General features: G+C 29.3%; 1 protein-coding gene across 1 annotated transcript; it reads right to left on the bottom strand.

Moving 5' to 3' along the window:
- Positions 1 to 42,010: 42,010 nt before the first annotated feature.
- Positions 42,011 to 143,711, bottom strand: LOC136977910 (cyclin-dependent kinase 17-like). Its single transcript, XM_067273504.1, has 14 exons — positions 143,175 to 143,711; positions 84,160 to 84,278; positions 81,270 to 81,392; positions 78,836 to 78,892; positions 75,270 to 75,384; positions 68,634 to 68,728; positions 67,816 to 67,878; positions 57,681 to 57,804; positions 55,117 to 55,177; positions 52,735 to 52,794; positions 47,910 to 48,156; positions 45,179 to 45,269; positions 43,726 to 43,803; positions 42,011 to 43,080 (listed from the first exon to the last, which is right to left on the bottom strand). The coding sequence occupies exons 1-14, from the start codon at positions 143,302 to 143,304 to the stop codon at positions 43,043 to 43,045; spliced, it is 1,401 nt and encodes a 466-aa protein (XP_067129605.1). The 5' UTR covers positions 143,305 to 143,711; the 3' UTR covers positions 42,011 to 43,042.
- Positions 143,712 to 144,179: the final 468 nt, after the last annotated feature.

Raw genomic sequence — 144,179 nt, 5'->3', positions numbered from 1 at the left:
TTCGATTATCATTACAGATTTTTTCCAGAAATCGATATTTAATCGACTTTTTATTTTGTTATAACAAACAATACCAAACTAAATACACGTTTAAAGTGAAGCTACCCCTTTAAACTGTTTAAAATCCTGTTGGATTAAAATTACAGAGAGCCTATAGTTATTTTTAACAAATTTTTCATTCGAATTTCTTAAAAGCTACGTAGTCAGGAATCGACGAGAATGCCGAATATCAAAAATGGATTATTATGTAGAAGCAACGTCAAAAAAAACGAAAAAAAATTGATTTTACGGACATATCCGAAAGCGGTTGTATATTTGGAAGGTATAAGTTTGGTTGGAGGCTCTTAACTTTACGTTCGATCAAGCAAATTAAATAGCTGACATAAGAATTTTGTGTTAGATCGATCCAACTACAGTTCGTTCTTATCCATTGATTAAAAGGACTGGACTGAGCTGTCCAGTTCAAATGGTTATTAGCATAGTAAGAGGATTTTTCAATTTAATAGGCTCAGATGTCAAAGCCAACATTCTTCAGCTGCTATTTCCTTAATGTTCATAAAAAACTGCTAATCTCTTCAACTGCCAAAATTAATGCGTTTTCTTGAAATATGTTTTTGTGGATCCAATTTATTCTGTTTTTTAATTATTTTTCATTAAATAATTTGCAATATTTTAAAGAAATTTCACGTAAAATAAAATTTGTTTTTAATTTTCATAAACGTTAATGGAATGATTTATATCAACAGGAGAAAAAGGTCATAGAAAATCTATTCAAAACATATAAACATTTTAAAGTGAATGTTTTTAGATTAGTCAACAAGTTTACTTCTTCCTAATCAATTTTTTTTTCATCAGAAACAAGATTAAATTCTCTGAAAAAAAAGTCGAAATTACAAAATCAAACAAAATATTCCGAGAAAATTTAATTATGTTTAGTTTCTGTAAAATTATTTATAGTTTTCAACAATAGGCAAAATAATTTAAAAGTTTTATAAGATTTGCTTCTATTTTTTTTAAATAGATAGAAAGGAAAAAAGCTTACATAACTTTTGTATATTTTAAGTTTCGTCTAATTTAAATTTATCTTATTAGAATTTAATTTTATTACAATAATTAGTGTGACCAAAACAGTAGAGACATATCGAAGAATTAAATTTCTAATGATCTTTCCCTTTACTTCATGAATTTTAGAATTTCTATATCATTACCACAGCATTTGATTAGAAGAGAGCCTGTAAGTGTGCGATAGTAAATCAAGCATTCTTTGATTAAAATCCACGATAAGGAGTTAGCCTGTCTAACTAATTGATCGCAAGTTTCTTTTTGGTATCGAACAAGTTGGATCAAAGCCAAAATTCGCCTTCCCATTAATAACAGGAGACAGAAACATCTCCACTTCGTGGGAATGGAATGGCTAAAGGGAACAATTCCACTGATGGTCTGCAATAATAGTCATGTAGTCTGTTTTCCATCAGTTAGATCAAAGACCATCCACAAGAAACAAAATACAGCATTGTCTATACTTTTACTACATTAAAAAAATTAATTCTTCGCTACTACTTTAAGGAAATGTCCTTGTTTTAAAATAGGATGACTTTTAAACGAATATATAAATTATAATTAAAAAATACCGCAAATTTTGCATTAATAAGAAAATTAATTTGACGTACTGTACATAATATATATTTTAGAATTGAATTTTCTTTCCTTTTATTAACTTTATAATTTCCTCTTTTAATATTAAATATTTACATTATTTTGACTGCATCAGGTAACATTATAAATTGTTTATTTCACTTCCTCCCACTCTCGTTTACATTACTCATTTCTACTTTTCATTTTATCCCCAACATTTGCAGTTTTATGAGAAATATAAAAACTTTCAATTCCTTTTATTGATACTCTGTTAAATTGCATTTCGAACTAAACAAGAATTTATATATTAATAGCCTATGTATAAATTTTATAACTAATATTTCGTGTATGAAGTATCTCTAGAATTATAAAATTTATTATTAATGAATATTCAATGTACAGTTAATATTTTTATTTAAAACTTATTAATGTTCTTAAAAGGAAACTTCGGATAAAATATTAATTTAACATCTCATTTTGCAACGTCAAACATTTTCCAATAAAAAAATTGGATTATCCTTAAGTAAAAAAAGAAAAAAGAAAATGTGAAATGATTGGCAGATGCTGGATAGGAGAATCGCATTATTATTAGTAAGATAGACAGCAATGATGTAATATATGCGAACTTCCAAACTACATTTGATGTCTTTGTAAATAACATTTTTTAGTTTCTTATACCAAAATAGAAATTATAATTATCCTAGAACGAACTTAATATTGAATATAGCTGTTAATTCTAGAATATTAGTGGAGTCATTCTATTAATAATAAAGAAGAAAATGATCGAAAATTATCCTCATTATCGCAATACAAAACTTTAAAATTAATCACAGCTTCTTAGTACCTATCGGATGTAATAATGAATTAAACAGATATTATGTATTATAAGGATAAGGATTTTTATCATACTTTTAGTGTAATGATAAAATTCCTTATCCTTGTAATTAATAGATAATATCTGTTCAATTAATCTGTAACCACTTACACTAATCTGTATGATAATAAAAATCCTTAATTCCTTAAAAATTACTTATTAAATATGATTAAAACTTGATGCATTGTACATAATATATATTTTAGAATTAAATTTACTTTCCTTTTATTATACTACAGATTGTTACTATTGCTACAGATTAAAGATATGATGAACTATTTAGAGATTAAATAACACGTTTATTCTTGTAAATAAGAAGATAATTAATTACATTTTTAGATAGATTATTCGTTTTCATTACATAAAGATATATGTTTAAAATGTAGATATATCAATCATCATTTAGCTTAATACGATAGTCTATTACTATTATTATAACACAGAATTGTCACTTATATAATAAGCATTTTGAATCATCTTTTTATTTATATTAAGGAATGTAATGCCTTGAATGAGCTTTGAAGAAGGTACGATGTAAAGCTAATCTTTGACATTAATACTGAAAACTATTACATAAGACAACAGATTGTAATCTTTACAATTTTTCCTTGATATCCATAGAGTAAATATTTACCATTATAATCCTTGACTAAATAGTAAATTGTCCTATAATAGGGTAAAATAACTATAGATGAATTCTTTTTCAGATTATTGGATAAATATACAGTATATTCATATTGTAATTACAGTATTGTGAACAAAATGTTCATTGTTATATTATTAATGCATTTTATATATGCATGAATAATTGTAAACATAACTATAATAATAATTTATTTATAATTATGAATTTATACATAAAGATTTTCATACTTTCTGATTCAAACTATCTGCTCATTACCTTACTGAAACCTTCTCTTCTCTTTCTTATTTTCTTTCTTATCCCCTTACCCATCTTCCTTTCTTCAGTCTACACCTTTGAGTAGGCTCTACCTGTGATAATATTAGATATATCCATCCCAAACACTCACAATGTACAAAACAGATGCACTGAAAAAGTCAGAACTCGCCCAGGAAATAAAGCATATGTGGAGGATGAAAAGAGTACACATTGTGCCTGTCGTTCTCACCTCTACAGGTGTCATACTACACACACACTACACAAAATCCTGGGAACATTAGAATTGAATAGAAACACATACATCACACTACAGAAGGCCACTATCTTAAATACATGTCATATTGTTAGGAAATTCCGGCATAATACACAGCAACAGGTGTTAACCGAGTATAACCCACTACACCCAGTATAATAATAATAATAATAATAATAATAATAATAACTCTCCCGTGGTCACCACCTGGTCGTGGTGGGAGAGCCCAGTAATTTTACTGATCCATAGGGCAATGCAGGCTGGAGCATAAGCTCCTGGTAGGGACACCCATGCCAGTAAGGTCTATGGGGAGAAATGAAGCTAAGAGTGACCACACCCACATTCTGTGGAGATATTTATTATGGTAATAACTAGATCAAAGTGTGATACCGGCTCGGACGTCGCCCGGGTTAACAAGGTCCGCGTTCGTGGGTTAGGCAGAGGCTCACGTTCGAAAAATAGGCCACAGTCTCCCTTGGTTACCGGTGGCGAAAGCAGCACCGGCCCAAGCATGGCTACTGCAATGCCCTCAACAGATGTGAGGAACAAACCCAGCCTTGGTGTTTCTGTGGCAATGCATCCACAGACCACAAAGGCTGGAAAACCACGCCAACGGATGAAATGGACAGTAGAAATGAACGAGTTTATCATCCGTAGTTACTACACCATCACAAAACTCGAAACAAACATGACAGCATACAGACAACAACTACACCATAGATTCACACAACAGTATCCTCACCTCACTGTCACCGAACAAAGGGTTGTTGATCAAAAAAGAACAATTATACACAACAACCTTATTCCACAAACAACACTTGAACTTATCAAACAACAGGTTGCTGATCAAATACATCAACAGACAGAAACATCTAACATTAATGAAGATCATGTAACCTGTCAGGATAATCCAGCAACAAGCATTGATAATAACACACATACAACAATTACCACTAATGATACTACAGACATTTCCTCATCCATCACTGATAACATAGACATGGATTTAGTTAATACACTCTCACATATATTTCAGGAAACACTCACTAAATATACAGGCACAGATCCCACACAACGACCACGAATACCAAAAATCAACACGTCAAAGGAAGTAGGAAAAACACTAAATTACGTAAACACTCACTTACTACCACACTACATTCATTCAATTTCTACACTCGCAGACATTCATACATTAGTTTATGCTGGAGCAGTCACAGTAGTGACACACCATGGGCTGAAAGTACAATCACAGACAAACACACAGAAAACAAAATTCTATCACAAGCCTGCCTGGCAGAGAAGAATAGAAATACAAATAAATGACATTAGACAGCAATTAGGCAAGCTGACACAATACGCTAAAAACAACATAACACCCAAATTAAGGAAACAGCTCAAAAACATTTTCAAGAAAATAAAAACACACACAAAACATGAACATCACAACACACACATTACAGAATACATTGATACACTAAAACAAAAACTTGCTGCCAAAGCACGTAGACTCAAACGATACAAAACATGTACACTACGAAAACAACAAAATAAATTATTTACAAACAATGAAAAACTCTTTTACAGACAAATCAATAACAAAGCAAACACTGTTACACAGCACAGTGGCACACCAACAGAAGAAGAACTCACAACATATTGGTCTTCTCTTTGGTCCAGTGCTGTCACGCATAATGCTGATGCAGGCTGGATCGAGGAGGAGAACAGAAACTTGCACAACATACCAACTATGCCCTGTGTTGAAATAAGCATACATGATTTCCAATACACTGTTAACAGAACACACAACTGGAAGACACCTGGTGTAGACAACATTCACAATTTCTGGTACAAAAAGTTTACATCACTGCACCAGGAACTAGCTAAACATCTAACACACATCATCATCAATCCACAAGACATGCCAAATTTTCTTACCCAGGGCATCACCTACATGAAACCTAAAAACAACAATACCACAGACCCCACACAATACAGACCAATTACATGTCTTCCAACACTCTACAAATTATTGACATCCTGTATCGCAAACAAAATATACAAACACGTTGAAGAACACAACATTCTAACAGAACAGCAAAAAGGTTGTCGTAGAAACCACAGGGGATGCAAAGAACAGTTACTCATAGATTCAGTCATTCTACGGCAAGCACACAAACAACACAGAAACATACACATGGCATATATAGACTACAGAAAAGCATTCGACAGTGTTCCACACAGTTGGCTGCTACATATTCTACACATGTACAAAATACATCCATCACTCATTGCATTCTTTCAAAACACTATGCAGCACTGGAGAACAACACTACATCTCAGGGTTAGTAACACTTCCATACAAACAAACCAAATTTTTATTAGGCGAGGAATATTTCAAGGAGATTCCTTGAGTCCTCTCTGGTTCTGCTTAGCCCTGAACCCATTATCCAACATGTTAAACAACACGCAATATGGTTACAATATCAGACACGAAAAAACAACACAGTTTACACTGTCACATCTCATGTACATGGATGACATAAAACTTTATGCATCCACACAAAAACAACTTCATCAACTCCTACAAATCACACATTCATACACCAAGGACATACAAATGGAATTTGGCCTAGATAAATGCAAAACAGTTCACATAGAAAAAGGAATCCTGAAGAAAGAAGATTTTGCACTTGGAAATGGAGACATTATTGAATCCATGGAAGAGGGCGAGTTCTACAAGTATTTAGGATTCCAACAGGCCAAACTAACAGAACATACACAAATAAAGCAAAGATTAATTAAAGAATACCAAAGTAGGTTAAATGCTATTCTCAGAACAGAGTTAAATGCAAAACACACAGTTAAAGCAATAAACACATATGTCATCCCAGTACTCACATATTCTTTTGGAGTTATACATTGGACTCACACAGATCTCGAGCAACTCCAAAGGAAAACAAGAACAACACTTACTAAGCATAAACAACATCATCCTAAATCCGCCACAGAAAGATTAACCCTTCCACGTAAAGATGGCGGACGTGGCCTGATTGACATAGTTAACCTTCACTACAAACAAATACAGTCACTGCGAGAGTTTTTCTACAAAAAACAAGAAACATCACAATTACATAAAGCAGTAACTCTAGCAGACTCAAATAACACACCATTAAACTTACACTCACATCATATGGACACAACACAACATATAAAAAGCATAGACACCATTAAGCAATCGTGGGCTCGAAAGGCACTCCATGGCAGGCATCCTTATGATCTGGCCCAGGATTTTGTTGACAAAACTGCGTCAAACAGCTGGTTAGCTCGGGGATGCCTCTTTGGGGAGACGGAAGGATTCATGATTGCCATACAGGATCAGGTCATAAATACTAAAAACTACAGAAAACACATACTCAAAGATGCAACACTCACAAATGACACATGCAGAAAATGTCACGTCATGCCAGAAACTATACAACATATCACCTCTGGTTGCAAGCTCTTGGCACAGACAGATTATTTACACAGACATAATCAAGTAGCAAATATAATACACCAAGAGCTTGCAAAGAAACACAAATTAGTAGACATCCACGAACCATACTACAAATACATTCCACAGACAGTATTGGAAAACAACACGCACAAAATGTACTACGACAGAGCCATAATCACAGATAAAACAATTTACCACAACAGACCAGACATCACACTCATTGACAAACACAATAAAATCACATACATTATAGACATATCCATTCCAAACACTCACAATATACAAAACGCATGCACTGAAAAAATTAGCAAGTACACAGAACTCGCCCAGGAAATAAGGCATCTGTGGAGGATGGATAGGGTGCTTATTGTACCTGTTGTTCTCTCCTCTACAGGTGTCATACCACACATACTACACAAAAGCCTGGGCACATTGGAATTGAATAGAAACACATACATCACACTGCAGAAAGCCACTATATTGAATACATGTCATATTGTGAGAAAATTCCTGAATACAGACACACACACTGATACACTTCTTTAATTTCTGTTTTGGTTACTATGCCTTGACTCTGGTCCGGCATAGTACACAGCCACCGGTGTTAACCGAGTATATCTCACTTAACCCAACATAATAATAATAACTCTCCCGTGGTCACCACCTGGTCGTGGTGGGAGAGCCCAGTAATTTTACTGATCCATACGGCAATGCAGGCTGGAGCATAAGCTCCTGGTAGGGACACCCATGCCAGTAAGGTCTATGGGGAGAAATGAAGCTAAGAGTGACCACACACCCACATTCTGTGGAGATATGTATCATGGTAGTAACCAGATCTAAATGTGATACCGGCTCGGACGTCGCCCGGGTTAACAAGGTCCGCGTTCGTGGGTTAGGCAGAGGCTCACGTTCGAAAAATAGGCCACAGTCTCCCTTGGTTACCGGTGGCGAAAGCAGCACCGGCCCAAGCATGGCTACTGCAATGCCCTCAACAGATGTGAGGAATCAACCCAGCCTTGGTGTTTCTGTGGCAATGCATCCACAGACCACAAAGGCTGGAAAACCACGCCAACGGATGAAATGGACAGTAGAAATGAATGAGTTTATCATCCGTAATTATTACACCATCACAAAACTCGAAACAAACATGACAGCATACAGACAACAACTACACCATAAATTCACACAACAATATCCTCACCTCACTGTTACCGAACAAAGGGTTGTTGATCAAAAAAGAACAATTATACACAACAACCTTATCTCCACAAACAACACTTGAACTTATCAAACAACAGGTTGCTGATCAAATACATCAACAGACAGAAACATCTAACATTAATGAAGATCATGTAACCTGTCAGGATAATCCAGCAACAAGCATTGATAATAACACACATACAACAATTACCACTAATGATACTACAGACATTTCCTCATCCATCACTGATAACATAGACATGGATTTAGTTAATACGCTCTCACTTATATTTCAGGAAACACTCACTAAATATACAGGCACAGATCCCACACAAAGACCACGAATACCAAAAATCAACACGTCGAAGGAAGTAGGAAAAACACTAAATTATGTAAACACTCACTTACTACCACACTACATTCATTCAATTTCTACACTCTCAGACATTCATACATTAGTTTATGCTGGGGCAGTCACAGTAGTGACACAACATGGACTGAAAGTACAATCACAGACAAATACACAGAAAACACAATTCTATCACAAACCTGCCTGGCAGAGAAGAATAGAAACACAAATAAATGACATTAGACAGCAATTAGGCAGGCTGACACAATACACTAAAAACAACATAACACCTAAATTAAGGAAACAGCTCAAAAACATTTTCAAGAAAATAAAAACACACACAAAACATGAACATCACAACACACGCATTACAGAATACATTGATACACTAAAACAAAAACTTGCTGCCAAAGCACGTAGACTCAAACGATACAAAACATGTACACTACGAAAACAACAAAATAAATTATTTACAAACAATGAAAAACTCTTTTACAGACAAATTAATAACAAAGCAAACACTGATACACAGCACAGTGGCACACCAACAGAAGAAGAACTCACAACATATTGGTCTTCTCTTTGGTCCAGTGCTGTCACGCATAATGCTGATGCAGGCTGGATCGAGGAGGAGAACAGAAACTTGCACAACATACCAACTATGCCCTGTGTTGAAATAAACATACATGATTTCCAATACACTGTTAACAGAACACACAACTGGAAGACACCTGGTGTAGACAACATTCACAATTTCTGGTACAAAAAGTTTACATCACTGCACCAGGAACTAGCTAAACATCTAACACACATCATCATCAATCCACACAGACATGCCAAATTTTCTTACCCAGGGCATCACCTACATGAAACCTAAAACAACAATACCACAGACCCCACACAATACAGACCAATTACATGTCTTCCAACACTCTACAAATTATTGACATCCTGTATTGCAAACAAAATATACAAACATGTTGAAGAACACGACATTCTTACGAAACAACAAAAAGGTTGTCGTAGAAACCACAGGGGATGCAAAGAACAGTTACTCATAGATTCAGTCATTCTACGGCAAGCACACAAACAACACAGAAACATACACATGGCATATATAGACTACAGAAAAGCATTCGACAGTGTTCCACACAGTTGGCTGCTACATATTCTACACATGTACAAAATACATCCATCACTCATTGCATTCTTTCAAAACACTACGCAGCACTGGAGAACAACACTACATCTCAGGGTTAGTAACACTTCCATACAAACAAACCAAATTTTTATTAGGCGAGGAATATTTCAAGGAGGTTCCTTGAGTCCTCTCTGGTTCTGCTTAGCCCTGAACTCATTATCCAACATGTTAAACAACACGCAATATGGTTACAATATCAGACACGAAAAAACAACACAGTTTACACTGTCACATCTCATGTACATGGATGACACAAAACTTTATGCGTGGATCGCATAAAACAGATTCACCAACTCCTACAAATCACACATTCATACACCAAGGACATACAAATGGAATTTGGCCTAGATAAATGCAAAACAGTTCACATAGAAAAAGGAATCCTGAAGAAAGAAGATTTTGCACTTGGAAATGGAGACATTATTGAATCCATGAAAGAGGGCGAGTTCTACCAGTATTTAGGATTCCAACAGGCCAAACTAACAGAACATACACAAATAAAGCAAAGATTAATTAAAGAATACCAAAGTAGGTTAAATGCTATTCTCAGAACACAATTAAATGCAAAACACACAGTTAAAGCAATAGAATCCGCAAGGTGGAGTTCATCGACTGTAAGTTGGGTTATTTTCAGCTCATGTTTTGCGCGTAATTTCTCTTTGGGTTTAACTGGTTTTGTGGGGTGAGTTGCATCTTTCGCTTCGGGTTGTCCTAAGGATCACTTTGGTGTCACTTTTGTGGGGTGGACCAATTCTTTCGGTGGCTACGGGCACTTGGAGACTTGGGCTTCGGGACCGGCAACCGGACCGTCAGACTTGATTATCTGAGGTTTCTACCGGTTCTAAGTCGGGCTTTGGCGGGCTCTATCGGGCCGCTGGTTTTCCATCCGCCAACTAAAGTGGTGTCGTTGGAAAGCAGACGGCTTCAGCAATCTTGGCTGCAAAATTGGCTACTGGAACCATAATACTTTTTAAATTAGGCCAAGTTGGAAACTTTGGCAAATTTGCTGCTTCTTTCCACTTAACGGACATTCGCTCGGCCGTTACAACGGTTCCAACGGTTTTCGTTTAATTAGTCATCGGATTTAAAATTGGTTTTATTATTTGCTCTGAATTATATTATTTACTGGTGGGGTCAAATGGAAGTCCCAGGAGGCATACAGCCTATGGTGGTCTCAACTCCACTGAAGGTAACACATAAGGAATCACACAAGGAAATGCCTAGGCCAAAAGAAATGGGTTCCTCAATCGAAAATCAGATTATCGTAGAAGCAGCATCTCTGCTTGATAGAATTATGAAGTTATGTCCTCCGCTCAAGTCGGGTCCGAACACCCTTCAAAGGGCTGAAATTAGGGAGAGGGTTACGCAGCTACACGGGTGTGTCCACCAGTTAGTTGGAGTCCTTAAAGAAATAAGGGGGAAGACCCAAGTCACTGACACTGGCATGCAGAAAAGCTTCGCCGATGTTGTAAAGGCTAACATAAACCACAGTGTTACCACAAAAAACAATAAGTAAGGCTATTACCGGGAAGATTAATAGGGAGGGCCCAGGAGGGGGAGTGGCACTACTCTTGTACCCCAAACCGGGCGAAGAAGGCGACGGACAAAATTCGCAAGAGATTTCTAAAACTCTGAGGACCAAGATAGAGCCTCAGAAACTGGGAGTGAACATTAAATCAATCAGAAATGTCAGGGGAAATGGAGTTTGTGTAAGGGTTGGCTCGGATAGAGATGGGGCCAAGCTTCTGAAAGCAGTCCAGGAAGTCCCGGAACTTTCAAATAAACTGAACACCAAACTCTCTCAGAGACGGCAACCTAAATTAATTATGCTAAATGTACCTGAATACATTGGAGACAATGAAGTCCTTCCTACTCTCTACAGCCAAAATAAAATATGGGGGAACTTGGCACAGGAAAACTTTCTAGAGCAGTGCAAAATAACATCCTTCCTAAAGAGAGGAAACGTTAAGGAGAAGTGCAGGCATATTATTGTAACGACCACACCAGAAATTAGGAAAATAATGATCAACGAAAAATATGTCGCGTTATCATGGAGCAACATAAGGGTAGATGATTTCGTGTATATATTGAGGTGCTTCAGATGCTGCGGCTACGGCCACTATGCCAGAGAGTGTGACCAGCTGGTGACTTGCAGTCACTGTGGGGAGGAACATAGGTTCCACGAATGCCCTCACAGGGAGGAGGCGCCCAGGTGTATAAACTGCAACGAAGCTAACGACATGGTTAATAAGGGGAAAAAGATTAACACAGCACACAATGCATTTGACCAGAAATGCCCAACACTGCAGAAAATGAAATCAAGGGCCATCATGCAAACCAACTATGGACAATAATATCATTACAACAGCAAGTACAGCTAGCAATCCTATAACTGCAAACACCTGTATCACCCCTCCCCAGCACAATCTTCACATCCTCCAGGCCAATTTACAGAAAAGTAAGGCCGCAACTTCCCAGCTTGCCTTGGATGTCACTACCCTAAATATTGATGTCGCCCTTCTCCAGGAACCCTACACTTTTAAAAACAGGGTTGCCCTCTTGGGTAAATGCAGGGTTTTCGAGGCCATTTCTCAAGGACCTACCTTGGCTGCGGTGGCTGTTTACAACCCCCACTTAATTGTTCAGTTCCATCCGCAATTAAGCGGTACTTACCATGCCACGATTAGTATTCAGCAAAGCAACCTCAACTGCTACATCATCTCAGCATACTTTCCTCCCTCTGTCCCCATCCTCGGACCCCTTCAGGAAGTCCGAGACACTATACGAGCCTTAGGGACTGACCAGATCCTTTTGGCAGGCGATCTCAACTCTAAATCCCCTCTGTGGTTCGCTAAAAAGGAAGACCCACGGGGGACAATCGTCAGGGAATTTCTGGAGGAGAACCACTTCCACTCTCTCAACACCTCCCCCCTTCCTACTTTCTCTTCGGCCCAGGGTGAGAGTTGGATAGATGTCTGCATAGGGAACAATAGGATACTGGGGTCTGTTCACTCCTGCAAGACTCTGGACTACATGGTCCCTAGTGACCACAACTACATCCTCACAATACTTGCCTGCACCATTCCTCCTGCCATCTGCACCATCAGTAAGCACACAAACTGGGACCTCTACGAAGACTTGGTCAAAACTCTCTGGAAGCCTGACCCTCTTATCAACATCCAAACCACTGGGGAGCTGGACCACGCTATTGAAGAATTAACCCATACCTTACACATGGCATATCGGCTAGCCACTAAGGAGAGACTTCATACCACAAAAACAGCCTGGTGGAACTCGCACCTCCAGGATCTGAGGAAGAAAACAAGAAAAGCAAAAAGAGGCTACAGGAAGGCTAACGGAAACAGTAAGGAGGACCTACGTCAGGAATACTTAAAAATCAAAAAAGTGTACAAACAGGCCATAAATGAGGCGAGAACACAATCTTGGAAACAGTTTTGCAACAGGGTGGGTGAGAAAGGGCCATGGACTATACCGTACTATATAGCCTTTAACAAAACAAAAGCTGCACACACTCCCTGCTCGGTCAAAAAGGAAGACGGGAATTATACCAAAAGCATCGAGGAAACTTACAGTTATGTTCTTAATGCTCTCTTTCCTGACGATAACCCCAGCGAAGACACTCAGTACCACGATCACATCAGGACGTGCAGCATGACAGAGGATAAACAAATCACTGACAAAAATTTTTCAATGACAGAAATTGCCACCCTTTTCAGGAAAATAAACAACAGGAAGGCGCCGGGTCCAGACGAAATTACCGGACAAATGGCGAAAGGGGCTCTTAGGGCAATCCCAGCCCACCTCCTGGTAATTTATAACAAATGCCTACAAATGAAACACTTCCCGGACAGGTGGAAGGTGGCAAAAATTAGGCTGATACCGAAATGCGACAAGCCAAACACCCCGAATGACTACCGACCCATTTCGCTTTTATCGATAATGGGGAAAATTTTGGATTCCCTTATGGCTAGGAGGCTCCAACATCATTCAGAACTCAACAACACCCTTCACCCTCTGCAGTATGGGTTTAGAAAAAAGAAAGGTACAAATTTGGCCCTCCAGGAACTAATCAACAGCATAAAGGAGGCTAAGAAGAAAGACCAACATACTCTGGCTGTAGCCATAGACTTTAAGGGGGCATTTAACCATGCCTGGTGGCCGGCCATCATTCTGGCCTTGAAAAACATAAATTGCCCTTCTAACATCCTTGGGCTTTATAGAAGCTTTCTCACGCACCGGCAAGCACAGTTGGGCCCAACTGGCAAGATGGTCATCAAGCAGATTACTAGGGGATGCCCCCAAGGGTCGAGTTCGGGCCCCCTACTTTGGATAATACTATACAATGGTCTTCTTCACATCCAGGATAAGGCTCACTCCAACTTGAAAGCCAAAATCATAGGGTTTGCAGATGATACCCTTATCCTGATGAACCACAGGAATCAAGAAGTTATTCAAAGCGGAATGAATTCCCTGCTGGACAACATCCAGGACTGGACTGTCAAAAACAAATTAATCATCAACACCAATAAGTGTGCTTGTATCGTATTCCCAAGGAAGAAACCGCTCAATAAAAAGCCATCAATAAAAATTCGGAATGAGAGAATCAGGTGTACAGACATAATCAAATATCTTGGAATACAAGTCGACAGCCAATTGACCTGGTCGCCCCACATGGACTATGTAAAGCAAAAAGCGGTGACCATGTCGCACGCTCTTAGGTCCATTAGCAGGAACCTTTGGGGCCTCAGCCACAAAAGTTCTTCTCTTATTTACCATTGTGCGATCGAGCCGGCTGTCTTGTATGGCGCCGAGGTTTGGGGATATGCTACCCGTAGGCAACAAATCAGTAAAAAACTCCAAACAATTCAACGCTGCTGTCTCATTACTGTGTGTCGGGCCTATCGGACGGCCCCGACCAGTGGGCTGCAAGTGATAGCCAACACCATCCCTCTCGACCTCAAGGCGGCTGGTAGATACTGGTTATTCCAACTCAAGCACTTCCCTTCTCACCTGGTCACCTGCAATACTACTCCGCCTCAGATTAAAACCATAGCTGAAAACATTCTCAAAAATGGTATCGATAAATATAATGATTACAGTCTAGTGCACCCCGCCACCGTGCCCCCAGTGGTGGACATTAACTCTGGGATTCGTGAGAAGACTTGCACCACTATCTACACGGATGGGTCGAAAGGCCCAATGGGTGTAGGGGCTGCCTTTGTGCACCTCAACAACAACAGTAGGGTGATCCATCAGGCGTATTTCAAATTAAGTCCATTCTGTACGATCAATCAAGCCGAGAGCCTGGCAATCTCCAACGCATTGAAATACGTCCAGAGGACAGTTAAACAAGGAGCCAAGGAAAAGATAGCCTTGGTTAGCGACAGTAAGGTGGCGCTCCATCAGATCCAGGCACTAAACACAAATCTAAAACTTATTAAGGACATCACGCTTATGACCAACTTGCTGGAAAAGAAAAACATTAACATCTCTTTCCATTGGACCAAGGGACATTCCGGAGTACTAGGAAACGACAAAGCGGACTTCTTAGCAAAGAAGGCCATCTGTAATATAGCGGAACCTACCTTCTCCTTCGTCCCACTCAGCTGGGTCAAAGCTCAGCTCCACGAATTCACTATCAGTAGGTGGCAAGAAAGGTGGGCCACTGGTTCTACGGGAAGGAGCACTTTTGACTTTTTCCCAACCATCGAAGAGAGGAACAAAGCGAACCACTACACTCCTGACTTCCATACAACGCAGTTCATCACTGGGCATGGCGGCTTTAAACACTACCTTAAACGTTTCTTGAACAAAGGCAACGGAATGTGTGATTGCAAGAAGGGGAAAGAAACACCAGAACATATACTGTTCCACTGCCCAGTGTACTCTACCCACCGTGTCCAGCTGAAAAGTGTCATGTACTCCCAAGGGTTCCATTGGCCCTGTCAGAATAAGGACTTTCTCTTCAACAAGAAAACAACAACTGCCTTCAAGACCTTCATCTACAACACAGGGATCACATCTCCGAACTTTCATCCTAGTACTAACCAGCGCTCCAGTAGGCGTCCCTCCTCTGATCCTGCCACATAGATCTACACGCGGCTTTTTGTAATCCTGTGCCGGTTGTAAGTCCGATACGGCACCCAGGACCTTCCCAAGATGGGAACTTGTCAGCAAAGGTTGTCGCGAATGCTTGCTTTTCGTGTATTGTCGTGGTATTATTCTGTTATGTCGAGCCCTGGTGCTCTCACCGGGTGTTCGTCTTTGCACCCACGTTCGGCTTCTTAAAGGCTATCTCATTGTGTTCGGTTTATCGGGACCGAGTGTTCTGTCGGGCGCCTCTTCACTATCGAGCTCTGTTCCCCCACATTGGGGATGTTATGTTCTCATCTGGGGAATGTCCATCACGCGACCTTTCTTGTACCCCTGAACCTGTAGTAAGTCCTACATGGTACTCAGGGTCCCCCAAGACAGTGGTTTGTCAGTTTATGTTCATCTGCCACCCGTGCTTTACTCGGAATACCATGTAACGGCGTTTGCTTCGTGGTGTTTTTCGTCCACTCCAAGTTGGTGTTTGTGTGCTACCTCTCCTTCGAAGGAGCATTTTGTTCTTGTTTTAGTTAAGTGTACTGTAATTGTCGGGTTTCATCTGTCACCTCCAATTTGGAGCACCCACACTGTTCTCTGTGGGCCTAGGCCCACGTTTTGTAAAAGCTTATCTTGGCATTCTTATCTCTGCCCGGTACTTACCGCTCACGGCCCTCTCTTCACACTTTTCTATCATCCTTGCCCTATCTTCCCTCCCCCCTCTTCCTCTTCTCACTTCTCTTCTAAGGCTAAGCCATAGGTACGGCCTTCTAAACTTTTATAGTAGTAGTAGTTAAAGCAATAAACACATATGTCATCCCAGTACTCACATATTCTTTAGGAGTTATACATTGGACTCACACTGATCTTGAGCAACTCCAAAGGAAAACAAGAACTACACTTACTAAGCATAAACAACATCATCCTAAACATGCCACAGAAAGATTAACCCTTCCACGTAAAGATGGCGGACGTGGCCTGATTGACATAGTTAACCTTCACTACAAACAAATACAGTCACTGCGAGAGTTTTTCTACAAGAAACAAGAAACATCACAATTACATAAAGCAGTAACTCTAGCAGACTTGAATAACACACCATTAAACTTACACTCACATCATATGGACACAACACAACATATAAAAAGCATAGACACCATTAAGCAATCGTGGGCTCGAAAGGCACTCCATGGCAGGCATCCTTATGATCTGGCCCAGGATTTTGTTGACAAAACTGCGTCAAACAGCTGGTTAGCTCGGGGATGCCTCTTTGGGGAGACGGAAGGATTCATGATTGCCATACAGGATCAGGTCATAAATACTAAAAACTACAGAAAACACATACTCAAAGATGCAACACTCACAAATGACACATGCAGAAAATGTCACATCATGCCAGAAACTATACAACACATCACCTCTGGTTGCAAGCTCTTGGCACAGACAGATTATTTACACAGACATAACCAAGTAGCAAATATAATACACCAAGAGCTTGCAAAGAAACACAAATTAGCAGACATCCACGAACCATACTACAAATACATTCCACAGACAGTATTGGAAAACAACACGCACAAAATGTACTATGACAGAGCCATAATCACAGATAAAACAATTTACCACAACAGACCAGACATCACATTCATTGACAAACACAATAAAATCACATACATTATAGACATATCCATTCCAAACACTCACAATATACAAAACGCATGCACTGAAAAAATTAGCAAGTATACAGAACTCGCCCAGGAAATAAGGCATCTGTGGAGGATGGATAGGGTGCTTATTGTACCTGTCGTTCTCTCCTCTACAGGTGTCATACCACACACACTACACAAAAGCCTGGGCACATTAGAATTGAATAGAAACACATACATCACACTACAGAAGGCCACTATATTGAATACATGTCATATCGTGAGAAAATTCCTGAATACAGACACACACACTGATACACTTCTTTAATTTCTGTTTTGGTTACTATGCCTTGACTTTGGTCCGGCATAGTACACAGCCACCGGTGTTAACCGAGTATATCTCACTTAACCCAATATAATAATAAAACATAGACATTTCATAATAACTCATCGTAGACTGCATATCTTATTAAAACACTACACTCATGACACCTTATAAATTTGCAGCTGTGTTTATTCGGTACAAACGAACGTTTTCGGTCGTGTTTAACGACCTTCTTCAGGAAATATCCAAAAAAAAAAAAAAAAAAAAAACTTCGAACACAACGAAAATCTGCAAAAACAAACAAACTTCGGAACGTTTTTTAAAAATATTCTAAAGAGAATTGCGTGCGCCATCTCTACATCGATGCGTATTAAATAACACATTACATGAGAATAAAATAAAAATAAATAACAGACAATAAAAAGTAATATGCTCCTTGGAGACATTAAAAATAAAATACAAACATAAACTATGGTGCAAGCCGAACGGCGCACAGAACATAGGGAAGGAGAGGAGCTGTGCAGAGACAAAAAACTACGGTTTCTGTCCTTGTGTAGGCTTCCGCATATCCGCTTTTCTGAGGTTTACATGTCGCCTGAGCGCCAGGCTGCAGATATTTTACTAGCCTCTCTGAAGTTGATAGATTGTCCTTTTTGGCTTGCTTTGCAGATATGCCAAGCTTCTGTATAACGGAGGTGCTTTACGTTGCGAACTGTTTGTACTAATCTTGCTTGGGCCCATTCAGCTTGGACTTCTTGGGGATCTGCCATAATGATAAGCTTATACACTTTCTAGATTTATCTATACAGCTCGACAGCCAAGGAGCTTTCCGTACTAAGGTATACAGAAAGCCTACTTACAACCCAATCTTTATCCCATGGAACTCGCACGACCCGCCGACGTACAAACTCGCAGCATTCCGAGCGCTCGCGGCACGAGCACACACACACTGTAGTAGTACCCAAGACAAAAACGAAGAGATGAACTACATCATTAAGCTAGCTCAGAAGAACGGGATCAGTCCTAAAGCTGTCACTAGCGAGATTACGACACGCAATAAGGAGCGAAACCTCCTAAATACAGAGGAGTTTACCTTGATGGAATACAGAGCGGAACTGGGCAGCATCTATAGACGTATAGGAACTGCCACAAACAAAAGAATAATATATAAACGGAATCCCACTATATACCAGCTGCTAAGAGCGGATAAAGACGCCATGGACACTAACTCCCTTCCGGGGGTTTACAGGATCCCTATTACGGACACACGGAGGCAAAATAAGCTATTTTACATCGGAGCCACCAGAAGATCACTCAAGGAAAGGCTGGCTGAACATCAGAGAAATATAAGAAGCGAACAACCATGCACAGCGTTGGCGACTTACGTCCTGGCAGATCCCCAAGAAGTCCAAGCTGAATGGGCCCAAGCAAGATTAGTACAAACAGTTCGCAACGTAAAGCACCTCCGTTATACAGAAGCTTGGCATATCTGCAAAGCAAGCCAAAAAGGACAATCTATCAACTTCAGAGAGGCTAGTAAAATATCTGCAGCCTGGCGCTCAGGCGACATGTAAACCTCAGAAAAGCGGATATGCGGAAGCCTACACAAGGACAGAAACCGTAGTTTTTTGTCTCTGCACAGCTCCTCTCCTTCCCTATGTTCTGTGCGCCGTTCGGCTTGCACCATAGTTTATGTTTGTATTTTATTTTTAATGTCTCCAAGGAGCATATTACTTTTTATTGTCTGTTATTTATTTTTATTTTATTCTCATGTAATGTGTTATTTAATACGCATCGATGTAGAGATGGCGCACGCAATTCTCTTTAGAATATTTTTAAAAAACGTTCCGAAGTTTGTTTGTTTTTGCAGATTTTCGTTGTGTTCGAAGTTTTTTTTTTTTTTTTTTTTTTGGATATTTCCTGAAGAAGGTCGTTAAACACGACCGAAAACGTTCGATTGTACCGAATAAACACAGCTGCAAATTTATAAGGTGTCATGAGTGTAGTGTTTTAATTTCATAATAAAAAAGGAGAAAATATCATTATAGAACTAAAATACTAAAATTATTTTAAAAATTATTTGTTGGCATAAAGATCAGAAAATTGTCTATTTTTCGTATACATAATTATTACATTTGGGAGGCTAGAGACTATTCATGGATCAAGGCTGAAGAAAGGGAGATAGTGATGAATTTTTGTTATTTTTATTTGAATTCCTGGTTGCATTATTCATATTATATACAGAGTAGGTGGAAAGTAACTAGGCATTGATAAATTTCTATAATTTTTACAGTTCTAGTGAAATGACGGTGAAAATTATTTGACACATACTTTATTAAATGGAAATACGGATGCATACCTTAATATTCAATGTTGCACCGGCGTCATCCATCAACGATACGTTTTCCTCAGACAATGATGTGGATGGACTGCCACTTCTCTGTGCGTCCGCAACTGAACCTGCGGTCATTTTAATTTCGAATGACAGTTCGTCCCGTAAAAATACAACTGTTCTATTTCCTGCAATATGAATTATTCAGAAAAGAGGTGTCAAATTCTTGAATTTATTTTAGTTAAAGCACGAAGTTTCCCTAAATAAAAATGACTATTTTATAAATATACTGCTTCGAGCTTTTCAAATAAACTCTTTCATTATGTTACATAGTACTTTTATTTGTTATTTTATTTTTTTTTTTAAGTTTCAATCTTGCTATGCACGTATCTACTTACAAAGGAAAGGCTTGGTTTGCTGAATTTTTGCTCAATTCTACTAACATTTTCTTGCTCATTCAGAAACTTTTGAAGCATTAGATATATAATTTTTATTCTATGGAATGCATGAGTCGGACCAAAGGACGAAATGATTTGCTTCTGGACAGTTTTTACTAGTTTCTTTCAAGATTGCGTACATGGTGCTAGCGATTTCATTTCCACCCTCCTGCTAAACCTTCGGGCCAAAACCACAGTAAGTTATCCCATTGTAATTACACTGTGCGGAGAGATTAAAGCATTTCAACTATCTTTTGTAGTAAAAATTAGAAACATTTTGGTCGATTGCAGAGACGGAGTTTACGTTAAACGACGATTAACGACCGAACTGAGGTTTAGAATGCATTGCAAAGACGACGATCGTCTATTTCTGAACGCCGTCTAAACGAACCTCGAGAAAACGTCGGCTATTACTTTTTCCCCCGTTACTCCATTCTTTTAGGAGTCGTTCAGCCAATCGGGTTATTCTGACGTTTGTAACGTCAGAAAAAACTCCGATAAGGTCTCCAGTTATCTTCCGAAAGCTTCAGGCAGCATAAAATCATATGGCCGTTAATGACGTTCCTTTTCCATTTCGATGCATAATTTCGTAGCCAATACGATTTTAAAATATGAACAAATTCAGATTTAGAAATTTATACCGAATTCGGAATTCGTCTTTGGAATAGATTTTTGAGGAATTATTCCGATATCGTATTATTCTCTCCTTCCTAATTGTCGAGAGGAATAATTTTAAATATTTTACTTTCATTTTATTTTTTATATATATATGAAAGTTTTCGTAATTATTAAAATTGTCTTCTGTTTAACAGAACGTTCTGACGAGGACATTATAACAATAATAACCCCGAAATGCATTGGCGTTTTATAACCGACATGATACTTGACTTGTAAATAAAAGCATCTGGTTTAATTGAAGTCTTAAGTCTTCACCCGTTTGAATATCGGAATTGGAACATTTAAAACAAATTTAAAGTATTTAATTATATTATTTCCGATACACGCAATTAATGAATAATTTTGCTGATTCGTTTCGTTTGCAACATTTATAAAGGAACGATATCCATTTTTACCCAAACTTTGCCACGAACAAAACAATGTGACGACTTCCACTCCAATTAAAACACCGTCTAACCCTGCTGTAGAAACTAGGCCAAATAACCTGTCTCTAAACGCAGTCTAAACTGTGGCAAGCAAGAAGCGTCTGGCGCAGCAACGAAATTTTTCGGAACCGTGGTCTAGACGATCTCTAAACCGTCACCAACGTCTAAACGTTGTCTCTGCAATCTGCCCATTGGCTTTGGGTATAATAATAGATATATCCATTCCAAACACTCACAATGTACAGTACAAGACACATGCACAGAACTCGCCCAGAAAATAAAGCATATGTGGAGGATGGATAGAGGTGCATATTGTGCCTGTCGTTCTCTCCTCTACAGATAATGCGAAAAAGTTTTTCAAATCAAATATTATAAAAAATTTTTGGTTTTTCATTAAAATCCAACGCAGACTTTGTGTAATCTCTGTCCTTTTTTCTTTCCTGTTTCATTTTCATACGCTTCTCGTATTTCTTTTCTCTCCTCTTTGTCATTGTTTGCTTCTGACTTGCATTCCTGGCAAATGTTGCGTAAACACTTCTTGGGCTTATGAAATGTCAAATTAAGTTCAAAATTAAACAGTTTACGGTAAATCTTTTCTTTAGCTGCTTCGATTCCGTACTTTTCTTTATAAAACTTGTACATTAACACAATTGAAAGACTTCCATCCAGGTATTCAGTTTGAATTCTCTGCCGATAATAGTGTGATTCTACTCGAGAAAATGAATTTATGCCATCTCGAATATCTTGTAACTTCCTTTCCGGATACAATGGTTTGATCCTGAATGGCAATAGATGCCTGGTTGATTTACGTCGAATGTGTCTAGAAAAAAATTATTACATATTTTTTCGATGTGCCCTTGGTTCTCAAAGTAATACTTATACGTATACTTTTTCTATTGTCTTTTCCTTCCTCGATAACCGTTATAACCTTTGCAGTTCTCTTCACAGAGTGAGCATAAAAATGCCTCTTACCAGAGGCGAAAAGCTTCCAGAAATCTTAGTGAATTCGTTCTCGTCCTTCCAGTGAAAATTTCGACGTACTGTATATTCGTATTTGCAAGTTGCATGACATCCTTTCTTAATTGCTTTATTCTTCCTAGTTATACCCTTTCGGTTCACCACGTTCTCTCTAATTCTGACGAATGTCAACCTTCTCCTGTTCAACTTTTCTTACTGTTTTCAATACCTTTTTCAGTAAGAAAACACAAGCATTATCATTAACTAAGCAAACCAATACTTTTCCTAAACAGCCTTGCGTTGAATCTTTCCTGAATCCTAGGCCTAATTGTCTGTGAACCATTAAGGTACTCACCTTGATGATTCATAGACATCAATACCTCTAGACCGTCCTTAAAACAAAAATGTGTTCAATTTTTCAATTTATGACTAAAAGTACCTAACACAGTACTAAAATATTGTCTTATAGTGAAAGATTACCAATACCAATACGTAGTAACAAGGTTTGTTTCTGCGTCCCTCCATTACCAACAAATAGCAGCTACGTCTTGCCCCACAGTTCCATAATAACAAAAGTAACTATCCTTAAGTACAATATTACCCTTATTAGTTCCTTTAATACTTCCCTTTTAATTTTGTGTAAAAAATACGAGGAAATTTCACTTACCTTTCACATAAATGAATCGATCTCACTTCTAGTTTAAACTTTGCGATTACACTTAGAACATTTATACATGCAGAGCACGAATGTCATGTGATCAAACCAGGTTTCCTTATTGGTGAGTGGAGACACCAAATGTATTCTTGCGGTATTCTCAGTTTTGCAGATTGAACCAGCATATATTCAACGTACAACTGGATACAAAATGTGTAATGGGAATCCGATATTTGTGCAGTAATTAATTGTCCGATTCCGGGTTTTATAAGTATTTCTTTCTTCTGTTTATGTTAAAACTAGTTAAGTAACGCTGTATCAGCTTGTAGTCGGAACGAAGCCGCTTTCACCTTTATTTTCTAGATTATGAGGGGAAAAAGAAACAAAGAATCATTCGTTCTCAACAATATATTTGATTTCTATTGGATCATTTAAAGGTACAAATATAAGGTCAGAATAAGCCATTAATTAATTGCTATGCCAATGTCTCACGAAATTCTGTCTATCACTATGGGCCTTGGACTTACAGATTGACTCGTAGCGATCTTTATTGTAACTCTCTAAAAATACTGAGTCAGTTATTTTTTTCACTCGACTCAGTGTAACATAGGTAAGACCGATAGATGCCTCTTTTTCCCCTATATCTATTTTGATTTTTGGAAGAGTTAATCCCTGTGATTTATGTATAGTCATCGAGTATGCTAAGGTAAGGAGAAACTGTCTACAAGATCGCAATATACTGCCATCGTTCGAAGAGGCGTTACGGGGATTATTGGAAACAGATTACCATAGATAAAAGGTCCCTGATAGCTATCGAATTCCACTAAAATAATCAAAGGAAGAGCTGGAGGGAGAGCATTAGGAGCATATATAATGTAGCGTATAGTTCCTAGTGAACCATTGACGAGACCTCCTTGCACCCATAAGTTGACTCTCAGCATGATTCTGGCATTAACTGAGAGATTCAAATACTTAGAGAGACCAAGAGCTGAGTCATCTTTGGACGAAGGCGGGGCAATATCTGGAGTGTTTTCAGATGCTATATAACCAAGAGGGCATCCAGTTGACTGCAAGTAGTTTTCGTTGCTTTGTTTAACTTGCTCGTTTGTTGGATATAGCTCTACTGCCGTTTGGAACTGATCTAGTTCATCTCTGGATAAACAGGCTCGATTTCTTGTCGTCAGAATGTTCAGATCTGTATCAGAGAAATCACCCGAAGCTAGATGTTGTAAGACATCTGTGAAGGAACTATCTGTGCTATTTTGTCTATGAGAATTACTAAGTTCAATGAACTTCTCAAAAGAATCAAATGCAAATGTAATGTAATGTCCCAACAGGGTCCCTACGTTGTTGGGACATTACATTGTAAAAAACACTCGAGTAGAGAGGAGTATCTTTAACAGGAGGAAGCTGACGAAAATCACCAAACAAATAGATAAAGAATCCACCAAACGGCTCATCTTTCTCGGGGTTTATCTCCCTCAATCTTCTCTCGATCATGTAAAGCATTCTTGCACCAATCATTGACATTTCATCGATGATGATGAATTTGAGCGACTTGATCTCAATCTGGAATCTCTGTGCAGCTTCTTCCATTTAGAGATCGAAATTTCGTACTAACGATAGGAAGACGAAGGAGAGAATGGATCGTAAAGCCATCAATGTTGATCACTGCTGCTCTATGTTATATAATAAGTTAAAAAAGAAAACTTTTTTAAACTTATTATTCTATAAAGATTTTTTATATTTGTTGTGTATCTAGTTAGCGATAACATTTACCTTTCAAAATTACTGTTTTAATGCTTGTCATATTTTCAGACCACTAGATGACGCTTCTACACGTGCATGCAGGAAGCGACTAACACTTGACTTCATGCATTCCTTGTCAACATTATAACTCTAGAATGAGTTGTCCGATCTTGATGAAATTTTCTACGACGACTCATCATCACTCAAGGATGAACTGATTAAAATTTCAACTCTCAAAAATGATCCATACTGAAGAAAAACCCCTATCTCCAGTTCTACAAAAACGGATCATTTTTGAAAGTTGAAATTTTAATCAGTTCATCCTTGAGTGATGGTGAGTCGTCCAAGAAAATTTCATCAAGATCGGACAACTCATTCCAGAGTTATTTTGTTGACAAAGAATGCACGAAGTCAAGTATTAGTCGTCACTACGTTCCGACAATTAAAATATTTACCTAAATTACGTAGTGTATATATTATTCGGCCCACAAAAAAAGCTCTCGAAAGATGCTAGTAGGATTTATCATTTGTATTGAATATATATAATAGATAATTTTATGCAGCCGCAGCATCAATATTATCAATTATAACCCACACATTCAGGCGCATAGTGCACACTGCGTATGTCTTACGGTTAAGATTGAACGATGATTGAAATTAATAAATAATTATAGATATAAGATTTGTTATTGTCCTTATTTCCTATTTATATATTTTAGAACAGTTTATTAACGCTAGAATTTATGGAAAGAAAACTGATATTTGTGCAGTACAAAAAAAAAACCTTAGAATAAGGCCTGGACAGAATGTTTGTTTTATTTATAAAATAGCTGATTTTTTCCATATTTCTCATTGATTTGTATGGACTTATAATAAACTCTATACTATATTACGCAAGAAAATCATCAATTCATTATTTTCAAAATTGGGAGATAGAATAATTTTATTCTCAAGGGATGAATTCTTGATTGTTTCTGGAATATGACACGATATCCCTTCACTACTTCTGTACAGCAATCACTGATTTCCACTCCTCATTGCGTGCAGCAATCTGCGCTCGCTCCTAGACCGACAAGAGGTCGGCCATCTTTCTTTGCCACTGCGCGTGTAGCCTCTCTTGGTCACTACTTACGTCACCAATGCCAAAATTATATAATTTTCATTGACTAATGCACACATACATTTTATTATGATTATATTATTATTACAAAACTTATAGCGAGATTTCAATGCCTAGTTACTTTTCACCCAATCTGTAGATGATTAACTCGGCACAGTTCGTTTTTCGTCCGAACTCGTACTAAAACTTGTCTCATATTACCTAATATAATAAAGTTTAATTTTAATGGACCAATAAAATTTTGAAAACGAACTCAATTCTATAACCCACAAAAGAGGATTCGCTAACGCTCCACCTCAAATATATAAATTTTGATACTGTATAATTAATTAAGTGAATATTAATTTTCAAAATAATTTCTATAGAAAACGACATTCCAATAGTAACCTCATCAAGAATATATAAATTTCAGGGAATAAATATTAATTGTAAACAATCGGTACAGTTTATTTCCGTACGTTTATTGTATTATCAGAAAGTTAATACACAATCCACATATATTTATCAACTGCAATCTCCATTAACTGGCATTTTAAATGATAAAATTAAATTAATAGAGTAAACCTAAGTTGCATTAGTTAAGTAACTACAATACGTTGATGAAACTGCATTTATAAATTTATTTGGGTTAAAACTAGTTTAATAAATTACAGAAACACAACGTCACTTCTTAATGAAGATGGATCACCTTAGTTAAACAAAGCATTATCGTACTAATTAATATTTCCACTAAATTGAAGGTTTGGCACCAAATTTCAATTTTTGGTAAAGTAACCTTCAAAAAATTTAAACTTAAATAATACTTTTAACGCGAATGAAGTGGAAAATAAATAAAATTAACTGAATGCATCATCTCGAACATCCTTGAAAATCGTCCTTCATGAATTAATTCAATGGAGCATATTGAATGGAATCAATTTAAATTTAGAAAATTTTGCGGTTTTCAAAATTCTTATCACAGTCTATTCAATTGATTTTAATGAAATTTAATTATTCATCGAAGCAAATGCATTCGACATCATACATTTATGAATTTGTTAATGGAATAAATGTTATTATAATGGTTTTCACTTAAACCAGATTAATTTGTTTATAAAATTTTTATTTATTTCTTTTTAAATAATTTACTTTTATTATATAAAAGTGAATTACTCAAAAATAATCATCTGAAAATCGCATACAAAATTATTATTATAAGATTCTTCGGCATTTTCTTCAGTAACAAATGTAGGCTTATAATATTAAACTCGAATTAAATAAATCTATTGGAGAAGACAAAGATTTAGCGCTTAAGTACTTTAATCAACCACACTATTTATCAATTACAAAACTTTGCTGCACAAACTAAAACAAATCTTAGAATTTAAATCCATCAATTAATTAGCTGTAACCTTCGAATAAATCTTTATACTTAATAGTTTCTTGGTTGATATTCAAGCTAAATAAATTATTTTTTAAATGTTTCAATATTTGACTACATTTAAATAGAATTTAAATATTAATTCCAATATTTGTTTCCAGACGAGAGTTTGTAGAAGTTTTCCTGAATAAACGAATATTAATATATACAGGAAGTTGTGGCCAAAACTAAAAAAAAGGTTTTCCCACAATTGTTTAATTTCTTCTCAATTGTAAACAGTTTATAATAGCGCGCATGCCGTCGTACTCGTGGCAATGTTGTTAATTTTTGGCTAATATTTAGCCGAGGATCATGCAAACTCTCTTTTTAAAAAGTTGCGACATAAAAACTGCCGCAAATTTTCTCGAAAATTAACCCAATTGGCGAGAAATTTCAGGCAATGTTGTCAGGTTTAGGGATTAATCCCTCGGTATGGGGCATTTTTATCTGAAAAATTATTTAAGGATTTTCTTAGAATAAAAGTGTAAACGTAGGGATATTTAGAGTAACCTTTTTAATTCCCGAGAAGGGAAATACAACTCTGCAGAACTTGGTTTGGCTAAATTAATAATGCTAATATGAGTACAAAACTTTATTTAACATTGTAACAAATGCATATGTTATTAAAATTTAAATTTCTCGTAGACGTGCATCTTCGTTCTTTCCAACTAGGAAAACAATCGATAATGATGCTGTTAGTTCGAATGTTGAAAGAACAGTTTTTCGGATCGTTTTTTGCAGACATTACTTATAAAGTGTCAGCCTTTGTTAACATTTGTGATAATATATATCAGTGTTAATACATTTCAAATTACACGCTTTTCTATATAAAGCCTTGATAATATTTTCCTTACTGATATCTGAATTTATAATAGGAGGAACTTTTTTAAGTGTACGAAGGATTTTTTTACATACGTAAAAAGGATTTTCGTGTACTACAGCCTGACAATACGCTGGCAAGATCTGGCTACTTCATCTGTTCTTACAATCATTCATAATTCTCTAATGTATTAATGTTCGTAGTTGCAGCTTATATGTCTTCGGCCTCTGCTCAAACGAATATTTTTCATGTAGTCTGCCCTAATATAAATAGCAGAGTTCAAAATAAAGGGAGATTTATCAGAAGATTTTGAAGTTTGTTTGTTGTACGTCGTAATAACCCCGTATGTTTGTATACTGCATTTGTCGGGGATTGTCACTTGTTCGATATAAGAAGTTCGCTATAGAAAGAATTCGGAATTAAGGAATTTCCTGTATTATATTATTATTAAAAAATATATTTTTTTCTTCATTTATTTTACAATTGACTTAAGGTCGAAGAGATAATATAGAAATTTTTAAAAGTTGACATAAAAATATCAAATAAAGATAAAGGATGCCATCTGGTGGTATCGAATAGAATCTCTGCTCAAAAGTTAAAAGTAAATAATGATAGTCACTATTTAAATAATTATAATTTTTCCATTATAATTTTAATTCCTTTATTCTCGGTTGAAAAGAAATTAATAATAAAAGTTTTAATTTTAAAATATGGGTTACGTTAGATCAAAAAATAATTATAAAAGTCGAGTTGCATAATGAAAGTTCAGCTAACTGTAAACATAGATGATTTAATTTTGAAATTTTAGTCAAACTGAGCTAGAAATTATTCTTTAAAAGAAAGTCGAGTTTAACAGAAGTATTTTGTGATGGTCGAACAAGTCGATAAAAATATGTTTCTTTTGACAAAGAACTGTTATATTGTAAAAGCACCTGTACTCCGGTCAATACCAAGAACTGACAAATTATCAATAATAAACCTTATTTAAATAGTTTTCATTTTATCTATTCATACTGTCCAAACTATTAATTAATATAAACCATTAATACATTTGTTGTATAGAATTTTTCTTTGGAGATTTTTGACAAAAGTTTCATTCAAATTACATTAAAATTGTGTGAAGTAGCAAGAGAAAAATCTTGATTTATATATTTAGTTAGTTACATTATTTGTTTTCCATTTTCTTTCAGTTGTTTTGAATTTTTTGGGTTGAGTTATGTTAATTAACACTTTCCAACCGGAGATTCATTTTCATAGTAAGATTTGAATAATGAACGGAATTGCATCTCACAAAATTAGAGTTTAAATAAAATGACTAAAATATTAAATAATATTCTACTTATATTTTTGTGACCAAATATTGGTGGGGACACCAGTTAAACAAAATCTTATTTTTTGTCAGCATGTTCGGTACGAAAATCATCGACGTATAAATAAACATTATCAAACTGACACAGCAAGTTAGCTTTCGATTCTGCTGGTGTAGCTGTTGAATTGTAAGTGATTGGTGCTGATTAAGGGTTTTTCTTCTGTTAGGTTCTTTTTTCCTAATCAGATTTAGCGTTTCAGATTGTTAATAATTTTAATTTTTACTAATAATTTTATTGTTGTAATTACTGAATAGAAATTTGTAACTTTGAGCTTTATACTAATTATTTTTGTGATCTATTTTTCCTCTTTAGATAGAAAGTTCAGTACCTTAGTTTAATGAAATTATATATAGGAGAAGGTGGTATTATGGAACCCCATTTTCATTATAGTAAATTGCAAACAAGGTATCATAACTACGCCCACATTTTTGGGGCGAAAAGGACTGGTAACTATCAAACTAAATGTTCCTAATTGGATTTTTCGCTAGTATAACTATAAGTATGATTTTTGAAAGCTTCTGTAAGAAAAGTCAGAAAGTCATTTTTGGGAAGCCGGGTGGTAATATGGAATCACATTGCATGTTTTCAAAAAAAATGCCTTAATGTATTCAAAAACAAATAGAAAAGTACAAAAAAGTTAATTAATTACAAAATCATTTATGCCAATGTATTTTATCAAAAAAATGCTTTAATAATAGAAAAATATGACCTCCATCAACGATATATATTCCATCATTTCTTTTTCGATATTCTCAGGAAGAATTGGCTTTCTACCTAGTGTCTTTTTCACAAATTGCTCCGGACGAATGTCTGCTTGCAAAGAGAGAGTTCGCAAATTAGTTTTGGCACCTCATAAAATTTTGCAGCTTTCTTCAGCCCCATTTTCTTGTCCCTTACCATACTCACTGCCTCTGCCATTTTTTTTTCTGGCTCCATGTTTGTCTCTTCAAGTTTTTCTTTGACTTGTTCAGCTGGACTCTAAGCATTTGAAAATTAAAATAAAATCAATTTTAAAAATTCAGTTTTAAAAGAACACTTATCTATCCAGAACAGTTTTTTAAAACCAAAAATAACTTCAGAATTTACCTAAAACTACGGATAAGTAGATCTAGCTATCTATTTTTAATTTTTTCATTCGTCTACCACACACTTTTAGAAAAATATTCCATGGTTTTAATTTGTGGGTATTACGAATCCCAAAGGAGTTGGGTTCCATTTTAAAAGCACCAATGGGGTCCGCATTTCACGCATCTCCATCTTGGGTTAACTTAATTTCTGTCAACACCAAATTTTAAAAAACGTATACATCAGACAGATTAACATGTACCCCTAGGCCTATAGAACGGGAGACATGTACCAGTTACCTAGAACTACATGATATATATTTTAGAAATAATTAAATTCACTTACCATTCAAAAGTTTAGAATTGCGAAAAACACAAATGTCATGCGGTTGAGCTCAGTGAAACAGAACTGAAATGGGAGGCGTCTTGCCCTTGCTATGGATGGCTGCCTAGTGCAGCACAGCCACAATTTGTTAGAGTTCGAATCTATTATCGGTCTGAAATGGAGGAGTTCCGTAGTACCACCTTCTCCTATATATTACGAACTCTATTGCAAAAGTTGTTTACCTTAACATTTTGGACCTTGCAAGATTGGCGCTAGAAAAGGAATTAAAGTTCCAATAGTTACCAGCTAACTAACCACTAGCAAAGTTGTTTTCTTTTGGCATTTTATTCAAGATACAAGTAGGGGAAGTTGTTGTGTACCTTGGAACATTTCCTAATTTTTTTTTTTAACAATTTTTTTTAACGACACTTTTTTATCATTTTATTTTTACTAAAGTGAAAGATAAGTGCATTATATAACGATGGGAGTTAACACATTTACTATTCTTAAATCTACCTGTGAGGAAAAAATTATTATTTTATAAATGTTCTAGTACAACATGGTCATGTACAATACAGTAATTTGAACATCTGTACTTTCTACAATAAAAAATAGTACAGCATAAAGTATTGGCATTATGTTTGTAATTAATTATTTGTCTTCATACTTTTTTCATTTGCAGTAGCATTGTAAAACCGGGAGTGAGTCGTGCACACTGGAGGGTTTGTGACAGCTTCAATGCCTTTTTCAAGGCTTCTCACTCCATCTATTGTGTGCCTCTTGATATCAGAGTTACTGCTGGCATTTTTGTCTGAAAAATAATTGAACGTAATATTTTAAGATACTGAATATGAGCACTATTTCAAGACACAGGACGTTCGTACGTTTCAAAGTAGAAGAGGCAGGGCCGGATTATCGAATAGGCAAAGTAGACAAATGTCTAGGGCCCGTAACTCGGAAGGGCCCGGCTTCAGTGTAGAAGATTGCTCTGTTTCAAAACGAGTTAAAAATTATTTAAGAAATTCGATAGGACAGAAAAGGCTGTATTTAACAATTCCTACTAAGCTCCGCTCGACTAGCCATTATCTTAAAAAAAAGAAAAAAAAAAGGTCAACAGCTAACCGTACGCCCGAGATCTCTCGCACCATCTAGAAATATTCCTAGGGCCGCATCTTGTGGTAGTACTGACGTATGGTTATGATTTATTTTCTAAATCTAAACTTCTACGTCGCGACATCGCATATTCGATAAAGCGTTCAAGTTGCTCGAGTGCGAAGATATTACAATTCAATAGTGTTTTATAAAAGAGTTAAAAAGGGTGACACTACGGTGTGACTTGGGGTGACACTACGATATCCGCACCGGGTGTCACCCATGCTAGCTACGCTAATATCACATTATATAAGATTTGTTTAGAAGCAACTTATTTAAATGGGGCCCCAATTTAAATTTTGTCTAGGGCCCGCTAGAGGCTTAATCCGGCGCTGAGAAGAGGGTATGCAATTGTATTCTCAGTTTTCAAAACTTGTATACCATTACACAGTGGCGTGCCGTCATTGGAAGCGATGGAAGCGCCGATTCAACCTTCCAATGACCTTCCCTTGTATTTTATAAAATATAAATTTTCATATTTTAACGCGCTTTGCATTAATTAAAATTAATATTTTATTATAACTGCATTATGTATCTTTTACAAATTTCTATACTACATGTGAAAAAAACGATAAGGTTGCTATTGTATATTCGAATAATTTAGTGGCGGAAGGAATGTCGAAACCAGGTGTTTCCAATCAGCCAGATTATATAGGCATTGGCACATGCGGTTTACAGAGCACCAACCTCACCCGGTTTAGCTGGTGGATGCTTCACACATAAAGCATCTAACTTTATATCCCGGACCGGTTCTGAGCTGTTAGCCTCCTACCCATCAACTTCCAAGCAGCCAGATTATAGGCATTGGCGCATGCGCTTTACAGAGCACCAACGTCACCCGGTTTAGCTGGTGGATGCTTCACACATAAAGCATCTAACTTTATATCCCGGACCGGTTCTGAGCTGTTAGCCTCCTACCCGTCAACTTCCAAGCAGCCAGATTATAGGCATTGGCGCATGCGCTTTACAGAACACCAACGTCACCCGGTTTAGCTGGTGGATGCTTCACACATAAAGCATCTAACTTTATATTCCGGACCGGTAGCGGCCGGATGGCCGAGCGGTCAAGGTTAGCAGCCTGCCGCCCTGGGGGACCCGGGATCGAATCCGGACGGGTCGAAAAATCCCCACGAATTTTTCGGGGGGTGGTCCGTCCGGATATGTCGGTCTCCGTCCCTCACCACCCGGCCGCCCCGTTGTGGGCCTGGCCGAACCCATAATGGGCTTGCTATAAGAGGCCCTCTTAGTGCCCACAGGGTGGAAAGAGTTAAAAAAAAAAAAAAAAAAAAATTCCGGACCGGTTCTGAGCTGTTAGCCTCCTACCCGTCAACTTCCAAGCAGCCAGATTATAGGCATTGGCGCATGCGCTTTACAGAGCACCAACGTCACCCGGTTTAGCTGGTGGATGCTTCACACATAAAGCTTCTAATTTTATATCCCGGACCGGTTGTGGGCTGTTAGCCGCCTGCCTGCTAGATATTCGGCCCCCCTCGCCCGATTATGTGAATCACGAGTAGACTAGATCAACGGCGGGCAACCCCCGGCCCGCGGGCCAGCTACGGCTTGCGAAAAGTTGCTATCCGGCCCGCGAGATCTTTAATAGATTATTAAATTGGAAAAATAACTAATTAACTAATTAATAGTTATTTTTCCAATTCTTTGTAATTTTCGAAAACGATAAGAGAAATAAATGTAGTAATTAACTTTTTATTTATTTATTTCATATTTGCAGACTAAAAAAATTACGAGTAACAAGAAGGCGTCAATTAACTACTACGGCCCGCGGAAATAACGTAAAATTTATTCTGGCCCACGTTATAAAAAAGGTTGCCCACCCTAGACTAGATTTATAACTTAACCCAACCGATAGAAGTTTACTGGCTTGTTTTTATGATAGTTCTGTATAGTTGACAGGAGTTTTAAAAAAATCCATTAAAATATTTGATATATTTATTCTGCGTTTATTCCGCTTTCCCATCTTATATTACTTACGGATTTCAATGCTAAACCGGTGATATTACGATTTAGTATGTCCCATCTGTAAGGGGATGCAGAAAAAACGTGTACAATTCTAGTACAATGTTAAAAAATTAACTGTTACTTCGGCAGCATCATTTACAACCAAATTTAATGAATGAGACATACTGTACAATGGTACAAAAAAGCTCTAGAATTTATTTTCTTTAAATTTACGATTTATGTATCGGTTGTCATAAAAATTTCTTTCCACTTCTTTCCCAAGACTAGAGATATTCAAGTACAAAGTAACCGGTTTCGACTTATTTCTATTTAAGAAGTAGTTAAATAATTAAGCGATTAGGGAATTAGAAACATAAGTAAAACCCCGATGAAAGAGCCGAAATTTTACTTAAACAGAAGCTTAACCGAACCAATCTCTTGCCGAGTACAGTGGGAACTGATCTCTTCATAATATTAGATGTAATAAAGACAGAAATTTTTCCAGTTCAATGAGAGTGACCGAAAAGTTGTAAATTTTGGAAATTTTCGTGGACACTTGGCCCTAAAACGAATTAGTTAGAAAACGAACGACGGACAATCTGTTAAGTTTAACATATTTAGATTTTTACAGCTATGGTGAGAAATGTTTAAAATTTACAACAACCCCGTCGCGTCCTTTGATATATACTAGTGACGCGACAAAAGAGGCATTTGACATTGACCGGTATCGGCACCCTCGGGATTTGGCAGGCACACACCTACCTGGACCGTCTCCGATTTCATTCATTAGCCACTCGTAGGGAGCTATTTCACTAAGTGGACTGTTTTAAGATTTAAAAAGTAAAGAATATTTTGTTATTTTTATGTACGTTTCTTCACAAAGTTATATTTAATTATAAGTTTCTTTAAAAGTATATTCGTACAATTGAAGAATTTTTTGTACTAGGTATGTATATTCGTCACACATTTTGTTTTACCAAGTAAGTTTTTTTATAATTTTAATTTTAGCCCTTATATCGTGGCTAGTGATTCAAAAATTTATTTTAAAAAAGTTTTGGCTCGAGACCATATAATGAAAAAGAAAACATTATTAAAAGAGAAAGACCAATGCCTAAATTAAATATAAATACGTCGACAAAAAATTTCGACATTTTGACGATAAAATTTATGACGAATGACGATTCTTTCGTAAAATTGAAGCAATTTGGAAATCAAAATAGAATAGAATTTAACAATGGTAGACAATACAAAATAAATATTGAAAATTATAACGAGATAATTACGATTAATAGGTATATCTAAATTAATAGATGTTATATGTTTTTTCTCGAAAAGAGAATTGGCATTTAGAGGGCGTAGGGAATTTATTGAATCTAATAAGAAATTTCGATATAATTACCTCTGTTATTTATTAAGTACGTCAGATAATCTATTAAAAATACATTTAAAGAAGTATACGGTTTTTACTGGCTTATCGAACAAACGAATACGAACGGGCCCTGACGCGCAATTAATTGATTGCCCCTGTAAGTCGGCTTCTTACAGAAACACAGCTTCCCTATCACCAAATGTCACGGCACGCCACTGCCATTATATCTTACCACATCTAATCCGTAAACCAATACTACCGATTTTTCCCTCTGACGATATCTGTTGTTCTCAAGAAAATTAAATAACATCTGACTCTTACTAACAAACAGCAAAAACATTTTTGACTACAATGGGCTCTACAAAATACTCGTTGCCCGCCTAAAAATATGATTGTCAGGAATGTTTTACCAGATGTTTTTACTTTTTCACGATAGATTTATTACACAAGAAGTATTTATTAATCATAAAAAAAAACTTGCAAGATATGCCATACTCAAAGTACAGCAGTTTTCCCTATACAGTCAAACCTCTGGTTTCGTACTTAATTCGTTCCTAAAAGTTGTTCGAAAACCGAAACAAACTTTTCCATAAGAAACAATATAAAATGGATTAAACCATTCTTGGCCCATAAAACAAACTTTTTCTTTTTTACTTTTTTAAAACCTTTTTTCAACTGTATTTCATGCATTTTTGGAGTGCTTTTAATTTATGCAAATCTTTATATACAAGCAATTTCCTCTATACAGATAAATTGATATTCATGAAAAGCATATCGGAAATGCCTAATTGGTCACCGACTTAACGATTTTTCGGTTTATTTTATACAGATAAAACAAATTTTTGAATGGACATAAATGAGACACAAACAATAATTACAAAGAGAAGTTAAATACTGATTTGTGGCAAGAGGAAAAATTATATCTCTATGCAAAATATAAAAATGTGAATAATTCCGCGTGGCGTAATTTGTGAATATCTCATTGCAATATGCTTTGATTTTCAATTATCGGTCAATTTTAAAAAGTTTTATTTTTAAAGCTATGTCCTAGTATTGTAAAACGAAAAACATAATACAATCGGTCACACTTGTAGCCTGAAGGTTTGCAGAAATTTAACTGTTTCACTTATATATATGTATGTATTTTTATTGCGAGCAATTATTTATTGTGACATCGTCAAAATGCCAGGCTACAATTTATAATCATTTTTATAAAAAATTTATTTAAATATGCTATAGCAGAGCACACAGCGTGACTCCATAAAGCGCCTGCAAGTAGGCTGTAGGCTGATTTCGGGGGGGGGGGGCTATATCTCGCGAAGTGTTACAGAAATATGGTTCCTTTGACTTTTCTTATATTATTGCACCACTTTAGGAAATGCCTATATAGGTGATAAAACTAATTCAACTGTTAATTTGATTAGTTTCAATCATCACAGCAAATAATAAGGATGCTCTTTATTTTAAACCATTTTGATCGTTACATAAAATTATTACATAATCATCCGAAATTATTAGACTGAAATCTCACTCGTTTTATATAATTTCAATTCAATGTCGTATAAAACTAACTGCTCGTAAAAGTTTAAAACCTGCACTATTCAAAAAGCCCCAAAATGGCGGCTTATTTATGAAGCCGCCATTTTTAGACCTTTATTTGATCGTTGGAAGATGTGACCTCTACGAACACTTTCAGACATGGATCTTATTTCCGCCATTTTAAAACAGCTGACAGTAGGAGGTTGAATGAATTTTTGGAAAAACTAGAAAAATCCATAACAACTTTCAAAACGACTTACTCTCAAGCTTGTACTGTACTTTTGTAAGAGCGAACGTATTCCACATCAAGGTCTTTTTCCATACCCATTGTGGGTTCGACCAGGCTCACAAAAGGATCGCATATCCTCAGGTAGATTAAGATATTAGCGAGGTTGAGGCCGAAGTTTTCAACGCGAAAACGTGAACGTCGGACGTTCGGCGCTGCCTTCCCGTAAGCTTAGAAGTTTGACAAAGGCGTTTGAAACGTCAATGGAATCATGCTCGACGTTATAAACGCCATTGTCAAACTTCTAGGCTTACAGGAAAGCGGCGTTGAACGTCCGACGTTCACGTTTTCGCGTTGAAAACCTCGGCCTCAACCTCGCTATTAATAGTAGTAGTAGTAATAGTAGTAACAATAAGCGCAATGTTACTTCAAAATAAAATCGCATAAATCATCATCTACTGTATATATATATATATATATATATATAGAAATAAATATAACGAACAAAAGTTCACAAAGCACCACAACTATTTTTTATTTTCATGAAAAATAGCCTATACACAATCATTTCTAATAGAAGAGTAATGATACAGCAGCTGCATGTGGAATGCCTCGATGAAAATGGGAAGGAGAGAGTTTACAGAAAATCATTTACAATATTTCCATACAGACTAAAACACAACAGTTTTCAAATGAATATGGCATTTTGTACTTTAAGGGAAAGGTATTTTTCCTACTTAACATCCTGCTAAAATATATTCCCAACTATGTGGTTATGGATAATAGCTTACTATAAAAAGATGAAGTATTGTATTTCTAGTGATTTCTCTATCCAGCAGGTGTATCAAAGGTGCATTTGAATTGCATTCTGCAAAATTTTAAGTATGATACTCTGATCCTTAAACTGCATCATACAAGATCAATTATTCAAATTATAAAACTGATCAGTTGTAACAAGTTTCATCACTTTTTAGACAATAGTTTTTATCTTGCATTATTTCTTACCAATATTAGCATACATACAAATATTCACATTTATAAAAAATTTGTTATAACAACTAAGAAGTTTTAAGAAATGGTAATAATAAAAAAAATACAATTTTTAAATAAAATTATCCAAATTAAAAGCAACATTTTTAATTATTCAACAGTAATAACTTAACAAATGTTTAAAAAAGTATGGAATGCTCTAGGGCTGTCAAAAGATGAATTTAGAAATTTTAACAGTGAAGCATGCTTTAGCAATACCTTCTGAAAAACAATTTTAACAAATTCTCGATATTAATTAATTCATGAAATGAATTTTTTAAATTTGTAAACAAATAATATGATCATTAAATCTATATATATCATATTTAGAGATGTGATACAATAACTAACAGCTACATAAATAATGAAGTATAAATTTGAAAATAATTCTTCCAGCAAAAATTTTTAAAAGGTGCCCAGTGGATTCCAATACTTCTAACACAAACATGTAGTTTGATCATCTAGAAAAAATTTTATATAATGCATTTGGTACAAATATAATATAAAATAAAAATCAACATTAATTGAAAATAAATTTGATTAATGGCAGAAACAAATATAATATTAAGATATTTCATATCAAATTTGCATTCACACAATGAACTACAAAATCAGTTTGTGAAAGTATAAACTGTATTCATATACTTGACTGCAATTACAGTATAGCAAAGACATTTATAATTTTTGCCAATGGTGGAATGTATCAAACTGCTATCTTTGATTAGCATATTAATTCACATGAAAATATCATTCACATGTTACTATCCAAATTTGATGGTATTGCATATACAATTTATATAATCAGGTTTTTCAATTTTACATATATAATAAGTGGTTCCAAATTCAGGATCTTCAGGGCATTTCAAGTACTGCAACTACTACAATGAAGGAAATGTTTATTCATATATGTCCTTGTTATAAAACAATGCTTGTTTAAAGCAGTAATGGACAAATTTATTTCAATGTTTCAATGCTACTGTAGAGTATGATTGATCAAACTATATAATGAATATTTGATATATATAAGATTTGAGATTCACTTTAAGATTAGAAGAGTCCTAAAATCTTGATATATACAAAGATTTCTTGTACTATAGAAATGCAAATGCAATAGTTAAACAAATGAATAACAATTAAATAGTTAATACAATTTGTCCACCACTGCATTAAAGAATGACACTATTGAAAATATAAACAACTTATTTGAAATTTATAGAATACTTATCTAAAACTTAATTAATAAATATTTTAACGTCATCATTTAAATTAAATATATTAGATAATACAAATAATCATAATATCTGAGATTTTTGTTAAATGCACATATTGAGCTAATTGTTGTAAGATAATCCAGAAGCATCTATTGCTTTTAGATATTTTGAAATCAGTTTGGTACAATGATGTTCATCATCTCATCTTTATAGAAGAAAAAATTTTTTAATTGAAAGCACTAACAATTATTGATATGTCTGTATTATTTGTATCTTTCACAGACTTTTCAAGAATGATGACAACACAAAATCTATTTATCAATTACTTCACCATAGTAACAGCATCATATGACATACACCATCACAATTAATAATTACTAAGTTCTAATAATATCCACTGTCAAAACATGGATATATCACTTGAGCAATTGGGTACATTGTAATAGTATAAATTTTTATTAACCACAAATTCTTTTATTGTGCACAATATGCCCACAATTTTGCAAAATTTAATTTCTACCACTTAAATTTATATTAAAAATTAAATATAAACCAATTTAGTAATAGAATAGTTTATTGACAATTTAAATAATTATAAATTAATTTGAAATTCCATCTTATAATAGTATAATATGGAGCATATTTCTAATGTAAATACCAATATAACATATGTTACAAATTAATCTAAATTACAGTATATTATTTTGATGATTAGGAGTGCTAATGATTGATACTAATATCCAACCTTTACTGAATAATTGATTTCATTACTTATTATTAATACTGATCATGGAACTAATAGATTAAATACTCTTATTAAATATCAATAGTCATTTAAATCAATCCTGAAGTTCAAAAAAATCCATAAACTTATTATTTTATTGAAAATTAATTAAACATTATTTTAAGTTTTGAAGATTTAATGTATATGCTATTTTAAATGTTAGAATTGAATCAAAATACTAATATAAATTTTTAAATAGAAAATAGAAATTATTTTCAATATAAATACTTTGAATCTATATATTTTAAGTGCTGTTAAGAAATTCTGAACAGAGTTTGTGGGTTACTTTAATGGAATTAATTCTAGTTTAAAATAAAAGTATTATGCTGATATAAAGATGCATTTTTCAATAAACAGCCAAATATGCTAAGATTTCTTGATAAGCAACAGTAATGTGTTAAAGTTTATGTTGCTTTAGTTTTTAATTTATGAAAAATGTAGAAAATAAATATTAAAATTGTTGTTACAATTAAAGTTTCTTAACTTCTCAAATGAACACATTAATTGTTTTTTCATAACTGAATTGTTTTTACTCCTTTATTTCAATATCTTGATATGCATGAAAAATATATTTCATAGAAATATAAATGAAAATTATCTAACATTAATTACTTGAAATAAAGATTACATTTATAAATGTCCTTATATTTTACAAAAACCAAAAACTTTTAATTTTTTAAAATTAATGAGTTTGTAAACAGATAATGTTCTATCATTAATGATTATAATAATTACAAAAACAATTTACAAAAATCATGCAAAATCAAATATAAAGAAATGCTTTGCTTTATCACTGAAATATTAACATTTTAATTTAAATATTTGATATATAGAAATTTGAAAATAAATCATAAAATTATCATTTTATTTATAATTTTGAAATGTTATAATGAATAAATTAAATTATATAATGTGAAAACATATTTATTAATTAATTATTTCAAGTATCTAACTTAGATAGCAATTAAAAAGTTTTAAATAGTATTTGTACAAATCTTATATGATTGGAACTGGAAAAAGTGCTAAGCTATTTTGAAATAATGTTGATGCAGAAAATGCAATAAATAAGCAAATATTTCATTTTGCTTAAACAAAATTGTATATTATTAAAGTTTAAAATATTTTCTTTAAAGTTTTAAATTATAAATTTGACCTTATAACAAAAGCAAAATAACACTTAACATCTAGTATTAGCAAACTTGTAATAAAAAAAATGTTTTACTCTAAAAAAAGCACTTTTGTTAATTATAAATAATTTGGTACTTTTGAATAAAGATGAACCTTAATTCAAACCAATTTCAGTATTAATGAAAACAATTAAAATAAATATAGTGTTGTTTCTAACAATATTATTATTGAAATAAATTTTGCTAACTTTGTTAAAAAAAAAATTCTAGTATAAATTTCATGTAATGTTTTTCTTTGATGTCTGCCAATAATTAATTTTGGCAAATTGTAACTGCTCCATATTATTTTATTATAAAACATCCAAATTAATATTTCTTATTTATATCTTATATTCAAATACAAAATTAGTTATCAATAATAACTAATTTTCAAAAATAAAATAAAAAAATCATAATTTCAAATTATGAAATCATATATTAACAAAATTTTTTTAATATTAACCACTAGACCATGGCTAAATGTTCTCACAATTATTACATTTACATTACAAAGCAGAAATTATGTTCTGAGAACATTACTTCTAATTTTTGAAAAAGTCACAAGAAAATATTGCAGAATTGTGCTATTTATATGGCACAATTTATTGGAAGCAGAATCATTCAACATTGTATACATCATAAATAAAACATGTGGGAAGCACAACATATTGCTGCTGTATGAATTTGGCATGGAGTGAATGCAAATAAATATTCTTAAATGATGAGCATACATATTAGATTCTGCACTTCTACCTATAATTTTATCAATATAATGTACAGTACATTAAATGACTATATACTGTGTATATTTATTGTATATTTATATTAGAGTGAACTTCCAAAGCCATTGATTCATAACAGTAGTGGGAAAAAAAATAAACAATGAAAATTTCATTTACTTTGGCTCTGCTTGTAGCATAATGAAAAATTTTTTCCCTTATTAAATTAAAACAATAACAAAATATGAAGCTACTAATGAACATAATTAAAATAAAAACATAAATAATGAATGAATGAATGAATGAAAACTGCAATGAAAATATGATGAAAGTATGGTTGAAATCTTTAAAAGACATTTATAACAGCAATGTAAGATTCAATTATACAAATCACACAATTAGCACTGCACTAGTTACATTAATGATGACTATAACTGACAAATTAGTTTTCTTGTCTAATAACAGAAAAACCTAAGCTGCCTTTGTCAATTCATTCTTTGGTAATCTAGCTTGATTTAAGTCCAATTTGATGTTCTTACTTCCAGAATATATTTTAAATGATAATCTCACAGCAACATACTCTGTCTCCTATTGCGTCCATTACCTATATATTTAAGATAAATGAATTTGAATAAATAAAAACATAACATTCTCTATATCAATAATATTAGTTAAAGTATCAACAGAATTAACATTAAATCTGAATAAAACTGATAATTCTTTAATGAAAAAATATATTATTTCAATAAATTACCATAGCCCAATTCTATAACTGGTATAAATTTTCTATTATACTCTATAAAAATTACTCATAGTTTATCAATTAAAAAAATAGTAATATAGACAGATAATAACAACTGAAATATATGATATATTTTCTAGAATGCTGTAGAACAGCTGTAGAATATATGTTATTTTCTACAGTTAGTTTAGTTTAGTAAAGGCATACAAACTTCTATCTCAACCAATCATTGTATGTAAAAATAGAATTTATTTTAGTCTGAATCCTGACAGGATTCTAAAGCATCATCTAATTTCATGAGTGTTCTTAGCTTGAGTTTTTTCTGATAGTTACATGATTAAAAAAAAATACTAATTATAAAAAGTATTTAAACATTAAAACTGCTAGATACAAAACATAATATTACAAATAAATCTATATATATACAAAATTCAAGTGAAAAGTCATCATTGAAAAAGTTTTTTAACAAATATCTAATATATTTTAAAAATATATAACAGTTAATACCTGAGTTTGGGAATGCTGATGGCCTGCTTCCTGGATCTCTGCTAAGTTGAATACCAGGAATAATGAATATTGACGCAGCTTTAAAAAAATTAAATAATAATAATTATAATCGAACAGAATTTTATGTTTATAATTTTTTATAAGTCCATAATTTTATATGATTATATTTAATAAAATCACATTTTTAAATGGAAAACAAAAATTAATTTCTAATGTTTTATTCTTTCACCAAAGAATAAAACATTGATTTACTAATACCAAAAATTTACTTGTGTCATTTTTAACAAAAATGTTTAATTTAAATAAGGTAAAATTATAAGTATCTTCAATAAAATCTGTATTTTTTATTTAAACATTTTTATTATTATGACTGAAAATCAGGTTCTGACATTTCAGAGTCCTGCCAGAAAATACATATTGATTATTGACAATCTGTGAGATGTCATAACAAGCAAAAATTTAAAAAATGAATAAGCAGGCTTAAAATTAATAAATACAAATGTATTCTGACAGTTTATGAGTTAATTATACTTTCTATTTGCAAAATTTCCTCAACCTTAACACAAAAAAAGAAAAAAATAAACTTTTAAGAAATTTGTGGGATTTCCCAAGATGAGAAGAATTTCTCGGGTTAAAAAAACAGCCGGGATCCTGTTTGAGAAATCCTAGTAGTTACCCAATTTTTGCATAGAAGTCCTCATTGGTTAGGAATGTTTTTTTACTAGTTTTACAATTCTTTCTTTGTTAATCTGACTCCAACATTCAAAAATTACAGCTTTAAAATCTGATAAACTTTTCTGGCAATTGAAACTTGTCTATCCATAAAATCCTCTGACTACTTGTTGCCTGTTTACACTGCAGCAAGAAATTAGAATAATAATGTTTTTCAGCAGAGTGGATTAATAGAGACTGAGTTAGTGAAAATCCTGTTCAAATCCCACACAATAGTCTATTGACAACAATTACAATAACTCAAAAAACATGCAACATTTCACAAACTAGTTCCCTTCAAATATGAACAATTAAACAATGGTAAACAATTATAATATTGATTGGTGGAGGAATTGTCTGTCCACATCAAAGTTAGCACATGTTTTCTCAAAATTTGTCATCAATTTCATTATTACAAATTTCATTAGTAATAATGAAATATATTCTTTATTCCTTAAAATTATCTGAATTCTTTATGTATACTATTATTTTGAAAAAACAAGGTTACTGGTGTGCAAATGTTAATAAAACTGTCTGGGTGATAATTACAAATCTAATGTCTTCTGAAGAATTATAATCATAATATTGTCTTGTTTATAAAAATGTTAAACTAGAAAACCTTCTAATGAATGGGTTTTCACTTCAGACTTAATGCCATAAATAAACATTATAACTACAATAATCATATACTATAGTTAAAAATATACACCATGCATAAATAATATATAAATAGAATACTTACTATCTGGTAATTTATGAATATTTGGACCCAAGATATCAAAATAGGTATGTTTCATTGCAGCACTTGCACTATTCCTGTACTTAGGATCATACTAGAAAAAAAATTTTGAATTTTACTAAGATTACATAAAACATTCTATAATTAAGTATTCTTCATCAGCATTATTTCTTTTCAGAAATATATCAGTTTAGAAAACAGTATAATACAACTACTGTAAATAGTATATATAAAAAGATTATTTTTGAGATTAATTTGATCAATCTTTGTGAAGAGGATATCTTATGCCTTTTTCATTTATTACTATTTATTTCTGTTTATTTATATTTAGTTTGGGGATTTTTAGTTTTGGGTGACTACTGTAAAACCAAAATTCAAAAACATCTACTAACATGTTTAGGTAAATGTTATTAAACTTTTTCAAACCATAGATAAGTAATCATTCATAAAAGCAACAAATGAAATACAGTGGTATTTCAGTACTCAAACTGTTCAATATTCAAACACAAATTCTGGAAAAAGTGCTTGGTTCTCAACTGAACAAATTTTTGATTAATAACATATTTTTATTTTGTCATCCATAGAAAAAATTATAATAATTATAAAAAAATGAAGATATGCCGATATTTCTGATAAAGATCAACAAAAAAGTTTAGATGAAAACAATACTTTGTAAAAAGAAAACACCCTCATTTAACTAAAATTAATATTAATGCATAATACAGTACTTTTAATTGTGAATTTTAGTTAATTATTAATTAGAAATCTATTATTGATTGCTTTAATAAACATATTTCTCTAACAAGGGGAACCCAAGAAGTTGTCATCACCAATTTTAACAAAATTTTGTGGATGTGTAGTATTTACTTGTACTTAAACTCTGCTAAAGCTGTAGGACCCACTATTTGGGCATTCTCGAGAAAATCACAATTAAAGTTTTTCTAGAACCATTAATACCTATCCAGAAGTGCCATTCGTGCATTTATGGTGTGGTGTGATTAGTTAAGGCATTGCGTGAAGAGCATTAATATGCAGGTTTGATCCCATGTAAAATTTTTATTATTATTTATAATTTAATCTTATTATTATTAAATTTATGTACAGTTTTTATGCCATTTTTAATTATTGAATTTTAAATTTATTATTGTTTATAAAATATCAGGGAATTCAAATAATATATATGCAGTAAATACTTACAATTACCATATATTCTGGCGTATAAGACGACCCCCGACTTTTACAGTTAAAATATAGAGTTTGGGATATACTCACCCTATAAGACGACACCCGGCGTATAAGACAACCTCCAACTTTTGAGAAGATTTTCCTGGGTTAAAAAGTTGTCTTATATGCTGGAATATACGGTACTATTTCACAAAAACATGACAACATTTTGGGTGGTATTTATCATAAAAACAGTTAAAACATAATGGTTTGGTGCACCATGCACAAATAATCATTGCTACTTCATTTGCATAATCTGTACATTTTGTTTTAATAACAAGGGGTGGAAAACAAAACTTCATTAATGCTTTTGAAAATATTTCTTTTCTGTGTTATTTCAGATGCAAACAATATTTTATCATATTGTTTGCATCATATTTTAACATGTCACAAAAAACTGGTTGTCAATTAGAGAGAGTATTGTAATAGCATCTTCATGATTGCCTATTTCTCTATCAGTTTTCAGGAGATAGCTACAGTGTACTAGTGCTCGTTGATGCTATAGGAATATCCATATATCACAAACCAAATACAGTATAAGCAAAAACATCTATAAAAATTTGTCTGGCATGCTTAATGGTTTTATTTATACATTGGGGGTCACTGGTGAATGAAAAGAGAATCCTAGCTGTCAACTTTGATCACTTTCCTTTCTACATCAAAGGGACCAACCCAATGAACTCTAGCAGCACCCTTATCTCTCCAGTAAAACTGAACCATCCAGGCAGAAAGCATAATCTTTGTCTAGTTTTTCTTTCCTGATTAGATTAGGCCTATCTACCTATTAATATATTATATACAGTATATATAATATATTTTTTTCAGGAAAGAATACAGATGGTGTTGAGTTGCTTATTATAATATCTTCCTATCCTTACATATGAAATGTAATATCAATGCATTGATATGCATAATATAAGAACCTACATTACATTAAACAATATAAAATGTGATTATAATGTTATATGTATTTTCTAAATATGAAGTGATCAAAATAAAAAAATAAATTTTCAATGACTTTAAAAACTGTACAAATAACTGTACAAATAAATAAAAAAAATTTATATCTCATACACGATTCGAACCTGCATATTAACGCTCTTCAAGCAATACCTTAACTAATCACGCCACGCCACAAATGCATGAATGGTGCTTCTGCATAGGTATTAATAGTTCTAGAAAAACTTTAATTATGATTTTCTAAACAATGCCTAAACAGTGGGTCTTGTGGCTTTTGTAAAGTTTAAGTACAAGTACACATCCACAAAATTTTGTTGATGACCTCTTGGATTCCCTTTGTTAGTAATGAAAAAGAATCATACTTTTGTTAACTTTTGGAATCTAACCCTATGTTTTGCACTAGTCCTTTGTTTTGTATAGTGCAGTTTTGTACAAGAGATAACCATATTAGTTTTTGTAATGTTTACTTCTAAAAAAGATCAGTTTTTATTTCTTTCATGACCTAGGAGTTACAAATATATAATTTTTAATAATTATATTGTAGACTTACCTTCAAACATTTTATTAAAAGATCAAGACCATCAGTGTCAAGACGAGGCACTCTATTTAGCAAGGGTTCAGGTTCATAGATTGGGAAATTATATGCAAGAAAATCTTGAACTGAGGATATTCCTGGCCATGTTTCTTCAACTGGGGTGCCTAAGGTTCGAAATATTAGATGCAATTCATCTTCCACGGTTGAACCAGGAAACAAAGGACGACCACTTGCCATTTCAAAGAATATACATCCTACACCCCTAAAAGTAGATTTAACTATAAGAAATATGCTTTATATCATCATATAGATTATAACTCAAAGAAATAACACCTAAATGCAATTTCCAGCAAACAACAAGTACTGTTCGAATGCTTTCAGCCACAATTTATTGGCCTTCATCAGGAAGAATACAAAAACGAGTTCTATTAATTGAACAATGCCACGTTCCAATTTTTTAAATCTTCAAAACAATGTTCAAACGAGACAATGATGCACAGTTCACATCATAAATAAATAAGCAATTTTTTTTTACAAAGTATAATGTAAAAATGAAATTATTAATAAAATTAAAATTGTGTGAAAGTCTAAACAACATTTCCAGGCTTGTGGTACTGGAATATAATCTGAGTTGATGCAATTTCCGTTCTTGTCAGCTCTATAAATTTCTAAGGCCTCTAACAATCTTATGTTGTGTTGGTCAAAGACCCTGTGTACAAGGGTAGCCTTGTCCCAACAGGGGGGGAACCCTCGGTTCAACAGCATATTGGGCAAGAGCAGTATTACAATTCCCCTTTGCTACATTGTATTTGTGGTCACGTAACCTGGCCTGTGGAAATCTGTATGTGGATCCGATGTATGTCTCCTGTTAAACTGTCCATTTTGTAATGGGATACTGTAAACACCTGGTGCCCTTGCATCATCTGTGCTGTCTTTTGCGTTAGATAGAAGGCGAAAAATGTTGGGTTTTCTCCTATAAGTTAACCATAGATTTGAATCTCTGGCAATCTTGTAAATGTGATGTAGTGATGGTTCATAGCTTAGAACTACACAATTACCCTCCACTTTGTTAATACTTGTAATGGTGGTGGATGACAGCTTGATGTGTGGAAGCTAGTCTATTGATTAATCAACAACTGTACTCATGTGTGAAAGCAATATGTTTAACATGTTCTATTCATTGTTGGTATCGAACATCTCGGTACAATGTATGTTCTCGTGACTAGGGCATGGAAAGCGGCTACCTTAAAAGACCACATGTCAGCTGAGTTAGCAGATATAAAGAGGGGAATGTATGTAGGTTTGTGGTAAATTGTGGTGTTTATCTTTTTATTAGCAATCTGAATCTTAATGTCTAAGTAATTAACCTCTGTGTAGCTTTCCTGATCTAATTCTAGTGTTAATCCATAGTTGTTACTGTTAAAAACTTTTAACACTTCTATATCAAGTTTAGTTCTCCATATATTCAAAATATCATCCACATAATGGGTATAACTAAGGACATTGTGTTTGAAGTTTACTAAAGATCATTCTTCCAACTGCTGTATGACTAGTTCACAAAGGTCTCCCAAAATGGGGCTACCCATCAACACCCTCTTTTTTGGATGTATGTGTGTTCATCAAAGTAAAAATGGACAAATAGTAAAGTAAGTGCGCAAGCTCAAATATCTGGGAATGGAAAGTCTGAACGTTAGGTGTGGTGCCAAGAAAGAAATCTCTTACCATGCAAAAACATGGCTCTAAACAAATGGGATGGAACATGAATAAAAAATCGAACACCACAAAATATTCATTCCCATTTAAATAAATATTTGCAAGTTTGGAGAGAAGTGCATGTGAATCAGAGATAGTATAGGTATATGAATCAAAGTGGCGGTTTAACAAGTGATGGATTTGTTTTTCTATTGGGTTGTTCGGAAAGTTCGTAGCGATTTTTAAGAGAAATAAAAGAAATTGTTTTAATACTAAAAATATACTTTTATTCCATTATGTATGCGCCATTGTTTTTAATGACGTGTTGCCATCTATGGGGCAGCTTCATGATACCCTCTTCGTAGAACTTTCCAGTTTTTTCCGCGAAAAACTGATCCACGTGGTTTTTGCAAGCTTCCAAAGTATCAAAGTTTTTATCATGAAGGGAATTTTGTAGAGAATGGAACAAATGGTAGTCCGACGGGGCAAGGTCGGGTGAGTAAGGGGGGTGGGGTAAAACATCCCAGCCTAGTTCCAATAATTTTTGGCTGTGTTCGTAAAGACGTGTGAGGTCTGGCATTATCTTGGTGAAACACAATGCCTTTTCTATTGGCCAGTTCCGGACGTTTTTCTTTAATTGCCATGTTCAGCTTATCCAATTGGGAACAATACTTATCAGAATCAATTGTTTGATTCTGTGGAAGCAGCTCATAGTACAGGATTCCTTTCCAATCCCACCAGACAGTGAGCATGACCTTCTTTGGATGAAGACCGGCCTTTGGAGTTTTTAATGGTGATTCATTTTTCTTACCCCACGATCGTTTTCGGCTGATGTTGTTATAAATGATCCACTTTTCATCACCTGTCACTAAACGCTTCAGAAAAGGGTCATTTTCATTTCGTCTTTCAAGAGAATCACAAATGGAGATGCGATCCAGTAAGTTTTTTTCCGTTAAGTCGTGAGGTATCCAAATGTCATAACGATTCACGTATCCGAGCTTCTTTAGATGTTGAAATACAGTACTGTTTGATGACTTCACTATGTCTGCAATCTCTCGAGTTGTGTAATGAGGGTTTTCATCCAATAATGCTTTGATTTGGTCCTCTTCAATAACAGGAGGTCTTCCTGAGCGAGGAGCATCTTCAAGGCTGAAATTACCCGTTTTAAATTTTGCAAACCACTTTCGAACAGTTGATTCTGATACAGCACTCCCACATAAACATCACATATCTTTTTTGCTGTTTGTACAGCATTTTTGCGTTTACGAAAAAAGAAAAGAAACAAGTGTCGATAATGCACGTTGTTCGCATCCATTTTTGCAATGAGCCAAATTAAACGCTATTTGAATAATCTTAACGGTTTTTTTGTAACGGACGCGTCTCAATGTCATTTATCGTAATATTCATTGGTTTGTACAATTCTAATCATTTTTGCGTCAATCGGTGTCTTAACTGTCGGCTGTCAAAAATCGCTACGAACTTTCCGAACAACCCAATAATAAGAGCATTGGAGACCTGGCTTTATCAATCACAGATCATAAATGTTGACCAAGTTTGTGTGTTTTAGCAAAGGCAAAAAGGCAGGGGTGTCAGGAAAACTAACTATTGTATGCTGAAGGCCCAATGCTGCTGCTGCTGCTGCTGTTTCTAGGCCAGTGTGTGCGTGTAAACTTACTGCACGACTTTGTAGTTTTGTTGTATAAGTGACATCTGAGAGCTGACATTGCATTTAGTGGCATTGGGCCTTCAGTTTCAAACTGTTAAGTTGTAAATATAAAGAATTTATTTAACAATGGTTAATTAACCTGTTCCCTGGTAGTCCTGAAATATTTCAGGCTGAAACATGGATGACTTTGACCAGTTGACCCGAGATATCTCGTTTCAGCATCGAAACGTTTTTGAAATTAGATGTCGCTAGTCGATATAATTTTTATATTAAAAATAACTTCTGAAATAGATTTTTTTAATTTTTACATTTATTAATATATCTATTTTGTTTGTGCAGAATAAAAAAATAATTTCGGATGATACAATAGCCACAATTATTTTTTCAAAAACATGTAATTTTTGTTACACTTAACATCAACAAAAATTCAACATGGAGCAACACACAACAGAGAAAAATTTCAACGTGGTTTTAAAAAAAGAAGTCAAACAGAGATATGTATTGTCATTATATAGTCTAACAAAGTATATGAAAATGTGGCATAATACAGATGACAACTGACAATTCATATCAATTAATGAGTTAAAATTTTTATCAAAACAAAATATTTTCCTAAAATTTATTTTGTACAAAAAATTTATACTTTGTTTTTTCAGTGGAAATTTATACACTAATATTAATTATATAGTATGTTTAGGTTTGTGTGCATGTGTAAATGATTTCTAGCTTCTCATTCATTATAAATTTAAACTCAAGATAAAAACATTTGCTACCATTCATATTTCTACAAATTCTTTTGTTATTATATTCATTCAGTATGCAACTGCAGCTACATACATATGAACAAAGAGGTGCAGGAGTACAGATCTCTGTACCTCTGAGGAGTCAGGTTTCCATGTAAAAACACACAGAGGTCAATGTCTACCTAAAGAGATGCCTCCCATATAAACACACTACCTCCACTGTACATGTCCTTTTCATGGATATGAGAGGGATGACACTAGGTTCCTGGCAGTCTTCAGATGAAATGTCATTGAAAATCAATCTGTAATGAATATTTTGATTTATCCATAAGAAGTATGAACCTCCATTGAGTTAGACTTCAGTTCACAGCACAAGTACCCAATTCGAATATTCCCTTCTGTGGTAGATAGTGGCATGAATAGTATCAATCACCTAGCATACAGCCCTTCTTCATTTGCATTTGCATTTCCTTCAAAGGTATCCAACACTGCATGCCTTTGCCCATAACATCCCAGTCTTGTGCATATTAAACTATGTTTAGCCAACTTGAGAAACAAATGAAAAAAATTGACCTAATTTATGAAAACCAGTGAATTAGTTTATTTAAAATGTATGAAACTTTAAACATTTAAAACATTTGGATTGCATAGTATGTAGAATTAAAAAAATACTATGTTCGAATAATTATATAAAGTATTTAATTAAAAAGTTTTATTTTCATTACAAATTGAAACTTACCAGACATCTATAGATGTTGTATAATCTGTGGAACCTAACAAAACATCAGGTGGACGATACCTAAAATTTGAGAAATTCATGAAATTATCATGACATAATATCAAGTAAATTTTATTTATTCATAAAATTAAAACTTTATTTTTATATATTGAATATTAAAAGTTGCAGTTTTATTCAAAATATATTCTATTTTACTTAGTAACATAGATGTTTGACAATATTCAACAACATTTAAATAATTTTTAAAAGACAACCTATTCATATATATATATATATATATAATGATGATCTTAACAAAGAATTATCAAGATTTAAAAATGATATGCATTGTAGAACAATTCTGTAAATACAGTTCAGAAAAAGCTGTTACAAGTTTAATCTTTATGTGAAATTCAAAAAAGTACTTCAAATATACAATATTTGAATTTTTAACTTGGATTAAAGATAAATATTTTCAATTTATACAATAGAAAATATTCATCTTTGTAAAATAAATTCTTAGTGATTTTTAAAGTTGTTTAATTTCTTTATTTTAATGCTTCCATTATTGCTAAAGTCATATGAAAAATCAACATGTTATTATTTTATGCGAATTCTAAATAATTTGTTAAATTAAGTTAAAAACAAAAACAAAAATAGCTTAAAACAGAATGTGAACCCAAAAACTTTAACACAATCAGAAAAGTCATAGGCAATAATATCACAAAAAACATTTCATATTCATTTTTTTTTTTTATAGTTAAAAAGTTTTGAAAGATAAATCACCATTACTTAAATATAATTATGATATATTGATTGGAGACATTCTTTCTTTGTGATCCTCAAAGTATATGTAAGAAATATCAATAAAAATATTGGAGAGATAGTAGGAAAGATGTAATGGCAGCAATAATTGAAAAAAAATTATTATAATAATTACATTAAAATCTTTTTATTCATATATAGAGTCAATTCAAAAGTGTTTTAATAGCAAAACCAGCATTTTAAAAGACAACCTATTCATATATATATATATATAATGATGATCTTAACAAAGAATTATCAAGATTTAAAAATGATATGCATTGTAGAACAATTCTGTAAATACAGTTCAGAAAAAGCTGTTACAAGTTTAATCTTTATGTGAAATTCAAAAAAGTACTTCAAATATACAATACTTGCCAAGCATTTAAGAACTACAGATTCAAATTACCTTTTAAAATCATTCTAAAAATGAATTTAATAATTTCTCATAAAATGATAAGTCTATTTCTAATTGCAAAATTCTTTAATATGTTAGGTTTAAATTTAGAAATCAAAAATATTTATAATTTTAAATAAATAAAATACTTACACTTATAAATTATTTTATATACTTTTTATGAATGCTAATATTTTACAATATATTGAAAAATCATTAATGGATGGTTATGCATTTGTGCACAAATGGGTATTTTTATGCATTATTTTACTATCATAATTATCTCTCAAATTTAACTGCAAGATAAGTATAAATACAGTGTTGTTAACAGTAGGGGAATAAATCATTTTTTTTCTCATTTACTATCATAAAAGTTGAATAAAATAGATTCAGAAAATTTTTTAAATATTACTTCTTAACGATAATAAAACAGTATATATTTAAATGTATTTCAAAAAATGATCATTTTAAAGAGATTTTAACTGAATAATTTAGTCACTATTGACAGAAGGAAACAAAAAAACATCTGTAGAAGTATTGTTACTACTTCCTACAAATTTGAAAGTTACTTTGGATTATAAAATTATTTCACAATCCAACTATTTCAGAGATTTTAATAATATCCCATATTTATAAAGAAAATTTCATTTGCTTAGTCCACTTTATTGCATTAGAGCAAAATAGAATAAAACTTTAATATTTCAGTATATAAATTTAATATAGAATAAAACACACTATAATTTCTTTTGTTAATTAATTTAATAAAATATAATATAAATTATCATGCTTATATTATGTTTTTTCTTGCTAATTATTTAATTCTTTACTTTTTGCTGTATGCTTTTCCATCTTTACATTAAATTTTATACAAAAATGAAAATAGCAAAAAATAATTATTTAGTATGTCATTTCAGAGAAATTTATAAATGTGAATTATATACATGAAAGATTTTAAAATATTTATTTAATAGAAATTTTTATTTTCATTTTTTAAAGAATTGAAAGACTTAGAATGATATGAAATGAAAATATTTTATGGCTTAGGAACAGTAAGAAAAAGAAAAATAAAAATTTATTTATAACAACATAGCAAAATTATAAATAATGTAAGATCATTTAAAAATTGTTATAAAGCTTTTCAACTAATATATGTTTTATATATGATTAAAAAAAAAATAACATTACACTGTAAACATACTTACCATAATGTAACAACTTCATTGGAATATGTTTTTGTTGGCACTGATTTTGCCCTGGCTAAGCCTAAATAAAAGTAACTTGTAATTAAAACTTATAAAATATAATTTTGATTTAAATTGTATATATGAAAAATAATTAAAAGTGAGTATTTATTTCCAATTCAAATTAATAAAATGGCCAGGACAACAATAATATAAAAATATTCAATAAAATAGAACAAACAATAAATGTCATCATAATTCATCCTTTTTACATACCTTAGGAATACAACAGTTGCTACAGTAGAGTTGAATTCCAGGGTGATTATTATTATTATTATTAATTTATATATTTACATTAATATAGTTTTATAATTAACTGTCATCCTGAAATTATTATTGTTTTTGTATATTGAGGCAGAGAAGTAGCCTCCAATAAAAGATCAATTCTGTTGTAGAGGCTGTTGTATTCTTGAGGTGTGTTAAAAGAATGAACTATGAACACATTTATTATTTATTCTATTTTATTGAAAATTTTTATGTATTTAAAATTTATTGTTTGTACTCAATCTGTTATCCTATCACTAGATTCTAGATGCTAATGAAGAAAATCTGGTGACCTTTAATCCCAAATATGCACTTTTTATTGCATACTAATGACAGGGGCAAATCTATATTTCATGGGGCCTCAAGCTTTAAATTTCTGGAGACCTTTAAAAAATTCCCACATACACACATTAAAATAAAACTTTTGACAACATGCATGAATATATACTTTTAACATATTACTGCTAAAAATTGAAAATAAATTTTTTAAATTTAAGCTATGTGGGACCCCTAAATTCAGTGGCCTGAGCTTAAGCTTTATTAGTTTCAATATAAATCTGCCCCTGACTAAAGGTATATAATAATAATATACATTGGTAAATTATAAATAAAAAAATATATATACAGTATATGTATTTCATTAAAACCATTTTAAGATGTTTTGACGGAATGTTTTATTAGAATTGGCAAATAGAATTTTATCTATTATTCTTGCAAACTAAGGTCTTCATGGTATTAGCATCACATTCTTGAAACTAATTTACATATAAATAAATTTTTGTTTTTTGTATTATTATTATTGCAAGGATAATTGATTTTAGTTCTGATTGATTTTTAAATCACTTTAGTCACTTAAATCAATTGAAACTGCCAGTGTTTTAATTGATTTTTAAACCAATTAGAACTGAAATTTTCAAGTCTAAAATGAATTATCAGATTTGAGAATTTGTGAGATCATCAGATAATAATAATGATAATGATAATGATTATAATAATTTTTTAACCTTTACATTCTTTCTCCCTTAAAAGCAATAACAGTTTCTTTTTTTCAAATACTCATTGATACTTTGGCTAAGCTCACAATGGAGTAACGGGGTGGATAGTGAAGAAGTTTGACAGATCTGAGAGAAGAGTGCTCATGAAAAATTTATGAAATCTTTTGATCTGGAATTAAACCATGCCCTCAGAGCAGCAGATTGACATCTTCACACTCATCAGATAATAACCATGATTTGTAAAATTTGTAAAAGTCCTAAATGTGGATTATTTGACAAACATTATTCAAAAAGCTTAATTTATAGAAAATTAAGATGGAATAAGTATTCTGTTCCTTTTTTTTTGAAATAATTAAATCCTAAATAATTATTCATTTTGAGAATATTAGTCATGAAAATATATATTCATTTTCTCTACAAAATGAAAATCAAATTATCTTTACTATTATTAATTAATAAAACTAAGTAATTTGACCTAAAGGTAAGTGGTTACTCTGTTGTCTTGTACTAAGATTATTAATTACATTAAATTTAGGGTTAATGTTACCTATGGTAGCAAACATGGTGGTTTGTCTCTGAAACAGTGGAGATTCATGTTCTAACCTAACCTAACCTATTCTAATAATTTGGTTGGCAATAATTATGGTAATTTATTAGAATAGGTTAGGTTAGAACGTGCGTCCCCACTGTTTCAGAGACGAGCCGCCATGTTTGCTACCATAGGTGACATTAACCAAATTTAGAATTCATTTTATTTTCTAAATACTTATAATCTATACTAGATTCAAACCTGGATACTGTAAGCAGTATTATGATAGTTTAACTATATGATTACTCCAAGTGATTAATATTTTATTTATAACCTATTTACTTAGAAGTTTTTCTAATTATAATTAAATACTTTAAAGATAATATTAATTTATATTTACTGACTATAATTTCACTTTAATTATAAATAATATCAATAAAATAATACTTTTAATATATAAATTATATGTTTCAATTACAAGAATAATAAATATATATAGAATTAAACATGATAAGCCCTTACTATTATCTGCCTCACATTTGTAGATATTTTATTTAATTCAAGAATTAAACATGTATAACAGAATTTTTATGTAAGACATATATATGAATAACATTTACTTCATATTTAAATATTCACTTAATTAATGTAGTATTTTTTATTTTTATATTACTTATGAAAACAATTATATACTAGTCAAATAAAACAAATAATAATAATAATAATTTAAATACTACCAAAATCGGCAAGTTTTAATTCTCCTCGATCGTTAATTAAAAGATTCTGGGGCTTAAGATCTCGATGAAGAATCCTCCTTCTATGACAATATGCCAATCCTCTTAATAGTTGAAAAAGAAAAATCTACAATGAAAAAATTTTAAAACATATTGAATATAGCAGATAACTATTAAAAATATACTATACTATACTCTTGGTGGACTTTGTGAAATACATCTTAAACATGTAGTAAGTAAGCTAAATAATTTATAAAACTACAAAAAACAAGAATCAATAAAGCTAATTTATTAGACTACAAGCTTTACTTATGAAAACATTAAAATTTCATAAAAATAATATGACTATCCAATTTCAAAATGTAAAGAAATCTATATATTTTTCTGTGGTTGTTTAAATCAAAATTAAGAAACTATAGAATGAAAAAAAATAAAGAAAAAAGAAATATTCTTCTTCTATATACAAGTACTCCTCACTTTACGACCTATCTGCTTAACGACCATTCGCACTTACGACCAATCAAGTTTCGACCTGCAATTTGGGGAATCCCCTTTCTCAGCTTGAGTGTTGATCAGTGGCGTAGGGTGACATGCGCACTAAACGTACTATAATAGGGAAATAGCGTATTATAATAGTCTTTTTATGAATAAATTTGAAGTTTGTTGCATAATTTGTATAATTTTACAACGATCCTATATTCCCAGCGCAAGCTCCTCGCTTATCGACCAATTCGCTTAACGACGTAGTCGTTGGAACAGAACTCGGTCATAAAGTGAGGAGTACCTGTAAATAATAGTACAAAAACTTTAGATCAAGCTTTTATTTTTAACTTAACATGAAGTAATTTTTGTTTCACTTTCTGACTTAATTGATTAAATATTTTTCTTATTAATTCAAATATTTTCATTCTTAACAGTTAGCATTACATTTTAAGATTATCAGAAAAAACTATATAAAAACAATTATCATAAAATATCATCATAACATAAAAGTATTTATATTTTTCAACATTTATGTATCTTCCTAAAATTAAAGAAAACTGTAGCTAGTCTGTAACTGCATTTAATTTGTCATGTCTGTGGATGAGCTTTTCCATTCCCTTGTCATTTTAAATTTGAGTACTTAACTAATACTATTTAAAAGTTTTGACAATACAAACATTATAATAGTATAGGTGATATTATTGTAATTGTTTCGGGACTAGCTTATACTAATAACAATAAACAAGTGATGATATTATGTGGTGAAAGTAATTAGACCACAGTTAGTATAAATTTTAGTTTCATTGAATCAGAAAATTTAAAAACATGTTAAAACAATTAAAAATGTTTAAAAATAAATATAATAGTTATCATATAGGTTTATTAATTATAATAATTATGCAAGTAAATTCTTCCAGTGTGTCTTCCAAATTTGTTTTGGCAATATTTCATTAATAAAATTCTCAAATTCATAATGTTTTTGAAACTACACCAATCTGTGCTCTACATCATGACAAAGTACAAGGGCAGTTTTTTTACAGGCTCCAATGGTCTATAAAACAAGACAAGTGTAAATAACAAAATGAATTTATTACCAAAAGTTAGGTACAAACATGGTTACTTTTTGACATAATCACTGTGAAGATTGAGGCATTTGTCATGTCTGTGGATGAGCTTTTCCATTCCCTTGTCATAGAATGTTGCCGCCAGTGAATTGAGATGGCCTTAATAACATTGTTTTGAAGATCATTATTAGTCTCAAACCTCTCCCCTGCTAGCCACATTTTCAGTTCAGGAAAGAGGTGGACGTCTTCACACATTAAAAAGTTCCAAGCTGGGTGGAAATTTTCACCACCTTTAAACATCCAACTTATAGCCTTGATTTAGTGCTGAGCTACTTCCACCTCTTTCCTGAACAGAAAAAGTGGCTAGGAGGGCAGAGGTTTGAGACTAATGATGATCTTCAAAACAACGTTAGGGCCCATCTTAAGTCATTGGCAGCAACATTCTATGACAAGGGAATGGAAAAGTGTGTCCACAGATATGACAAATGCCTCAATCTTCACAGTGATTATGTCGAAAATTAACCACATTTGTACCTAACTTTTGGTAATAAATTCATTTTGTTATTTACACTTGTCTTTTTTTTATGGACCATTGGAGCTTGAAAAAAAAAACAGCATATGTATTTACAGAACTTTGTACCTAAGAATATGTTGGAGGATCTAGACTATCTTCATGTTAATTTTTTCAATTTCATCAGGTAATTCTCCAGAACTTTCTTCAATAACAGTTTGACATATTTCTAATGATGTAATCATAACAAGGAGTGAAATTTCCTTGTAATTTGCTAATCATTTTTTAATTTATTTTGATGTATGTTCTGGAATATTATTTATGATCATCTCTTCAACAGACATAACTTCATTTTCAAATATGTCAGTGCCTATTTTTAAAATTTACCTCCTTTAGAATAATTTTCAATCCTTCTCAGACATTGCCAAAAGATCTAATGCAGTGATAGCAAATCTGTGACTACATGATAAGTTCAAGGTACCCACATTTGAATGCTTAGAAAGTATTATCAGAACTTCTAAACTCCTTAAATTATCATCAGCTTAAATCAGATGTATCAATGAAATCTGCTGCAACTGAATGCATAAATCACAGATGCAGATAGTTTTTCAAATACTTGAAAATTTTCACATGAGATTGGATAGGCATTGGGTTGAAGGTAAACATTTTGTTTTATTTTAACTGTATTTGTTTTATTTCTCAGATTACTAATGCCAAATGATTGCTGGATTATATTGGGCTACTATAAAGCTACTATTTAATAATTAAGTATTAAGTAATTTAGCCTGCAAGTAAGCAAAAGGCACCATCTCTTAATAATTTTAATATTTATAATTAAATTAATTAAGAAAGTTTGGAAAGAACAGAATTGGTAGAGAAGAACTCAAACCTGAAACTTCTGCTTACTGTGAATGTGTTGCAAACGAATGGTATGGAAAGCCTATTAAAGTGGATACTTAAGTCATCCCTACTTGGTGCTGTGAGTAATCAGTGTTGTTATATCTAAATCTATATATATAATAGAGATGGGTTGATGATAATAATAATAATAAGTGCAGAGCCTAAACAGTTAGAAGTTGAAAGTTGAAATTTGGTACACAGTTAGGGTACGTCACGAGAACATACACTAAGAAGGGATTTTCGAAATTCCCCCCTGCAGGGAAGTATTGTCAATGGAATTGTTAACAATAAAAGTGTAATGAATTGAATTGTTAATAATGGAAGTGTTAAGAGAAAGCAACATGCAAGATTTACAGGCACAGATGCGGTTTTTTGCGAGAAATCGAACATATTTTTAGACCCATCTAAAAATTCTCTAATTACTCTGGAACAGGGGGACCTAATTCTTGCATTCTGTGAAAACAGATAAGATTAGCTATAATGTAATCATCTTAATCTTTGCTATTGTTACTTTTTTGCCCGAGCACTGCCGGGCTCACCTGCTAATAATTAATATTTCTGGAGGTAAAGATCAGACGGAAATCAGAGTAGTGTAATTGGCAACACATGTCCTTAAAACATCCAAGATCTTAATTTTTTCCAATCACTTGAAGTCTTTGTTTCTGGCCTTGCATATTAGCACCATAAAGAACTATAATACATTCCTTCAATTATTTAAATCCTTTAGTAGTTTCATATCCAAAGCTATATAGTATGATCAGACATTGAATAAAAATAAAAATACAGGTATACCTCGCCTTACGTCGGTAATTGGTTCCAGGAGAGGAGACATAAGCCAAAAAACGACGTAAGTCGAATTTTCTTGTGTAGTTACGATGTAAGTCGAAACTACGGTGGAAAACGCCAATAATGAGCACTTAAAAGACTGCTAAATAAGACGACAACACAGAAACACAGATGTTTCCATGTTTCGTTCTCTAGGATTTATGATGATTATATTAACATTTACTGTAAATGTACATATTTTAATATGATTTTATGTGCTTTTAATGCTTTTCTAGTGATATTACGGCTTCAATATTTGTGGCGGACAGATGTAAAGTCGAATAAAATGACTTAAACTTGATTTTTATTTTTCCATATACTTTTTTGACAAACGACGTATAATCAGGAATGACGTAACTCTAGGTATACCTGTATTGTTTTGTCTGACATTATTTGGCAAATACTTAGCAATAATTTTTGGCCATTCTAATTTTATCTACAATTCAGCTGACACAGAATCAGAACTTTTCTCCTCACCATGTGTGCTTCAATACACAATGTTCTTTCGTTTTCTCCAATGGCTGAACCACCCTCGGTTACAATAGAATTTTCTTAAAAATTTTTTTTTTACAATAATATTTTTAGCTAATTTTTCTGTTAGGAAGCACTACTGGCCAATGAACAGGTTAATTTTTCACAAACATTATTAAACAAAAGCTTCAAAGCAAATTCAACTTCTTCTCTGGTTCATTTTCTCTTGAAATTCATGTTCTCATTTTTTCTTGCTGACATTTCCATATTCAAAATCTTGTACAAAATTGGTTGTGAAGTTTTAAACAGTACAACAGCAGTGCATTGACTCATTTTTGGCAGCTAATCATAGCATTCTAAAATTTCAAATTTATCTTTAAGGGACAAATCTTTGCATTTCTCAATTGCTTCTTCCACTATGCTAAAAGGCATATTACAGTACTGTACTTTAATTAAACAGTAATGAAGATCATAGTCTTAAACAATATCAAATACAGCCAAACCTTGGTTTTCAAACAATTTGTTCCTAGAAGTTGTTTGAAAACCTAACCTATTTGTTCTAAAACCAAAGCAAATTTTCCCCATAAGAAAACAATATAAAATGAATTAATTCATTCCTGACCCTCAAAACAAAGCCTTTTTTTTTTTTTTTTTTTTACCCTTTTAGCTGTATTTCACGAATAAAAATGCCTACAAGTGTAATATAATAATTATATTAATATATTTATAAAAATAGCATTAATAAATATTAAATATTTTTGTTATTTAATTTAACTTAAGCATATTTAAAAACAAGTTCTTGGATGCAATTTATATTACATGAATGTCAATTAACACAGTTTTTATTAATGTGATTTAGATTCAACCATGGTACATATCGAAAAACAGAAATAGTATCTTTTCCACATGCACATTGAAATCTAATTTAAATAGCAACGTTTTCGATGATTCGTGTAATGATTGCGATCCAATCTCAGCACCACTAACTTATGAATCGATAGTACTGTCATTGATTGGTCAGGCCAACAACTTTCTTTAGCATAGAAAGTATATGGAATTGACTGTCTGTGTCTCTCTATTCTGTGGCCAGCTCTTACCAAATAGCTTGTTCAGCGACTGAGTTATTGTACGGCAACCAGGGCAAATTTGAGTTCAAAATTTTGTTCATGAACTGAATTATTCAAAACGTGAGGCATTCGAAAACCAAGGTTTGGCTGTAGTTATCCTATAAATGCCAGAACTCAAAATTTAAACTACAATAAAGTATACTGTATTAAGTACAAGATTTAAACAAGAGTAAATATCATGTATGATTGAATGATTTAATTCAGCACAACAGCCAGAATCAATTTAATGTTTTTACTAGAATGATATGATTAATAACAATTATTATCTGTGTTGTCGGTTGTTATTAACCATCTAAGTCAGTAATGAACAATCTCTGACCCACAAGGTCCTAATATGAAATCTCTTGGCTTTGGCAATGTAATTTTATTTTGTTTTATTATTTTCTGCTTCATGCCATTATGCAATCTTAATTAAGCTGATATTTCTTCTTTGAAACCGTGTTTTTGTAATTGTCGGACTATGAACTCCAAAGTCCAAAGATCCAAAGCTGATATTCTTCATGAACATTCAAACTAGATTTGACCAATAGATAAGAATAAACTATGTACTGCTAGTTTGCATATCATTAGCATGTATTATTTTAATACTAGTGTACTAATGGTTATGGCATATAGTGGTACTCAGCAGGCTTAAAGCCTGCAAACTCTAAGAAAACATGCATGTAGCCCACTAGAAGCCAATAAAGTTCATTTATGACCTACATCCAGATATGATTGATAATCACTAATCTAAGTAAATTCAAACTTATCATTAGCAACATAATGATAATTATAATTAAAAAGTTTTGTAATATCATTTGATTCATATATTCTTAAAACATGCTGATTCTGATAGTATTAGACAAATATAACAATACCTTCAATTACAATAAGTGTCACCTACTGTATTACATCGTTATATATTAAAATAAATAAATAATATCATTACTGAAAAATTACTTTTATAGTTCTTTCATTTTAATTTTACATCCTAGAATAAAATAATCAACCATTTCAACTTCAGCAAAAATTCTTTAATTCTAAGAACGTTTTCAAACGCATTAAGCATCCATCTTCAGTTACATCTTTAAATTAAATATGAAATTCGAACAAATATTAAATTCGAACAAATATTACATAAATTAACAGTACGATTACAATAAATAAATAAATACATAAAAAATAAAAATAAAAATAAAATAAACAGGATTATCGTAATTTACAAAATTATGTCAATATTTCATCAACAAATAAAAATAAAATAAAAATAAAACAAAAAATAAAAACGAAACAAAAAACCAACGTGCGGTTTAAACCAATCACGGATTATTGCAGTATTTCTTTACAAATGCCTTCATCCGTCATTAAAGATTTAAAACAATATCAGCTCTAGGATTTATTGTACTTCTATGTTTAGCCCAAATCATCGCACAAAGATTTCCAAGCTGTGGAAAGCCCATCAGCGTCCCTATAATTAATGCATTGCGTACTTCTCTGCGCTCTGTGGATTTCCAATTTTTTGAAAAACTTTATTGCGTGTCTCGATCTAGTAGCCCTGATGATAGAGGCTTGGTCCCTTGGCCTTGGAGCACGGCCCTTCTTTTGCTCCGACACCTCTAATACGCCCGGAAAGTATTATACCAAACGTTGAAAATCTCATAAAGGGTATGAAATTAACCACACAGGATTATTACAGATGGAAAACAAGAATATATGCCGAAAAAGTAAAACGTAACAACTCAACAAATATAGTTTTCCAGCAGCGCATTAAGGAAACAAAGGAATGGCTCCAAAAAAATGATGTGGTTCTCTTAAAGGCGGACAAATCGAAAGGTCTTGTACTCATCAAACGAAGCTCGTATAGGGAAAAGTTAAATGAATACATCGATAGCACGGAATGTCATCTTGCCCCGAATAATTACTTGGAAGCATTGCAACAAAGAGTGATAAGATTCACCCTAACTCCTCTAGCGAAATTGCTACATATGGATGCTGCCACTTTACAAGCTCCCAGGACTCCGAGAATGTTTGCTTTCGGAAAAACGCATAAAACAGGTTCCCAATTACGCCCTGTAGTGGAAAAGTGTAATGCTCCGACGTTCAAGATAGAAAAAGTACTTCTTAAATTTATACAAAGTAATATGCAAGTTTCGCCGTTTTCGATCAAAAACTCGATAGAATTGATCCAAAAACTTGAGGATGTTACGCTCATGAATGAGGAGTGTTTGACGGTATTAGATTACAAGGCATTATACCCTTCCATCAAGCTGCCTCCTTGCTTTTGTGCCTTGCGGGACTTTTTATTCGCCAATATTAAGAACGCTGCAAAGTACCACACCCAGATCTTGGAATTAGCGGACTTGATATGTCACACATCTTTCTTTGGCTTCGAGGACAAAACTTATATACAGGGGCGAGGAGTACCGATGGGTAGCCCTATGTCTTATATACTCTGCGAATTGGTACTCCGCAAGCTAGAAAGCAGTATTCTCCCGATAGTAGGGGATGATATTTTATTATACGTGAGATACGTGGACGACATCTTTATCGTGTGGAAGGACAATCGCAACATCAAAAAGTTTATAGATTTAATGAATCAAAACCCCTATGGTTTAACTCTAGAGTTAGATCAGCAAAGTTATAATAGTGTTAATTTCTTGGATCTCACTATAACATGTGTAGGAGGGGAAATCTGCACGAATGTCTATCGGAAACCGATATCAGTCCCAATCGTTATCCCTAGGAACTCTGCAGACCCGGGGCATATCAAGATGGCAGTATTTCGCTCGTGGATACAGAGAGCGCACACACACTGCACCAATGTTTTAGATACAATTAAAGAGCTACAATACATCCGAACAACGGCTTTGCAACATGGCTACAGAACAGAAAAAATAGATGCTCTCATCAAGAAAGACCATAACCGAACGAGTGGGAGGAGTAGAAACCAACCAAGAGAGAAAGTGATCCTCGATTACATTCCTTTTCTTAAGCCGTTAGTTAAAAGGATTTCCAAGAGTAGGAATTTGCAGGTTATTTATCGACGTAATCCGACCATATACAAGCTTTTAAGGAATGATAAGATGAAGTATGAGCGTAACTCACTAACAGGAATTTATTCGATACCATTAAGGGATCATAGGTTCGATTCTAAATTAGTATATATAGGGGCAACTTTGAGAAATTTAAAAAAGAGGATTAATGAACACAAGCGATCGGTGGAAAAATCAGTTGATAGTACCGTCCTGGCCAGTTATGCTAAGCAGCAAGGCATCACGGTCTTTTGGGACCAAGCCTCTATCATCAGGGCTACTAGATCGAGACACGCAATAAAATTTTTCGAAAAATTGGAGATCCACAGAGCGCAGAGAAGTACGCAATGCATTAATTATAGGGACGCTGATGGGCTTTCCACAGCTTGGAAATCTTTGTGCGATGATTTGGGCTAAACATAGAAGTACGATAAATCCTAGAGCTGATATTGTTTTAAATCTTTAATGACGGATGAAGGCATTTGTAAAGAAATACTGCGATAATCCGTGATTGGTTTAAACCGCACGTTGGTTTTTTGTTTCGTTTTTATTTTTTGTTTTATTTTTATTTTATTTTTATTTGTTGATGAAATATTGACATAATTTTGTAAATTACGATAATCCTGTTTATTTTATTTTATTTTTATTTTTTATGTATTTATTTATTTATTGTAATCGTACCGTTAATTTATGTAATATTTGTTCGAATTTAATATTAGTTCGAATTTCATATTTAATTTAAAGATGTAACTGAAGATGGACGCTTAATGCGTTTGAAAACGTTCTTAGGATTAAAGAATTTTTGCTGAAGTTGGAATGGTTGATTATTTTATTTTATATTGTCTCTTCAGTAAGGAAATATAGTTTTATACATCCTAGAATTTATATGTATATATAAGTATCCACTTAAACATCAGTCTAGGAACAGAATAGATCTTTCCAGCATTTCATGACTGTATGCATGTGTGCATTATTGTTCCAGAATAAAATAACAAAAGGGAATCAATTTAAGACAATTTAGCATAACATAAAAATAATTTGACTGTAAAGAATAAAAACAACACTGCAGAAATTGATACATAAAAGTGAACTTTATTTTATTAAAGAACATGTTCAAAATGACTGCCTTCAGTGGCAATATAAAGATGTAGGCAGTCAAGTGTGGTCTTTATACAGGACAAGGAAGCTTTCTCCCCAAATTCCATACCAGATGTTTAGAGTAAAACACACCCGTATACATTATGGAACATGCTCTGTCCAGTGGTACAGATTAGGATGGTTAAATGCTCCATTCCAGGAAAACAGTGCATTGTGAATCCATTAAATGTACTGAAGGAGTTGTGGTTCACATTGCTGTAAATTTAACATCATGTTGTACCACTCAAATCAATGCATCACATCCTCTGCAAGTTGTACTGGTTGCAGATTGCAGTGGAATGGGTGAGTGTCTGATGATGTAATACCTGATGTATTTGTGTCTGCTTCAGTCCAAAACCTAATCTAGCCTAACAAATGCTGAAAAGACATGTCTTTTGCCCCTAAATAGATATTCAAGTGGGTACTATATTGATTCTATTAAAAATGTGGAGATGTAACTGATTGGAAAAATAGTGAAAACCATTTCCACTGGTCATCTTCAGTTAAGGCAACAATAAAAACCGTTTTTTTTTTTTAATGCATATCACAATGCTTCTAAAAATTAATTAATGTATTTTAATATTTTTATGCTGTTTAATTTCCCCTTACCTTCACATTATTCATGCTTAATATATTACCACAGTCATCCATGTATTGTTTGAGATCTTTTTCCTGTAAATAAAGTAAAATTACTTAAATTATCAAATATCTTTTTTTATTCAATCAACAATATGTATTATTTTTATTTAAAAATAACTATAATAAAGATTATGACTTTAATGATATTTGTATTCTTATTTTTTTAATATTGAAATAAAATGAAAATTCTTTTTGCAAATAATTATGAAATTTAACTCCTATTTTTATTTCTAACATTTAACAAGAAGTTATAATAAAAAATTGTTTAAAATTATTGTTCTTAAAATTCTGCCTAAAAATGTTTTTTCTTCTTTTTTAAAGTTGCTTTTAAATTAAGTAACAAATACATAATTTATGATTTAATTTAAGAAATTAATGTTTCTAACTTAATAAACTTATTGTATTATTTAACAAATATACTTTATCTGAAAAAAAAATTCATTTCAGAAAATTTTGTCATTTTCTTTTAATTTTTAATAAATTTTCCATTTATTAAATTAGATAAAATGTAATAATTCTATCCACTTTTTAAAATTATAATTTTTGTTTTTGTCAGTGTGTGGATTTTTATAACTTTAAAGAATTTTTAAACATTTTATTAGCTGAAGTTATGCCATTTAAAAAAAAAATGCATTTTATAAAAATAAAAACTTAAAACTACAATAAGTAATTTTGTTATTAATTTTATCTTTATTTATTTATATTTAAAGATCTTACTAACAAATTAAATGACTCTATTAAAATATTTAATTAAGAGTTTTACAATTTTTAAATTATTAAAAACTTACCAAATATTCAAATACTAAGGTTAAAGACTTTTCTGTGTGAACAATATCATGTAGAGTCACAATATTATTGTGTTTCAAATCTTTTAATAATGATACTATAAAATAAAAATTTAGCAAATTAATTCAGTTTTATTAAATAAAATTGTGTGTATAATGAAACCTATAAACACAAAGTAATACAGCAAAACCTGCCAAAGTTGGAATCATACAGGGCCATAAAATATTTCTACCTCAGAAGATTGATAAAAATTGCAATATAAAGGGCTTCCTATAATAACTGAAAAAATTTCAGAATTTTGTTTATCATTTTTATTAACTGTTGGTAATTATTAAAAATAGTAAGTGCAGTACAAAATATAAAATTTAATGTTTCACATTTAAACATCTCATTTAAAGCTCAACAAAACTTAAATGTTTAGAATTTCAAGTAATGTTACTAGTTTCAATTTTGTCTTTGCAACAACTGCTTCAGTGACAGTCCACAAGAGCTAGAATTTTTCCAACATAGCAAAGTTATTTATTTCCTTAGCAAATTCCTCCAAAGAAAACATTTTAGTTAGGGCTTTTAAAAACCTGATGATCTAGTCATCTCAGAGAACTTGATATACTATTCTGTCTCCTCTATCAGTAGTCAATTCAGGATTGATGTCATCATCAATACGATTAGATAAATTCAGCCAAAGTTTGGCATCCAGTCATTGTAAAAGAATGAATCTTTTACTGCACAAAAAAAATCTTTTACAAAATGAGTGAAAATGCCTAACAGAAACAAAAAAAGAAAAACCAATTATTGCTTCAATGTGTGGCATTTGAGGCATAAATTTATGGCTTCAAATATTGCCAATTTTTTTCACATGAACAAACTAGTTGTTAGTTTTATTTCTTTTGTCACTGTGCTTCTTTATTTATTTTATTACCACTGTATTATGTTTTTGATTTAACTTAGTGTGAATCTGTACTGCTCTCCTTTTAGTTTTGGTTTTGATTCTCTGTAGTACTGACTTCCAAATTCTTGCAACCTTTAACATTAGTCAAATATAAAACAAAACTTTTAAGCTTAAGACAAAGGCCAATGACTATTATTGATCTCATGGTTAGTACTCATTTATAGTATCCATTATCATTCCTATTAGGCAAAATATAAAAAAAATTGTTGCAATGTAATAGAAGCAGAGCAAAACTAAATTTTCTGGCTTAAGCCTGAACTCCACATTACCAGAATCCGCGATGTACTCGTAAAACTGAAAGCCAAACTGATGAAACTTTCAGTTTTGGAACATTCAGTTGGACAGAAACAAGACTGAAAGCAGAGTTAAAAATTATTCAACTTTTCTGTTTTTGCTCCGCACTTCTGTCATACTGTAACCAATAAAAACGCAAGGATTTGTGACGCATAGTCACATGCATTAGTCATAGGTAGTTTGATTGTTGTAATGGTGGAAAGGATGAGGAAACAAATAGATTTGGAATTATTCATTGAATTAGTTAGAAAATACAGATGTCTGTACGACAAAAAAATGTAAATAATTCAAAATTTATTTACAATTTCATTGTTAATAAATGCAGAGAAAGCATGGCAAAATCCATAGCATCGTCCATGTTTGACTCTACGACAATTATAGAACTGATCAACAGATGGCACATTTCCACGTAACGTTCATTTTGGTGCTAGTGGAGTCAAGTTCAAACAAAAACATAACTGAAATAAAAACTCTATGTTTCAGTTCTGTTTCTGAGTTTCTGTTTTCAGGTAATGTGGAGTCCAGGCTTTAGGGGTAATATTTTCATTCTGTTTCTGCCTTATGCAGTTCTAGTTAAGATGAAATTTCATACACCACATCTTGACTTAAAAAAGTTCTGACTTACACAGGTTTCACTGTATTATAATCAACAATGGTAGAATTATTTCAATTTTAAAATACATATTGTTCATTAAATTAATTACTGTATTTTGAAAATCTTTAATGTACAAAAATTATTATTAATTTCATTTATCTTGTTCCTGCTATGTTAATAAGCTGTCAACATATCAGGCAATAAAAACATTTAATCCTAAAATTGTTATAAATTGATTATAAATCCACATTTATAGCAATTTTATTATGAAAATTTATTTTCATAATAATTTCATAATTTATTATGAAAATATCTTATTTTTCATAATAAAATTGACATTTTTGACTGGCTATTATAAATGAATACTTATTAATGTTACTTGTATTCATAGATATTTTTTTTTCAGGGTTATTCCTGAACAGATTAATTTACATTGAAATACAAAACTTTTTATTTATTATAAGACTTTTCATGTTAGAAGTCTTTCTGGCAAAGCAAAAACACTTCTATTTTTCTTAAGAAATTAAAATACAAAAATTTACAATTTTTTAATAACTGATAATTGTTTTTAATTTGTAAACTGTTACAAAGCATTGACATAATTTATAAACACTAAATTTGAAAATAAAATCTAATTTTCTAATTTTAAATTTTCTGTCATGAACAGGTTATTTTACTCTATATATTGTCAATTGTAAGAGGTCTGTTGACTACTTACTATTATTGTCTTGCACCATGACTTGAATTAACTTTAAATAAAAGACATTACTGATGTCTACATTGAATTCTTGTGTAAGAGACATTTGAAAAGTTGTTTATTTTATTTTTTCATCTTTTTCATTTTTTTCAATATAACTATTTTTTTTATTATACAAAAATATTTCTTTATATTTTAATAATTTTTGAAAGTATAAATAATTTGAAGACAAACCCTTGTTATATATATTTTAAACAAATGTTTATCTTAAATTTTGTTGTTATTCAAACTCTCTCTAAAAATTTCAAATGAAATCTTTATATATTAATATTAAAAAAATATTCAACCTTTCAGTATTGTGTTTTAATAATGCAGTATAATACAGATTTAGTATGCTTTTGGGAAGAGATTTCATCTGCTCAAGACAGAAAATATCCTTTTAAAACAGGCATCTACTAAAAATTATATTTTTTCCAACACTTGGTAGTTTTGCATCTAAATAATCCAGTTTTCTTTTGTAAAACAATATGTCATAAGAACAGAATTCAGAAATAGGTAGAGAATTGCCAAAATTATGAGACTATTTATTTACAATAATTAACAAATTGAAACTAGAAGCATTTAGTGCCAATTTAAACTATTAATATATTTAATAATTATAAATGAATTACTAGTTAATTTAAAGAAATCTAGAAAAAAAAGGAGCTAGCTTAGAATGATACTCAAAATTGCAACAATTTTGCCAATTCTTGCTAATTTCATCAACACAACTTGTTTGATTCATTCTGCTTCTGTTATTCTTTCTTATTTCAAATTAATTTGAGTTTCTTAGTGTCATCCTTCCATTATGCAAGAAAGAAATTGTGTCAACTTGCTAATGTTTGATGTAAAGAATATCAGAGTATTTTCTAAACATGGAACTGCAACAGTCATATTACTATAATGGAACCAGATATTTTTGTCTACTAAGTATAAGTGTCTGCTAAACCAAGTAAACTATACTTAATTTTTATTCCAACATTCTTTTATATTTAATTATTGATATACATAAACACATCTATTTTAAAGTTATTGCATAATTTTTTCTGATGTAATATTCTCTTTTAAATAGTTTCTATTGAAAATCAGGGGTCACTCTGAAGAATTTAGAAATATTGCCAACCATTTGCCAGCTTTTAATTTTTTTTCACCACTTCAAATTATTTATTACCACCAGTTTTATTTGCTAAATAATGCAGGTGCTGGTAGCCTTATTAGTTTGGTGTCTGGAAGGTAAAAGTAACATATTAAGCTGTTCACTTACAAGGATAGAACCAGATGTTTGAGTCTCCGATTCAAATGAAACCTGGTGCGCACATAGCCTTAAACACAAACAGCTCCTCGTCCAAATAATAGGACCCACTTATCAAGCATTTCCCAAAAGTGAGCCTCTGAAAATTTAGTGTTTAGCTTATAAATCTTTGGAAGTTTCAAGTCTGTGAGTGGCATAGCTGAGTTGTTGATATGTTATGCACTGGAGCTAGATGATATAGGTTTGAACCTATGAAATTTTAGTTTCCTGCATCATTAACATTATTATTACTATTATTATTCCTCACATTTAAAGTTTATAAAACAAGAAATTGTGATGTCATTTCCTGTTTAGTGAAAGCAAGTATCTGTAGATTAACTCTTTTATGTTATTAAAATGAATATGAAGAAATAAAAATTTTATTTAAGATGTGGTATTGTGATATTTGAAGTGTAACAAACATGAGGAAATTGTCGATAATATTAACAATTAAAAAAATAAAACACTGCAACTATGCTATCCCTTTTGTCATATCACTTGTCTTTTTCATCCATGTGCAGTAATGACCGAAGCTTATTCACCTGTGAGAACATAGTATGTAAAATATGTGAAAATAAATGTGAAGAAAAAGTCTTATTTAATGAAATAGAAGAGTTAAATCTACATAGGTTTGTTTTTGCTGAAGGTTTGAACCTACATCAGCTAGATCCAGTACATTATATCCATTTGGCTATCGCCACTCAGTAACATGAAACTTTCAAAGACTTATAAGCTAAACATTAAATTTTCAGAGGCCCATTTCTGGGAAATGCTTAAGTGGTCCTATTATTTGGATGAAGAGCTGTTTGTGTTTAAGGCTATGTGCTTACAGAGTTTCATTCTAATTGGAGACATGAACATATGGCCCTCTTGTTGTTAGCAATAGAAATCATTTTTGAATAATTTTTTAATGAATAATTCTGAATAACACATTTGATCACAATGTTTAAACAGCACTTCAAAAAGTTCTGTCATGATTTCATTTTAGTCTACTGAAAAAAGATCAAAGTGAAAAATAGTCATCCCAAATTTTCTGTCAGTCAATAAAAAATCCCCAATCCAGAAATGCTGGGCAGCATTGCACAAAACTGCCTTCAGTTCTCAATATCACTTCCTACTTTTCTGCCTGAACTTGCTACATGATGTCATGAAATTGCTAGGTGTGTGGTATATGGGACTCCCATTGCATGAAAGCTCAACATTCTGCTGCTTTTCCTGAAGTGTGATTTGTGGTTCAATTTCATACTGAATGTCAAAACAAGCAAACTAGGGTTTTTATCACCACTTGTTATTGCCAGTACTATATTTTTATTGCCACTTTAATAAAAATATCACCAAGTGGAGATTTTGGCGCTATGCAGTGAGACTCCTGGAAAATCCTATATTTATATGGAAAGTTACAAATATAAACAAATCATTATAATTATAAAATAAAGCATAAAAGTAAATATAAGGAACAATTAAAAACACAATTATAAAGTATTAAAAAAATATATGGCATATTCATTCTATTTACAAGTCATTCAAACAAAGAAACAGATTACATAATATTTTAAAAATAAGCAATTTAATTTTAGTGGTAGTAGTATAATTACTTTAAGGAACAGTTAGATAGTTTTACTATTGTTAACTGTTCCTTAATATTTATTATTATTACTTTGTTTTATAATTGTATTTATTCTGTATTTTAATTTTTTTTTAATGCATTTTGCTGTATTTGAAAAATATTTTATGTTTGTAAATCCCATTCTAAAAGTAATTTTGTGTATTCATATCCCTGCAAGCCAGCGAGCACAAATACAACATGGCCACAACACAGAGCTTGCCTATTTTGCTGCTGAACTTGCAGTTTCCCCTGCTAGGATGAAGCTACACTTTTACACAGGGTCTTTGACTGACATGACTTACGTTTCTTGGAGACTTTAGAAATCTATATTGCTGAGAAGAAAGGATGTTGCGTTAACTCTGATGACATTACAGTACCGCAAGCATGGAAATATTTTATAGATTCACACAGCATTTAATGTTTTTAACTTTAATATTTAATATCGTGTCATGTAAAGACTTTTCATTTATTTTTATTTTTATGCTTTCAACTCAGTATCACAACATGTATCAAACATCCTTTTGAATATTTGGAATTTCTATTTTAAAGGTAAAGGCATTCTCTGTCAAATGATAAAACTGTTTTTTCATTTTTTGTTTTATTTCCTGATAAGGGTTTCTAAATTGTGGCCTAAAATACTAGAACATTACAGTTATTTGCTGGAAATTGTATATAGGTGTTAATTTCACTGTTCCAGTTTTGCTGTATGCTGTTATTTAATTGTGCTCTTAGACTATTAAAAATTTATAAGGTATTTTTGAAAATATTAATGCCAAATTAAGAGTCATATGATTATAATTTTAAAATATTCTGAAAATGTTCAATCTATAAAAGAAAGACTTTCTGAATTTTCTTTCTATTAAAAAGAACAATTATTTTCAATAAATTACCTTGTTAATGAACAAAAAACAAGTTAGATATTATATAATCAATAATGTATGTAGTGTGTAATTTTTTTATATTGAAGGTTTATTATGAAAGTATTGCTTTATTTGTTTATTTTTCATTTATAGCAGGAAAAGAAAATAATTCTGTTTCAGTTGTGATCATAAATGGTCACAACTGAAACAATTATTAAAGAGATGATATTGAAGATTAAATTAATGACAAATTTAGATAAGCAATTTTAAAACAATAAATACAAAACACTAAAAATTGTTTCTTCACCTTCTCTTATTGCAGTGCATGGTGCACCTTCTTCATGTTCTAAACGAATCTCTTTCAAAGCTACTAAATTATCTGTTAGTCGGCTCTTTCCCTTATACACTGTAGCATATGTCCCCTATAAAAATTTATGCATAATAATTTAAATGAGAAAAATGCTTTTGTTAAAAATTTTATTATTAATTGGTATAACAAATAATTAAATTAAATATGGAAATATTTCTTTAGAAAAATTTTAATGACAATTAGCACTTATATAATTATATAGTATACTAAACAGTATATGACAAAGCCAAAAATATAAATTTTGTAATAGTAAAAACAGTAACATATATTTTTTTGCATGCTTATGATAGATCAATGTACATATGACATGTATTATTTCAACTTGTAGAGGATGACAAGATTTCATGCCAGACAGAATGAAAGAATTTCTGATGGCAAACACTATTCAACATTACTCCCAGAAGCTATCATTTTATGACCAATCAATCTTTTCAACAGTCTTGTATTGGCAATTTTTCAAATAGTCAAAGTTCAATGGCAAAACAGTAATAAAACTTGTCCTTTACATACCTCCAGAAAAAGAAAACTAAGAATGAAATAGCTGATAACTGTGCAAACCAAGCTATAAAACTCATTTGTTTTTTCCACCATTCAAGCAATTTTAAACATGAGATGATGCTTTACAAACATGATAATAACAAAGAAACATGAGACAATGCTCCAACTTGCTGAAACAGAACTTTGCATTTATCTTCCAGAAACTGTGGCAATATCCATAGCTTCAAACATTTTTAATACATGTTTCCATCTACTTTACTATAGTAAGTATGCATTCTAGCCCATCTCTAGCAGTAACTAACAAAAACTGATTCTTATACCTACATTATCTAAAACTGTTTCAAATATTGCTTATGACATTTCTGTATTGATAATCATTCCTTCATAACAAATTTCAAAAATCACTCATATAATTTTGACTCACTCTGAGATATATGTTTAAGTAAAAGTCATTTATGATGTAACATGTATTTGATGAATTTACTCTAGTCTGGAGATTCACAACTTGTGTTCTGCAGAACCCTAGGGTTCTGCCAATAAAATCTGTTGAATAGAGATGTATGAATGGGCCAATGCAGATTTGGGATGTGAAGTGCAATTTTTCTAATCTTGGATTGAGTCCTTTTATCACGTCCTATACATGTGTTAGAGTTATAGCTTTATAAATAGTGCGGACCGATTTATTGTAATGAAATGTACCAAAATCATGATATAATGTTTGACAAAATAACAAAAACCATAAAATATAGTAAAACTTAATGTAAAGCTAGAAAATCATTCAAAAAATAAACTTAAAAAGTATCCAACAGAGTATCCAATTATTATAAATAATAATGCAATCATGATTACTTTTAGGTCGGTCACCGAGATTGTATTGTCTGTCTGGAACACAGAATTAATAAATGGTCGTCCCTGCATGGGTGAACTTTGTCTCCAAATATTAATTTAAAATAATACAATCGTTAAATATGATTTAATTTGTATCTGCAGTGCAAGCCTATTGAATCTAATGATGGGAGTGGCCATTCAGATGTCTGGCGGAACTGTACTGTACATACTATGATACTAGTGATGGGACACTCATGTCAGACGAGTGTCACATGTTGGCAAGGGGGTTAATTAATGTGCCATCATCTGTAGTGTGAAGTACAACAGTATAGCATACAAGCAGACATATCAATAAAGATTAATAGAGTTTTCCACTTCAATCGTTTTGTGATAATTTAAGTATTTTTCATATAAAAATATAGTGGGAATTGTATAAATTTATAGTGCTTTTAGTATTGTGTATACCCAAAATTAAAAAATCATGGAGTATTGGCTGAGAGAAGAGTTTTGAAGAAAAATATAGCAAGTACTTCAAATGTTTCTAGTGACAAGAAAACTGAAAGGGCAGATATAAATGAAGATACAAATCCAGGCATAGCGCAGTGTAAAATATTGAAAGAAAAGAAGTTTATCACTTCACATTAATGACCAGTTTGAATTAAATAATAATACTTGCTTTCCATTATTAATTTTCTTTTTTTTTTCTGCATTTTCAATAAATTGTTTTTGGTGTTTCTATTTGCTGTTTTATCTATAATCATTAAAAATAGTCAGGGTTCTGACATTTTTTAGTAAGGGTGAAAAGGGTTCTGCAATAAAAATAAGTTGGGAACTGCTGCTCTAGTCAAAATGTTCAAATACAAAGAGAAATTCTATGTAAATTATTAACAATTGTTATTATTTGCTTATCCATAAATATATTATTCACACATTATTACAATTAAGTTTATTATTCACTTTTATAATATTTGTTCCAAAATTTCAAATTATGCAAAAGAACATTCATTTTCCAATTGAAACAGTCAATTCCCTAACATTGTATTACTTTTAATTGGAATTTAAAAAAACAGCAAAATTAATTCAATTTGTTATTTCATAAATAATAATGATAAAAAACTTTTTAGTGGTTTTTCTGTAAAATAAAGTATTTTGAATGATTTGATTTAAAAATAAATATTTAATCTAATTAACCTATATTTATGTTTAGAAAACTTAATTCATTAAAACTTCAAATCTTTTTAATGATTTTTCTATTTTGATGTTTAATTAAGTTTAATATGACATGATATATAAAAACTGCACTTCCACACAATATAGAGATAAACAAATATTTACGAACATAAAATATTTTGATGATTATTAACATTCATTATGAATTTTAATGGCTTTCTATAAGCAATAGGGAAATTATTTTTGATCAAGATATCCTGTTTGAATTCAGCATTCCAGCATCAAATTCTCATGAATATAAAATTTAAAACAAAAATTAAACATTAGGTAATTAAAATTAATTTTAAAAAATATATTCAAAAATATTTCTACTCTTGCTTTTAAAAACATTAAATGTTTCTTTTATTAATTCTGTTTAATTATTAATGTTTAACATAAATAAAAAATACAGTAGCCTTGCAGTTTATATCTCACATGCTGGTAGATGAACCAAATAAGTGATATATCAGTAACACAATATAACTGATATATCTATCTACCTGTTTCATTCATTTTCATTCTCCATGCCAACTTGCTTTTTTGTAGATTGTATTTCATACAATGCTACTTTCAGTGTCAATGACTGGAATAAAGAAATATTTCTTTGGCAGTAGAAATTCAATGACAATCAATCTTTTCAAAATTTTTGACTAAAGTACATTTATACTTGGAAGATGAAAAAAGGCATAACATATCCAAACAAAGATATAGCAAGTCCCTTGTTATATCTTTGTTTTTTAGTGTCACATTTTTAAAATACTGTAGTCCCATATAACAAGTCCCTTGTTATATGGGACTACAGTATTTTAAAAATGTGTTAATAAATTTGATTACTTGTGTGTTAAATGTTGAATCCTTCACACTAAAAGATTATTTTTTATTAGCTTATTTATTATTTTTCAAATTATAAACAAGTTCACTTAATTTATCATAATCATTAGCTATAAATACTTATATTTGTTACTTACTTCTCCTAATTTATGTAACTTGGTATATGTTTCCATCTTTCCAAAACCTATTTCAGACTATAAAAAATAATAAAACATAATAAAAATTATTATATATTTTTAATAATTTAAAATTAAACTTTTTATTAAATAAAATTTGAAAAACTTAAAATATATTTATTTTCTTATAACTTACATACTTAATATAAAACATTTTTTTACTGTAGAAGAAATATATATTTATATTATATAATTTGTTTTAATAAACCTGGGAACAAAATTGAAAGACATATCAATTTTATATTCAATATATAAGATGAATAACATTTTAAAATTCACAAATTCAAAATGTGAATTATATAAAAATTTATAAAACTTTAAGCCAGTGAATAATCCTTTAAATTTTTATTTATCTATAATATTCTATAAATGTAATCTGGTGCTAAAATGAAATGCAGCACCAGATTTATTTCAGCAATTTTCAGCAATATATTTTAAAAAAAAATAATAGATATAGGACTGCTTTTTTTTCAAACTGCAAAATTTCTTGTACTGAATTCACTTTCTTTCATAAATTTTTTATGGTTATGATTTGTATTAATTTCAAGGATTCATTTTGACACTGAAATGCATCACAAAAAATAATTTAACTTATTTCATCATTAACTATACAAATTTATAAAAAAAAAGTGTCAAAATGACACTTTCTTTTATAAATTTAAAACTATGACAAACTATTCCAATACAAGAAATTTTACAGTTTCAAAAAAGCATTAAACTTATACATATTATTTCTCCCCTCTGTATTAAATTAAATACATTTTAATTTAATGCAGAGGAAAAAAATTGTTAAAAGACTTGCTCATTATTATACAATTGTTTCTTCATATATTACTAATGATCTACTGTGATTTATTTTCAAAATCATAAGACTTAGATATATAAATAAAATAATAAAGTATATGTATACAGTTTGAATTGAACAGAGTAAAAAATGCTTTCTCCCATCCTTTTTTATTGTGTATACATATATACTGTATATACACATACATGCACATGCACAAAAACAAATAAAAGAGAAATCAGATAGCCTTTTTTTAAGAAGAATTATATTTAATTTCTTACTTAGAAATACTTTAAATGAGCAATTATTTATTGTGACATCACCACAATGCAGGGCTGCAATTTTTAATCATATTTTCAATTTATTTAATTTAAAATATATGCTTTCCATCTCAAATTAGTAGTGGCTTGCCCTGTACATCATACTTTTCCTTTAACAATAAAGTCATTCCAGTCATCTATCTAACACCTTGCAGGAAAAAATTTTTGAATTGAAATAACATGACTTCTGATTTGCATCAGAAGTTTATATATAGTTAATCAGGGCCTCCTACTTGTAAGGTTTCCATACCTGATCTCGTTTTTCATTTATCTAACTCCATTCTCAAGATTAAGGAGACAGATTTACAGACAATGAGAATTTACACGTCTACAATTTTTTCAAATTGCAGCCCAAAAATATCTACTCTATATTCTATATCTATATCCTATATATTTTACATATTAAAAGCAAAATGTTCCATCATTGCCAAAACCAAAACTTTATAAAGAAGTGTTATAAATAGACTCTCAACTCTGACTGCTTGGATGAAATATAACCAAATCAATCAAGATAGACAACAAGTACTTTATCCATACTTTACGAAATATTATGTTTCAATTAATTTGATTTTAATTTCAATTTTAATTAGTTAATTAATTAATTAATTAGGATTTTATTTTTAATTTTAGTTTCCATTTTCATTTTGGTATAAAGGCCAGAGCTTTAAATTTTAATTTAGTCTTAAATTTAAATTAAATATTTTAAAACTTAATTATTATTTTTAGTTTTAATTAACTGGCTACCTAATTACATATAAATACAGACGAATACCCAGTGCACCAATACTCCCTCCACAAAGATGAGCTGGATATGCCAGCTTATTGAGTTTACTGGCATACTGGATGCTGTATTAACAGAATTTGTTTTGTTTATGATTTTTAAATGATGTCATGTAACATTTGAATATTCCAGTTTGGAACTTAGTAGAATATTTGATTTTTGAACAGTTTGAAAATATGAGGCAGGCTTCTAAAAGAGAACAAAAATGTTTGTTCCATTAAAGACTTTTGCTGGAAAATATATTGAAGGTGCTGTATGGCTTACTGTTAACAAGGTTCCAGCTTTTAAAAGTTATATAAAAAATAGCAATCAAAAAAATCACTTTTTTTTCTTATGTTTTTTATACTGTCTTGTAATGAAATTAATTGCAAAAAGTTTCTTTAAATATTTTAATTTTTTACAGAATTATTTCAGTTAATTATGAAATAAAAATACTTTTTTACTGTAAAAGTACAGTATGTTTTTATTTCATGATTACCCAATTTAAAGGAAATGGAACTGATAACTTACCAAAGATTGTCTTCTTACTGTCCTGCTTATTGGACCTTCCAAAGTTGGACTTATTATTTGTTTTTCAAGAAAACTGTTTGGCAAATGCAGATCAACTGGCAGTGAAAGTCTTTTACTAATATCCTAACAAAAAAAAAATGTAAGAAAAATTTGTATTTATTTAATTGTAATAAAATAAATAATTTACTTTTATTTTTATTTTGTACAAATAAATAAATTCTTAATTCTTTTTTTAGGCAGTTTAAAAGGTTTCATCTGGCAACAGCACATTATATGAAAGTACTTGATGTTCTTATACAACTGCATTAAGGAATTTTGTTTTCAAAGTGTCAAAATATAAATTAGTAAGTATTCCTTTAGTTATCAAGCAAATGATTATGAAAAAACAACAGGACATTCAATTATCTGAATTGACTGAAAATATAACATTCATAAAAATTTATCAGAAAACAAAAATTGCAGTCTTACAATGAAATGTATAGGTTGATATTATTATATCTAAGCAATATAACTTTCATTGGGAGGTCAAAATTGCTTACTATTTGTTAAGATAAACTATCATTTAATGTAAATTCTTATAGGCAGTTCCACAGGGTCTTAATATTAATGAGAATCTAAAGTATTTTGTAATAATTATTTAAATGTATTCTCTCTTAATACATACTAATTAATACATACATTAAGGAATCTGTTTCATGATATTTTGCCATTTCTTTCATTTTATCTCCTAGATATTATATTTTTCATTCATTCCAATCTTTCCACATTCATAGATTTAGGTTTCTTGAAAATATTTCTTTCATTAACTAATCTAATTGTTTATCAAAGTTTCATATACACATACAACCTGATAAACTGATTATTTACCAATTATTTTCTGTACTGGCATTATTTTTTGTATTACTCAAATAAAAAACTATTTTTGCTTAAAGTATTCATTTCAGCTACTAAAGTAACTGGGCAGAGTTACTGTTAGAATATAAAAGGTGTTCGAGATTCTTATATATCTTAGCATTGCTATGTAATATTTTATTTGAGCAGTTGATTTAATTATAAATAAAAACTTTTAAATTTCAGTAAGACCTATTGAAAACAAAACCTGAATAAAATGGAAACCTTCCTAACAGAAGGGGAAAAAAACTTCAGAATGGAGTGATTTTCTACATTATATTTTACCATAAGCCTGTCTAATGTGAATATAGAAGATTTTTTGGGTACAAAAAAAGTAATTTAACCTAAATAAAGTGGAAAATTATGATTTTTCTTGTATAAAATATTATTTCCAGATATAATGATCATTGCAGAGCATGACAAACTATTCCAAAAAGAATTTCAATCTTTTTCAGAGAAATGAAGGTTATGTTACAAAGGATATAGAAATACAAGGTCTATGTTAATATAGTGTTTGCTTAAATTAACAAGGCCATTTTTTATCACTTGCATATGTAAGAAAAACCTTATAAGAATATATAAGAAAAATATAAAGAAAAGAAGAAAAAACCACCGCCTTGTCTATATATGAGAGTGATAATAAGATTAAGCCAGAACTTGAACAGGCTACCCTAATACAAAGAAAATACTATATAAACCAGCTTAGCAATTTAGAAGTGTTAGAAATATTTAATTAAGGTAGACCTCCAGAGCCTATGTATCAATTTTAAAAAAGAGAAACAAATTTCAAGATCATAGCAAGTTATATTTGACCTGACATTATAGTAAGCAACACAAGTGTATCCTACTGGATATTCAACAGAAAAATTAAAAAAAAAAAATTCAAATTCAAATACATCAGAATCTTATATGCATTCCAAGCTAGAACACTAGCACTGGAGAGATTGGATTCTTTAGGGAAATCTACCCAGGAAGAACCTAAGTGTGAACCAAAAACATTCATAACAGTTTTCACAATTAAATGCAAGGCTTAAATAAGGTTAGAGAGTTTCATTTATATTTTGTACAAAAACACTAAGCTTCACAAAAAGTTTTTCTTCTTTATTATGAAACAAAGACCTTGCTAATTTACTTTGAGCTGCAAAGAAGTCTAAACATAAGAACAGTTTTCCTTAACATTCTAGGTAATATATATATTAGAGTGTATCAAAGAGAAGATGGGGTGCTGCAATATCATACATCAATTTTGTTACTTTAAAATAAAAATAAATATAATGCATATGGCATGACTTCAATTAGGTAAGATTAGATAACTAAAGTAATCCTAAGATAATTGAACATCATTCTCTAGAAAATGAGGGGGCATGTGCCTTGATCCCCAAATCTGCTTTAAACAGCACTCAAAATCCTAAATAGCCACTGATGTGTATACCATTTTTTTGTGTATTTTTGTTAAAGCACTATCTTTCTCTCTCTGAGATTAACATTATAGTGCCATCCATGTGTAGATGACATGGTTCGTGCAGATTTTAAAAGTTTAGCATGTCACCTGAATATAGGTGACCTGGCTGTAACTGCTCCAGCAAAGAAAATAAAAAAAAGAAAACAATCTATAACTCATGAATGAAAAGGTAGTTGCCAAAAAATTACTACCAACATAAATCTTGAATTATCTAACTAACAATCTAAGTAACAAAATTGCAAAAAAATTATGGTCCTAGAAAGTTTTACCAAATTTTGTCTGGCAGTCATCTTGTTAGTATAAATCATAATTATTATTTTTAAGTTATGATAAAATCTTTTTTTTTTTTTTTTCCTTTTTGTTGAGTTAAAGAAACTTGTGTTTGTAATTTTTCTGGAATCAAAAATTTCTAGAAATATTAATAGATTAGTTCTTATAAACAATAACTCATAACAGATTTACATTAAACTACATATAATTTTAAAAATAAATTTAACAATTTTTTACTTATCAAATTCAAACTAAATTAATTATTACCTGATTAATTTTTTTGCTCTTAGGTCTAAGTTTAACAGGAGATGATACTTCATCAGATGCTCCCGATGCCTCTTCACTCTCTCCATCTGAACCAATACGTGGATGTTCATGGACAACACCTGAAATTCAATTAAAATATTAAATAAAATAATTTTAATCATTTAAATATTAGATAAATAAAACAAATGCATTGTTATTTTATAAATAAAAACTTCTGTGTTTTTTACTTTATACATAATAAATGAAAGAGAATCTGTAACAGTACTACTACTTTTGTTTTACTAACATTAAAATAATTTCTATTTCACATTTGAATAATTTATTCCTTTTAAAATGAATTCTGAGTGTGTGTTTACTTTTTAGAATCTTAGAAATAAATAGGAAATTTTGTTTGTTTGTTTATAAACTGTCATACTATTGCATACATGTGAGGCATTTGTAGATACCTTTGTGTTTGAATTTGCAGTGTCATTGAATTTTGTTTTCTTTTCTCCCCACTTTTCTTCAGGAAATTTATCTTTCTTTTTATTTACTTTCCTACAACCTGATCCATTGTATTTTATACAGATTTTGCAAAAATCCACAATTTCTTTAGAATAATCATAAAAGTTCATTTTATTAATGCATTATCTGGAAACAAATTTAAATGATTTCCAGAATATTTTCAGATGTAATAAAAGCATCTCACTTCTATCATAATGTTTTCAATAAGTCTGCCAATAGTTGTTCTGTGAAAAGTTTTAATGAAGAAAAAAAATGCTTCAATTGACTTTATTCAATTAATAGACACTTCTAATTAAAATCACACATTATTAAAAAAATCAAAAAATTGTTCTCTCTCTAAAAATAATAATCCAATAAAATACATGCTTAAAGTTTTACTTTTCTACTCTTCTACTCTATTTCTATATATTTTCTTTTAAATTTATTAAAAATCTTCTTCATTAACACTTAATACAATTTGTTACTTTTGCAAAGTTGTGCCTTATTATTATTACTACTACTATTATTATTATTATTATTATTTTTTTTTTTTTTTTTTTCAAATCAGACACTGTTTCTGAAAATTTATCATTAGGAAGAAATATACTAGTATTTAAAATGCAGTAAAAATTTGTAATATTTATAAAATGCTGTCTACTTTTTCTCAAGTGTTTTCACTACATACGTTGTAGTTTTCGTAAACATCTACAGATTATTTCATATATTTTTTTTAATTGACATTAATCTTATCTACTGTAGATTATGACTTGCTTCTCACTTTATTGAACAAAATTTAATGATAAAAATCAGCTTTATTACAGCTCACTTACGTCAAACAATGTTATTTAATGTAAGTGAGCTCCAATAAAACAAATTTTTTTTTTATTGTTATAAGACATTGGAGTTGTTTTCATTACTTATGAACAAAATTCTCATTATATTATGGATAAATAAATAAGTGTGTATATATATTATATTATATTTTATGATCTGTTTTTAAACAAATTAATGAAATTAATGCCAGTATGCATGTATGATGACTGAAAATAAAGTTCTGTTTTAGGAGAAATGTGACAATAGTTAAAAAAAACAATGTTTAATACTATTATTTATTTATTTTTCTTTACAAATGTATACATTTCTATTGTAGCATTTATAATATTTTCCAATTTTCTGTATATCTATCTGCACTTTCTCTTCTATCTCTTGTTTTGAATTTAATGTCAATTGCTAAATGGTACCCTTTTATGATTTTGCCTTCCTTTTCAAAATATTTTCATTAACACTCTTGTTTCTCACTCATTATATACCTTGTTTCTTGACATGAACATAGCAGGGACAGACAACTAAAGCATGCAATGTCATAAGGCTTCACATAAATTCAACTTCAAAATATAGCCACATACAGTGCCAATATCACCACAATATTTTTTTGCAGCAGAAAACATTATGAGTCAGAATTTAATTCTTCAATAAAATGTATTTAGAAAAAAATGGTATTTACTAGTGATGTAACGAATATTCGGTTACTACCCGGTATTCGGCCTATTCGGCCTATTTTTCACTATTTGGCCGAATACTGAATATTTAAATCACTATTCGGCCGAATACCGAATATTTAGTCACTATTCGGCCGAATACTGAATACCTAAAAACAGGAGTAAGAAATAACAAAAACACAGTAAATTAATCATTTTGGTTACTTTTATTAATGCTGAAAATTAAACTGTAATTATTAAAGTTAATAAGAAATAGCATCTAACTCTAGTATTAAATTATTTTGTAATTAAATAATATTATAGCCTTTATCTAGCCCGCTATCTTATGGCATTGATGGCGTGCTAGGTTAGAATGTATCGGGCATTAATATTATTGTTTAGTTAATTATGTTATATTCGTATTCGCGTATATTTTTATATTTTTTACGATATTTTAAAATGATTTACGAAACGTTTTATTGAAACTTATCGTATTTAATGAAAGAATTATTTATCTATTTCTAGAAGATGAGTAACTAATATATAATTTATTTTATATATAAAGCAAAGAATGAGCATTTTTCATTATATGCAAAAGATAACATTTGAAATCATGTTAATTTTAAAAATATTGACAAAAACAATAGCAACAAAATATCACAAATAGAAAACCCCCAATAATATATTTGAACTGTTCCACAACTGGGCAGAAACTAGACCATATGTCCCCACTAAAGTATATCCTTAGGGCACTATTCAGTCTACAAATACGTAGCAAAAACAAAATTTTAGAGTTAAAAAGATCGATTGCAAATAAAATAACATAAGTTATAACTTACATCCAAATACCAACAACTGCTGAATCATATCGAGCTATTTACGGCTATTACATAAATTATAAACCAATTTGGCACTAGAGGTAGACGTTAGGCTCCATCTCATATTAACTTTAATAATTATAATTTAATTAATTAATTTAAATAATTTAGACCTACTGGAAGAAAAAATCGTAGTGACAGCAGGCCAATAAAGAGCAGAGTGTGCGCGATCCTTGCCATAATGCGGTTTGCGCGCCAATTTTCATACGTGCATTAATCAAGCCGAATAGTTTGGCCGAATATTCGGCCATTCAGCCACGCTCCTGGCCGAATATTCGGTATTCAGCCACGCTCCTAGCCGAATATTCGATATTCGGCTGAGGCCAGATATACTATTCGTTACATCACTAGTATTTACAATGGCATTGTAATTATCAGATGGTACTTCCCATTCATTGGAAGATGGCCTTTGACAAAAGGGGAGCCCCACCCAATTTGCTTTTTACATCAGCTGCAATCAGCCCATGTTTTATTGGCCATAACAAATAAACATTTGTTATGGCCAATAAAATGATCCAATTTGTTTTGTTCATTATGCCTATAACCAGATTTCTCACTTGAACATACAGAATTTTTCTTACTAAACAACTGCCAGTACTAACTTATGTACTAGTTATTGATACTTTTTATGCTATCTGCTGGTATAGTGTACTGGTGCATTCCACTGAAAAATATCCCTGCATTAATTTAATTTTTATAAAATTATTGTATAGAGATAGTTTATTCAAATTCAAAATGAATTATTGTTTTATGACAATATGTCTGATTTATTGTTTTATTTAAATTTGGCACATTTAGAATCATTAAAAATCATTTACCATCATTATATTAACATGCCTTAAATTTAGAATAAAAATCATTTAGTTTAAAATAATTGTCAAAATGTTTATTTAAAAAACAATTTTGCTTTGGACAAATATGGAACAAAACATAACATTGAAATTCACTGTATTTCTTTCTTAGATTGTAGTTTTGATTAATTCAAAATTTAACAATGAAGAAACACACTGTAAAATACATGATTAACAATATTATTTCATAAAGTTTAGAATAAAAGATTTACTGGTTTTGACTATATGTCCTACAGATAATAATTATGTAGTATTTTGAAAATAATGCTCTGAAAAGAATTTTTGTTATTTTTACTTTGATTCAACATGAGCACAAATAAATAAATGTAACTGATTGCAGTCTTCATTTTGTATTTTGAATTAATTGATTTGCAGTTCTAGGTTTTTTAAAAATTCCATTTTTTAAAATAAACAATGAATTCTATTTAAATGTAAAAACAGAATTAAAACCAAATCTAACATAACACATTAGTAATCAGTGCAAATGAGAGAGAAGAGCTGGGATTTTCCCTGGCCCTGGAAAAAACAGAGGCTTGAAGCAGTTCCTACTCTTGTCAAGTTAATGCTGTTTTTACTAACAAAAAATAAAATCTTTAAGACTATTTATAATAATAATAACAACAACATATTATAAATAAAAATTATTGTATAGATATTAATAAAAAAACATTCTACATGTTTCATTTGTTAAAAAAAAAGGAGATTCACTTTATCCTGCGGTTTCCATACACATTCTTTACAGCCCTGTTAGCAAGGATACTTGCAAAACAAATTCCTCTATACAAATTATTAATGTTCATATGAAATTTTTTCCTTTATAGTTCAAATGTTACATAAAATACAATTCATAAAAAATAACGTCGTCATATAAGTTGTGAATTTTTTTTAGGCATTTACTTTTTGTTACTAGCCAAAATTTCTGATATATGACTACTGTTACATGTGATATCTAGTGCTTGGATATGTACAGTGCAGTACAGCAAGTGCTCACTTAATGCCATTTTGTTATAATGTCATTGAGAAAAGATACAAATACATTTGTAATAATTTACAATTGTTCTGTTGAATTTTCTTTATAAACAGTAAAATTAATTCTATTAGGTGAGAAATAAATGCAGGAGGTTGCAATCATGATCCAATTAAAATATTATTAACTGAATTATATCTTGTTTATATCAATCAGCCTATGACAAAATTGGTGTTATTATACATCATTTCATTTAATGTCACAGTTTCCAAGAATCTATTGAAGACTTTAAGTAAGGACTTCTGTATATATCTGTTTGAAGAAACATGATGGTAACATGGCTCAATAATATAAATTTTTGAAGTTGAGAGTCAGAAAATATATTTATGTGAAGTTACTATAAGTCCTTTATTACTATTGTGGAATGTTGTCTTATTACAGTTTTGTAAGAATGGCACTAAAGATGTTTTTTGTGAGATTTTGAAGACATGTTTATTATTTAATGTTCAAATTCTTGAGAGTTTGATTTGATTTGATTCATCAATCAAAAGTAAATTTAAATTAAATTTTTAGTGTTTTTCAGACATCTAACATATGATAAATGCTAGAATAAACAAATAAATAAAATTCTCTCTTTCTTGTTATAAACTAAATTTTAAAGAATTCAAACAAATATGTAAATCTTGTGTTTATGTAGATGTGTAATTAACAGTTGCTTATAAATGACAATATTTTTATATGGAAGAATAAGCTGCAGATGCAAAAATTATATTATGAAATCTTTAACCTGCAAAATAATTAAAATTAATAAAAAATGTTTCTTGGAAATTTGTCCAATTCTTTAGCCAAAATGATTAATTAAGATATTTAGTGTAAGCAGCCAATAAGAAAACAAAGTTAATAACTAATAACTAAGCACTTTGATACTAACTAATCATAACAAATTAAGTCACAAATTTTTAATTCTTTGTATTGAATTTTACATAAATTCATTATTATTATTATTATTTTATTTTTTGCATTGAAGTAAATACACTGTGTATAATTTTATGCAAGTATGTGCTGTGGGACACTTATTGAGATAGGTTAATGGAATTTCAGAGTTCCGTGGAATGCTAATTAAAAAGCACTGATCTATAGCACTAATATCACTATTTACTAAAGTAACTTAAAATTAAACACATTTACATTTTTCATTTAATAAATCTTGTTTTTTATTATCTGGCCATCAGACTATTTTAAAAATATTCATGCATGAATAACTTTTTTTAATTTAAAAATATCAATGACTATGAACTGAAGATAAAATACATCACTAAAAATTTAATTTAAAAATTACTGATTTGATTATATAATAATAGTATTATTATTATTAATTCTGGAGTGTACTGTACATGCAAGTAAAGGATCCACATAGGTTAAGACCAGTTATTCCAAAGAAACATATTCAAATTTGAAAAAATGTGTTCTACAAACACACAAACAGTCACAACATTATATCAAACCACCATATAAAGTCCTAAGTATTTATATAAATTATATATATATTTTTTAAATTTCATTTATAACAATAAAATTCTTTACTCTCTGTTGAATTTATTAGGCAATGTGGAAAGGCAAATAACACCACCTCATTAACAAAACAAAAGTGATAATTTCTCAATAAGATCTGAAAAATGTTATTACAGGATAATCATAATTAAAGTGTAGCTGTTTAGAGCTTTCTGTATAAAGAACTATTGGACAAATCACAACTAAATTTGATACACATACTGTCCGGAGTATGTAGATTTCCATTTTGGGGAAAATGTTTACTTTAAAATTCAGCCACTAGGATGACATTTGGTGCTGTTGTCTCCTTAATGTGCATATTAATTAAACATTGCACATTTTATAACGAATTTCGGGCCTTTTAAACGCCGAAATACCTTAAGTGCCATGCTGGCATTTTTTTCCTTAATAGATGAGTTTAATAACTTAAGTAACGCAAGATCATAAATATAAAAGAATTGTGAAGAACATTTTGCCCCACTCCTTGTATATCTGAAATTCGTCAGAAAACGTATACGTAATGTTCACATTAACGGGACAGCAGCAACGTTTCCCGAAACTCGAAACCGTATACTCGGTACAGTAGATATAACAAATTTAACCGATATTTACCCAAACTTTTTTATACAGAGAACACCTACTCTTTAATTATGATTATCTGTATATAAATATTACGCAAAATATTTATAAGTGAAATTGAAAACTTAAATTATTAAACATAAGCTTTTAAAATAAATAATATAAATTCTTAAGCAATATAAAACAAATTAAAAAATAGCAGTAAAGTCTTAACAAATTTGAAAGACCTTGCAAAGTATTTTTAAGTTTCTTGCTCGAAGCTATTTCTTACGGTAAATACAGTACTGCTTCTTTATTCCAATTTATTGAAAGAAAAAATTGATGTACAGAATCACAACCGACTACATCTGACAAAGATAAATTCCACTAACAGCTGGACTAGTCACTAATATGTGGGTAAAGATAGTGGGAGGGATTACAGACTGTGATTAATAGGAAAAGCTATATTCCCTAATTTCATCTGAAGCGTTAAGTCAGGGATTCATGTTCGATCGCAAAACGTCTGAAATTGATCCATTTTCACTTAGAGAAGATCTCTTAAATATCCTTTGCTTTGAATAAGAAATAAGGAAAACAGGCCCATTACAAACTTTTTATCCTAATTAAACTTTAAGATGTGCAAAATTTCAATAGTTCATAAAATGATATCAAATTAAAATAGTGAATTTTAAATCCAAATTAACAAACAGATCTTCTACTAATGTGAAGAAATGTTTAATTGATGGTAAATTTCGTTTATGAAATAAATTTTTAAGTTTATTTTATAAATAATTTGTTTATTCTGATCATATTGAAACATGACAAAATCTGAACAAAAATTCTTAGTAGTGGTATACAAATAAAATTATAAAAATATTTTAAAAGAATATTGGTATTCTTAAAACAAACTTTACAATAATTTTTTCATCGTTTACACGATATTTTTTTTAAAATCTAGCAACGAGTTGCGTAATTTTCCCAGCTGTTAAGAGATTTTTATTTAAAAAATAACTTTTATATTATTAATAAATAAATTGTGTGTGCAGCCATATCTGGTCTCGGCTTTCATCTATCTAACTCCGTTCTCGAGATTAACCACTTCCGGTTAAATGCAAGAATTAAATTTAAGCCATTAAATTTTACTTCATGATACAATACCGTAATGTAATCGCAAGAATATCTGGACCATGATTTTCTAATCTGCAGTACGATCATATCACAGAATCTTCTTATAATAACTTTTTGCAATAGCTCAACCGAAGAAAAACAATATAATTTATAATATAAATCGCTCAACGCTTGCATTTAATTAATCTTGTACAACTGTAAAATTGGAAACTTTGCAATATATAACCAAAAGACTATAAATTATTCCACAAAAATCCTTTTTTTAAATAAAAAATTTATTTTATAATGACTAATAAGAGATATTCTGTTTAGAATAAAATTCAACTTACTGAACTTAGACCTAATTTTATACTTTGTTTAGTTTAAAATGAATCTGTTTCAAAACAATTATTGTTTTAAACCAAACAAGCTTACTATTTTCTAAATTATAATAAATATAACAAGTCAGTCGATGTTTAGTAAACGTTTTCAAAAGTAGGTAAATTTTATTGAAAATTTTTACTATAACCACGAATAACACTATTTCTTCCTCCTCGAGTTTTAATCCTATTTCTCCAAGGAAGTTAAAAAATAGTGATCTAATTTTGTTCACGTTAAACACTGAATAGTACTTATCGAGTAGTTGATATTCACCTCGAAAGAAATATAAATAAATAAAACCCTAAGACATCTTGAGAATTTATTAAAAATTGAAATTATATTAAAAACGATGATAAAAATTACAATCAACAACTTGTAACTTAAGTTAATAGAAGACAATAAACTTTGAGGATGTTTAATAAAATTTGTATGCTACACACAGAATATTAATAACTACATAATTTACTATAAATGTCTGTACAACAAACAAACAAATCTTATCGGCTTAATGATGAAAATAGTGTGATAAGATAATTTTTTAAATCTTTGTCTGAATGAATTACGATAAATTTTATCCTAAATTCCGATTAATTTCCTCAATAAGATTAGATTATAATCTCTCTCTTCTAATAGAATGTCCTCAAATGAAAGATATGATAGTAATATAACATAATATTAAACCTTTTACCTTTGGAAATCAATCTTTATTTGTAATTTATTTGTTACCTCAAACATATTTAAATATACAAGTATTGCTCGGTACGGATACAAACCAAACTGCATGTTACACAGAAAATATATCAATATCAAGAATTTATGGATTATAAATATTATAGGATTCAGTGAACTAATCCTTCTATCAGCAAGTACCATCTAACTGTACTATATATTTCATAGCGGCCTCGAGTCTGTCCTTGGCCTGCTAAACTGCGCCAAAAACATACACTTCAATTTTCTTCTTATAGGTTGTTCCGCTTATAAAACATGACATTTTGTTCGTATTTATCATCAGAAAGCTACCTTAGGCATTTGATATTAATAAAATGATTAATTATAAAATGTCTAATATTATGTTTTTCTATATTTAATTTCCTTTCAATAAATTGTAATAGAAAAACACCGATAAAAAATTCCCGAGCTATGTTTCATCAAATATTAATTTGATGAAGAAATAGTCTATATCATAAATAAATGATTCAATAACTTTTTATAGATTCATTGATATTCAAGATAAAAATCAATATTAAAAACTTTCTGAAGACTTAATCTATGAGCTTAATAAACGTTAAGTAAATACTACGATGATCGATAACAAACGGAGAGTTGATAAATGTAAAACTCAATGGATACATCACAATATATTGCGATATAAAACGTTTTGTTTCTATTAAATATCTTTTAATAGAAACTTCAAATGAAATGTAATGGAAAAAATACATCTGATACATACATACATAAGTTTTGTATATATATATATATATCCACTGCACTCTTAGGTAAGAGAAAAAGTTAATAAAATAAAAAATGTCTTCTTTAATTTAAAAAAAAAAAAATCACACTTGATTTTCGTAATTTAAGTTTAAAAATAATATTTTTAAATGTACTCGTAGTTAAGTAAAAGTTTAAAGTAATTTAAAAACTCATTTCTTTTTTTTTAATTACAAAATATATTCAGTTAAATCATACGTTGAAAAATGCTGTTTTGAAAATATTGTTTTTGCTGATATACTGAGAATTAGTCTAGAATTCAACACGTGAGAGTTAAAGTACGATAAATATTTAAATTATCTGAATGACGTGTTTAAAATTTACAAAAGGACATAGAAATGTAAGCATTGCGGAATGCTTACATTTGAGATCACTATCATCGAATAAATAAATAAATAAAATGATAACCAAAGAGAAATTTTCAAAATTCTGAAATCATTACAATAATTTGCTTTAATATGTAGGCCTTATATGTAGATTATCTAGATTCTAGAGTATTAACCATGCGGCACTTCCTAATCCTGGAAACCTTTTAAATCATTTTAACTTTTTTTGTAAATTCTATAATTATATAATTATTAGAGTATACATATTTATATCAACGTGATTGTTGCATGGTTCTAAATACTAGTTAATTATTTTGTATGAAAATAATAATTCGAAGTTTGTTTTATTTTTTCTGTAGTTAATAAAATAAATAGCAGTTATCATAATATGCTCAGCAGATAATTATTATTAAGTAGATTTCAGTTTATTATACTAAGTAATACCTAATTATTATTTATTTATCTTACTAAAGTTCACGTGCAAAAGCCATTTTCAGTAGCCCAAAAAATCAATATACCAAATTATCAATATACATTAAACATCTAGGAGAAGCTTAAATGTACAAGATAGTGAACGAAAAATCTGAAGTAGCTGCCTCCTAAATTTCTCCATAAAATACAAAATAAGTTGGTATATTATAAAATAAAAACTATTTTAAATGATTCCAAAGATTTACAATGTTTTTTATAATTTATAAAATGGAAAAATTGTACGATGGTACAAATGAGATTTGGAGGAAGTGATTAAAGATGGATTTAATAATCTTGGTACAAGTATAAATGAATACTAAAGTTATCCTAAATGCAATACTAAAAGGTATTATATCATGAATAAGTTAATAATTATTTAATAAATTATGATATATGATATTTATGAATTTATTATTAAATTATTTTTCTTGTTTAAAATTCGAGAAGGAAAAGGCTGTTATTAATTCTATCTTTTCTCGCAATTTATCTGATATTGACTAGTAAAAGTTTTACAAATAATTATCATTTCTCAAGTGTACCGAAAATTTCGGCAAAAAGTTATTTAGAAAATCAATGTTCTGTTTGTTTATTATTATTTTTTATTCTTGCACGTCCGATAATAAATGATAATTAAGAAACAAACATAGTTTATGTTCTTCTTTCTTAACAAACTTCAGTTGATTGGTTGACACATCAGAATCAGACTGTTCAATCTATCTACAGAAGGGGGAAACACTAAAAGTTTTTGTTTCTATTTTAATATCGATCATTTTAAAAATCGACATGTTGCAATTTATTAAAAAAATAACAAATTTTTGATACTAATCGCTTTTGTAAATTGATAAAATTAATCAGATACACATTGATATCGCCTCAAAACTCAAAATTAATCAAATTATTTACATTTTGACAAAATTTGTCATCGAAAAAAATATGCTCTCACCCAACATATTATTGAGAAAATATCATCATAATCGCTTAAAATTATTTACTTCGAAGTTATTTACTTACTCGAATAATCTTTAGTTCATTTATTGTTTGTACTCGTTTGTATTTTCAAAAACTTTTTCGAAAAATGACCTAGTTTTATTCAATGAAAATTTTCAAAGATTCACCAAAATTAATTAACTAAATATTTTTTATTTTTAAATGAATATGAGTCTTATGACACTGGATATGACGTAAAATTTGTAAATATCATTTTTGTCTTGTTTATGTATTCTGTTATTTATTTACTTGTCGTTACGACAAGACGAGAATCCATTTTAAAAATAAACTATAAAATATAAAAATTTTACTTTTATAGACAAATCGTTTATCGTTTTACAAACTGAAATTTAGTTCTCTCTGCGTCATGTGTTTTATATGATTATATAATATTTAATTTTAATATTTATGAAAAAAAATTTTTTAAATAGTTGATAATATCAAATGTTAAATTATTTTATATTTACGTAAGAGTTTAAAAATAATTCTGAATCTGAAACTTATATAATATTGTTATTTATACAATTTTATTCGGCGAAAAAATAACTCAAAGGAAATCCAGAAATAGTAGGCTGGAAAATTGAATTCCGGAATATGGAACCTATATAATTATAGATCAAAGGATATAACAAATCAGGCGAAAATATTGTGGTTCCTTTCATTAACTCAACCGAGTAAACTGCTCCGAATTAAATTATCGGCTTCAGACATCATCTTGAATAAAACAGTAGTGATGTCCACTAATGATACTTTTATACTCAATCAGGAAAGGCATATCATATAATTTTTAGTTAGGAGTCCAAATTATTCACAAAGCATATAAATAAATCCATGTATTTTCTCATAAAATAATGAAAAACTTTCTATCTACATTATTTTGCAATTCCACAGCTTTTTTACACTAAAACAACATTCTTTTTACGGCATCTCAACATTATAACTCATCTGATAACGTCAACTTTATCTATACTAAGGTTACAACAGTAAAGTCGAATAGAAATGCCTGCCTTGGGGTGAGATTTAGGGCCATTTTAAAGCGATCAACGTCTTCGTTTACACTCAAATCGTTAGTGTGTTGCATCGTAAATCTACTACGGATTTTACTGACATATAACTAGACCATCCAAACATTAAAATAGTAAGCATTAGATCGATAAGTTATCTAGCTAGCCTTTTGATTATCTAGATAACATAAATCAATGACGAACATCATTCCTCAACTGATATTCTTCCGGATAGGAGGGGGAAAATCAGTTAGAGGAGGAAAATTCGATAAAATAAATGGGGTGGACGTAAATTTTAAATCGTTATTTCTTCCTGAACGAGAGAAAGGGATGGCTCTGCAAAGATATTGCCCATTTTTTCGTAATTTAATTAGCATAAAAAATAAATTTCTATACATTAAAGAAGTTTTAAAGATTACGCTAGAAAATGCCACTTGCATTGTTATATTCAAATAAAGTCTCCCCTACCTCTCCTAATTAAAAGTGCAAACGAAAGTTTCTCACAAACATTAATCACAAGATGTAACCGTGACTTAAACGAATTTAGCCAATGCCAATTCAAGAACTGAATCAGAAAAATCAATAGAATACGTTTAATCCGTATTCCTTAGTGAAAAGTTTAAATCCAAAATTAATTTTCAAAAACAATTTTATTAATAAAATTCTGTTTTTATTTCAATGCTGTCACTTTCAAAGAACAGACATTTTTTAAAACTGAATAAGGATATTAAAATTGCTAATGATGCAAAACACTATATAAACAGAAAGATTTTTTTTTTTATTATTATTTACACTTCATATTAAAAATTTCTTTCCTGGTGACAAAAACATTTTAAATTAAATTTTATTATATAAATAATAATTATAAATTTTAAATACAACATAAAAATCTACTTTAATATCGAACATTATATTAAAAATGACTGTAAACAATTAAAATTTATTTTAACTGAAATAATAATATTCCATAAATAAATAATTTATGAAATAGCTGATACTTTATTGTTCATTAACAAAAGAAAACAGAATTAAATTTTTGAAATTCATTCAATAAGACAATAATGAAACTAAAACTTTAAAAAAAATCACAGCACATCAATAGCATTAATAATTTATAATTCAACAATTTAAACAAATACAGAAATACGATAAATCTTAAAAGGAAACTAAAAATGTTTTGCTAATTAATAATAAGCAATTATTTATATTTTCATAACAAATTATTATTATTATTATAAAAATAATTTAAGACATAAATAGCTACTGCATTGATATTCAAAGTAACGCAATGATGTAAAATCTACCATAAAAAGTTAGAAAATCGGTCAGTATATTTTTCTATTCCCTTTGCGAATATAAAAAACGAATACCGTCTTATAAAATGTTCTCTCTGTGGAATATTTACTTGTATATTTCTTGGATTCATACATTAACTAATACTTTTTCTAAACCATCATTGGAATTGCTTTTCAAACTTTCGTATTTTATTTCAGTCTTTAAAGTAAATCATAAAAATAAAAAAATAACGATTCTTAAAGTTTTATTATTAATTTAATAAAAAAAATTGTTTAATTTGTCATTAAAAAGCCTCTCAAGCACTAACGTTTTACATTAAATAATATAAGTTAGAAGCCAGCTGTGGTATCTGAATAAAAATATTAACAAAAAAAATAAAATAAAATAATAATTCGATTGCTTGTGAATTTAACTATTTAATTTTGTTTATTTAGATACATTTTATTTTTTAAAACACCAAAATTAATCTGTCTTAGAATTACTCCTTATCAAAATTTTAATAAAAGCAATCAAAATTAATACAAAAAGTGTAACAAGTAATAGCAACAAATTGCCAATATATTACTACTTTTATTGAACTTTTGGATGATATGGGCATTTTTTAATTTATTATTTTATTTAATCAATGCAAATATTGTATGTCGCAATGACTAAAAATATATTCTGTATGTGCTTTTTCAACATATCTTTATGGCGACGATTAAAACAGGAAGAAAATGTATTGTATATTTTTAAACCGTCTTGCTCACCATTACGAGGATAAAATTCTAAACTACACTCATTAACATATTTACTGTAGTAAAAAATGATCATAAATATAAATTATATCTCGTCATAAGATGAATCCTTACGAATAGCTTAACATAAAAAATTTTATGATGTCAATGCATAAATCTGAAAAAAAAAATGCATCCAACGACGTCAGTTTATTGATTACTTTGATAAACTTATCATTTCATTTTCTAAATTTGATCTTTTCTGTTTTTGAAAAACAATATTTAATAAAAACTTGTTTATCAGTAAGAAGTCAAAGACATCGAATTTGCCTAAATATCCCGCTTTTTTCACTTCTGATTTTCAGTTCAAACATGTGATGCTCATTTTATTCGTGAGATAACTTTCTAAGATAGTAAAAATTCTTCACTAGTCTAGCACCATCTACGTATTTCGTTCAATGAATAATGCATATTTTTTATTTATATTTCTGCATACTAATTCTGGAAGATGTTCTCTGCCAATAGCGATCAATACGAATACCCCATTTTTTCATACTTTATTTTTCTTCTCGATTTATAGACAAGAAAATTCATTTAACTGTTATCATCTTATTATGATCAATTTTACTAACATTTAAAGCGATTTTCTATCTATTTTCAATTGTAGTTGCTCAGTTTTCTACACCTTCCACATGTTATGACATCATTTCTTTCTTCATTTTTGTTTTTAAATTATCTTCACAGTTTTCTTTTGTTATTTTCTGTCGGAAATTGCATATATAATGATTATAATTACTTTTACTCATGTTTACTGCTGTATCAGGACGTCATACTGACTCGCCACATAATAACAAACGTTCTAAATTTCTATACACTTTTAAAGTATTCTTTCTAAAATTTATTTCACATTATTGTTATATGAAAGCAATAAATAATTATGTCAGCATCTGTTTTTAATTTTTATAGGTTAAAAATTCGAATTATTTTTAAGTCGAGTTCGTAATAATTATTTTCTTTATATAAACTTAAAAAGTATTAATAAATTACTACTTTTTAAGTTTATATAAAGAAGAGTACACAGATTATTTACGTATATTTATTGTATTAGATATGCAGCATTAGTCTATCCAAAGCAATCTTTTCTGCCGGAGATTAAGTTTTAAATGCTATATATTTATTCATAACCATAATGCTACAAATCTACGATCTAATTATCTCCTTAAAATGAATTATGAATTGCAATATTTTTGTTAGTTTTTGAATCCACTAAAAAGACTAAGACTTTAAATAATGTTATTCTGTTATCAGAAAATACTTGAAATAATTTAATTTCAAAAATTAGCATTTACAGGAATCCTCGTTAGTTCGAAATTTAAGGGACAAGATAATCGCGACTTCGAATTATCCGAGATTTACATATTTCTGTACAATATGCTAATTAATAACAAATAATAATAATGTAAAAAAACTGCGGGTAAGTAGCACGTGTATAGTGAAACCTCACCGGTTGCCAGAGACGTTTAATAAAAATTAAAGAATTCCTCGAAACGTAGCCCAAATTATTTTTAATAATACATATAGTTAACAATGTAATAGATGAAACGTAATATTAGCATGAATTATTCATTACAAACATGTTTAATAAATAATTCAGATTTAAACGAAACTTTATATGTATTTTATCTCTAAATATAGGCATACATTTAACTTGTAAATCATTCTATTAAATTATAATTACAAATGTATAACAAAATTATTTCTGTTGAGAGCTTAGACACTTAGTATTTTAACATACTAAGAATAATATACCTTAAGTGCTATATGTAAAATCAAGATAAACAGTAAAACTTTGTTAAGTCGAAGTTTAATGGTAAAAACATCCAGACTTCGGGTTAGAGTTTCGAGTTAACAAGTTTAATATCGAATTTTCCAAATTTTTCTGTGATTGTAAATTTCCCGTTATCAATCTGTTGTAAATTTTCCGTTATCCTTTTGATAACGGAAAATTTACAAGAATCAGTTCGCAGAATGATTACAAAATTGTACAATTTATCGCGCTTTTGAGTGCATTGTCAAGGTGCCCCTTTGTGTCCCAATCAAAACGCCGGTAACACACTGTATCAGTAAAAGGCTGACATGAGGTTGTAATGGCGTGATGTTGCGTTGGCATGAAGCCGTAGTGTTTATATTAATCGTCTGTATTCACGTGGAATATAAGAGAAAAAGAAGATCACGGACCTATCAAAGAGTGGAAGAAGAGGTACAGGAGAAAATAGGTTCTAGTTAAAAGTGCTGACAATTTCGACTTAACGAAACCGTAATACTGTATATAGAAAACCCTGTATACTGTGCCCGGGACCTATAGACAGCTTCCAGTTAACGTAGTTATACTTAATGTAGTTTCACTGTATCATTAAAATTTGTTTCAAAAAGATATATATTTTTAATAGCACAGATGATTAAAGTTATATTATATTTGTAAGATATTGTTTAAATAACTGTTTTACAATATAATTATGAAAACAATTATTGTCTAGGTATTACAAAAAAACCCTACTTTATTTAGTTTACTTTTTTTCAAGTAAAATATGACAACATGATATATATGATACAAAATATACTATTCAACAAAATATATATAGTTTACTATTCTTAAACTATAATTTTCTTTAAAAAAGAAAGAGGGGGAAAATCACAAAAATATTTTGTAACATATAATAATGACATTCTTCAAAAACCATCTCATTAAGATCAAATTCTTACGCTTATTTATTATCTGTCTAAATAAAAACCAACAAAATCACTCTACTGCACGAAGAGTAAAACAATATATCAATTAAATAGTAGGTCTACGCCAGAGAAACTATTACGAACAGCAATTTTAAAAAAGCATTAAAATGGTATATATAACCGCTTATTACTTTTCTATGTGTTAGACAGTGTGTCCGCGTTCGAATATGTTAATTTTTTAAATTTTTGCCATCTGTTGACGAATACGATATTTACAAAGCAGAATATGTCAACATCGTATGGTAAAAATTTCACTTGCATCCAGATTCAATCAATAGTAATTGCGTGAAAAACGACAGCACTTTCTGACGTTGGTGGGAAAATGACACTTGAACAAAGAGCAAATATCAAATTCTGTCATAAAATTGAAAAACAGCAACAAAAATATATCAAAGATATAAGTTTGTGGAAGTAATCGTGCCTGTATTTTTCGGTGAGTTGCTCGATTTTGAGATGACAGAATGAGCATTAAAGACGACGAAAAGACACCATCATGTCCGCACACAATCCGTGAGGCGATCAAGTGGAGAAAGTGCGAGAAATATTTAAATCTGATTGCATCACAAGAATTCCAAAATCTTCTGTCTATACCATTCAGACAAAAGAAAGGTCTGTGCACGCTTCGTTCCACACGCACTTTCTAATGACCAAACGGTGCACAGAGTGAAGCACGCGATGGACGAAGTCAGAGGCCAACAACGATCCAAACTCCTTAAAAACCATTGTGCCTGGTGGCGAGACATAATTAATGGCTCATACTGAAAGCACTAAGTGCCAGAATTCTCAATGGATTAGTCCGGACAAAGACAAAAAAGTGCGTTTGCAAAAGAACAAAGTCAAAATAATGTTCATCATTTTCTTTGATTACCACGGCTTAGTTCATAAAAAGTTCGGGGTCGACAGTTAACGGCAATTACTATTTTGATATTATGCAACGTTTGCGAGTCTGTATTCGCCGTGTTCGTCTACAATACCGCAAACTATGGAGCTGTTCGTTGTTGCATGATAACGCGCAATCCCACAGATCGAAACAAATAATCAAATTTTGCTAAAGACATCTTATTACTTGACAATTCACCATAATCACCTGATTTGATCTCGGCTAAGTATTTTCCATTTCCCAAATTAAAACTGAAGTTGAAAGACTCGTTTCGATATTTCTGTCATCCAAAAGGTTTACGACCGCTATAAATACTGTATCGAACTTCAATAAGTTTATTTGAAAAAAAAAACCTTGCTTTTGTTATTCTTATTTAACCAGTCGCATCGGAACTTGGACACACTGTGTATTTATTTTAAAAAAGTTAAAAATTCTATTAAAACATTTCATAATTAATCAAGACGTAACATAACTGTCAATCTTATGCCAAACAAGAATACAATTAAAAGTGTAACTAACTAAAACTGTTTAAAATCAACGACAATAAAGAATTTACAAATGCAGTATTATGAATAAAGCAAGGAGTGTTGGACATCTCTATAACATCGATTTCTAAAAAAGGATTAATATGTTGGTACGGTTAACAACAACGTTCATTTATAAGACACTGCAACTTAATATCCTAGTTAGTGTAACAGTCAAGACTGTATATCCGTTAAGAGGTGTGGCTCCCTTCATAACAAATCTACTTTCTTAGAAATCATTTGATATTTATGAAACTAAAAGTTTAAAAATTTATGCTATTTGCCTATCCTAGTACTTCCGTTAAATAAATTTTACATATTAAGAGTATCGACCGTCTTGTATATTAAGAAAAGTATCGTATAAGATTTCGTGATTTATAATAAATTCAGAAAATTAAATACGAATTGTTTAATGTGATATAATTAAATAAACTAATCATATCATAAAAAAATTATTGCTATTATAAATATTTGCTCTTACATTGCTACTTATTATATACTGTATATTGCGCTCATTCATTAAATAAATGAGCCGAATATAACGTTTTATTAAGATTAAAATGTGCTACTGTTAACAAATTTAGTAAATTGCTAATATGAATTACATTTGACAAAGATTTCACGTCAATAGTCTATTAATTACAATATAAAGATTAATAAACATAAATATTATACTATAAAAATGTGTTATCTGATATTAATGGTGTTTTATTTATTATTATTATTATTTATGATAAAAATTTATCGCAATTTTCATATAATTTTTGTGAACACAAACCAAATCCTCGGAATTCTAAAATATTACGTAGTTTAATTTTATAAATTAGATTTGTAGATAATCGGTATTTAAAAAGAAAATGGTTATTACATAATTAAAAAGTTTAAATAACACTAAAATAAGATTAATTGCCTAATGCAGTATTATTTTTATACAAAAATAAAACTTCAAATAATAAAAAAAATGATTAAATTAAGAAACAAGAAATTTATTAATTCCATTAAATAGTAATGATTCAGTTTTAACTCGTTATTTTTAGAAACTACAGAATTCATTTTATTAAATTTAAAATATTTCGCTTTTTCCTTTCATATCTTAATTAAGAAGGGGAAAAATGAAATATTTTTAATTTAATAAAATCTATTTTATAGACGTCAAAATATTGTATAATCGTATGAATTCATACATAAAAATAAAACAATTTTCAAGAAAACGAGTGTTAAAAATATATTATATATCTTATGATATATATATATTCTAATAATAAAAGAAAGTCACAATATATGTCAGCTTATATATATATATATAAGCTGACATGTAATCAAGATACATTTCGAGAGTAAAATAATTACACAATGTTATAAAAAACTGTTTAAATTTTTAAACAACATACTCATATTATATTAATGTATATACTGTAAGTTTATTAAGTGAGCACATAATCAAATATTTACACTGTTTATTTCGTTACAAACTTAGGCAAATATTATACACTTTTTGAAAAGAAATTTAGGTTATGAATGTTTTTTAAACGTATTCAGCAAATTAAAAATAATGTTTTAAGTTTTAGTGTTCAAACAAAATTATTCTTAAACATATTATTTCCATATTATATATATAAAATATGAGAATACTATTGATATTTTATTATATATACTGTACATATACAGTATATATAATAAAAGAAAGTCACAAATTTGTTTTCTTGGCAAAAAAATTTTTATCATAATGATATGTACATTTCAAATCGGAGTTTGTAATACGACACTTAAATATATAAAATTTCCACACTTCACACTAATACAATTTTGATGGATATCTGACGAACATTTTTCAAGCAACCCAGGTGTTAACGTTTATATCAATAATCCAAAAAACATCAAGAAGTGCTAGATGTTCATTAATACCTATCTGTAAAGTTGTTGAAGGCTGTTGAACCGTTTCAGAAATAGAACATCCAACTTTTTTTCGTGTTTCTTTTTTAAAATTCTGTTTGTATTCTTGTCGGTATGCAAGTCAGCGGAAACTTCCTGACTCTCTAAGTAAGTGGGTAAATGATCCTTCTCCAAATGGTATTACCAGAATTAAAGAATAAAGAAAGTCTGCTGTCTGACGCTAATGCGAATTAAAATATCAAAACGAGTTTTTCATTTTATGTAACCGCTGGTGATACTCTGCAGAGTAAGCAAGGTCGATGCTACAAGTATGACGAATTTTAACATAAACAGATTAATTTTTGAATGCAAATTTCTTCAAAAACTTTTAAAAAAAATAATATTGAAAAATTCTTATAATTAAATTCTTTTTATAATGAAAATAATTCAGTTTTTGTAAGCAATTAACTAAATTATATCAAAATAAAACCAATTTCATTTTATAAAAACTAAAATACGAAAAAAAATCTTTAACGGAATTAAACTATGACATTTTAACTTTTTTATATTTTATAATGAATTTTTGAATTAAAAGTTTAAGCATTAATCATAAATTTGATATTAACTTATCATCCTAAAAAATGTCACTAAGTCACCACCAATTATGTTTAGTAGTTAATAAGGTGTTAGAACAACTAGAAAATTTTAAAAATCAATAAACAAATAATTAACTTGTAGCAACATCTTAAGCACTTCCAAGAATTTTTTTTGAACTTTAATGACTTTAATTATCGTATTGGAGAAATAACTTATTATCAACGATAAACTTCTTTTTATCTCGTATAATCTACGAAAAATTGCTTAAATCACAAATTATTCATTTATTTGGTAAAATTCGATTAAGCAACTAAAAATTCTACATCAGTTATCTATATTTATATCTATTTTATATATGTAGCAATGTCTTCTATGAAATATTACAAATAACAACGCATTATTTATTCGGAAAATTTCGATTAAATCGCTAAATATTTCAAATAAATGTATATATTATTTCTCGAAACAAGGATTATGCAATTCATTCCTCTAACCATGCTTTTATATATAAATTTAAAAATGCAGCACCATTTAAGGATTCTATCCGAATCGGAAGTAAAGTTGATATAAATTATATTGATATTGCAAAAAATAAATCTATAACAAATATAATTGTATACAGTTATGTTATCAATATTACTATTATAAAAGATAATTATAATAACGAAATATAACGTTATTATAAATAAACAATTACTAAGGTATAATTTATAAGCTTTATTGTTCTTTAAAGTTGAGCATCGTGTACTCGTTACATGATCTCTCCAGGCGTTAAGCCCAGAATTTTTGGACGAGAGAAGCGGTACCATCTACGGGTTTCATAGGAAATGTAAGAAAGGTTGATAAGACAGCACACGAAACAGTTGACTTTTATACTCGTGATTCGACAATATTTCTTAATGTTAAACATTTGAGCAATTATATATTATTTTAAATATGAATTATGAGTAAATTTGTGCAAAGAAATTAATAATACAAGCAGCTTTTTATAAACAAGTTAAACTGCTAAACTAAGTTTTAAATGCTTTATTTTAAAAAAAAACAGTACTTATTTAAAATAATTCTTAGAAGATAATTTTTTTTTTGTTTGTTGAAGTTACTTTTCTACAAATTTAATTACAAATTAAATTTATGAAAACGTAATTTTGTGGTATGCATATATATTAAATATTCAATATAATTTTTTTAAAAATAAATTCAATTCAGATAATTTATAAATATTAATGAAATCAATAAAAGATGTTCTTTTTAATACTTATACTGGTATATTAGGCCCATATAAAAAATATTGAAACCTAATAAATATTACATTGTTCGTGACAGAAACCGATTTTCTGGACAGACGGGCATAAAAGAACTAGCCCATCACAAACAGGAAAATAAAACTAGTTTAGCTTCTTTCACAAGAAAAAATGCAATGGTTATTTATGTTTAATGGTATAAAAGCAAAAACAGCAAGAAATAGCTAGTATAATGAGAACATATCAAAGATTTATGTAAAAGCTTTACTTCTTTCACCTGAGAAAGGCTTTTGAAGTTTCGGACGACAAAGTGTGAATTAGGAGGCTCGAGGGAAATCTCCACATTTTCCACAAAAAGAAATCCTATTTTCATGGGTTTGAATTCATTGGATGTATCGATTTGTGTCTGTTCGATATTCCTAGTTTTGAAATAATCGATAATGAACAGAACTAGAAGGAAATTTTTATTCGGAAATTCAGCATTTCTAGTATCATGTCATTACGTCGTTAATAGAAATTTCAATACGAGTATTTAAACAGTATTAAATCCTAAAAAATTTCTTGCCACCTTTTTTGTTCTCCTTACTCTATTCATCTATAAAAAAAACTCTAAAAAGCAATAATTTATCATCATCTTAAATGAGGTAATAAGAAATTTGACGCGAATAAACCAGAATGAGATTTCTTTCGAAGCGCTCACAGGGAAAACTAATGAGGTTCTAAAATGTTTCCTCCATTAAATAGCCTATCTTATTTAATAGATCGATTTGAAACATTTTTTAATAACAGCTTATCTCAGAAATATTACTTTCGTTACAATAACGATTTATTCTATAGCAGTATTTTAAAATCTTTATTACTAGAATTTATATTTCAACACATAATAGGAAGGCTGAATATTGAGAAAATCTTTTTGAATAGATTACAACAAAGAAATCACAAAATAATTTCAAGATTATTTGTTAAGTCATTTAATTAAAATATTATATTTTAATGAGGAACTAATGGAGTGTCGTCACTCTACACTAGTGGAAATTTCCGTTTGTTGAATTAGCGTGAACGCCGGAAATTAATAAGGCATAAAAATCCCAACAAATTATGTCATCTTATTTCAGTCAAATGGCTGATCTTTATTACAAAATTTCTTTAATTTTCTTTTACAGGTTTTGAATTTACAGATAGATTACGTGATAAAGAGAGTTCAGATCAAATTTAGAGTATTAAAAACCTCATTTGTAAAAAACAATGTCTAGTGTTGTAAGACTTTACAAAAAAACTCTTATAAAGTTGATCATACAGCATTGCATAATATTTTTTTAATATTTCTATTTAAAAAATGAAAATTATAAGTTATGAGAAGGGAATTGAAGTACAGCTATCATTTTTAATATAAATATATAAATAATGAAAAACATTCAAAGAAAAAAATATATAATTAAAAGTTTAAATAATGCTAATATTTTCTTTTATTTTTAATCTAAAAATATATACTTGAAATATTTTAGAATTATATAAATTCACAAGATTTAATGATGAAACTTTCAACACCTGGTCCAATATTTTCTTTAAGGGAAGAAGGGGAAAATCTAGAATTCTTACAGAAACAGCAAATCATTTTGAGTAATTTATAAAGTAGTAGGAAGAGGGAGAAAGAGTAAAAAAGAAAAAAATAAGTGAGACTAAGAATAGAAAAGCAACCACTGTTTGGCAACACTCCACACTGGTTTAAATGAAGTAACGTGAGCCGACAAGGCCATCTGACTGTCGTTAACACGTTACAGCAACCTTTATGAACTGCCTATGAGGACAGGGCGCTGACCTAACGATCTTTATAAATGTAATTTGTGATGTGATCTCTGATATTTTTCTGATTCGAATAATATGCAAATGGTGACTTCATGGAGGAAAAAAATGTTCAAAAAATTTTAGTGTAGTCCATTATTTATTTTCGTGATTTGATTAAAAGTTTAGTGCCAGAAAAAATTTGACAGACAGTTATGTAAATTTATTATATTACCTTGACCATTAATTCTATGCAGTGGCAAATAGCTTGATGGAATGAAAAGCCATTACCGAACTGGATGAGTTTTTACAAAAAATTTTTAAATCTTCCAGTAAGTAATTAATTTTGTAAATACCTATACTATGTATAAAGAATAAACTTATTAAAAAACGATACTTTCTGACTAAATATTGTAGTTAGCTGCTAACAGTTAACTGCTATCAGTAGATGATAGTTAACTGTCTGGTGATTCAGAAGTGTTTTCAAATTCGAAAAAAATAAAAAAAATACGTACAACTGGATTTTCAAAAAATATAGTCTACATTCCCTCCCACTGGAATAAAAACTGAAATGACACCCACCATTTCGATTGTAAACTAGAGAGGGTGGAACCAGTATTGATTACAAGCGGGATTTCAGAAAAGTTCAGAAGTTTCTTTCCTGATGTTGTTGCAAGTCAGACAAGATAATCGCTGTATAGAAACTGTTTCAATGCATTTTTTATTTTAATAAAAAAAAAGGAAAATCGTTTTGAATAATCCAGTAATTTCCCAAGATAAAAATATAATAAATTATTATTAAGATCCTTCTACACTAAAAAAATGTAGGAGTCTAAATATGTTATACGGAAGTAGCAAAGAAATATATAAATAAAAAATTTAAAAATTCACAGTTTGTGGTTTTCTTGAAATAAATAAAATAGAGTTACTTTTATTTTTTCGTCACGATTAATTCAATTTATTAGTTTTTTCTCCCCTTCCTTTTGAAGGCTGGAATAAAACTTGGTTACATTCCAACAAATCAAATTTAAGATTCTGAAAAATTTCAGGATAGTTGCCATAATGTAATTCTGATGAAATTTTGATTAACTTCTAAGATAGAAAACAATTTCTACATCAATATATAATCTATAATTAAATCTATATCATTATCTATATAATTTTTAAAAATTTACATAAATCTAAGAATTATATCTAACTATGAATTTTCTAAATAACTTAGAAATTACTCGTACAGACATATTTTGTAAATTCTTTTAATTTAGTAAAATGTAATATTACAAACATAAAGTTTTAATCATACATTCCTTGAATTCATATTCTTGTTTCTAGATTATCTATTATATAAATGATTCCAATTACGTAAGTTCAGAGATGCATTAAATCAGTAATGATTTATTCCAACATATCTAACCTACATTTTACCAAATTTCTACAAAAATTTTAAATTTATTAAAGAAAAATATTTTAAATCTATTTAAATTATAATTTTATCTGAATTCAGCAATTTCAACGACTAATTAAATCTAATAATAAATATACTTCAATATTAATTATTAAGAAAATAATGAGATTTAAATACAAACACGTATACACATAAAGTAATAATTTTAAACCTAAGATTAACAACTGAGAAAAGAAAATCAATTTTAAAATATTGATTACGATGTGAACGGAAAAAGCTGTTCAATTAAAATTATCATATTCGTCAGTAATTCTTATACAGATCTCAATACTATCGATTTTTCTGTCTAAAGAGATCGAGAGGTCTTTGAACTCTGCTTTTACTGATGGAACAGTTCATATCGAACAGTAGCATTTTCAGTAAAATGAATTAAATTTTTAGCAAAAAAATATTATAAATACTAAAATGTTTAATAATATAGCAAACTACTTTTTCCAAGAACAGAAATGTTAACAAAAATATTGTAAATTTTAAAAAATTGAAGCGCGTTTACGCTTAAGCATTCTAAAATAATATTTAAAGAAATACAAGTAATAAACTGCAAATTTGCACATTATAAATATTAAATATTATTTTAGAATGTTTGAAGCTTAAGCGTGCTTCAATCGATAATAAAATGTATATAAACAGAATTGTTTTACATAAATTGAAGTCAAATTAAACGTCTTTTTTTTACTTTCCTGAACAATTTTTTATGTGACTCTGACTATTTTTGAAATGTCTCATGGTTAAAATAATGGAATACTGCAATTATATTTTCGCAAATATTTACATAAATGAATAAAACAATATGGCTTGTTTCGTGCAAGGAAAATTCTTCCTATATACTATACTGTACAGTACAGTACATCTTTGCCATTTCTGTCACAATTTTTCGAAATATAAATTATTAAAGTTCAAATCACAAAAAAAGCATAAGAATTATATAGTATATATCATAATTTAGATTATCCTAAAACACACAAAAATTAAATATATAATTTCATATTCTTCCCTCTATTGAAAATGTACATAAAACTAGAAAATACAAATAAGTTAGAAAATAGTAAATTGAAATTCAAATAGCAGTAATCATAACACTTGGAAAAATTTAAGAACTGACACAAAATTAAATTTGAATTAATAAAAATTTAATTTTAAGCAAATTTCCATATTTAAATGGATTATTTATCAAAGGTTCTTTCGTTCTGTAATGTCACGCTGTAAGCAACTTTTAGTAGGCAACTAAAAGTTCAGTGAAACTTTCTATGATCCGTAACATAAGAATCAATGCATCTCAACAAAACAACAAAGTCTGGCTTTGTTCCCACTATTCATTCATTTATTCTATATAAACAAAAGTCATTGCATTCAGATAAATTCACAATGTTAAAACAATAAGTAATTATAATTTTAAAAAGTATAAATTGTCTTAAAAAATCATTATGTAATGATTATATTTATTTCTAAAACTAAATAATTGTAATATTATATTACTAGTATTTGTAATCTGTGTGTATGTGTTTACTAAAGGCATATTAATGCACTGACAGTTCATAATTTTAGTTATAAAAATTGCAAATTTTGTGTCTGTGATAAGATGACAGTAATAAATAATATCACCCGCAAACACAATTCAATTTCCATAAGTAGCTAAGATAAACGGACGGTTGCTCTTCAAAAAGGGCAAGCAGATTAATTTTCGTAAGAATACAAAAGAGTGCAGAAGTTACGTCATTCTAACAGATGTTTCCCTTGTGTGATATATTATCTAACAAAAAATATCAAAATTCTATATAATTACGTGAATAAATTTAAAACGATTAATATCGCAAACTGTTCACAGTTCGTTTATATTTATATGACTTCTTGTTAACTTTCTATCCATATAATAAAATGTCGTTACCTATGCACTATAATACATACATTTCCTGAAACGAAAACTTCTCAAAAGAGAAATGAATAAAGTGCTCCATAAAGCAGCTGTCAATGCGAGAAAGGGTGATGTAGTATAACCCACGCTCTGACCGCTTTTACTGCTGAAAAAGACAAGGTATCCAATTGAAAAGGAAATTGGGTAGCATTAATGCCACTCCGAGGAGATCGTTTCATCAGTGGAATCGAATATATCAACCGACTGTAACTAGTAACAACACATTGGCTCATCAATAAATGCAAAATGCAATTCTCAATTCATTAAAAATAAATTCATGTAACGAAATAAGAAAAACAATAACAAAATTTATATACTAAGGAAAAGCATTTTGATTTTCTTATAAAAACCAGTTATATTAAAATCTTCACTGTATATATTTATGTCTGAATTAAATCTAAAACTTAAAATAGTTTTAAATTTTTAACTAACAGAAAAAAATTTCCTGTATCACTAAAAAAATTATTATTTTTATAAGGTGGAAATATTTCGTACATAAAACTCTAGTATAGGCTACTTTTAATTTTATCAAAATAAAATTTTTAAAAATTGCCGCATGGAATTTATTAATTTTTCATTTAATAAAATATATACATATAGAAAATTTGGACATACAACATTACAGTTTAACTCAAAGTTAGAAAAATATTAAAATTATTCATTAAGATTTTCATTTTTGCCATGTAAATTATTTTAGTTTCCCCTATCAAACAAGAGACAAAGATTAATATTTTTTGGAAAAATTAATCTGCACGGAATATGGCAGCCGTGAACAAAGATTATATAACATTAATCAAAGTTTCATTAAAATTTTATCATCCTTCATTTATATCTTTCATCACAATCCCCCTTGTAGAAGCTGAATCACAAAACAATGAAATGTCTTGAAAGAAATGTAAGTTTCCTTAATTAAAACATAAAATATAAACAAATATTGCACTAACAAAAATATATTTAAACAGAAAATTCATATACAAGATTTTAGAAATTTACTTTTACAACTGTTCGTTTTTAGAAATTTTTGGAACCGTTATGAAAAAATTAACACTGAAATACTATTATTAGTAAAAGTTTGAAAAGACTCGCATACAGTAAATGGAAACAAGAATGAAAATGTCTGAAATAATTTTTGTTTTCATGTAAATTTATACCATAAAGAACTAAATTCGTTTGGGCCCATCTAATAATTTCAATAATGAACAATTAAAGCATTACACGTTTCGTGTGATTTTTTAATCCTATAAGAAATGTTTTTAATCTATTAAATTGCCTTCCAAAGAATGAAGTTTATATACGAATAATAAATTTGTAGGATGTAAACTTCCAACTTTTGATAAATTTTTTATACGAAGTAAGCGTTTATATATATTTATGTATTTAAAATTATTGTGTATTATTTGTTATATAGTGTCTAATATTAATTTTAAAAATTTAAGTATGGAGGCTATTTGAATAAGTTATGTAATTTTTAACATAAATTTTCATGTTCCAAAAGAATTTAAATATAATAAGCCAAAGAGTAATTAAAAAGTTCATATTTTATATTATAATTCGTATGTTACGAACTATAATATAAAATAGGAACTTTTTAATTTATATTATAAATTTTAATATAGATTTTAATTTAATATACATTTTATATTTATAATCTATATTAATAATAATATAGATTATAAATATATTAATCTATATACGTTCAAATATCTGTTTGAACGTATGTTAAAATACGTTCAAATAGTCAACAATTTATTATAAAATTCCATTTCTAATTTTCACAATATTTGTCATTACTTTTTGTAAAACTGCATTTAAATTAATGGAGACCTAATGGTCACTTTATTACTGCTCCACTTTTTAATAAACAAGAAATATTTTATGGTAATTTTTTAATAGAGTAAATTATATGTCAAGCAATAATAATTTTTCGTTTAATATTCAATGTCTTCAAATAAAACGAAATTTTACTTTATTTTGCATAAACAGTGTGAATTTTTATCATCTTGTTATAATGTATATCTATATTAGAGTTTAGTTTAAAAATAACGCTATATCAATTTTAAATATTATTTAATCAATTTAATATTTTATTTAATGATATCTTATACGAATAACTATATTTTATAGTATGTAAATACCGAAAAATTTCACTTCAGTATTTACTGTATATTAAATAAGAAGAAGACGGAAAAAGTCATTAACAACTTTAATCCAAATATGCCAGAGAAACAGAATGATATATATTTAAAAATTTTATATGAGCCATAACCATAATAAATTATATTATTATTCTTTTACATAAAATTCATAAATATGAAGTTTGTAACAGGAAAATATTTGCTCAACCCAATAGGATGTAGGAGGAGAGAATGTAGTAAGAAGGGTGTAAACTATTATTGCATCGTCTTTGTTCAAAGTGTGGATAGTGCGCGACTGTATCAGTATATCATCTTTGTTCTTGTGGTCTGTTGGATTCACCACAATAGACACTTTATTATAGGCACCAAGTTTTAATTTAAACTTAAACATTAAGTATAACCTTTCGACATTTCTTTTATAATGATAAAATCGATCTCTACGATCACATATAATCAACCAGCCATTCAAAACATGGCAGAAGTATAAAAGTTCCCGAAAGAAAATCTTCACTAAATTACTGTATTTCGAAAATGTTCTGTGTTTATAGAAGACGGATAAGGACTTTCTATCTGAATCGATATGTCACTGTCATGGTGTTTATTGGCTCGGTAAAGTGGGAAATTGATTAGTGACACAAGCGTACGTTAAAAGAAGTTCTCCTCTTATCGATCAGGCGAGGATGATTGGTCAATAATGAAAAGGTTCGCATCGGTTAAGAGTGCACATCCTGAAAGTGAAAGTGATCAGAAGTCTAAAGATATCTATTTCTACCCAAACCACTCAATTTTACGCTTTATTTAAAATTTGTCTTTAATATAAAGATCATAGTGATCAACCATTTACAAAGTTATGAACAGAAAAATAAAAGGAAATGCAACAAAAATTGGCAGACTTGGTAAAAGATAACAATATAAGATCTTTTTACTTATAATTCCGAAAAAAAGCATAAATATATAGAATTTTTCAACACTATAATTTTAAACATTAATATTATAGAAAGTAAAAATTTATATTTTTTTATTTTTCTAAATATGGAAGGTATTTAATCTATTGTACTTTTATTATTCTTTATCAAATTATTATTTAACACATTATTAATATGTATTCAACAGAGCGTTTGTGAGAGCAAAATAACACAGTTCAAGAAACTGAAATTTTTATCAGATTTATAAATTCGATTAAAGAATATTTTAAATAATAACAACAAATAATAATTTTAAAAAACTTTTTAATGCTCTAAAATTTAATTAAACATAGGATACCGGAAAAATATTATTACAAATATGAAAATGATATTAAACATCTAAAACTTTAACTTTAATTTTAATTAAATTAAATATTTAACAATATTTCTTTCTGAAAATCTCATAGAGAATATCTCTCTATTTAAAAATTAAATATAAAATTTTAAAACTGAAGAGAATACATGAATCCTATAATTTGTTTCAATCTCATAATGTTTTAACGATTGAAATTTAATATTTAATAATTATATTATTAAATATAAATAACTCTTTTAATATAAGATGGTCTTCAAAAGATAACACTGAAACATTTATTGCGTAAATAAATGATAATGATAATAAATACATTATTATTTTTCTGATCCTGGACCCATTTTTTTTTCTTTCTTGTGGATCTCTTTTTGAATGGAGAAAGACTCCATTGATCTAAAATTATTCCTAAGGTAATAATAATTGTAAAGTATGTCAATATGATTAATATTTCGCTTTAAGTGTATTATATAGCCTATATATATAGTAGAGTTCATGCACGTATGAAAACAACACATATACACACACATACACATTTAGTTATTTAGAATTTTCACAGAAACAGATCTTAGCTTATTGTTGTATCATTTATTAGTATTTTATATAAATAAAATATGTTGAAATTGGTTCAATTCCAATCGTGTCATAACAGAAAAGAATGTTTTTAAGAAGTTTAAATTGATATAAATGAACAGCAATTTACAGATATCGTATAACACTAAAAAAATATCAGGTTCTTTCGACTTGAAATCGAAACAGTTCTATAAACAAGCGTTAACTCTGATGGGTATTATATTCGTTTATATCTGTTGACGAAGATACAGCACAAACGAATATAATGTTGTCATAGCAACGAAGAAAGTGCACTACTTATCCCACGTAGAGTAGAGGTAAAGAAAGCTCAAGGAGATGCGAGAAATACTTTTTAAATCCTACGCTGTATTACGATTGAAAGGCGTCAGTACATTTCTAATCTCTTCAGTAATGTCTCTTCTTGCTCATACGAAGAGGAAAAAAATCAATCCTTAAACATAAATTACCCGTTTCTTTCCCGTTTATAAATGGAAAATATTAAAACAAAAATATATACTAAATCCAATTTCTAAAATTTAGTTAACTTCTACATCGAAAAGGAAAAGTGATAGTTAAATGTGAAATAAAAAAACCCTCGTAAAAAAGTAAATCGTTTTTGTTTCTGGTAGAAGCTTTAAATGCTTGACATTGTTACAAACTTGACACTTGAATAACAAATATTTTATACATCAATATTTGTAAAAGTTAATAAATTACATTCCGAATAATATAAAAATTTACCCAGAGAAAATATTTACATGAAAAAGCAAATACAAATTCTTTTAATGTAAAATTTATTTTCTTAACTAAAAATGCAACTAAAAATAACAATTTTTATATAAAGTCGTTTTAAAATATTTTGTAACTAATATATATATATAAAATAATTAAGCATTGCTATTCAAAATTTATTTCCATTTACTATACAGACACTGAAATTTCTATAAACTATAATAAATTTTAGTAAATTTGATTATATATATTAACTGTTTTCAACTTATTTTATCTTGTTACTTTGTCATCATTTATTTAAAAAATATAAATACATAATATACAGCAGGGACAGGCAACCTGCGGCCCGCATTCATATATTTTGCGGTCCGCGACGCATAAAATGTGAATAAGTATATCAATTTCCCAGCTTAAGGAAGTATGCAGCAAAAATTCAAACGTTATTTTCTACAACTTATGTATGTGAATAGTTTTCCCGCAATGAATTTAGTAAAAATTAAAACAAGAAACAGGCTAACAGACACATCGAAACTAATTTAAAACTAGCAGTGACGAATATTTAACCAAATATTTCCAATATATTACGTTTACATCAGTTCCAGAAGCTAAATTAAGTATACCTATGCTAATTTATAATTATATAAGAATAAATAATTTTGATTTACCGACATTTTTTTCTCTTTCTCTTGTATGCGGCTCGCATCAGTTCAAAAGTCTTAAAATGCGGCCCTTACGTAGAAAAAGGTTGCCCATCCCTGATATACAGCATTGAAATGTTTAGTACTGTAGATTATGTAGCCTATGTATTTATATTATTTTAATATAAAACTCAAATTCACCATTGTAACTATTTAATGTGTTTCATAATTTAATAAATATATATTCCATTACGTCATTTATAAAAAAAGTGATATATACATAACACTCTTTAATGTATTTTATTTTTCAATATATGAAGAGATATCGATTTTTCCCATAATAGACCCGAATTATAAAATGGCAGCTGCTCGAAAAATTTCATTGATAACTAATAATTTATTATAAAACTAAAATAAAAAAAATAACAAGCAAATAAAAAATAATATTTATTAATTGAAAAAAGAAACGCAATTAGAAAATATAAGATTTTCATGGATTAAATTTTCTTTTTATTACTAATCATTGAGTCAAGTAATCAAAAAATTCCTGTTCTCGTTTAAAAAAAACAAGTATTTCTAAATTACTTATTAATTCAAAGCAATTTTACAGGTATTAAGATTTTGTTTTTCTTCTTGCAACATATACGATCAACAAAATGGAAAGAACAGGATGAACAACTAATTAGTGCTTTAAAATTCAGCCAAGGATGTCTTCTTACACCTGTTTAATTAATGTGCACTTCAGCGGTTCATTTAGTTAATCTATAATCGATATTAAGACTTTTGTGAAAAATTTTCTTGTCAAATGTTTGTAATTGCTGTTTTAAAAAGAATTTTAATAAACCAATGCTACTACAATCAAGAAATATAATAAACTAACTGGTTCAAAAGTTACATTTATCAAATCAAATATCATTTAATAACTAACCTTAATCTTTTTTTAAAGTTCGTGTATAGAAAATAATAATACATTTATCTGATAAAATTATTTTACGTTAAAATTTGCAATTTTAGTAATTTCAATTGCTCACACTAATTATTCAGTAATTTTCTAAAAAATATTTATTAGCTTTTTACTTTTTCTAGAAAATAATAAGATAAAGAATTTATATTTTAAAATATTTAATTTAAATAACGAAAATAATCCTGGTGCATTATTCAATATAAATATAATATATAATTTCGATTTTTCAATTTTAAAAAAACCTATAATTTCAAATCACCAATTAAACTTATATAATTTTAGATTAGTTCCTATAAATTTTTCATACTACGAAGATTATTTTTACATTTTAATGATGCACTATATCATAAATATTCATATTAATAATACACTGTTAATATTTCGTCTATAATTTAATTACTATAATTGATTTTAAGTGCGGTATATTAATTGAAATAAATAATTAAAAGTTAATGGCTTTCTTCATAATTTCTAAAGAAATGTATTCAGGTCATCACCATTTTACATCAAAATAATTATAGAATAACTAATTTTCCTTGTGGATCAAAGTACACTCTAAGATACTTCAAAAGAACATCTTTTACTTTAATCCTTTTGACATTGTTGAATGTAAATGAATAAACTAAATTCTGCATAAACAAACTAAGAATTTTTAAGGAATATTGTTTAAAATATTCTGGTTGACTTCCCTTTTATTAGAGGAAAAATAAGTAAGTATGAAAATTTTCTCTTTGACAAAAATATTAATAGAAAAAAAATCTTACAAAAGCTCCTGCGGGATTACGTATCAAAGCGGAAGTATTTCTTTAATTTCTGTCGAGGAAACTAAACAGTTATTCATAAATTTCGTAAAATATAAATAATGTAAGCATAACAAATAATTCAACAGTCCTGTAAATTTTCATTATTATTTTTTGATAAATTCAAAACTGTATTAAGGAATAAAAAAAATAAACGGAACAAGGATGGTAACGGGCAAACCGCCAAAACTGAAAATGGATATTCGTTTTTTAAGGCATATTATATCTTTTCTAATCCACCCTTAATTAATTTTAATATAAATAACCTCAAAGAAAGTGAAGAATGCATCAATCACAGATGAGATAAAATTATTTAAAAAAATAAAACAAGAAAAAAAAGAAGGAAGGAAAAAATATATGACAAAGTCTTGAACCTAGAGGGTGTGGGACACTTGTTATGTGTGTGACATGTTTAGTAACGTGACTGAAACAATTTTGGCTAGTTTCCCAAAGAGAGATTCCAACGCAAATACGTCATCAAAACTGCTGTCTGGGTGACTCAATGTAGTCCCAGTCGGATATCTGAATCAAATTCATTAATCAATGTTCAGAATATTAATACTATACAGTCACCATATTTACAATTAAGCCGGTTAATATTGAAAAATTTTTTACAATTAAAATAGAAAAACTTTTAGTTTTTTCTGGCACAAAATCTGATTACTCAATAAAGTTGTTCTCTTCAAAATCTAAGAATGATCTTCAAAATACATATTATTTTAAAAACCTAAAATGAACAATTCTAAGTGGAAAAAGTCATTTTCATTTATTTTATATCGCATTTACTATTTTTATATCTTCAATTTATTAAAAATAGATAAGCTTATCATTACTCAATAAAGTGTAATTAGTGAAATATATGTTTAAATTTCAAATAAGTATTGTATTCGTTAGACTCAATTTAACCATTAATATTTAAATTAAGATTTCAGAATATCAATAAATCATTATACTAAATACTGTATTATCTTTCAAATCTCGAAAAAACCTGAAAAATCATTTATAACAAACTATTAATTATATAGTTTCGATCCTGTTTAACTCAGTCACAAAATTTGAAAACAAAAATTTATTTATAGTAATTTTTTATTTATTCTATTTCTTAATATAAAATGGCCTCAAAAAACCCAAATCTATTTTAAAAATCAAATTTTCCATTTACAGTAACCATTTCCTCTTCAATAAAGTAGATCAATTAAGAAACAATAGAAGAGAAAATTTAAAACAAATTTTAACTGTTTTAAAATATGAAATATAGTAATTGTAACATTCAGATAAAACACTGAACTGGTCGTTCACCCAGTTAAATACTTGACGCACTCGATCCTATGAAAAGAAACAAAGTCGACAACGTAAAAAAAAAAAAGAAAGACACTCGTACTTCAGACGATAAACAAGCTAATAGACATCGTCCTTGTTTCTGATTCTGACTGTCCCTTCACGACTTAACTGAATATGGCACACATCAGAGGGGTACATTCGTGTGACTTTTTGCCTCCTGGATTGCCCCCTGGTTATAACAACTATAATAAAAATGATTATTTTTAGAAATTGCAAAATTGAACATTCTAATAGAATATATAAGTGCCTAGTACCTTATCATCAGATATTTTTAAAAAATTATCTGAAAATAAGACGTTAAATTATGATTGATTTCCGTATTTTAAGTGTACGATAATACTATATAACTGCCTTTAGATGTAATAATATATAAAGCTTATTAAAACGAATTCTCACAATATAGTATATCAGAAATTACAAGTTAATATCTATTGAAGAGACCAAATGAAATTCATCATTTTGACAAAACAATGGCGATTTATTTGACAATTTCAAGTCATTCAAATTATCATTATTTTACCAATTTATAATTAAATTGGAATATTTTTAAGACTTGAAAGTCATTTACCCAGTATCATTAAATACAAGTTATTTACAATAATTTTGTCATTTCGAGATGACTTGCCGAATCAGAATTTCAGCAATTAAATCATTAGATTCTACGTAATTAATTCAACAAGTATGAATTCTGGAATCCTTCCGTAGAATTTATAATTCTGGTTCGTGTGATAAGAATAATTTTAAGATAATTAGAAGTTTACTTAATTTATAAAATTCTTTGGCTTGTTAATTGCTATTTGATGTTTGGAAATTTATTAATTTAAGTGAGTTCTAATCCTGTCAACTGAGAAATCGTTTATGAATCATGGCTTTAAGATAATCTTGATTTAAAAAAAATGAATTTCGAGCTCCAGACCGAAAAAAATATTTAGGTTAAATCTTTCTGATATATTTGATTGATGACGTCACAATCATCCTTATCTTTGGAGTGAATGTAGCAAACATCCAATAGACAGCCGGATTTTAGCCGCAGTCGACCATCTTGGTTGGACAGTTGTCATAGCAACCTGAATGACGTCATTGAAATCAACACCAGTCTGACAATCGGAATGGTTTTTCTTAATGACTTTGTATAATAAACTAACTATAATATAAAGTTATTAGTGTTTATATACTCTCCGATTTCGTTTGGTCCAATTTAAAAATATAAAGTGAACAAATATAAAATTAATTCAGCAAATAATTAAAACATTTTATAAATCTTTGATAATATTTTTCTTGTATGTTTATCGCTTTGATACAACTTATCAGTTAATGTTTATAATATTTTGTTATTAATTTTATTTAAAAATAATAAATTGCTTTTTCAATGACGTAATCGGAATAGCTACATTCCGGAATAAATCTTTTTCTCTTAATTAAAATATTTAAATTTCACTTGCATTACATAGCTGTAATCGAAAAAATACGTACATAAAAATTTTTTTAAGTTTAATTAGTTGCCATAAAATATTTTTTTCGCGTTTCTCAAATTTCGACTGTAAAACAATACATAGTCAACCATATTTATATAATAATTTTCTTTGCTTGAGTTTAAAAGCATAAATTAAAATTCAGAAAATCATATTCTACGTGTTTCTGCTTGAATGCTTTCCAGAAATAAAACTTAGCTTACACGAACAAAAATTGAATTGTTGCCAAATATAATGCAGTTTCAGAAATTCAAAACATAAAATGAGAAAATAATATAAAAGAAAAATATGATAAATCAATTTTACAAATACAGTATATCCTATCATGTTTCATTGGAAAGATAACTGTTGTACTTTTGTATAACTGTAAGAATAAACAGAACAGAGCTAGATTTTATTTATTACATTTAAAAAATTAGATATGAATTCCTGAAATTTGATGTATTGGTTAAATGACCAATACAATAAATCTGACTGTAAAATTATAACTTCAATTTCTTAATATCCTAAAATATGATTGATTTAAATTGTGTAAATGTTCATATGATATCGTGGCTTAACATTAATAATATTTTATCACTTGCAATATAAATTGATCCTTTTTTTCATGTTTTTACTCTAAAGTTTCAATTTATTACTTCTAAAATAATTAAATTTATATGTAAATGTTGGTATACTTTTTAAATTAGTATTACATATTAATTATATTTAATGAGCATTGTATATTGTTTAATCCTTCTTGGTAAATTTTTGTGATTCAATATCATAATGTGTTGTGTAGAATTGCAAATATTTTCTATTTTATGAGCTTTAAAATTTTTATATAAAATGCAATCAATCATATTATTAACTATTTCAGCACAACAGCTTTTCTCCTTTCAAATATCTGCATAAAGCTATGTTTTCAATTTCTGATTCTATAATATAGCATAAATTTGATATACAGTATAAATTTTCTGATTGCAATTTGTATTTGCCAAAAATTAAGAGATTTAAATCCAAATATTCAGGTTACATATATAAGTTATCATTCAGAAATTATATCTGTTAATAAAAATGTACTTAAATAAATTTTAGAAAATAAGACCTTAATATAGACTTTCAATTAAGTCATATCCATTTTGAATTATTATGATTTGCCTCTAATATTACAAACAAAAATACTTATTATTCACAAATGTTTTTTAAGAGTCAAACTCATGACTCTAAATAGACTGTGAATAATGCTTGATGATACCAGAAATTGGTATTTTCATTATTCTATTTATGTTTATAAATAAAATAAATTTGTATAATGAAAATTGAAAATAACATAACTCATATAGTTTTCTAGAACTAAAACAATGGAAAAATGAAAAATTATAAAATTACAGTTTCTGTGGTATTACATTAAAAAAGTATAATGTTACAATTCTAGGGATTTTGTAAAAATGCAACAAACCAAACTGCACTTTTTTGACAAAATAGTTCCTTAATGATGAAAATATTATCATCAATTAGCTTCAATATAAATAATATCAAAATGAAATAAAATGTAAACTACTTGTTAAAAATGCCAAAAATAAGAATTTATTAAAAATATTTTTGGCACAGTGTTCATCCAGCTTCAGCTAACTATACCTAACTAAAAGGAAGGGCACATCTATGGCAGACTGGACCCAGGATAATGATATGTGGTCATTCCAGGTCAAGTTTAGACATGCAACTCCCATTGCTATATATATTTAATATATTTATATATTAAACAAGTTGAACAAAAAATGATAAAATCATCATTGAAAATGATAAAATTACTTTTAGAATATGTGATATTTGCTTTAATATATATATATATATATTAAATAGATCTATTTCAGATTGATAAAACTCAATATCATGATAAACAATGTATAATCTCTAATAACTTTCATTCATATTCTTACAACAGTATTGGTATAAAAATTAGCATTTCATCATATACAATTTTATGAACTAAAAATAAAACCAATAATCTTTATTTATATCAATGCAATGGAAGAAAGATGATGTCAACAAGATTCACCAAATCTGAACAAAATGATTCATGTGACTGACTAATTCAAGCTATTTTTATTGGTATAAATTAGAGGTTTCAAAAATAATGTTTTATGAAATTCAAACAACTTTGGAAATATGAGACAATCACCATAATCAATAATTTTTAATACATTTTAAAAAATTGGTTTCATCATGTTCATCAATACATTTTTCAACATTAATTTTTGTTTTTAATTCTTCAAAAATCATTGTACACAAGAAATATAATAAAAACAAATATGATGCCTAAGAACTTAGATATTATGTAGTTTCTTCATTCTGTTATATATTATTATGGTAATCAATGGTAAATTTTAAAGTATTTTATCACTTGAATCAATTTTCAATATGCAGTACTATATTTATAATTGCATTAAACATTTTTTAAAAGCTATCCATAAAATTAAAATGTATTAATTAAATTAATTAAAAATTAAAAAGCAACCAAATCCAATTAATCATTAACAAATAATTATCTGTCACTCTTTGGTACATAATCATTAACTTAATTAGCCTAAAAATTTGGCAGTTGTTTATGGTTATTGAAAAAAAATTAGTAATTATTTATATTAATTAACTAATTAAAGACATTAATAGGACAATATATTTGATCCATAATAAGTCATTGTTAGTTAAGATATTCATCATAAAAAACTATTATATTTATTTTTAATATCAATATTATATACCAAGGGTGGCCAAACCTTGTCATGATAGGAGCCATATACTGCCAATCATAAATGAGAGCCACATCATCTATTTATAGTATTTTAACTATATATAATATAGTTATCACTGTTCTATAGTAAATATCAGAGTTACTTTACTCCTTCAATCATTTAGCTCCTTCAACTTTATGAATGTAGGGTCAATGTGGTTAAATATGAAAAACTTTTCAAAACTTTTGTAACAGCATTTGTTAGGATGAGTATTTTACAAAGAGAAATACATGACAAGGTCTACAGATGAATACTCCATTAGATTTTAACACCATTTCTTCTGTATGTATGAGAAATGCTAAGCAAAAAAATTTTTTTTGTACTTTACTTTCAAAAGGTAAAATATGAGACACTGGGAGGTGAAAAATGAGACACCCATTATATCACTGTACGGACTTGCCTATGTCAACAGGGAAGTTAATAATGAGGTACTACAGGTTAAATGCAAGACATTTTTATATAAAACGTTGCTCCATGATATTTAGAAATTGATAAGATCAAATATTCATCAGTTTTGAAAAGCATCTCATATTTACTCACATTGACCCTACTTTTTAGTTTTTCTCTGATAATTGTTTGACATCTTTATTATTTCATTCAAAACTCACACCTATAAGAACAAAGAAATATTTTTACTATGATACAGCACAACTAAAGTAAAAATGTTTCATGGAAATTAATGACTGGTGAATAAAATCTGGTGTGTCTCATTTTGAAATGTACAAAACTCAGACAAAAGATGATATATGCAATAAAAACAACTAGCAACTGAAAGCTGCATTTATATACTACATACAAATTTCTAATTAAATATCCATGTCTTTTGTAGACATATACAGAGCAAAAGTTAGTTGAACTGACAGAAAAGTTTTTGCACCTATTTTTGTAGTGTTTCTTAAAAATTAAAAAGACTCAATGAAACCATAGTCATTTTCATTCAGAAAAGTTATATGTTAAAAAGCATTAAATAAACTTTATTTTGTATTAGTACAGGTCAGATCAGACATAGATTAAGTCAAATTTCACAACTGTCTCATATTTTCCCATTTTTTGGACTGTGTCATATTTACCCACATTGACGAAGTTTCAGCTAAGCTTTCAGTTGCCTGTTTGAGGTTAAGTTGCAAGTTACACTTACAATCTCTATGTATATTACACTATGTAATAGCCAGAAAACTTACAAAAATATATATATATGTTAGTAGTATGTACCAAATTTATAAAAAGAAGTTGTATAAATATATGGGAGCCAGAATAAGAGTCTAGAAGAGCTGTATGTAGCTGGTGAGCCACAGTTGGCCACCATTGTTATACAGCTAACCCTTGATAATCCGACGCTTTTGTAATCCAACATGCTCAGTAGTCCGCTGCACCTCCCGTCAAGGTCACTGTAGTCCCCATCCCATTATGTGTCTGCTTGCACAGAAGGATGTCGCGACATGAATTTCCCCACCCAATTCTTACGCGATGACACACATTTCTTGTGTTTTCCGTGAGCAGTTCTGTATGTACTGTATTATTTATGCCTATACATACTGTATGTACATTTATTGGCTTCCATATTTCTTTTAATAAACATGTTTTAGTTAACTGAAATGGGTGTTTCATTTCCATATTAACCTAGGCAGCATTTTACTCATAAAATGTAGGAATATTGTAGGCTACTGCTAGCAAAACATTGCCAAATATGTAATCACTTTCAGTAATCCGGACACTTTTGGTAATCCGACACCTGTTTGGTCCCATACCTGTCGAATTATCAAGGATCAGCTGTATACCATAATGCAGAAAAAGTACTGTAAATATTAAAATCATTCGAAATTAAAATAATTTAAATTCTTAAATATATACTATTCATTATTAATTTTTTCTATTTAGAATTTTACAATCTTTTAATATTAATATTGATAATGATGATAAATTTAAATAAAGTTAAAAAAAATCAATTTTTTTCTTATTTTATATGACAATTATTAAAAAAATTTGCTCTTCCAACAAGCTGATTTTAAGTGAGTTACATATAATACACATCTCAAAGCCTGATGAGTTAATATAATAATCCAACGATCCATTAATTATAGCCATGTTATAGTCCAAATATTTAGGCAATCAGATTATTTAAATAAGTTATTTCATTCAAACTCTGTTCAAAAATATTTATTTCAGAAAAATAAATCTGTAATCATTCTTATATCTAATCAACATAAATTTTTGTTCTAAACAATAACATTTGTTTAGATATCTGTTAGAAACAATATCAAAATAATGGAACTTTCTACTGATTAATCATTTATAATTTGAATAAATAAACTCGGGTGTACAATCATCTGAATACTGTATTTATAATTAAAAATGATTGTTGTTTATGTATAAAAATATAAACAAAATTTACTGATTAAACATTTAATTTTTTTTTAAATTCAACAGTTCATTTTAGATATTCAATCATTTGTATAAAATTGAATGAATAATCAATAAATTTCTATGTAATAAACAGTGTATTTTGTAAATTTGCTTTTTCTTAAATAATACAACAGGAAAAAGTCAAAGGCTAATTTAAAGAAGCCAAAATAGTTTACTCTTTCCAAACTTTTCAGGATTCTTCAATCTTATCTTCAGAAAACAGTACAAAATAATTATTCAGTGAACACTATTTACAATGTTCAAAATACATTGAACATTGAATGTTAGAAAATGTTTTAGTTTGCATTTGTAAGACCTGAAAGATTAAAAGAGCTTTCATTATAACATATAGTAAATTTAATCTTTGAAGTGTTTTTCTTCAACTATTGTGAACATTTCTGAGACTGATTCTTAAACTTGTTTATTAGTTTACAACAGGATAAGTTCTGAAGGTAGTTTAATGAATGATGCCATTATTTAAATGATATAAGATTTATTATAGCATACAACATAAAATGATAAAAATAAAGTTAATGATGTAAACAAAAATTTTATGTAATTGGTCTGTTATTATTCAATACATTTTTCCATGTTGAGAGTAATATTTTGCAATCTATTGAATTAATACATTCATTTTTGATTTTCTGTAAATAAACTTCACACAACAAAATTAGCACAAGAATTAAATTCTTAATCAAAAAATAAAAGTATTAACACAAGAGATAACAAAATGTTATTCCTAATGTGAAAATTAAGAGGAAGAAAAAATTTCTATAATATTCCAATATGAAAATTTTGTTTACATCATTAACTTTACTTTTATTTTTTTATCGTCATCATCATCTTATAAATTCTAACTTTAAATTTAAATTAAGAAACTTTTTATTCAATTCAAACAGTTTAAAACAAGAAAATACATAATAATCCAACAGTAATTTTTGAAATGCAAATTTTTATTTGCTATACAGTTGACTTTTAATAAGTTAAACTTCATAACGCTAATCTCTTGCTAAACAAATCTGATATTATATGCTTTCTGTTGCATTTTCAAGGGGTCACATTAAAGACCCATTAAGACAATCTTGAAATAAAAATAAACATTTAATTAGGTACACTTGGAGAAACATATAAGGTCACTTAACATGTTAGTGCCCTGAAGCCAAGATAAAAAAAAATACAAAAATATAAGAACATTTCACACCTAAAGTAACAAGTTTATTCTTAGATGTGAATTAGCTAATCAAATTTTGTAGACAGTGTTTGCTTTTTAAATTTTCAAAGATGATTTCTAGAAGCTATGTCACAAGCAAAACAAGATGCTTTTAAAGTAATCAAGCTTATGTAAAAATATTGACAAACAAGAAGCAATAGATAGTCAGCATGAAATGCACATAACAGAATCTTTCTGTTTATATGAACATTTGAACATTTTATTATTTTATATATGCACATACTTGAGAATTAATAAAAACACAATGCATTTAAGTTTAACTTATTGCTTGTATTGTGATTTTTATGATCTCATTAAATTAATGGTAATTTCCATAACTAGAAATTTATTTGCTTCATGTTATCAACAGTTAACTATATTCAATTTTCAATATTCTATAAAGGCTGAAAATGGCTTATAGATATAGACAAAACTATTTTTTTTTAATTAAAAAATTGCTGGAATCCTAAAAATCTTTAATTGTTTTTTAGAGTATACAAAAACTTCTAGACACACTGTAAATTATCAGACTTACTTCAGAAGAACCTGAGGTTCGAAAACGTTAGTGAAGAAAGAAATATAGTGAAATTAACACTGTTCGGTTTGCGTAGAAGTAAGTCTTTTTAGAGTATATTTCTCTAATTGAATTTTGTTATATGTGCATACAGTACAATACAGCCAAATTTTCTAACTGCCAGATTCTTAGATTATAATTAAAATCTAAAATATATGATTTAGCTAATAATAATTATTAAGATTTGGTTGTTGTTTATAATGTTTAAAGTTGTTCTGCTCACTGGAACTTGAAATCTCTTATTACAGCCATTGATGTTATTACTTGATCACTAGTCGTATAAAGTTCAAAGGATACATCTAATATTTTTAATATTAAATATTTTATAAAATGTGAAACATTATTATGCAAATCTACATAAAACTTCTTAGACAAGTGTACCTTATTATAATATGAATATTTTAAAATTTTTTTCACAATGAATAAAGTATAATTAAATTTTCATCTAATATTTGTCAGATAACTGAATAACTGCTTGCAAAACTTAAATGGATTCAAGAATTTACAAACTTTAACAAACTTAAACAGTAAAAGTACCAGATGTCCATTAGTAATTCTTCATAAATACTTCAAAAATATCTATAAATTTTATCCACTCATTATACTGCTCATAAAATAAAATCATAAAATAAATTTTCACTGAATTATTGAAATTCATTGTTGGAACACATTAACAAATTCAGGTCACTCATTACTAGGAGGCTATGCTAGTTTGGAACAGTTTGAAATTACTTTTTCTTAACTATATAGTCAATGAAAAATTATCTTGAAATTATTCAACATCTTTCCCAACAATATAATGAAACTTTATTTTTGCATTGTAATCTGTTAAACTGTTCAAAACTGGTTCCTGTCTTTGCAAACACAACTAACATTCTGAGATTTTGTTAACAATAGATAAATCAGAGTTCAAAATAATTTTTTATTCATATAACACAGGCTTTAACTTGACACTGTTTGAAATTTGACATTGATATTGTATTATACATTTATTTATTTGTTTTTGCTGTGCTGGTCCAAATAAATTTGCACAAAGTAAAAAAAAAATTAGTTCTCTGATGATCAGGAGCCAATGCAGAGGAGGGTGGCTGTCCAGGAAGGCAAATTGCTAGAGATGGCAAAATTGGCTGAAGAAAATAAAAATAATAAAACATTCTTAATTTCAGATATTCAATTATTTTATGTTTTGAAAATAATTACATAATTAAATGTGTGAGATCCAACCTCTCAATCTTTCAATTAAAATTACCCTATGAATATATTTAAAAGGGACAGCAAACAACTATCTTGCCCAGGACAGCATAATTGATAGATTGGCCTCTGCTGATGATGACATATAATAATCTTGAAAAATGTTTTATCAAATAATAAACTGACTCATTTAAAAAATTACCAGCACTGTATCTTCTGGACAACAATAAGAATGATATCAAAAGTGAACTGTAGTAAAATCTGCTTATTGTAAATTACAGATATTGTTCCAAGTCGTTTACTGTTATTACAATTAGCATATCCCAATCCTTATAAGTTAAAATACATATAAAAACTTTGCTTATTGTAATCAGAGCTTAGTTATATTTATTATCTTCAGGTAAGTAAGCATTTTTAAGATGTCTTTTCACAATGTCAGTCAAGATGTAGTAGATATCATGCAATCATTAAATTTATCATGTTCAGTCTTAACAAATGCTTTAAACATTAACAGTTTTAATTGATATTTACTCAAGTTTAAATTTCTGGTATTTCTTACTTCAGTTATATGCTAAATGAATTATTACTAATTAATAATTCTTCAAATTAAACTTTTTTATATATTTTTAACTTGTCCTTTTAATTCACAGTCAATAAATCTAGAATTTCCACTAATTAGTGGAAATTCTAGTTTTATTAACTTACCTTGCTCAATGTTATCAATCAATTACCATCATCAATATAGATGAATATCAAAGTAAATACAATGAACAGATTCTATTGTATCTTATTATTTGTTGATTTGTGAAATAATCTTTTATTCAATTGCCATTTTATTGTCACCATTCATCTGAAATTAATTTCTAAAACTATTAATCAAAATTGGAATTTTTCTCTTCAGAGTTTCAAATTGTCAGCTAACAAAAAAATTTCTCAATAGTAAAAACCTAGTTTGTAGACTAATGTTTCTTCTTGTTAACTTTAATTAAAAATCAGTCTTAAAATTATTAAAGTGATCCTTACATATATTTAAAATTGCTGTTTATTGTCAGCCAATTTACAATGTGACTAGTTCTGAAGGTATTATTTGAAGGAACTAAAATAAAACTATTTAGTTGTTTGCAGATATAACAAACAAATTAATGATAAAAGAAATTAAAATTAAAACATTTAGTATTAAAAGAATGTTTAAATTTTGCATGCTAATACAGTTCATTTAATATTATTTTTCTGTACTGTTTTCTAAACATGAAATTATAGAATACTCAAAACATTTTTTAAAAAAACCATTGTGGCTTTTTTAAGTTAGATCATGCATTTACTTAATATACTAGATATATAGTAAAATAAAAAAAATATATGCTGTATGTATTTTACATTTAATAATTAATGAAGTGTAAATTTCATAAATTGAAAAATAATTGAATTTTGTAACTTGCTAGTATGATTTTAATTCTTTTTATTAACAGATGAGACAAATTTATTAACTTCCAAAAATAATGTTTTCCAGTAAAAGAAAACTCTGATAATCTTAACAAGACATTAAAATCTGAATTGATAAACTTAATACCCGATTAACGAATAAGTTATAAGGAATGAGTTTTTCCAGCATAAATAATTAAACAACTTATTGAGTTACTTAATTAAGGAAGACTAATGGAAGTGTGAAGTAAAAAAAAATCTGAGTATTTTCATTAATGAAAAAAAATGAACAATGATGAAATGAATAAGGATATGCTAATAAAAGATAGGTATAGATAAATTTCAGGATGACACACTCAATTAAAAAGAAATATTATTTATAGTTTAATGAACAGTCATACATACTACAAGAGCAGTTATAAGAAAAATTATAATATATAATATAATTTTTAACAGATTTATAAATTTTTAAGTTATAGGATTCCTGAAATAAAGAAAATTTTAAAACTTATTAACAACAAATTTATCTCATTTTCAAAGAATTATTTTACACTACTTTTACTAAATATTTGACAAACTTAACTAATAAATAACTATGAAATTTATTTCCAATTAGCATATACATGATTATCAAAGTGGACACATCTCAAATGTTTTATTGAAACAATAAACAGAATTACAAAAAAAAAGTACAGAAAGTTTTTCACTATATAAAAAAATCAAACCAAAACAAATTTTTCTTTACAACATACTACTATTTTCAATTTAATACCTTTTTTGTTTATATAAGCCCAATCACCATATTTCACAGCATATAATACTAGCATCTATTTCAGCACAGAATATTTGGGAAAAATATAGTATTTAGTGTATTTAAACTGTCCTATGTCTTTGGCACTCAGCCCCAAAATTTTTTCACTGTATCAGATCTGGTTAAAAATTTAAATTAGAATGCATGCTTCTATTTATCAAGGAAAAGAAGAGTTTAAAGGAAGTAATTTACCATTGAAATATTCTACATTAATGCACGAAAAATCTGCTAACTAAAGCAAAATTAAAATAAAATAAGCAAGCTACCAGTATTTTCTATTGAACATAAAGCAGAAGATGAACATAAAAGAAGTTCTTTGCAATTAAAATATCATACTTGAATACCATTCGTGCAAGAGCTGCTTAGATATAGCAAACATCTTAAAATTAAAATACCCAATAATTGTGAATACCAGAATGCTGTAATTTGAGAAATTCATTTGTGTACAATAGATTATTACTTCACAAGATGTAAGGTAATTTTGAGTTGTCATTTTGGACGAAAGTTGGATCTTATATGCTGCAAAATACAGTACACATTCAAATTTTATATAACAATAACCATTGTGAATGAAGATATTGAATTTTTAATTTGCTTTTCATATAGAAATTGTAAAATATGCACAATGTTGCTTATCCTATATTGCTATATACGAGTGATGAAAAACTTTCTGCTGATCACAAATCCACAGAGGAATTTCTTAAATAATTTGAATTATAAATTTTTTTTTTAATGATAATTATCATTAAAATTAATATATAGTATGGACAATATATTAGTATCCTTCAGATTTATTTTCAGAAATATATTTATGTAACAATTCAAGAAAACTACCTTGAATTAAAATATAAAATATCAGGATATATTCTGGCATATATAATGCAGAATTGTCTGTCATCATCAAAAGTAAATAAAAGACCAATAGAAGTTTATTATATCTGAAATATTTCTCATAGTATTTTTTTAGTATTGGAAAATATAAAATTAATGATTTCTCTGCTATATAAAACACTGGAAAAAATTAGCACTCAAATAAATTTGACAAGTTCCATTCAACATTTGATATAAAATTTTAAGAAAATTCAAACTGATAAATTAAATCTGAAGTAAATGCAGACTATCAGCACATAAGTTTCAATAATAATCATGTCTGAGACTGCAAAGAGTCTCTAAAATTTTTTGACTTTTGACTCCTTTAAGGATTCCTTAACCTTTTATTGATCTCCTCTTCTTGTTTTACTAACACAGTTAATAAACATATTAATAATAATAATAATAATAAGTCTGGTGAGCCAGTATTAATCAACACACCAATTCATAGAAAAGATCTACTTACAGTGTGCAAAATTTATATCCTGAACTGTCTACACATGGACTAATAACTTTTAATGAACTGTTTTCTATCTCCTGATCAATTTTTGACTCTGAAAATGTCTTATTAATCCCTGGAAGCCAATATTGACCACTTTGGGGGCCCCTTGTCTACAGTATGTAGTTGTAACTTGATAGCTAAGTATAAAATAATTAACGAAAAAATTAACTGCTTGATATGTTTAAAAAGATTCACAAAAATGATAACTCTGATAATCTCACTTTTCAAATCAAGAATCTAAAAATTTTGCTAGTTGTCAGTTGAAAGTAAATGTATAAATTTAATAATTAAGAATCCTTATTAACAAGTTATATTAGTGAAAATCTTTCATGTTTTTTGGATATTGTATTTATGAAGGTTATAAAATTGTTTACAGCAAGCTCTTAAAGTAGTACTCCTAAGATCACCACACATTAGGACTTATAATACATATTGTTTTTTTCCTAAAAATAAACTTTCAGCTTCTTAGTTATGTTCATTAGTTAAATTAATTTTTTTAGGATCTACAAGATGACTAAGTAAGTCAAGAAAGGAAAAAAAGCTCAAAGCTGTAATAAAGTATCTGCATAAAAAATGTTGAAACTAAAGGAAATTCATGAGAATATAATGGAAATAATAGAAAAAGATACTTCAGAGATAGAGCAACAGAATTAAAACATTGGAGAATGAGTGTTGAAGAAATGATCATTGCTCAGGCAATCTGAAACTATCAACCAGGAAAATATATAAAAGGTTTATGAAACAATACATCAAGATTAACAATTTAAAACTCAGATAGATTAGTAAGTCACTGGACACTGAACTTGAAAATAACTAATTACATTCTGATAGTATATTTGGCAATAAGAAAGATTTTTGCCATTTGAGTCCCAAAACTCCTGACACCTCAGCAAAGACAGATATAATGGACATGTCATAGGACAACCTTCCACTATTTGAAACCACTCCAGAAGATAAACATTCTGCAATACTTTGTAACCATAGATAAAGCTTGGACCCATCATTTTATTCCAGAGTCAAAGTGCAGCAGTTAAAACAATGGAAGACATTGTTCACCCAGGCCAAAGAAAGTAAAGACTGTTGCTTCTGCTGGAAAGGTGATGACACCAGTTTTCTGAAGTGTTGAAGAAACCATGATGGTGAATTGCAAAGAGCCAAACCATCATTGAAGAATATGATCTTAAACTTCTAAGAAACTTTCAATAAATTTTGAAAGATAAACACAGGGAAAAGTTAACCAAAGAAGTGTTGTTTTGCCAGGATAATGTTCAAAACTACACATCAATACTTGCTGCTTACTCTTCATAAATGTGAGCTTGCACTGTTACAACACCCTATATAATCACTTGTTATTGACCCTTCATATTATCATCTGTTTCCATTTTAAGAAAGAATTTATCTGGTATGCATTTTGGGATGAAAGAAGACATTATTAATACTGTGGGAATCTATATTGATATTTTTGACAAATTACTTCATTTGGAAAAAATAAAGACCATACAGCACTACTGGAAAATGCATGTAGACCTTCAATGGAACTATATAAAAAATATCATCATCATCATATTTTTCCAAGATCATTCTTACACAACAAAGCTGAGAATCTTTGGAATACCCTTGTATACAGGATTTACATGAAATCTAATGTACAAAATACTTGGTCATTATTTTTATTTTGTTTAAAAATATTTCTCTTCTAGTACATATTTTGCAGCTTGTGGAAAAAGAAAGAATAAAACAACAAATCAATAATCATAGTGAATCCTTTCAGTCTAAAAATACTGTAAACTTCACTTATTACAATCACAAATATTGTTATAAGTCAATTTGTGTTATCAGAATTATCAAGTCACAAAACTTACACATTAAAATACACATATAAAAATTTACTTATTGCAATCAGAATTTGGTGATAGTTGTTATAATTAAAAAACGTTTATTTGCTGAAAATAATGTTAAGCTTTTGTTTTGCTCTATTAGCCTCAACACATGACTGATAACATGCAATCATTATCAGTCTTAATCACTGCTTTAAATGTTAAATTCTTACCATTGAAATTGTTGTTTGCTCATAGTTTAAATTGTTGGAATTTCTTACTTCCATTATATGCTGAACAACACTGGATGAATTAATAATTGTAATTAATAAATCATTTCATATCCTTTTAATACCAGAGTCAATAAAACCAGTATTTTCTCTTATTATAATCTTTATTTATTTATTACATTACTAGCACATAAGCCAGGCGTTGCTCGGGCAAAAAGTAATGATAGCGAAGGTTAAGATTATTACATTATAGCCAATCTTACCTGTTTTCACAGAATGCAAGAATTAGGTCCTCCTGTTTCCAACTAATTAGAAAATTTGTAATGGATCTAAAAATATGTTCAATTTCCCACAAAAATGCAAAAAACTGCATCTGTGCCTATAACATGATTTATTAATGTAAGTGTTAAGAGAGAGCAATGTGCTCTCTTAACACTTCCATTGTTAGCACTTCCATTGTTAACACTTCCTCTGTGGGGAAAATTTCAAAAAATCCCTTCTTAGTGTACATTCTCTTGATGTACCCTGTTAAAACGCAATCAAAAACACAAAAAACCGCATGTAAAATCGTATAATAGAAGCCACGTTCTCAACGGTAAGCCTTAATTTTGTCCCTCTCCCCTGTGGGGGGATTCGACATCTATATAATAGTAAGTATATAAAAACACGCGTGTATTCGAATGCAACATTGTGTCAAAATTTCAAAACAATTGGTGAAGAACTTTCAAAGATTTAAGATTTTGAACAAATGAACAATTACATTTTTATTTATATAGATTTATTTATTCTTAATACTAACCAATCAGTTATCATCATCAATACAAATGAGTTCCAAAGTAATTACAATAAACAGATTCTATTGTAATTTCTAAAAGCTTATTAAAAGTTGTTTCATGAATCTTGGTCAGAGCTGCACATAACCTAAATGTGACTCTAGAGTACTTAAACAGAGTATACATTGGTGTCTTGAGATGGTTATCACATTCTGTTAAGTTCAAGTAACCTGCACCCTTCACATATTAACATAGACTTGTCTTTACTACAGCACATCACAGCAGTCCTGAAATCGATTTCCAGAGCAGTAGGCTTCCTCCTTCAACTTCAGATTCAGTTAACTTCAAATTCAGACTGGTCGAAAAATCCCAGGAATTTTTTGGGGTGGTCCATCTGGATATGTCAGCCTCCATCCCTCACCACCTAACTGCATTATGGACCTGTGCAAACCCTTAATGGGCTGGCTAAAAAAAAGGACCCTCTTAGTGCAGACAGGGTGGAGAATTAAGAAAAATGTACTTCACTATTTTTAAACAAATACATTACTTATCACTTTATAATTTTATGTATATTAAGATGTCATGAAAAAAGTACAGAAAGCCCAATGGGGGCCTGTTTTGTAAATTTTGCACAGGGGCCCCATTCTTATGTAGTTAAACCATTGCTTTGAATACTTACACACTTTGAAATAACTCTGACAATAACATTGTTACCAAAATAAAATTAGATCTAAAAAGAGACTACCTCAGCTGTACTATAATGCATAAAAGAAAAAATGAAGAGGCTACTGAATTGTCTATCAGAAAGCAGAAACAAACAAATCTTAAAAATCATACATACTGGCATAAAACCTAGGCTTTATCAATCACATCAAATAGGAGGAGCAAAATACATTGTAACATTCATCAATGACAAAACATAATATATTAACATAGCTTTCTTCAAAGAACAAAATGATATACTGGAAGCCTTCATAAAATTTAAAAACTGATCTGAATGAAAAACTGGATAAAAAAATAAAAATTCCAAGAAGAAATAATGCAAAAACATAGCTAATTCATAAATTCATCACAAAAAATGAAGTCATCAGGCATCAGCTAACTGTAGAATTTATTCTACAGTTAGCTGATGCCTGATGACTTCATTTTTCTCTACACTCCATAACAAAATAAAACCCTGAAAGAGCAAACAAACGTCTCATAGAGATACACAATGTATGCTCTTGCAAACAAAATTATTTCAAAATTTATGGCCAAATGCAATCAATGTAAGTACCATAAGCCTACTCCTAGCCTAAACAGCATAATACCTACATGTTTACCGAATAGATATAAACATAGCTTATCACAATAAGATTTCGAAGAAACCTTCTTCGTGAAACAGCTAGAGCTTTTTTGTTAAGAAAGAGAATAAAGAGAAAGGTATGTCTTCTGAGACAGCCAACAGATGGTATAAGACAGCTGGGAGAAAATGGCATAAAAACTTAGATAACCTACTGAAAGAACTATATATATGGCAACTAAAGTGCAACCTGTATTTATATTACACGAGACAAGGAAGATCTCATTATAATCACCATTTATTTTAATAACTTAATAATCTCAAATAAAACTACAAAAAAAATTAAAACAAACAGGGAATATTTTCAAGATAAAAGACCAAGGAAAACACACTACTGTTTGGAGATTCCAGTTAAAAAGAACCAAACTTCTGGAAGAACTATCAACTTAAATAAAGCAAATTTACTAACAATCTTCTTAGACGACTTGAAATGGAAAATGCAAAACCTGTCTAAACCTCACTCAATCATAATGAAAAATTAAATAAAGGAATGAGTTTTCAGAATGAAGAAGAGAGAAAAAGAATGAGAAATAAGTCTGCAAAAAGTGGACTTACTGCAAAAAGAGTTGTCTTTTGCAGTAAGTCCACAAAAAATTATAAACTAGTCTACACTAGAGACAATAAGCAAATCACTGGCTATTTGAATGCTGATTAGGGAAATGATGTAGACAGTAAGAACAGTAGCATCACGAAGAGTGCAGAGAGTGCAGACTGCACTGGATGACACCATCAGAGGGGGGGTATTACCAAAATAAGTCTCTAATATTTTTGTGACATGATTCAATAGAAAGTTATTATTTTAAAAATTTCTTATAGTCAGTTATAACAAAAACTTTTTTTGTAAGCTGGGAAAAATAAATACAGGCATCGATATCTCTACAATGCTAAACTCTTCTAATTTACTTTTTTGAATCTTCTAATGCATTCTGGTCAGAGCTGTCAAATTACAATAAAAATACAAAAATATTTTATATTTCACAAGTATAATATAATTACAAAAATAAAAATGAAGAAATAAATGTAAATACATGTAGGCTGCAGAATTTTGTAACTCAAAAGGTATAATTTTAATTTTGCTAGTTGTTTACGTTATTGCCATTACATTCAGTAATGTATGGAAATTACAATTTATAAGTAACATTACTAAAAACAAAAAATATTATTAAAAATTCTGAATCCTTTATCTTTATTCAAAATCCTTATAAAGATCCATGTAGGAGGTGACACCATAAGTTATGACACTGGGTGACACCAATCCTAGTAATGCTGCTGGGTAAGAAATCTCAAGACAGATATGATTGTATTTTAGCAGAAAATGTTATATCATAAAAATGAAAGAAAGAGAATAGTAATTCTCTCAACTATAAAAGTGAAATATATTATCAGAATCATATTTAAAAAGTATTACACTTACACCTAGTAACCAACTCATTAAGAATCCCCTCCAAATATTCTAAAACATTTTTTATGCTTTGATGTAGCTTATCACAGTGTCTCAATTATTGATACCTTATATTTGTTACAGTAAAATTAAAGTATTTTACATTTAGTGATAAAGTATTTTATAAAAATTATCTTTAGCTAATTTTAACTCAAATAGTCATAAGAGAATATGTATCAATTTATACATAGTGTAATGAATATCTTTACCAATATTTAGAGAGATTCTAGGGTCAAAAAATAGCTTAAAATCTATATATGTTTTTCAAATTGTACTTCATTTTTGAGTTCTGATCTGCCAAAAAATCTTATCAGAAACCAATTTTAAACCTCTTGCCAAAATGATAACATTGTTTGTTTTCCACTTTAGTGTTTCCAACACATACAAACTGAAGCTTTATTTTAAATGTTGGAAATTGTTTTTGAATACATGGAAACTGAACTTATACTACTATTCAGGATCAATTGTTTTTATAAAAGTAAACATTCACTTCTGCAGAAGACATTTTGAGTCATTCTTGTAAATTATTCTATTTAATTTTATAAAAAAAAAAAAACAAAATGTTATATAAAGTAAATTTACATTGAAAAACTTGTCAAGTTCCAACTCTTTCACCCCTTATTAAAACAAAACGATTCCTGGAATGAAAGAAAGCAAGTTGGCACAGGAGGTGCTGAGAGAGAAAAATTTTAGGCAACAAGAAGAGAATCTAGCCCATGGACTAATGGTGTGTGGCAGACTGTATGGTGGATTGTTGAGTTGGTGTCATTTGTGTATGTTAAAATGTGTTTTCTTTTGTGTCGAGAAATAAATGTGTTTACAAGGTTCTAGTGCATCGTCTGACTTAATTAATGGACCAGGACTATGGTCCCTCACAACTCTTGCTTCCCAACTTTTATTTTTTACTATAAAACAGGTAGATTCTGAAAGATCTTAAAGTGTATTAGGCTTTATCTACCATTAGCTTTATCTACCATCAGTAGGGCTTCCATGGGCAACATTTACTTACCTCAATCTATTGACAGAAACATAAAAATATAGAAAAATTTCTTTAAGTTTACAATTCTAGTGTTAGAACTTTGGCAGGGAATTTGAAAAATACAGGCCAGATCTCAAAAATGAAACAGAACTTCAAAAATGTTTCTAGAGAATTCAAATTCAAAGGTTCAAGTGAGTCCATTTTTTGTTATATACAAACCGGTGTGCAGTTGCTGATTTATGAATTTTAACTTATTTTGGCCCTTAGAATCTATCCCTAAAATATTGACATAGAGTTTTTTACATCCTGTATATTAAAATGGCATAAGGCAGCTTTTACAAAAAAATAAATAAAAAAAAGTGATATTTGTGTTTATATAAAATAATAAAGTAAAAATTTACTTATTTATAGTTCAATTTTAGAGTTCTACTTAACTATTATAAAAGTTTGCTATGTTGCCAATTCTCTCACTCAACATTCATTAGAGTACTTTACACATAAGTACTTTAAGACATTGCCTATTAGCCTAATTACTTTAATATTTTGTATCTGTAAATGCTAACTTCATTAATTTAAGTCTTAAAACACTTTAAGCAGTCTAATCTAAACAGGTATTAGTTAATTGTGTTATCTGCTACTTCTGACATTGGTCCAATAACAATATTTATATTGTATTGTTTTAAATATAGTTTTAAATTAATTACATCATTCTATTGAGATGTTTGAATACAAATTTAAAAAGATTGAAGATATAAAGTAACTGTACGGTAACTATAATTAAAGCCTCTTCATATAAAGTGCTACATCTTCCAACATTATAGTAAACACTGTAGATGAAAAATTATATCAACTTTTAAATCATATAATGTATTATTCTAAACTATGGCTTTATATAATTTTCATAGCTAAGTAAGGGCTTAATATATTTAATATACAATCTATAGTATAATACATTGAAAGCACTCCAATATAATTTTTCTATATTAATAACCTTTGATTTGCTTTCAATTATTGATTTAATTTAATAAAGTTTTAATAAAAAATCTAATTACTAAGGAATTTATAGTAAAAGTATTATTTACAATAGTAATTTGGTTTACTTATTACATTTAATTTTTACATTCATAACTATAACAAAATTAAATAAAATATAAATTTTGGAATAAATTAAACTGTATTGAATTAGTTAATATCAAGTTATATTTTTAATGATTCTACAATAAGAATATATTAATAAAAATTAACTTTGCAAAAAGTAATCATATAAAACATGAAAACAATTGATTTATTTATAACTGCATTTTTAATTTAAAGAATTACCTATTTTATTATGTTCAAAAATCAATTCAATTAACATAACAGTTACTTTTACTACAAGTTATTTTTACTATTAGTTTTACATAAAATTACAATAACTACTTGCTGCTTCTGGCATTTTACAAAATTTTCTGTAATTTACACTTTTGAATGTATCTCATTCATCTTCAAAGTCAATTCTATTTCAAATACCTCATCTACCTTTTCAATATCAGTGAAACAAATCAATGGAAAGGATATCAAAACTTAAAAAAATGGTAAAGAGTAGTGTGATTTGAATAAAGATAGAACATCAAGAAGCCATTGAACAATTAAGAACATGGAGGTTTCAATTTAAATTTAAATAGGTAGATGAGGTATTCCAAACAGAAGCAGCATTTGATGGAATTTGCAAAGTTTCATTTGGATTATGACGATGGAAGAAATGCATCTGAAAATGCTTAGATTATAGAAAATTTTGTAAAATTCCAAAAGCAGGTAGTTATTGTAATGTAACATTTACTATTCTTTCCAATCAAACTAAAATATTTACTTATTTTAACTAAGAAAATTCAAACACTTAGAAAATAAGACACAGTATTATATTAAGCAATTTTCAAATAAATTCCTTTTTTACAAAATAATTATAAATTTAAATACATTTTTTTCTGCTAATTTTAATTTATTTCTTTTTCTTTTCTTTTTTATTACCATTAATTATTTCTGCTTTCCACAAATCTAAATCTTTGTGCTTGAAAAAAAAATGAATTATATCTTGTAAGATATGGTAATTATTTCAAATGAGAATTTATAAATATTGAATAAAGTACAGTTTAGTCTATAAAAACAAATCAAAAGAATTGAATTAAAAAAAAATTATACATATTAATAATATCTGATATAATTTGAAAATAAATTTAAGATTATTATTATTAATGCAGTACAAAATTACAGAATGTTTGAAATTACCATAATATTAAAATGTCAATTAAAATGTTTAAATAGAAAAGATCTTTTCAAGAGATTTGAGAAAAAGAAATAAAAAAATTATAATTATAATAAATAAAATTTTTAATAAATCAATTTTATGAAAAACAACAATGCAAATATAGAAAATACCTATTTTACAAATCTTTAAATGGTGTACAAAAATAAATTAATTTGTATAAAGATTTCATGGTCATCTTTTCTATATTTATTTAGCAGTTTAGACAACTCATTAAATTATAAATTGGTGATATTTAACATTATTCAATTTTCAGATTGTAAATTCAGAAAGAAATCTATATATATATATATATTTTAAATATGTCTGAAGAGTAATATTCACTATTCAATAGTTCTTAAATACTTATCTTAGAGAATTTTTACAGACTTTTTATGTATTATAATAATACTTTCGGATATCAGACGACGAGTTTCAAAACTTATCTACGGACCGTTCTCTTAAATTTAACAGTTTTAAACAATAAATTTCAAATTTAATAGCTCGTATTAAGCATAACAGAGTACTGTAACAGATAATCTGCTGTGTATTAATCGTAATACAGTATGCTTTTTCAAGAATATTTTATTAACATAAAAGAAAAGACATTTCCCAATAATTAAAAGATTGAAATGATCATGTATTTAAAACCATTAGTTAATATTTAATACCAAAATCATATCAGTTATTAGCTATTTATAATTAAATAATTGAATTACCAGTAAAAGAGAATAATCAAGTTTAGGATAACAAATTATTTATCTATAAATATTTATAAATTTAAATATAAAATTTATATTTACAAATGAGTAGATAACAGCTCAGTGTTTGGTTATTATGAAATATAAAAATAAACTTACTTAAACTCTTGGAATTCTTTAAGAAGCTGTTCTTCCTTCTTGGATTGCCCAAAGAAGAAAACCAATTTCCTAATTTGTGGCTTCCAAAGTTACTAAAAGTACTACTCTTGTGTAACAGTTTGATATCCATGATGGTTTCGACTAAACTAGGGGCATCAACTTTGATGTCTCGGATCCAGAAACAGATGGGTTGAGTACAACTACACCAGCACACCTTGATTGTCAGTATTGAATCAAATGTCGTAGCAAATAAAAAAAAAACAAGTCTAAACACCGGCGGCCGTGTGATACAGAAAGGCCTTCACTCGGATCAGTGCCACATTGGCACCGATCTGAGTATTAGCCGATTTAACCAATCTATTAAAGATAACGATCGAATGTAGACGAGTAGAGCCTTTTTTATAAATAATTTCCGACTTCCCTTCCGAGTTCTTGCTGAGTTAATAAGTATGTTCTTCCCCTGTGAAATCGGACGAACGTCCGTCCGAGACACTGCCGAATAGTTGACTGACTCACCTAATCCAACAACCGGAATAACCGACTGGAACGACTGGTCGATTGCCTTACGTCAGTAATGACGTCGGCGGTCGATGTTTACAAACTTGGTGATGAAAGAGATTTTTCTTTTTACACGTATCATTCATAGTTTTTATTGATAGGCGTATTTAAATATGTAATTATTTCGAAATAACTCTTGTGATTACGCGCTAAAAATAGATTTTTTAGCCATTTATATTATAATAATGATATAACCCTTTAAATATTTTTAATGAAAGTTTTTAATATTTATCTTTAAAAATAATGATTCTGCGTGTTTACGGGATAAAATACAATATATTTTAAATGAATATAGTATTTTAGCGGATTATTAAAGGTAGAAACGTTACCGTAATAGAAACAATGAGAATGAACGAGTGGATAGAATGCAATTTTTTTTTATTTGTTTATTGTTATATCTTTTTTCATTCAATTTATGTCTCGTAAAGACAGATTGTTGTTTCATTA

This window comes from Centruroides vittatus, unplaced genomic scaffold, assembly GCF_030686945.1.
Source record: "Centruroides vittatus isolate TY-2023 unplaced genomic scaffold, ASM3068694v2 contig_482, whole genome shotgun sequence".
In the NCBI taxonomy this organism is placed as follows: Eukaryota; Metazoa; Arthropoda; class Arachnida; order Scorpiones; family Buthidae; genus Centruroides; species Centruroides vittatus.
The sequence above is the reverse complement of the archived record's forward strand: the minus strand, read 5'-3'. Positions and strand labels throughout refer to the sequence as shown.

Coding starts and splice junctions, on each gene's coding strand:
- LOC136977910 (XM_067273504.1), bottom strand. CDS start 143,304: ATGGATATCAAACTGTTACACAAGAGTAGTACTTTTAGTAACTTTGGA. Junction 75,385..78,835: donor AGTTACATAAATTAGGAGAA/GTAAGTAACAAA, acceptor AAATTTTTATAG/GGGACATATGCTACAGTGTA. Junction 48,157..52,734: donor ACAACATCTATAGATGTCTG/GTAAGTTTCAAT, acceptor ATCTACTTTTAG/GGGTGTAGGATGTATATTCT.